Source organism: Ambystoma mexicanum, chromosome 13 (genome assembly GCF_040938575.1).
Source record: "Ambystoma mexicanum isolate Mex_15411 chromosome 13, UKY_AmexF1_1, whole genome shotgun sequence".
Classification (NCBI taxonomy): domain Eukaryota; kingdom Metazoa; phylum Chordata; class Amphibia; order Caudata; family Ambystomatidae; genus Ambystoma; species Ambystoma mexicanum.
The window spans coordinates 629,646,324-629,790,502 of NC_090938.1; the positions used below are offsets into that span (position 1 = coordinate 629,646,324).

At 49.1% G+C, this 144,179-nt stretch overlaps 1 protein-coding gene across 1 annotated transcript; it reads left to right on the forward strand.

Moving 5' to 3' along the window:
- The first annotated feature begins 20,555 nt into the window (after positions 1-20,555).
- On the forward strand, positions 20,556-111,979 carry CCR7 (C-C motif chemokine receptor 7). Its single transcript, XM_069634560.1, has 3 exons — positions 20,556-20,715; positions 106,467-106,513; positions 107,392-111,979. The coding sequence occupies exons 1-3, from the start codon at positions 20,700-20,702 to the stop codon at positions 108,469-108,471; spliced, it is 1,143 nt and encodes a 380-aa protein (XP_069490661.1). The 5' UTR covers positions 20,556-20,699; the 3' UTR covers positions 108,472-111,979.
- Positions 111,980-144,179: the final 32,200 nt, after the last annotated feature.

Here is a 144,179-nt window from a genome sequence, read left to right on the forward strand (position 1 = left end):
AACCAGCCACTCCAGAAACAAAGAGCCACCTGATGCACAGCCCATGAGCCTCAACGTAAAGAAAGACTAAAAAAAAGTGTTTTCAAAACTTGTTTTAGGGGTAGGAAGAGAGACCTCAGGGGTCACAGATGTGACCCCTGGCGACACCTAAATGAAGTCCATGTACACAAAGAGGCTCAGTTGTTATTTGGGGGGAAGAGGCTGCATGTAGATCGCTTTCAGAGCAAGGGGAAACACACAGAGCGGCTTTCCCACTGCATGCGGGTACTCGCCATTAAAATGTGCAAAGACGCTGCAACACTAGAATGGTCATTTTATAAAAAATCTAAGTTTCATGCAAAGGACCACCAATGTTACTCCACTGACGTGGTGTCATGACCCCTGCATGCCATTTTAAACCTTTATGAGGGGGGAGGAGGAAAGAGTAAACACGAGGCAAACTCGCTTTTACGCTTTCATTTTACCCTCATTCTTGTGACAGGGCAAACGCCGCCTGCAAAGTTTTCTTGTAGGGAGAGTTTCCTAATGGATTCCAACGGAGTCTGCCTGGTTTTGACCAGGTGCAGAACCGAGGTGGATTCCATAGGCATCCATTTGCTGTACGCCTCCATGAAAATCTCACGCAGGAGTACACTGCGAGGCGAACTGACGAGGCAGAGGAGGACGGGATCCCATGTCTGCTCCGCGTCCCTCCTCCGCTTTGTCACTGCTCCAAAATGTGGTAGTGCGTTAAAGGAGGAAAGCATCACGCCTCCCTTTTACGTTTCCATTTACGCACTGCTCCACTAAAAATGAGGGTGAAAATGTGCCTCTTGATGTTTCACTGCCTCTGTGCCATTTTACGTGGGCATCGAAATGAACTTGCCTACAGGCTCTGCAAGGACAGCCTTTAAAGAAAGGGGAAGTCCATATGCAAATCAAGTTGGTTTCACCCAAAAAGAAGCCACTCTACCCTAACTGCTAGGTCACATCCATCCTGCAAGAGACCACAGACTAGCCAGAAATTCTTCAGCTCAATGGGTCTTGTCACTGAGGTGTGGCTTGTGTTTCTAGACATGGCAAGCTCGGCAGGCACATCTGGGCATACCCGTCCCACTTAGGGTAACTTTAGCAAAATGTAAGAGTGATGGCTGGAAGGTTTCAAATGAATATATACCCTCTGGCATTGCTCTTGGCAACCCTAAAGACCATTGTTTTTAAGCCTGCCAAGCCATTACAGAACAGGGAAGGCCATATGCAAATCAGGCTTGGTCCCTCCATTGCGTCAGCACTTCTCAGCTATATTTTCCTCTTGATTGGACGATTTGGGATGTTGCCTTAGCGTGACACCGGAAGTAATACAGGACATATATAGTGCAGACAGCAGTTATCGGGTAAGTGTGCTCCTGGAACCATTGATTTACAACTTGTGTAAAAGTTACCAAACATGACATACAGGGGCCAGATTATCAGCGCTCTGCACTGGTGCAAAAAAGTGAAGCAAAAGAATTTAGTACCGATTTTTCTGCTTAGATTATTGGTGATGGAGAAAACAGATTTAGCCCCAATTTGTATTATCTAAAAATGTTTTCACAAGGGCAAAAAGGACGCAGACTGTTTCATGTACTATGTTTGATGAGTATCTATGCACTGTTACCTTCCATAGGCATTCGCCTCCCTTCCTGATGCTCTGTTGCATGCTGTTACCTTCCATAGGCATTCACCTCCCTTCCTGATGCTCTGTTGCATGCTGTTACCTTCCATAGGCATTCGCCTCCCTTCCTGATGCTCTGTTGCATGCTGTTACCTTCCATAGGCATTCGCCTCCCTTCCTGATGCTCTGTTGCATGCTGTTACCTTCCATAGGGGTTACTTTCCATAGGCCAGAAGTGGCACACGTTTCCGGATATTGATTCCTGGGAACGGCAAAGCGCCACCTGGAAGTAAAGTCTTGGAGCCTGGTTCAAAGGGGAACCAGGACATACTGGGACTGCCCGAAAGATGACCCTAAGAATAAATTGTGGCCTGTTTTACTCCATTCATGTTTGGTTTCACTTATTACTTTGCCCCCCACATAGGTTCCTTGGTAGGGGCTATCCCTGCCATGCTGTTCCACTGAATGTGCATACTCCTCCTCACCGGATGGTGTCTGATGCTTTCACTGGCATGCTCAGCTCCAGCCGCATGTGAGTCCTATTCTCCACCTTCTGCATTCCCTCCTGTGTTTCCACTCTCTTCCTTGGGCATTGGGACTATGCTCGCAGGGTGTCTCCATATTTGTGTAGGTTCGGCAGCATGTTCCTGCTAGGCTGTGGCATGCTCTCGGTGAGGGAGGGAGCTTGGCCCTCCTCTGTGCCGCCACCTGGGAGCAGCCTTGTGGGCACCATGACCCACTCATTCTGTGAATTCTTTGAGCTCTGTAAGCCATGCTCCCAGCGCACCTCCTTGAGTAGATGTTGGAGCCACGCTGGGGGCTTCCACTGTGGACAGATGTCAGTGTGTGGTGATGTCATGTGAGGCAAGGAATCCTGCCTTACTTTGACATTGCCCTTCCAGATGTTGGTGTGTGGGAGCTTGAGATGGAACTTTGTGTCTGTGGCTTTGTTGAGAGATATGATAGGTTATTTATAACATGCTTAATACCCAGAGGTTTCTAAGCGTGGACCCGGGGATCGAACCTGAGTTGCTCCTTGTCATCTTGCTTCCAAGGTGAGCATGTTGCCCCTGAGCTATCCTCCCGAGTGCATGCGCTCAGTGCTGGAAATGGAAAACATCTACTTGGGGAACCCTCTCAATCTTGGAGGGGCGGGGCTCCGGGGAGGAAGGGGCAGGGCTGAGGGGAGTGGCCCCAGGCCAGGTCACGCAATAGAGTATCTCTTCATAGAACCCAATTCTGACGATTTGCATGAAAGCAAAGATGATTATAGGAACAGAAGAATGTGCCCAATACTAAATTTTAAATAATTCTTATAGTGATTCAGTAAGAAACCATTTTGAGCGAATATTGGTAGTTGGTCTCTGCAGTTGTGATAGGTCACATGACTCACCCTAAGAAAAAACGGTCTCTTAATTGCAGGACATATATACCAGTTTCGACAGCTGTAACCATGTGAGGCTTTGGCTGTTTCTCTATTCAGTTTTCCGTGAGTCTACTGGAAGTGTTTGTTTGTTGAAAGTCAAGTTATCACAAGCACAAGCAACCCACAAGTCAACAAGTATACTGCTTTCAGAAGACTTGACAGCGCTGCAGAGTCTTCAGCAAGATAACTCTTGCCAGGAGCACTGCTCCTCTTGTTCTGGCCCATTTCCTGTGCTGTATTGCATGCATATGACAAGCCCCCATCTGCACAGACCTCCTTACATAAACACAAGCCCTTCCTAACAGGCTCATAGATGCAGCCAAACAATATTGGGGGTAGAAATACCAGCACCAAAAAGGAGCATGCACCCTGTATCACCCCAGACAACTTCATGGATATGTCCATTAGCAGTGGTACCACAGAGCTGTGCCACAAGAGGGAACATTAACAGTATCACTGCCGGCTCTGATGGAGAACCTTTAACATTGTACTCTGCCCAATGGTTAGCATGAATTTCTGGGTGCCACTAATATTAATTAATCTTTTTTAACGTGCTTAATACTGAAGACTAGTCTCTAAGCAAAGGATCAAAATCAAACCTGTGTTGCTCTGTATTATCTTGTTTCCAAGATAAACACGCTGCCCCTGAGCTAATTTGTATGACAATGTAGAGGAGCAGACGTACATATCCGCAGGAGATCCTACCCCCCTACCTCCCCTGTATTGGAGCCATGAGATCATGCCCTGTCTAACCTCAGCTACTGTACCAATAATACAGCGAGCATATGGAAGACGGTATCCATTAAGACAACCATATCAAATGTACCTGCAAGTTGATGACAGCCTATAGGAGGAGCTCCCTGAATGGCTGTGATAAAGAGCTAAGAAAGTGAACTGATGACGTCATAAGAAAGTGTGCACGACGTCCCGAGATACTGAATGGAGGCGATGTATGGATCCTAGAGGAAAAACGACGAAGTAAAGAATCACGTGAATCTTAAAGTGTAAAAGAAGAAGAGTACACCGCAAAAAGCTCTGCAGAAATCAGAGGCATGAAGAATGTACAGACGCTGAAACAAAACATAGACCAGGTCATCGTATAGGCTTACTATAAGTAGCAAATAGAATACGGGCAGAGCCACCATTACACAGACACTGGACATTGGTATCATGAAATAATAAGCCAAAGAATCATGGAGAAAGAATGAAAGGCTTTGTCACAGTAGAAGAAGCAGGTTATTGGGGCTGCGTTGGGAGGCTGTCTGGCCTGAAGTCAAGAACTGAGAAGACAAGGTCAGCTATCTACGCTGAAGAGGACCATGTGTGTGGAGGATGAATCGTCTCACGTTACGGTGCAAGAAAGAGAAAGCACACAAAGGATGCCAAGTCTTAATTAATTTAAAACATTTAAAAAGCTTTCAGAATGAATAGATCCGTGGTCTCTTGTCACGTGAGACGAGGATGGAAATAGGGCTTGAACTTGGAGTTCCATATAAGATAGTGAATGGCCGCAGTCCCGTTGCATTCCCAGGTCGAGAATACTCTGCAAGGCCAAGTACAAAGAGAATTTAATGGCAGAAGACATGGGTGATGAGAGATGCTAGGCTAATTGGATGGTAGAGCAGCTTCATGTCCTATCGACTTGCACCTGGGTCTTAGCTTTTGTGCTGCTAATTGAACCGAATGTTCCAGACATGGCACAAGGGTGCCAAACTAATTGTATTAGTCCATATAATAAAGGACCTTATAGCTTAATAAACCAATATAACATTGTGTAACTGATATTTTATAAATGACACTTAAGAAGTGGTAGGCATAAGTTGTCCACCTGAAATCGGACAGCCAATAACAAACCGTGCCCCAATATGATTGTATATCTAGATGTGTCCCTTAACCAATCCCAACCCATGACATGTTGTTCACTATTGGCACATAGCATGATGGCACTCTGATGCATAAAGAAGTATATAATTGTATTTTTTGTGGAAATCATAATGTGATTATGTTGTGAGGCGCAGCAATTTTTTGACTATGCATCTGTGTCAACGTAAGCATGATAAGCCCGGAGTCGCGAAAAGGGCGGAGGCAAAGTCTGTTGGGAGTCTGTGGAGCTGTGACCCCTGTGCTTCTCCTGTGTGCGTGCACCCGTGGTTTCAGGAGTTCGAACTGCAGGATGAGGAATTGGAAGTGAGGCAAGCTGCATCAACGTTCTACAGACTGTATTAGGGCTCTGCCCCTTTAACCAGCGTAGCCTGATCTCTCAGCTGAGCTCTCGCAGCTGAATTTGTTTGGGAAACGAGCGTGACACGTGACCTATCACGTGATCTGATCAGATGGACAAAAAGCCTGCCGTTACGCCCTTGCGGCGATAAGCCGGAGTCGCGAAAAAGGGTGGAGGCAAAGTCTGTTGGGAGTCTGTTTGGAGCTGTGTGAAGTGTGGGTCCGCTGGTGGCTCGAGGAAGCCGGGAGCTAGGATGAGTCCCGCCTCACCAAAGGAGCTGTTAAACCCGCTACATACTCCAAGATGCAAACCAGGAGCTGACTTAGAAGTGGGCGCGTATTCGGAAATAGATACGCCCATGCTCTTGGAAGTTAAGAAATCCAAGGAGAAAGAGGGTCAGGGAGGGGCCGAAGACTTGGCTCCCGAAACGGAAGATGTAGGAATCCTGATTCCCTCAGAATCAATACCCTGCGAGAACGTGGATAAAGGTAGGATCTCTCTGTCACCTTTTCAGCCTCCTCCCCCCATCCCCCATGACTCTGTTTCTACACATCTGCCAGCTGACATGTCTCTGCTACCGGCGGTAGTACAAGGTCCAATTGTGAGGAGCAAAGACATGTCGGAGGGAAAATCAAAAAGGGTGAAGAGACACTTGAAGGCCCCGACGAGGGACCCGCTGCAGTCCAAAATAAAATGGACCGCTGCAAAGAGAGGGGAGACCTCGTGGCCCGCGAGGAGAATAGAATCCATACTGGGTCAGTTGGAAAAAGAAGGGGGGAGATTGGGAAATCCGGGGCCCTTACTCAGAAGCGCCCTGAAGTGTAGCTCCGGAACAGGAATAACGGAGTTGAGGGATAAGGATAGGGCCACCTATGGGGGAGTTGCTTCTTGTGATGCCCACACAGGGGTGAAACATGTGGAACGCCTAGCCAATGACGGGGTAAACCCCTGCATGGCAATAGACGCTGATAAGGCAAGATCTATCCTGCATACTGACTTGGCAACTGAGGCACAAGCAATCATTTCCTCAGAGGAAATAACAACGGAAGAAAGAACAGAGATGGTTGAGGAGCCTCAGATGGCACAGGATGCAGAGAGTCTTTGCAAAGGCCTGAATTAAATAAGGCAAAAAACACAGTCTGAGGAGGAGGAGGGAGAGGGTACTGTGGCTGAGGTATACACAGAAGACCCAGTTAAATTGCAAATGCTAGAAGAGAAAGCCTTGGAAAAATTCAACATAACGGTCTCGCCTGCAAAAGATGATAACCCTTTGGAGCAAACCCAGATAACAAACCAATATGTGGAAATTACAGTGGAATTGCATGCAACTCCTAGACAAACCCCAATCAGCAAGATAAGAAACCCAAGCAAACCATCAGCAATCACGGATGATTCATTAGAAGAAATAACATCGACATATGACACTTTTAACACAGACGACATAGATGCAACACCAAATGCGGCCTTATACGATCGCCTGCATCAGCTTTTGAACAGCAAGATGGATGAATCGACAGATACAAACCTAATAACTGATAAAATGCCTGGAGAGAAAAATCTAAGTGGGGGAGCAGAAATGATGTATGAAACACAGACAGGACCAGATAAGGAGGACAAATCCAGGAAATGCGAGTCGGTAGATCAAGTAAAAATAAAGTCCACACCGGTGAAAAGCGGAAAGGGTGGTAGACTAAAGCAGGGAAAGAAATCTCAAAAACAACAGCCTTGCAAAATACCATTGATTAACCCACCTAAATTTAAAGGCCAAAACAAAAAGTCAGCCTATAAAACGACTGTTAAATTTGACAAAGGCAGATTGTATAAAAAGCTACTTTGGCCTTAGAGAACTAAAGGAAAAGCACACAGAGGAAGAAATATCTGATGCAGATTTACTAAGTAGCGTATTACAGACGGACGACTATGATACCACGCCAGATAAGGAGAGAGAGTATATCAGTGGGCAGGAAGCGAATGAAGCCAACAATGCGCCGGTTAGATGGCATTTTAAGAAACCGGCCGTTACACACAGACTACCCAGTGGAAAATCGATCTTCTCTACCACGCCTTCACTGCAAACGCAGGAGACCGAGACCCTTAGGCCCGAAACACCAGCCACTAGCACCCAGACCACCCTGCTTTTAACAGAACCAATGGCAACAAAACAAAAAAAATGTCAGTTACAACGCAGACAACAGTATTAATACCTGAAGCAAATATTTTGAAAAGAGTGACAGTCGGGATACAAACTGACATAAACCTTAGTAAAAATGATGAAAAGGAAAAACTAAACATAAACATAAGATCTCCACAAACAAAAGTGCCTGCACAAAACAAAACAATAACTACAAGCAGAAGAGGTAGTGATGATACTTCAACTTCAAGTACCGACTCAATACAAAAAATAGACTTAATGTCTATAATGTCGACTTTAACCATAACTTTAGCACCCTTCACAAAGCTATATGAGGCTTTAAATGATACAGCAAGGGATCAGACTTCTTGGATTGCCCTCATGAACACGAAATTAACATATCTAGAAGGATATGTAGTAGCAAAAGATAGGCTATTGAAAAGACAAGAAGACGGTCTAATAGAGAAAGAGAACGGAGGGATTTTACCTACGAACTCAGATCTGGAAAAGAAGACTGTGATAGAGGGTAGAAAAAGTGTGTCCTCAAAAGAACCAAAAGGAAACATTAAAACTGCAGGAAAGGAGACCCAAGAGGGGCTGGAAATAAAGAACAAGCAGCTAAAACAACAGAAAGAAAAAGTGGTTATTACCCAGATGGGGAAAGGGAAAGAGACAGGAATCAAAGCAAACTTCACATTTGGAATATTTACCAACCAAAAATCAATTGTGAGCAATTAACAGACGTCAATAAGTACAGAGAACTCTAATGGTCAGTCTAAGCAAATAAGAAAAAAAATGTGTACGGAGACAAATGTCAACAAGAAATTAAATAAAATGATCACTATCTGTAGCCAACCAGCCGATGAGACAATAGACTCAGGAAGTGATATAAGTGAATGGAGTGTATATACAGTGGACGGATACGAAACAGAAAATAAAGCATCTCCAAGATTTAAAAGAAAAGCAGTCATATTGGACCTCTCTAACATGGAAATGGAACCTAAGAAAAAGGTTCGCATCATAGAAAAAAAACATGATGAGGCTCAAAAGGCTGTAAGCAAACCAAAAGAAAATCAAGAGGATAGGTTGTTTACAATAGGGAAAGGAAAATTAACCCCAGAGGAAGGTAAGCAGACACAGAAAAGCATAGCAGGTCGGAAAGAAGTTCAAAGAAAGTAACAGGAGCAGAAGAAGGAAACATGGGTTACTCCACCTAGAAATAAATCCAGGAACATCATGACTAGAAATTATTTCCCGACAAGCCGGAAACGAAGGATGAGTAATGAGCAAAGGCAAAATACCCCAAAAAAAGAGCACACTGAAAAATCATACCCGCCAAGAATACAAAGCTCCTGCATATTTCGTCTGGAAAGAAAAAAAAGATCTAAAGACAACTTGATTCTAAACAGAAATACAATCATCAACCTATTCAAACAGATTCCAAGACTACGATACATCCAAAATCAAGATTTATGGATGGTAGAACCTTGTGAAACTGGGAGAAAAGACTGTTCATATCTACATATTAAGTCAGAAGTTATTAAAACGATGCTTCAGAAAGAAACATCAAATTTTGATCTATTGGGATATGATCTAAGAAAATCATGGACTGAGGCTTCAAGACCTGAGGATGAAATCAATAAAACTTTAAATAAAAACTCAGGAAAAACCCAGAGTGGAAATCTAAAGAAAAGGGAAAGGACTAGTAGAGTCGACCAAAACCAAAAGCACCCAGCAAATGAGGAAAAAGAAAAGGAAAACCAACATGGAACAAGGGGAAGAAAAGATTCGGCACGCGAGAGTAACCATGGGTCGGAACAGCAAAGAATATACCAAGACCATTCTAAGGATAAGACGGGTACAAGGCCAAAAGGAAAGTGAGGAGAAAGATCTTCTTCTTCTAGGGACAACTACAGCTCGGATTTGGATGATAAACTATCACATAATGAAAGAAAGGAGACCAAATCAGAAAAGGGAAAAAACGGTGCTTGCAATCGCACAGCGGAAATTCTGAGGAGATCGCCGCCAAACTGGTCATGGAAATCGTCTGACATACATACAAAGAAACACAACTAGCAACCAGAAAAGCCGATCAGGATCCTGCAGGATGACCAACTTGTAAAAGCATGTTCCTTAGTGACACGGGGAAAATTCTTCATAGATATGGCCTCTTGGAACATACGAGGGTTCAATCACCTAAATGCAAAGAGTGATGTGAATCTGGGGCAATGGGATTTATTATGTTTACAGGAGAAATGGTTAACACAGAAACCGGAAATGGATGGATATTCAACATTTACCATAGCAGCGAAACAGGGCCCAAAGGGTCGTCCCACAGCCGGTTTACTTACAGCAATAAGAGCAGGTAGTGGTTTGGAGGTGACGGAACAAAGGGACTCTCTCGATCAATTTCAAGTCCTAATAATATCCTGGAAATACATAGACAGTAGAAGTATAGAAAAGGAAGAGCGCATATTACTAATTAACACTTATTGGAACCCTGATACAAGTGGGGACGAGTTATATCTGGAAAACCTCTTAATCATTCTAGATGAAGATGCCGAAAACCAAGCTTGCAACCATACAATAATCACAGGGGATTTCAATGCTATATGCAAGAATATTGGAAACCAACGACCACATTTACCAAAATCCGCGCCAATCCCGAAAAGAGGCGAGAACCTCGAAAAAATCTTGGGATCAAGAGACCTGCACAACCTACATTGGTTACGATCAGATAAAAATCTGGAGATCCCTTCTTGGCAAAGATTGGAACAATCAGCGACATTAGACCATACATTTGTGTCGAAGGAGCTGCTGGGAATGACGGTCAGTTTTGCGATGGTAAAGACTCTAAATAGTGACCATAATTTACAGCATACAAGATAGCCGAACCTACAGAAATCCCAACAGTTTCCTAACCATGACCTAGATGTGAAGATCAAGGGATCCAGGTTAAAACTGACGGAGAATGCAATTAAGCAAATTTCTGAAAAGTATTCCATCATAATGGATGGGGAAGCCAATACAAAAAAAAAGTCAGAGAAGATGGTGGACTATACACTCCTGTTAAAAAAAATATATAAAGACGGCAAATAAAATCAAAGAGACCCCAAAGAACTATCTCCATGCCTATAACCAGGAATTAGTAACAAGAAGAAGAACCTGTCACATCGTGGGGCAGATGGCGAGTCTGGGATCGATATCGACGTAGTCTGTCGTAGAGTCTGCCGCCACGTTCCCCTCCCTCTACGTGCCTGCAGGTCTAGTCTTTCTCCGATCGCGTACGCGACCGGGAGCTTTTAGCCTTCAGCTTCCGGGTCGCGTACGCGTTGCAACGCTCCCTGGTTTTTCGCTTGTCGTTGCGTTGCTAGGAAGCCTTCTGTGTATCCTCCGCTCACTCCTGCTGTTTTCTTTCTCTCCTTCGCTTTTCCTTCTTCCCGTTCTGCCCTCTTTTACCTAACCCATTCTCTCTCTTCTTGTCCCCTCCTTTCTAATTTTCACTCCTACTATTGTACTGCCTCTGCCTCCCGCTGCTTAACATTTTGCCTTCCCGTGTACCGACCTAGCCTGCTATTGGACTACTTCTGCCTCCCGCTGCTGTTCAATCTTGCCTTCCCGTGTACCAACCTTGCCTGCTATTGGACTGCCCCTGCCTCCCGTTGTAGTGAACTTTGGATCATCCTGTGTTCCGACCCTGCCTGTTTTATTGGACTGCCTCTGCCTTCCGTTTTGGTGACTTCGATCCTTCAAGTATACTCCGTCTGTTTACGGACCACCACCTGAACTCTCCCGTAAGGGGTTTTTTGTGCCTTTGGCTTTTTCCCCTCATACGACGGTCGCGGAGGATCTTTCACCGCCTTACCTATACGGTATCGCGGTGGCGTCCTTTCGCGGCCGTCCCTATCTTCACAAAAAAAAGGAGAAACCAGGAAATCAGGAGAAAAGACAGAGGTGAGGAGGAGGGGGAGGGGTTTGAGACTTCCTTTGAAGAAGAGGACATTGCTGACCTTTGTGATAGTTTGCAACGCCCCAATACCAAGATGGCAACTCCCCAACAGATTCAAGAATTAGTAGCCGCTGTACAGAACCTGAACCTGGAGGTTCAGAATTTAAAAAGTGCAAACGCAACATTGCTACAGCGAGTGACAGAAAGAGAACGCCTTTCAACAGATCTACCTCCTCTTCCTTTAGTCTCCGGCAAATTCGATGGGAACCCCAAAAGGGTCAAGGAATTTTTGGATGCGTGTAATCTTCACTTCTCTTTTCGTACACATACTTTTGACTCCGATCATGCCAAAATTGGCTTTATGATTACTCATATGACTGGCAATGCCCTTGCTTGGGCCACCCCCCTAGTGAACCGAACAGATCCAGTGCTGCAAGATTATAACGCCTTCAGGACTTTGTTACAACAAACCTTCTTACGAACCGAGAGTACTTATTTGGCGTCTGAAGATCTGCTGGATATACGCCAGGGCGAGTCAGAATTGCTTACTTACATCACGAACTTCAAACAAGTTGCTTCAGAAGCAGGATGGCAGGAACAAGCGCAGTATGCCATCTTTCGACGGGGGTTGAGAGAGGATCTCAAGGATGAACTGGCCCGTATCGCTCGTCCAACAACGTTTGATGAACTCGTGACTGCTACACTTCGTATTGATTTCCGTTTGGCTGAACGACGCGCGGAGAAAAGGAAATCCAAACCCTATGCGTCTCTTCCTTTGGTTCCCCTTCCTCCCGTCCCTACATCCTCTTCAAGATCCACTCGAGAAGAACCAATGCAGATAGGGACTACTCGTGCTCCACTTACTTCTGAGGAGCGTAAGAGGCGCAGAGAAGGAAACCTGTGCATGTATTGTGGGGCTTCGACTCATCTCCTTAGGGACTGCCCAGATGTCCCTCCAAGACGGTCGGGAAACGGTCGCCCTCGGTGAGTGTCAGGACTAACTTCCGAGGGGCTTCGAATAGTCCATATGTTACTCTTTCAGTCTCTACCCCTGCGATCCCAGAAGATGCTCGCCTTATGATTTTATCAGTAACTCTATTACTGGGTGACTCGGAGATTCAGGCTCAGGCTCTATTGGATTGTGGCGCCGCTGGCAATTTCATGGATACCTACTGGGCCACTCAGAAGTGTGTGCCTCGTATTGCCAAGAAGGAGGATCAGAAGGTGGAGGGGGTCGACGGCGAACCTTTAAGCTCTGGCTTGATAACACACACCACGGAAGTACTAGTGATGTCAGTCCAACAACATACTGAAAAGATATCATTTGACCTTATCCGTGCGGCTCACTTCCCCATCATCCTTGGGATTGGCTGGCTACGAAAACACAACCCCAAAATAGATTGGACAAAGAACCTTCTTAGCTTTCACTCCGCTACCTGCAAGTCTGAGTGCCTGCCTGAACCTAGTTATGAAATTGTCAAGACATCAAGTTGTTGTGAGACCAGATCTGTTCATTGTTTGCCCACTGATCTTCAGGAATACACCGAGGTAGTCACAGAAAAGATACCTCTGGATTTACCTCCTCACCGTCCTGAAGATTGTGGGATAGATCTCATGCCAGGGGCTCTGGTCCCTTTCTGTCGGATGTTCCCCCTTTCTCTGGAAGAAAGACGCTATCTCAGAGAATACCTGGACAAGAATCTAGCCAATGAACTCATCAGACCTTCAAAGTCTCCGGCAGGGGCCTCGCTATTCTTCATACCAAAGAAAGGGTCACAAGAGCTACGTCCCTGCATTGATTACCGGGGTTTAAATAAAGTAACCATCAAAGACCGGTATCCCATGCCACTTATAACAGAGATAATCCAAGCTGTACATGGGTCCACCATCTTTACAAAACTTGACCTAAGAAACGCATATCACTTACTTCGAGTCCAAGCAGGAGATGAGTGGAAGACTGCCTTTCGGACTCCATACGGTCTATTCGAATATCAGGTAATGCCCTTTGGCTTAGTCAATGCTCCTTCCATATTTCAACGCTTCATGGATCGCCTGTTTTCAGATCTCCTATGCCATACTACCATCGTTTATCTGGATGACATTTTAGTGTTTTCTCGAACACCAGAAGACCACAAGGAACATGTTAGAGAAGTCTTTCAACGTCTCAAAGATAATCATCTTTCCGTCAAACTGAACAAATGTGTTTTTGCTGCATCCTCTATCTCCTATTTGGGATTTATCCTTTCTAGTAAGGGTATCTCGATGGATCCACAGAAGGTCACATCTATTCTAAATTGGCCTTCGCCAAGATCAGTAAAGGAGGTACAGAAGTTCCTAGGATTGGCTAACTTCTATCGGAAGTTCATTCCAAACTTCTCCCAAAGAGTGTTACCCATTACATCTTTACTTAAGAAGTCTTCTATGCCGTTTACTTGGTCTGATGCAGCCGAGGAGAGTTTTCATCTTCTCAAAGAAGACTTTTGCTCTGCTCCCATTCTACGACAACCGAATCAGGATCTCCCCTTTATACTGGAGACTGATGCGTCGGCGATGGCGGTTGGGGCAGTTCTACTTCAAGCTCATGACAATCTCGAATATCCTGTCTCTTATTTTTCAAAAACACTCAACTCTAGTCAAAAGAATTACTCGGTCATCGAACGAGAACTACTTGCCATGAAACTAGCGTGTGTCGAATGGAGACATCTGTTACAAGGAGGCATTTATCCATTTACCATCAGGACTGACCACAAGAATCTACAAGTGTTGAAACAGTTTGAGTGTTATAACACCCGACAAGCAAGATGGGCACACTTTTTTGCCCAGTTCGACTTCAACATCACATACATTCCTGGAGAACAGAACCTGGTGGCGGACGCACTTTCTCGTCGCAGTGATTACCTTACAGAGACAGAGGGCAACCGAGATTTGATGTTTCCGAAAACCAAACAAATCGGAGAACTGTCTACATTCCTTAAGCAAGTCAGAGATACTTCTAAAGAAAATTTCGAAGGGGATCTCCACCCCATAGATACCAAGTATAACATCAAGGATGGGTTCTATCTAGTAAAAGATAGATTGTATCTACCCACATTTGAACAGAGGAAGAAGGCACTGTTATGGTGTCACGATTCTAAGATTGCAGGACATAGAGGCATCAGAGGTACCCAGGAATATCTTCTAAGGCACTTTTATTGGCCAAATTTAAAGGAGGACGCTAAGAAGTACGTACGGTCCTGTCTTATTTGTCTTCGCAACAAAGTATCTCATCATAGACCAATAGGATTATTGAAGTCCGATGCCGTTCCTGCAGGACCTTGGTACACCATCTCCACGGATTTCATCGTAGAGTTACCCCGGTCTCAGGGTTGCACTTGTATCATGGTGGTGGTGGACTCTTTTTCCAAACTGGCCCATTTTTCCCCCCTACTTGGCATTCCCTCCGCTGCAGAAATGGCAGAGGTTTTTCTAAAAGATGTATTTCGTCTTCACGGAATACCCGCTAAGATCATTTCGGATCGGGGGAGTCAATATACCTCACGCTTCTGGAAGACCTTTTGTGAAAAATTGGGCATAGAGAGAGCCTTATCTTCGGGTTTTCACCCTCAGACCAATGGTCAAACGGAACGACTTAACGGAACCCTCGAACAGTATCTAAGGTGTTTCATCAACCGACAACAGGATAATTGGGTTCCTCTTTTACCCTTGGCAGAGTTCTCATATAACAATTCCGTTCATTCTGCACTTGGTATAAGTCCTTTCTTTTGCACCTATGGCTATCATCCCCATTCCATTCCACCCATCTCTTTAACCCCCTCACACACACCTTCGGTGGATTCTTCTCTTTCTCACATACAGAAGGTACATGAAGAGGCTAAGTTGAGCCTTCAGGAGGCACAAGATCGTTATGAGATCCAGGCTAACAAACATCGTAGACAGGTTCCAGGGTGGGAAGTAGGATCCCAAGTCATGCTCTCTACCAAATATCTACCCCGGTGGGTTCATCCCTCTAAACTCTCTCCTAAGTTCTTAGGTCCTTACAAGATTACGCACAAGATAAATCCTGTGGCATTTCGTCTCCAACTTCCTGTTAGTCTACGAAGGGTGCATCCAGTATTTCATACTTCCCAATTGAAACCATTTGTAGAAGATACCTGGTCCCGTAAGTCTCAATCCAATCTTCTTCCCACTGATCCTACTCCAGAAGAGTATGAAGTCGCTCAGATATGCGATTCACGGTATCATAGGGGTAGCCTCGAATATTTGGTAAGATGGAAAGGATTTCCCTGTTCAGAAAACACTTGGGAGCCCAAATCCCACATTCACGCCACTCGATTGTTACGCCAGTTCCACCGTTTCCATCCGGGGAAACCGGGGGGAGGATGTTTTCGGAGGGGGCATACTGTCACATCGTGGGGCAGATGGCGAGTCTGGGATCGATATCGACGTAGTCTGTCGTAGAGTCTGCCGCCACGTTCCCCTCCCTCTACGTGCCTGCAGGTCTAGTCTTTCTCCGATCGCGTACGCGACCGGGAGCTTTTAGCCTTCAGCTTCCGGGTCGCGTACGCGTTGCAACGCTCCCTGGTTTTTCGCTTGTCGTTGCGTTGCTAGGAAGCCTTCTGTGTATCCTCCGCTCACTCCTGCTGTTTTCTTTCTCTCCTTCGCTTTTCCTTCTTCCCGTTCTGCCCTCTTTTACCTAACCCATTCTCTCTCTTCTTGTCCCCTCCTTTCTAATTTTCACTCCTACTATTGTACTGCCTCTGCCTCCCGCTGCTTAACATTTTGCCTTCCCGTGTACCGACCTAGCCTGCTATTGGACTACTTCTGCCTCCCGCTGCTGTTCAATCTTGCCTTCCCGTGTACCAACCTTGCCTGCTATTGGACTGCCCCTGCCTCCCGTTGTAGTGAACTTTGGATCATCCTGTGTTCCGACCCTGCCTGTTTTATTGGACTGCCTCTGCCTTCCGTTTTGGTGACTTCGATCCTTCAAGTATACTCCGTCTGTTTACGGACCACCACCTGAACTCTCCCGTAAGGGGTTTTTTGTGCCTTTGGCTTTTTCCCCTCATACGACGGTCGCGGAGGATCTTTCACCGCCTTACCTATACGGTATCGCGGTGGCGTCCTTTCGCGGCCGTCCCTATCTTCACAAAAAAAAGGAGAAACCAGGAAATCAGGAGAAAAGACAGAGGTGAGGAGGAGGGGGAGGGGTTTGAGACTTCCTTTGAAGAAGAGGACATTGCTGACCTTTGTGATAGAACCCTACGAAAATTAAAACGGATAGCAAACAGATCCGGTACACACCTGGCGGATGAAAGTTGGAAGAACGCCAATAGGAACTATAAATCCTGGATAATACAAAAAAGGCATTCCCTATACCAGGCAGACTCGGAACTAATGTTAAAAACATTATGTGGGAAAAAATCAAGAGACTTTTGGACCCTAATAAAGGGCACTATGATGTCCTGTACTATCGCATTACAAAATAGCGTCGGAGAAACGAGGTGGATCTCCCATTTTTCCAACCTATATGCACCACTGCCCGTCATGGAGAGTCCCTGCTTGCGAAAAAAGAAAAAGGGGACTGAGTCTCCATGGGAGATCACAACAAAGGAAGAAGATATCCTAGCACAACTCAAGGGCCCCGGGGCCTGATGGGATCACAAATAGTGACCTAAAGCAACATCAAGAGATATGGGGCCCCTTGATTAGCAACATCTTTAAAACTTGCAACAAGGAGCAAAACATACCGGCTTCATGGAGAAAAGCTATAGTAGTCCCAATCTTTAAACGCGGAAATCGAGAAGATCCATGCCATTATCGCCCAATATCCTTACTGGATGTTATTGGGAAAATATACGGCGGGCTCGCCTTGGAGGCATTTCAAGCCTGGATCAAAGCTGAAAACGGGGGCGATCCATTCCAGACAGGATTTGTAAAAAACGCAGGAACATCGACCAATATATTGATGCTGACAACAATCAAAGCCAAGGCCACGCAGACCGTTCAACCCGTATACATGGCATTTGTTGACCTGGTACAGGCATTTGACCAGGTCAACAGGGACATATTATGGGAAAAGCTGCAAGCTATGAAGTGCCCTGCAGCTATTATGGGCCAGATTCAAACATTGTACCAGGATACATCTATTAAAGTAAGGCTCGGGCAAGATGGACTACTGTCGAGGGAAATTCCAACCTTCAGAGGGGTGAAACAAGGTTGCCCCCTGGCCCCTGCATTATATAACGCGTATATCGCTGACTATGCTGAGTATGAGAAGGAAATAAGATGCTTCCCTCCAACTATTGGCGGCGAAAAAATATCGAGCCTGTTATATGCAGACAATATCATCCTGCTGGATAACACGCCAATAGGTCTGCAAAGACAGTTGACGAACTTGATCACATATCTGAAACGAAACAATCTAAAGCTGAATCCAGAAAAAAAACAAAATAATGGCCTGGGAAAGCAAGAAAAAGAAGAAACAAAGCAAGCAGAACTGGTTCGCGGAGGGGCTAAAATTGGAAAAAGTAAAAGACTTCAAATATCTGGGAGTCATGATGTCAATCAGTGAGTCCGAAACAACAATGCAAAACCAGCTATGGACAAAGATAAAAACTTTAACGATACAAGCACGGATGATCGACAAAAAATACGGGAAATTTTCACTACTGGCAGTAATCAACTTTTATAAAGTAAAGGTGGTCCCTTCAATCCTTTACGGAGCAGATGCAATGTTCCTAATACCTGAAGCACTCTGGATTAAACTAGAGAGCTATTTCTGGAAGAAAGTGCTCAATCTGGCACAATCAACACCGATGCCACTATTAAGGAGAGAACTATGTCTCGTGTCACTAAAAGCGATCCAGGAGAGAAACATGCTAATGTTATACCGAAAACTCCAATTGGAGAATAAACCAAAACCATTGGAGCTGGTGAAGAACGAGATGACAACGGACAAGATCAATGTACTAAAAGACTGGAAGCTGAGAAATATGAAGTTATTGAGAGATCTAGACGTCTCGGAAGAGACACTTGAAATAAACCCAGTCAAAATATCAAAAAAACTCTTTGAAGCAGACTGGATCAGGACAGAGGACATAGCGCGAGCATATAAGTTGATGAAAGACTTCCCAACGGTCCCGAAAAAACTATATGACACAAGACGTTACTTGAAAAAGTTCCCGGTTAAAAGGTTGGCCAGAACATATCTGAGATTTCGGCTAAACCAACTACAAACTAACGAAATTCAATTTATAAGGAAATTGTCATCACATAACAAATGTAGATACTGCAAATCAGAGGAGACAGTAGAAACTAGCCGACATCTTTTACTTAAATGTGAAGGTATCAGTACATCGAGATCAGTCTATCTAGGGAAAATAATGTAATCATTTACCACACTGACGGAGAATAATTGGTGGCAGGCCTTTAACGAAGGAGAAAATACTAAAAATGTGATTGCGGTGGCATCCTTCTTCGAAAATATTAAGCTGACAACGAAGTAAAGGGAACATGAGGAACTTCTTTATGGTCTAATGTGTGAAAAAACCTCATCGAAGGAGAAGACTTCATATGTGAAAATGTCTGAGCACGTCTTATAAAAACCGAAATCAAAACAAAAACGTGAACATTGTGAAGCGGACTAAGGGATTAAATAAGTAATGGAAAGAAGTGTGACAACACAAACTGGTTAAAGATTTTTAGTACAACTAGGTTTACGTAAGGAACTCAATAGGTCAGGCTGCAATAACATCAGAAATGGTCAAAATGGAGGACCTGGAAGGGACTTTCCTTTTGCTTTTTTAGGAATACTTAATGTTGAAGGGGATCTTAATGGAACTTTACGGATACATTGGACCTTTTTTTTATTTTACCTTTGAAAAAATTGTTTATACAATTGAATCAAATAAAAAAAATAAAAATAAAAAAAAATAAGTGTTATGTGGATGGACAGGCATTTTCATGGAGTCAGTTTGGATATGTTTTTGCGCTGCGGCATGCATTTTGGTGAAGCCAACAGGAGTAGTTGTGTGGGTAATGGCATAAATTGGCAGCGCCAGCGTGGACATATTTTTTTTTTTTAAATTACATTTATAAAGCGCTCACACAGCCCGCAGGCATCGAGGCGCTGTTACAGGAATAGTTTTTTTGTCTTAGTTACGTATTTAAAATGCTCTTAAACACCCAGAGGTTTCTAAGCGCGGACCCGGGGATCGAACCTGTGTTGCTTCATGTCGTCTTGCTTCCAAGACGCGCACGCTGCCGCTGAGCTATCCTCCCGGGACAGGGATCATTGCCTTATAGTATCATTACTGGCATTATGTGCCAAGCAAACACAAGTATGTTTTTGTAAGAGAATACTCACATATATTGGTGCAGCCAATAGGTACGGGCACAGCCAGTGAGAAAATGTTTTTATACTTGCACGTATTGTGGTCAAAGGCATCATTTAAATATGTTGGCGGAAAGCTCCTGTGCATGTTGGAAACTTGCGTCAATTGGATTTTTTTCATGATTTTTTTCATGAGTTACCCTACAAAATCAATTGCAAACTGCCTGTTTAACCGTTTTCCAAAACATGTGCTGTAAAATGCACCATTTTAACTCATTATTTAAAAAGAATTCTCGCGGGAGTGAGGGGTAGAACCCACACATCCCTACACTTAAAAAAAATCACCCACTGCCAGTGCTGAAAGCTTGTCACTACAAACACACAAATAACAAAGGGGGGGGATCATGGGAGAATCTCTGCCAGACATGAGTCCTGGTTACAAGCACCGAAATGCTAGCCAATTCTCCTCTGAACAAGAGTACCAACAGCAACCCCAGACACTTGATTCAGTCTGGTTGAACCTCATCAGTAGGGTGAGCTGTGCCTCTCTATAAACACCTCTCTATAAACACACAGACACACTTATAACACCGTATGGTGGATGCCGAGGTGCAATGTGAAGTTCTGGGAGAAGGGTTCATGTAAGTTACTTCAGCTGTCTCGCGTCCCCTCCGATGAGAGGTCAGCCCGCTCTCCCTCCCCTCCGCCCCTCACACGTGCCTCGCGGCCTCTGACTGCACAGGAAGCACCTGAGTTTCTAAGCCCCCCTCACTGTCTTTCCCCACCCCCTCCTCTTGACGACGGAGGGCATGGCGGGGAAGCTGGGGCGGGTCAGGAGACTTTATTTGGCACGAGAGATGAGTACTACATACACGTGCAGTTACCCCTGATCTCAGAAAGGCAGAGCTGAGAAAAGGGGGAACTTCTCACAGTCACTCGTCGTCACACTGGCAACGGCACCAGAGCGGACAGGGGCTGCCTGGGCTGAATACACTCGCTGAAAAGCCATGGAACAGGGCAATGGTGAGTCGAATATATTTTCTACTTTTGTGGCAAGAAAAAGGAAATATTTGACGGACAATTATCAAAATGTTGCGACATTTGTGCCTACGTAAAAGGCTTTAGTGGGTTACGAAACGTACACAATTCCATTTCTAACGACTCCTGATTGAAACAGTCTTCAGAAACTGGGTTCCTGCATGGGCTGGGTGTGAGGAACTTTGCACTGCTTGTGCTGTTGGCAATAATTATCAGAAATTGTCACAGGTTTGTAGGTCAAATGAATTATAAGTGGCAGATGGGTAAAATAAAATATTGTGTGCCTTTTTAGCAGTATTTCAAAGTTTTGTGGCACATTTAAAAATCATTATGCGCTTTTTTGTTGCGAGCACGAAATCCCTATCTACTGGATGGTCTGGTGAGTGTCTCTACCAGGGACGTCATTTCACCAAAATGCCAGGGGTAGGGGAAGTGACATCACATGACACTTGACCCCTGATGACATCACGGGAAGTGATGCCATTTGACCCCACTCCGAAGTGATATGGCGGGAAGCGATAGAACACGACCTTTCACCCGTTGACAAAACAGGAATTGGCATCACATAGCATTGACACTACGAAAAATATGGTTACGATATCACTATAATGTGATGTACATTTCATACAAGAATGGATGGTCATATATATCGTTAATATCAGTGTGTATAGGCCCATTCACCAAATTACTGTGAATGCAAGCAGACGTCCATGACCAAATGATAATGATGTGTTATTATATAGCACTGACGCTTAAACGCCTTATATAGAAAAAATATACACCCAACATCACCCAACCTGTGTTGGTACTCATTTATCGACCTCAGAAGGATGAAAGGCTGAGATGAGGCATTTAAGAACAGACTAAATCAGTGACTCACCCCCTGAAGTGTGCCTGAAATAAACATTCAATGAGTCTAGCAATTATTGTATAGAATTCCAGAAAGACACATTATTTGGTATTCCTATTCTTTCTTATTTAGGGTCAGTGCTGAAAGTGTTAGACTCGTGGCACTCCTGTTCTTATTGTTCTTCTTTTTTTAAGGGGCCCGGACAAGAAAGCCAGCAACTCCAGAAGTAAAGAGCCACATGGTGCTGGCCACAGCCCAGGAGCTTGCATTACAAAAAGAAAACAAAAAAATATATCTTTTTATTTTCTTTTTTTCTTATTTTTTAGAGGTCGCAAGGGAGACCACAGAGGTCGCAAGGGAGACCTCAGAGGTTGCAGTTGCGACCTCTGGCGACCCCTAAATGACATCCTTGGGCTCTATGCCCCCAACACTTGCCTAGATATCTAACAATTTAATAAAAGGCCATATGTATGTTTGTCCCTAGATTCAGGGCAGTTCCTAGCCAGCTTGGTGCCCAGGGCAAAACACCAGAATGACTCCCTCCCCCCGACTGGCACAAGTCACTCTCAAACTACACCTCTGTGTCGTGCAACAAAACGCCTCAAAATGAATAAATAATTGCTATATAAATTAAGCTGGTTTCAATACATTGTAATGCAAGTACTTTACAGAAGAATTCTAATGTGAAAACACAGCTGTTGCTGTCCAAGTAAATGGTTTTTCTGTCACCTGCTCTTAGGGAAAGCCTTCCTGAATGCAGTTTCAAACTGTCGGTACTGGCACACTGCTGTGTGACCGGCCTGCTGGGGTCTGAGGGTCCACTGACCACTGCCCTCTGTTGCAGGTGTTCTCTTTGTACCACCTCACTTGTATTTCGCAAGGGGCAATACTAGACTAACCATATGATTGATCTTCTGATGGAAGGTTATCATTCCAAGGTGGACAATCTGGTACACTCTTATGGCCTGATTCATGGAATTTGTTGCACAGTTCAAAGTGAATTTGAACTGCTGAAAAGTGATTTTCCACTGCAGACAAAAACTCTGATTCATGGAACTGTGCAAAGTGTATTTTTGCAGTGCAAAGTCAGTGCAGAGTTCATTTTCTACTGCAAAAATGACTTTGCACTGACTTGGCACTGCAAACATACAATTTGCACAGTTCCATGAATCAGGGTTTGTGTCAGCAATGCAACAGCCGGACCTCATCCCAAGGACTGAATCCAAAGGACTACCCCTGTCTTGGCCTGCACATTACCCCGCGACGTCGAGAAAGGGCAGGAGCCCCTCCTACCAGCCTCCCTACGAATGCCGTACACCACGACGAATATCCTCAGGTAGCCGCCTTCAGCTACTTATCTGTTATTGTGCTGCACGCTCTGATCAGCGTTCACGGTGCCATCTGCCTGCTGCATTAAGCATACATATGTTTTTATCTCCGTATTAACCGGAGCCGACACGAGGCCTGCCTTAAAGTGGCCGCCGCCGTGTGTGTTTATTTTGGTTGCTAAGCAACTATTGCAGCCGCTGCTGCTCCATGCCAAATGGAGGTTTGCCTCTACTTCCTCCTTGGTCCTACGCCCAAAGACTGAATCCAAAGGACTACCCCTGTCTTGGCCTGTCGTGGCCGTAAGGGCAGTGGTCGAAGTGAGCGGGAGCGGTCTCGAGCGGTGCTCCTCTACTTTTTTTAAATTCAGTTTTACAGCTCCTATACTTTTATTTTAAAAATAAACCATTCCGGAACGGTTTCGTTTTAAAATAACAGTGTAGGAAGCAGTAGAAACTTGCACTTTTAGTGCAGAGCACTGAGCATTCCCTTAAACAGCAGGAAAATGTGTTTGGGGGTTTGTATTGTGTGTGGGAGGGGGCAGGGCAATGGGGTTTGCGAGGACCCGGGACAGGCTAGCAGGGAACATAGTTCCACTACTTCTTTTCTTACACTTCGACCACTGTGTAAGGGCCGTGGGCCCGCCACTCTGCCCCTCCTCCCATTGCCACCACTGCTCGTAAGCTTCAGCCTACACTACGAACGAATGTGGATGCCACGGTAATGACTATCCCCCATTAAAATACACTGCAGTAGCTCATAACTGCACCGAGGTGATTCGTCAGTAAAGTTAGCTATAACGAACGTTCCCAACCGGCAACTTACTATGTTGCGAATGCACCTTTACTTTTCTTATCTACATGCATCTAGCTTATGCCAGAATGTGTTGATTTTAGCCTCACCTGTAAAAGTTGCAATTAGCCTGCCTGGAAATATGCCCTCCCTAGAGCGCCTCATGTGAAATATTGCATCTAGCTCTGATTGTGTTGATTCTAGCCTCACCTGCTAAGCTGGTCTTAGACTGCCCGAAAAATCTCTAGCTTTACTTAAAATACTGCATTCAGACTGTGTGAGACCCTGCTGACTATATCTGCATAATAACACATAGACTGCCTGAAATCTACCCTGCTTTAGCTTCATCACTAGTCCTGTAGCAGTGTCAGGCCTACATCATCCTGCCTTATCAATCAGCATGCCTCCATTGCTCACAAGTGTGCTCGCCAGTGTCCTGTACCTTATAAATATCTTAGTTATACTGAGACTGATACTCCCACTAGCTACACTGCATCTGACTATGCTCAACATGCAACTACCTAGCAACGCACATCTAGCCTTAAACGACCTACTGCCAGCGATACCCACATGCCTCCCCATTCTACCTCTGAAAGGAATCTTGGACTCAGAGCTAGACTAGCTAAAATATATGAGCCCCTTGCCCGCTCACTGCCTACCCAACTAAAACACAAAACTATACTACTCCAACCGAGACCACCCACAAGAAAATCTAACTCCCCTCGGAACCTCAACCAAACTCACCCACCCAACCCCACTAACTTGGACCCTCCTTGCGACATATCTCAGGACCGCTGCCACACCACTCCTACTAAAATTCTGACAAGCCCCCAAATCAAGGGAGCCCTGATCAACGCCAGATCGCTAGTAGCACATGCAACAGAAATCTCTTATTTGATCCTCAAAGAAGACCTTGACTTCCTTGCCATCACTGAGACATGGCTACAGCCAGCAGCAGGTCCGATGCTCATGCTGGCTATCCCAGATAATTATTCCATCTTGAGACAAGATCGACCCAACTCCAGGGGAGGAGGGGTCGCCATTATCCACAAATGCAATCTTATTATGAGACTAGCAGCAACAATTAATGTCCCCTCCTGCAAAATACTTTCAGTTAAAGTCCCCCTTACTAATACTCAAACTCTTAACATCCACCTGATCTATCGCCCGCCAGGTCCTTTAGGCACTTTTGACGAGGACATCAACACTATCCTAACTAACAACCTCAAAAGTTCCACCCAAGTACTTACCCTTGGGGACTTCAACCTGGGCTATAATGACCCTGTAGACTCATGCGCCAGTACGATTGTCAATACCCTCTCTGATTTAGGTTTTACACAAAGAAGTATGGAACCTACACATGACAAAGGCCGAATACTTGATTGGATAGCCGACCACAACTGTCTAGCAAATATCACCAATATCTCACCTCTAGCCTGGACCGACCACCATTTGGTATCGTTTATGCTTTCAACTACTCGACCCTTACCCCCACACTACCAGGCCCCCCCTACACTCACAAGAAAGAAGAGAAATATTACCGCAGAGAGACTTATCCCTAACATACTCCCCACCTTCAACTCACTTCCTGAGTATTTGGACCCAGAGACTCTGGTCGAAGATTATAATAAAATGATGGCCACTTCGCTGGATCATATTGCCCCCCTCAAACTTAGATCTAGCAAGCCTAAATCGCACCTAAACAATTGGTTCACACCTCTCCTTAAAAATTTAAGGTTGCAAAAAAGAAACTGTGAGGCCACTTGGAAAGAAGTCCCCTCAGTAGCCAATAAACTTAAACTCTCTAAACTAACCACCCTCTACAAAAAAGAAATCTACCTTTCTAAACGTACTTCTTTTGACTCCCGGATATCCAAAGCAAAATCTAACACGAAGGAATTATTCTCCATCTTGAAAGAAGTGTAAGCCCCCGTAGCCCCATTAGATACCTGCACCAAAGATAAAAACTGGTGTTCTGAAATCCAAAACGCATTAGCCAACAAGATTGCTACCCTCCAAAACAAAATCACTCGTAAAAAAGCTACTTTAAATGATCCCCCCCATCTAATCCACCTGAGAAACCCACTCCAAACAAAACCCCTCACTTCAACTTCTCTAAAGTGACTACATTAGAAGTGGAAAAAATCATCTTGTCAGTGAAACCCTCAAATTGCCAGGGAGACCTGTGCCCGGCACAGCTCATTAAAGATGCCGCCCGTGACCTCTCCCCTTTCATTACAAAATGAATTAATGCCTCCTTCTTCACTGGCTCCATCCCCTCAAATCTAAAACAATCCTGGGTACTCCCCCTACTAAAAAACCTACACTTCACCCGGCCACGCCTACTAATTACAGACCCATAACAACCGTACCCTTCCTTCTAAAAATCTTGGATAAGGTCGCCTATATACAAATACAGAGGCACCTGGAAGAACACCACCTCCTAGGAGCGAGACAATCAGGCTTCCGGCCCCAACACGGGACTGAAACTGCTCTCATCGACCTGAAAGCACAAGTTGACAAGCTCAGAGACAATAGCCAAGCAGCCCTACTGCTCCTCCTTGACCTCTCTGCAGCTTTCGATTTGGTCCATCACTCCGTCCTGTGCACACACCTCGACAACTCAGCCCGCTTCTCGGCCAAGGCTATCACCTGGATCAGATCTTGTCTCAATGACAGAACCATGAGGGTCTTCTCACCTACAGCGGCATCAGACCCTATACCCATCACGTGTGGCGTGCCACAGGGCTCCTGTGTCTCCCCCACATTGTACAATATTTTTACCAAGCCCCTTTTCAATGATTTGGATCATCTCGGTATCACCTACACTAACTATGCAGATGATACTCAGATCCTCCTTGCGCTTTCTGGAGATTATGAAAAGGATTTGGCCTTGGTTAATAGAGTATACATCATCATCCACGCATGGATGGCCACACACGGGCTATGCCTGAATGATGATAAAACTGAACTCATTATTTTAGGCACCTCCACTACTCTAAAGAAACTAAGCCCTGCCTATAGTTCCTTCCTGATCGATGGGAACAGCATCAAAGTGGGACAAGTAGTTAAAACACTGGGCTTTTACCTGGACTCTAACTTCACTCTCAAAAAAACAGGTAAACTCCTTAGCCTCCTCCACGGCATATACGTGCAAATTGATCCGCACTGCCAAACCCTTCCTGTCAGACGCTAGTTGCCTGACCATCGCTAGAGCCCTCATTCTGTCCCGCCTGGACTACTGCAATGCCCTCTATCTGGGATCCTCGAAAGCCACCACTAGCAAACTACAAACTCTTCAGAATAATGCTCTTAGAGCGGCCTTGGCCATTTCTAGAAGAGAGCACATCACTGGACACAGCCAACAGAACAACTGGCTCTCTATCAAAGATAAAATCACCCTAAAAACGGCATCCCTCACTCATAAATCCCTTAACAACGCCGCCCCTATCTATCTATCTGACAGATTCCATAGACAGTCCTCTGAGAGACCGATAAGAACAGCTTACAAGGATTGCCTCTCTATCCCTAACTTTAAGCGTTCTACAATAGGGGGAAACAGCTTCCCAGTGCAAGCAGCTAAATTGTGGAACTCACTACCGCCTACTCTCAGAAGGGACCTACCTTATCAAAGCTTCCGATTGAAGGTAGTCTCATGGTTGAAAAGTAAGCATCAAACTCACGCTGGTGTTTAACTTGCCCCACTCATACCTGCTGCACACTCTGTAACAACTGTGCTTACCTGTATATATGTACATTACCCTGTGTTTTATTTTTATTGTGTTTATGTATATCTTATGATTGTTGTAACTAAGCTTCGCATATTCATGTAAAGGCTGCGCCCTGTTACCTTAGGGTATGCTCGCGCATTACAAATAATAAACCAAACCAAACCAATGTCACTTTTCAGTGCTGCAAAGTCACTTTGAACCGTGCAATAAATTCCATGAATCGAGCCCTTATTGTACTCTTGCAAAATAACTCTATGAGAGTGGGAAAGGGGACAAATAGCACCAGTGGGGGTTCCTGTATGCTTTGCGTTAAATTACAGAGGATTTCAGGAATATAACAGTGATCAGAGATCTTTATATTGGATTAAAAAGTCTGTGATAAAAGGATTGTATGTGTGAATCTCTAATTCATAACAAGGGCATGGCTTGGTGCTCCCATCACTGTTCACAACACTCACCCTAACATTAAAATGTTTGTAACCATAAACCGTACTTACTCATTTGGACAACTTATGTTTTTGGAACATCTTTTGGGAATTATATCTACAAACCAAACAGAGGAAGAGAGACCCAATAAACAATTCACAGAAAGGCTACACAGAAAGGTATGTACCTCTTACAAACTTTAGCCTGACCAGTAATAAGCTGATGAAGCGTTTTAAACAAAACCGGCTGCTAATGCATGGTAAAGGGTCCACAGTTCCTAGGCCACTGCCTCCTCACCATTGTGCAGGCCTCAGGGGTTATTTCTGCAAAGAAGAGCAGGCCCATGCTTTATCTAACAGAGCTGGTATTAGCATGTCCTATTAGTGCTGGCCTGCAGCTAGTGAAACGCATGGTGTGGCAGTGTAGAATGGCCATTTGGCCTAGTGGATGTACAATTTGAACCAACTTCTATGATTGTTTTATGCATTTAAGTGGGGGGACAGTATGGCATGCTCGTCAGAGCCACATACACAAAATTTTCCAGCATGCTATTGTATGGACATTGGACACAGCAGACAAAAACAGGCATATGTTCTGTTACACACAGGAGCGCCACATAGATGCCATTAAGCAACAGGGTGGTGGCTTGTGCAGCGCAAAAATCATTGCTGCACACACATCACTGCATTGATGTGCCATGGACTACTTTCTGCATGGTGACACACAATGAACTCTACTTTCCTAATCAAGGTGCCAAGGAACATTGAGTTGCCATCTGGTATGCACGCTAGGCAGTGGATGTCTTGTTAGAAAATTAAAAGAACTTTGATGCAGAGTTGAGTCGGCATAGAGCAGCCAGCCGAACATCTCAGAGGAGCACCCACCTGCACAGCAGGCTGCTTAACCTTTTGTCCGGTAAGAACAGAGTCAGCTTTCTGGGTGGGCCTCTTACTGCGCCCCCTGGACCTCCTGCGCCCCGGGCTGTCGCCCACTCTGCCCGGGCCAAGAATCGGGGCTGCCTGTATGTTTGTCCGACGCTGTCTTCGCTTTGCCTGTTGTCACCGGAGCTGTTGCCTTAGGTTTTACAGTGGTCCAATTTGCATAGCTTCGAAGGTTGTCACCGCTGGAGGGAGTTATTGGCTTAAGATATATATTGGTCCTACTGTGTCAATGAAAACCTGCACTTTGGCCCGTGTACACAGGCCTGTACACTAGTTTAATATATATTTACCATCTTTTGATCCCCCGCCTTTACTACAGAAACACCTGTCCATTAAAGCACCAAAAAGCAATCATAATGTGGTAGAATATATATAAGAATTTTGCAATAATGGAAATACTGTATAATGTCAACATACCAGGTCCCATACAGCTGGACTTCTGCCATTTGGGTAGCCTTTTAGCACTAGGTTGTGCAAGAGAAAGGGAAGAAGTATAGTTAGAGCGAGGCAAGATGTGACAGCAGAGGTGCTGATGTGTAAAGAAGGGAAGGGTCCTGCTCTCTATGCACTGGCACAGGCCCGGCTGAAGACGTGTGGGGGCCCACTTCAACATTTATCTATTTTATTTATTTCATTGTTTTTTTTATAATGTGCCTAATACCATACCTTGTTCGGTTTCTAAGCGTGAATCCGGGATTCGAACCTCTGTTCCTCAGCGTGGTCTTGCTTCCAAGACCAGTGCGTTGCCCCTGTGCTATCCTCCATTCATGATGGTTGGGGGCCCCCTGTTTATTGCAAAAACTGTCTGTGGCACCCGTGGGGTGAATACATTACAATGGCAACAAAGATAAGGTATTTCCCCATTCAGGGAACCCGGACCCGGTCCATCCCCATTCCCGTTTGAGCCCCCATAGGGCTACATGGGAATGGGGAGGGTGCTAACAACGGGCCCGTTAATAACGGGCCCGTTGTTAGCACCCTGGTCTGCTAGCGGATTTACCAGGCACCCTTTGCGGGTCCCGCGAGCAGACTCTTAATGGGGCGGTAAGGGGTTGACGGCTCCGGCAACTTTACCGGCAACGTTAACCCCTTATTGCCAACTGCGGAATGAGGCCCTATGTATTTTGCTTTTCCCAAGTTTCAGTTATAGCATGCTTTTTTTCGGCCGTTGTCTCTGTTACGATCATCACAAGACATTCCATCTCGTTATCCTCGGTCACTTGACAAAATCCTTGTAGCTAAAAGCTTGTGTACGTTGTAGAAATGTTTGACCATAGCACATAAAGTGGCCATTGATTTCATTGTGCCACAATTAAAGCTTGGTTATAAGGTGTTTATCTTTCCTATCTCCCTGGTATGCTGTTCAGGATGTTTGCATGTATGAGTAACGAGTGCCCGGAGTATGGGATGCCATGTGAGTCTGCTGGTTTCCCTGCGCTACTCTAAATTCTTTAATACATAGTTATGAACCCTCCCAATGGTATGTATTTTTGCCAACCTCTGAAGCCTGAAAAGTAGATACACGCAGGCTTGACATGTGGCCAACACCTTGCACCAGACCTGCAGATGAACTGGCCTTCCTCTTAAATCTCAGTTACCAGTTTAATGGTATCCACTACATAATGGAATTTTCTTTCTGACTTGGAGAACTTTCAGACATGTAATTGCTCATTTTACTATAGCCGGTAGAAAGCTATAGTCGGTAAAATAGCTCTGTGGGTTGAGCGCTTGGTGCTGCGATATGTGTTCTGTAGGTTGCAGGTTCGAATCCCGGTAAGGCCAACTCAGCCTTTCATCCTTCTGAGGTCAAAAAATGAGTTTCAACACAGGTTGGGTGATATTGTATGTATTATTGTTCTATATAAAGCGGTTAAGCGTAAGTGCTATATATTAACACATCATTATCATTTGGCCTTTGGACGTCTGCTTGCATTCACAGTAACTTTGTAATATGGGCCTGCACAGGCTGATATTAACGATACATATGGAAATCCATTCTTGTATGAAATGTATATCACATTATAGTGATATCGTAACCATATTTTTCAAAGTGTACTTAGGAACAATGCTATGTGATGCCACCTTCTGTTTTGTCAAAGGGTGAAAGGTAGTGTTGCCTTCGCTTTCCGTGATGTCACTTCGGGATGGGGGTCAAATGACATCACTTCCTGTGATGTCACCAGAGGTCAAGGGTCGTGTGATGTCACTTCCGTTACCCTGGGCATTTTGGTGAATTGACATCCCTGACTAAATGCCCACTCACAAGCTCTAAACCCTTCTTTGTTGGCAAGTGGCTGATGTGGAGGAACCAGTGTTAGAAGGCAATGAGGTGATAACACTACTGTCTATCCCATGGGAAGACAAAACGCAGATTATAATGCGAACGCTGAAAAGCACACATTTTAAGTCCCAAAACGAAAATATAGATATTAGTATATTGCCAATGTTACATGACTGCTCACTGGCAGCATGGCGGCAGTTGTTGGGGGCCCCCTGAAACTTGAGGCCCCTTTCATTTGAAAAGGTTGAAAGGCCCTAATGCCATCCCTGCCTTGGTAAGATTGTAGATGAGCTGGGTTTGGGTTTGTGTGGTTTGTGCTTTTATAATGAACACATGCATGTATTGCTGTTGAGATAAAAGAGGGATTCATGCACTCGCTGTGGAGATCTTTTGGTAAAACAGAGGTCATAGCTTTAAATCACAAGATAGGCAAGTCAGCCTTCCAAACATTCCAGGCTGATAAAATCATTGCCTTTGAGTAGGGTAATAGATGAATAACATTAAAACATGTTCCTATTAATCACCTATCGTAGACTGTGTGTTGACTGCCATAACTCTAGATTATTGGAACAACTTGAGGGCCTACTAGGAGTAGGTAGGTAGGGAAGGTATTCTGAGCAGTAGAGGTAGTAGAGAATGTATGATACCTTTTGGTGATTTAAGTACCCAGTTATAGGCCTGATGTATAGCTAGCAATCTGAATATTGAAGAGACTAAGGGCTTCATCACGAGTTTGGCATAGTTCTGTGGTATTCCGCTGAACTACTATCAAAATCGATTACACTTACCAGCACTTGGTCCCGTGGGTTTACAATGGGATTAGAAGTGGCGGTATAGCGGTGTGAATTCCCATTTTTGTAGTCCATGGGACTCCATGGTGATTTTGGCTGAACTACCGCCGGCGGCAATTCCACTGCGGTAATTCCATTGGAAATTGGTGGTAGTGAGTTGTAATCACCTCCAGCTTTTGGCGGGGATGCAGCGGGAATACAGCGATAACAGAATTACTGCTGCATTTCCGCTGTTTTTTCCTGCATAGCTTCACCCTCAGATTGGCGCAAGTTATTGGTGGATTAAGACTGAGATGATGCAATAGTAGATTAAAGGGACACAGTCCGGGAGTTCTTATCTGTAGGAGGGAAGCTACATGCAGATTAGCTTTTTCTTGAGACCACTGGATGGCGTTACATTATGAATGAATAAATATATTATGAATGAGGCTGTGTTTACTGAAAGGGATAACCGTCCTGTAACCATGCATTTGAAATTGGACATCAGGATTAATAATACAGCTTGGATCATTGCCAAATCCAGGGATATTGTACTGCCTTGTTCTAGTAAAAGAGGTAACTTTCAATTTGGAGGTTTGCTTTCCATAAATATATGCCAGGTGTGGAAATTGAAATGTGTGGACCAGGAGCTGGACATTGTGTTTCGTTGTCTGGATTTACTGCAAAGCAGGAGCTTCTCTTCCTACCAGACAGGCACATTAGTGTGGCACCAGGTAACTTGGGTGCCACACACAGCCCCTGATATACTCTGATGAACTGCTTACCAGACCCTAACCAGGATCTAAATAGCTCCTAGCAGTTAAACACCCTGCATAGTTCTGTGATACCGATTACTGAAACCTTTTCTTTGGACAGCACTGAGGGAAGGGATAGGATTGAGGTTGAATAATCTTTTGTTATGTTGGTGAATGCAATTGCCCCATATGTCACTAAACCCTGCACTGAGGTCAAAGCTCTCACCAGGATTAGAATCTTAGGGCGTCTATCCGTTTTAGACCGGTTTCTAGAAAGGGGTAGTCGCGGGAGACCAGGCATTTCCTTTATCTATGGTTTTACAAAATTGTGTTACACAACGGAGAGAGTTTAAATGTTTTAAAACGGCATTAGACCGTGTAGAGAGAGTTATGCTGTGGAGGGCACTAGATGCCATGTGCAGCCCCGATTCTCTTCTAAGATCAATTGTGGAGTTATATGGTAATAGCATGAGGTCAGAAGGGGATTTGGTGGGGAAAATACTGCCCTGTCTCCTGTTGAGTCGGGAGTCTGCCAAGGCTGTACCTTGCCCGCCCCGGCCACCCCCTTTCTGTTTCTATCATACATAAATGAGCAGGCAAATAGGATATCCTCCAATCACGGCGCGGAGGCTCCTAGAATAGGGAATGACGCCGCAATCATGTCTAAAATTCCCACAGATATCAAGAAACTGCTGAAAGTGTTAGGTGAGTCAGGCGCTGAGTGAGATTTGCTAATTATGCCACAAGAACGGATGCAATGACCGTTCCAGATTTATTAGGGGTACCCCTGATGTTTGCTGAAAACATCATCCAATGAGTAAAGCAGCTTCATAACCTGGGAATCAGATTTCCCAAAAATTCGACCTGATTGCCCCAAATTTGGAAAAGTGAGTCGTGCTGGGGCTAATCCCTCATTTGCCTAATGATTTGAGGGGTGAGCAACCCTCCCGGCTATTAACATATGTAAACCCACATCTAGATCTGCTGCCTCATATTGTGCCGAATTTTGGGGCCACATTTGCTCCAAAGCTTTTTAGAGTGATGAAAAGGGCTTTTTAGAATAGCCGTTGTCTCTCCTGCAAAGTACTGCTACAATACCCCTTCATTTGGAGGTAAGTCTGGGTCCCATAAGGTATGAAGCAAATATGAAAGCAGCACTGTGCTAGCTCACACTGAACACACCTGGACAGCTTTTGCTCAATGAAGATGCTGTGGTGCCATTGTGATCTGAGGATAGCACAAGGGCAAGACCACGCAGAGCAACAGAGGTTTGAATCCTGGATCTGCTCTTAGAAACCGAATTCAGGTACGGTAAAAAAACAATTAAAATAAATTAATTGAGTCAAATTTACTCAAGGAAAATTGATGAGCAAATTGTGAAGCCAACTTGAAATGGCATTACAGTATCAAAGCAACTTTGAAAAACCTGCATTTTCCTTATTTGCTATTTGGAGAAATGAGTGTGACTGATGAGGCTATTCTCAATGTTAAAGATCTCTGCACAGAGACATTCTTTCAAGACATGAACCCGAAATCTATGGCCTGCCCTCCCACCTAAGAATTCTTGTTGCATAGAGATCTTGTGGGGTCGTATCCACATTCAAATGCTATCAATGGTTTTACTCATAACGTGCAGTAGGTAAAATTTAATCTCGTTATCTATCGCACCTCTTGCTCGTTTTATGACAACATGGAAAGGCGGAAGTGGGAGCAGTTGTGTATATTAGGCTAATATAGAAGAAACCATTTGCCATTTCTATTTCGCATAAAGGGACATAAGGAACAGTTGGTTGTTAGAGCACTGGATTCCTCTGCCATGAGATTGTTAACTAGATCTCTGACTTTCATCAAATCTACAGCCCCTTCTACTACTGGTTTTAGTAAATATTTCAGTAGAGCTCCGACCGGACCGCGTCGTTATTGTCGATTAGTCGCGTAATGCCTTGATGTGTCACTGGGGATGATCATTTTAGATTGATCGAAGAAATGTGGATATTAGGACTATATTTTAATCTGAATTAAAGAATGCAGCTATGCACATCTATAATTAGAGATTTGTGAGATTTGTACAACTGTCATTGTAGGTGTGAGATATCTCAATACGACGTCTTTTCATTACCTGAATTAAGCATAATATAAAAATACAAGTCATAATAGTGCAAAAACAATTTAGTTTTACTTAAATGCGAAGTTTATATCTTACAATGTTCATTGTTTGAAAATATCAACAACTGTGAAACGTGGTCTTGTTACTCAGCAGTATGTCTCCACTGGTGCACCCCCGCCTTCTTATGGGACACCTGTGCATGTCGCACAAGGACATACTTGGCTACATGCCTGCTGCTGTATCCATGGATATTACACAAGCTCGACACCAGCTATGAACACTGGTTCATGAGTAGAGAGTAAAATAGGCAGACTAAGGTGGTGGGCATCACTTTGCCCGCGTTTGTATGTAAGCACCTTTTTAGAGAAAGACACTATCATGAGAACACATATTTCCTTACTGATAAAAGGATTTCCCTTTTAAAGTAAGAATCCTTTGCATACATTAACTCCATACAGGTGCCTTTCCCTGCTGCACACAAAGGAGTGAAAGCACACAGCTTTAGACACCATTCATACCAGCCATTTATTGTTCTGAGGATAATTGGATGTCCTGGTACTCAAATGCCACACTGCATCATAACAGAATATGATGCTATGACAAATGATCCACAGAAAATCTCTGATTGACGTGTTTTGCTTTCACTACCACAGTTTTTCAGATTCGCCAGGATAAGAATTTAGGATGTCCGGCATCAACTAAGAAGGCTATCTAGGAAAAGGTAAACCCATGTTCTCTTTACCCATGCCTGCCACATCAACAATCACCAACGATGAGCATTCCAGAATGTCCCTTTCTTGCTTTTGAGGCCGGATGTGACATCATTCATTGACTAACATGTGAATGCTTTCAGGCAGCGTAGGTCTCTTTATAGTAAGCACCCTTGAGCAACAAGTCTTCGAATCATGCGCTTTTCCACACCTCTTTAAGTCACCCACATACACTGCAGACCACAAGCTTCTAATATAACACCAAACCTAGCCACCCACTCAGAGGATGTAGGCTTGCCTATGTCTTTCGCCAAAGGTTTTTCATCTATTGCCTGTGTTAGAGCACTGAAATCTAAGCCACTCGTTTGGATGTTTTAATTGTTTTCTTGCACACCAACCTGTCACCTTACAGTAACCTCAAAATGTTCGTGCATTAAGATAAGGGGCTTCCATATAGTCCATTGCTTAGAAAGCAGTGGTGGTCATTACACTGATGCTGGCCTGATCCCATAGCGAAGGGAGGTGGTCAAACAGTGACGGTTCAGGCATCAAACACCAGTGATGAATTCAGGTCTTTACAAATAAAGGATTCTTGAGGGGAGCCCTTGGTGAAGGATTCAGGGCATTTTACAGATGAGGGACCAAGACCCTGAGTCATCCAACTCCATGTTTATGCTCCCGTATACTTTCATTGTGTGGCATCTCACAGGGCTGTTATTTTGCGTTCATGCTTTTTTAGTTCTATCTCAGGCCGTTGTTCAGCCTCTTTTGACATGCAGGCCAGCAAACGACCACATTATAAGGATGTAGCCACCCCTCCTGACACAAAGCCTTCAATGCATCCTACACTATCTAGAAAGCATACACACCTGCAAACCTCGGGGTGCTTCCGACCCGGAACCTCAACACAGAGCACTGCAGTCTTGCCTTTCCCTCTGCTCCCACCTCACCAAATCCACCAACTCTCCTCCAGATCCATCAGAGCACTAGGAGACATTGTAAGTGGCAGTAGTGCCTGGTGGAAATACAATGACATAACATATCTGGACATACACAGCTGCCGGTGAAAACCCTGACATTTTATCGTAGTTCGCATTATTTTCAAATGCTTAGAAGTCATTGATGAGGGATTGGCTCTTAACAAATGTATGCCTCAAAAATGGATATCCTAGTGTTGGAAGCCTCCCTGGACCTTCAGCTGGACGACTGGATATCACTGTTAGACCATCAAGACATTTATTTTCACATACCGATTGCAAAAGAGCATTGTCAAGTGCTTTGTTTCACAGTGGGAAAGAACCACTATCAATGCACTAGTCTTCCCCTTGGCTTAAATTCAGCTCCCAGAATTTATTGATTTATTTTGGATTTGCAGAGCGCACTACAGCCCACAGGCATCGAGGCGCTTTAAAGGACACTTAAGAAGGCTTGCTTGTGGGTTACAATAAGCGGCCCAAAAATAGTGCTTAGAGACAGTTTGTTAGGTTACAGTTGTTCGCATGGTTCTTTTACAATCTTCCCGTATACTGCATAGCAAAGTGTGACATGCATACAACATCTGGTAGAGGTAACATATGTGATACAGAACTCATAGAATGTTAATGGAACTGTTGCCAGTAATGACTGCTCCTCTGTGGCTGAAGAACGTTTACTTATACTCCTACCTAGATGTCTGGCTAATAAAGGCCAGGTCTCCAAGCCATGTAATTAAGAAGGTTCTGATAGCCTGCAATACTATGTTTAAACTAGTGTATTCCGTGAATGTTCCCAAGTCAACCCTGATTCCATCTAGGAGTCTCCAGTTTATTGGAGCAGGGCTTGACACCAATTTAAACAAGATCTTTCCTCCCCACAGCAGACTCTTGGCAATTCAACAGGTTTTTCCCTCTTTCTGCGCTGTCAAGAATTTTTGGCGTGGTGGTTTCAAAAGGCTTCTAGTCTCAATGGCGTCATGCATCGACCGGGTCCCTTTTCAGAGGCTTGGACCGGGTAGACAGACCCTGCAGTGGCATCTTGCCCGAATTGAGAATCAGTTATAAGGGCACCAAAGCAAGTTGATCTCTGACACACTAATTTGGTGGGGCAAATCAGAGCACCTCTGGTCAGTATCCCTTTTAATTAACCTCAGCCTGAGATCTATGTGACAACTGACTCTTGAGATTATGGTTGGGGATCACCTTGTTTTCATTTACTAACTCATGTTCATAATGTAAACTATCATAAATGTCCTGGAGCTCAGGGCCATTGTCGATGCTCTAAAATAGGTCCTTCCCTCCATTCAGGGGAAGGTGGTACAAGTGCTTATGGACAATAATACAACCATGTATAAAATAAACAAGCAGGGAGGGACTAGCTCCCATACTGTATGTCTTCTGGTGGAACTACTTTGGTATTTCAGAACCCCCTTTTTTATGATTGCGTCCCACCTGGATGGGAAGAAGAATTTGTGAACAGATAGTCTACGTAGGATAGTTGTGTCACCACACATACGGGGACTGTCAGTGGCGAAAATGCTGTTCCTGAAATGGGTTTTTCCAGAGGTGGATTTATTTGCCATGGAATTCAATGTGCTTCGTCCCCAATATGCATCTTAGAGAAGGCAGGCATATCATTATTCTCTGGGAGATGCTATCCTGACAAAATGGTCAAACAAAACGTGCTATGCTTTCCCTCCGCTTCACCTGATCCATAGGACTCTGATAAGGTTCAGATTTGCATGGAACTCAGCGATGACCATGGCGGCCCTGTTGGAACTGTGCCAGATATAGCTTTCGGATCTCCTCCTACCTCCCTAGGATCTGCCTCTAATGGCAGACCTCGAAATTCAGCAGATGTGGCAGGTGCGTCACTCCTCCATCAAATGATTGAACTTGAAAGCTTGGCTCCTGAGAAACTAGCCCTTGCCCATTTGTATGTTTCAGGGCAGAATTGAAAGATCGTTGCCGTGACCAGAGCCACAAAAAAGCAATATAAAAGCAAGTGGGTGCATTTTTGTTATTGGACTCTTGAGCAAAACATAACAGGTCTCGGAATACAATGTAATGCCATTGATCTCATCCTTAACCTCTACAGCCATTAAGATCGACACATTTTAGCACTGCCTCTCAGAGATACGTGGTTCTCTAAACAAAAACATAAGTCGTTTTCTCTATCAAATAATGTCATCCAGAAGCCATTTTGAATGTCTTCTTCGCTTATATCCGCTCATTAGAGAGCCTCAGTTTCAAGGGGATCTTCAGTTGGAGTTAGCTGCATGATGCGCAAACCTTTTGAACCTATGGCTGCATGTGATATTGATTTGTTGCCCGAGAACCGCCCCTTTGGTAGAAATGAAACCAGCAAGGAGATGTGGAGACCTCCTAGCTTCTTTTTCCTTAAGGATAAGGTAGTTCTTTGGACGGTTGCTTCGTTCTTACCAGACATGGGCCTCATCACGACTTGGACGGTAACGCTGGCGGTATTACCGCCAGCAGTATTAGCCCTACCACCGAACTCCCCGGCGCTAATAGCGCCGGATCACGAGTTTGGCGGTAAAGTAAATCCCCATTCCCCATTGAGCCCATTCGGGAATACCCCATTCCCCGTTGGGCTCAATGGGGAAAATTTGCGCTCTTACGACCGGCGGATTTCCCGCAGGCGGTAATAGCGCGAATTTTCAGCGGATTTCCTCCCAGCTCAGAGCTGGGGCGAAATCCGCCGAAGTCCTGATTTGGCGGACCCTTAAATCCGGCGGTAATAGCGCTACCGCTGGATTTAAGGGTTACCGCCAAAGTCGTGATGAGGCCCATAGTTTCTGATTTCTATCTTCCTTCGAGTTTTTGACCCTAGTTTTCGTTCATCTCCGGCAGAAGAGGCTTTAGACTATTTGGATGTCACAAGGATTCTGAAGTTCCACATATAATGTACAAAACCGTCTTGGCGATCGGACCAATTGGTCATAACTTATGGTGGTCTTCCACCTGGCATCCAAGGGCTAAGGCCCTTATCACTAGGCGGGTGGTCTCTTGCACAGCAAAAGCTTATGGCCTGAAGGGGCTTGTGGCTCTGCAGTGACTTCAGGCTCATTCTACTAGAGCCAAGGCAGCATTGATGGCCTTTATAAATCGTGTCCATATTTCTGAAATCTGTAGGGCTGCTGCTCGGGCTACTATGCTTGCCTTTTGAGAATTTGGGTTGTTTTACCATAACAGAACAAACTGCGGACAAAAAGACCATAGTCGTTTTGGCCGGAAATACGGTTTGGCCATTATAGTAAAACAACCCAAATTAAATACATTGCCGACGACCACCCACCCCTGTTACTTACCTTGCAGCAGCAAACTTCACTGTGTGCCGCTGACTCACTGCGTCCCTGCAACGCCTGTTCCCATTCACTTCTGTGACTGGGAACCAGCGCCGCAGGGTCCTTTTTTTTCTTTTTTTTCCTTTTACTGTACGCAAACAGCTGCGGGGGACCCTCCGCAACCACCACTGACATAATAGTCAACAAGGGTGTGGGGGGAGCCCCGCAGACCCCGCTGCCCTTCTTCACTATAATGCCACTGGATGGGGGATTTGGTTGAGATTTTCGGCTATGCAAATTTTTCGGACGGCCAAAATTCAGCCAACTCTCCCATTCAGTAATTTGTTTTCGGTCATTTTGGCCTTTTCCCTTTTTGAAAGCACTACTTTTAAGATGCATCTTCCAGAAGAGATACTTGTTTTGGCCAAGATGGGTTTTGCAACCCATTTGCTTGAAGTTCACTGACATATGCTGTTGCCTGCGCCCTTCGCCTTTCAAGAGATTTTTATTCTGGTCCCATCCAGTTGGGAAGGAGGGAGAGCAAAATGACAGAGACATTTAAAATTACTTTCATGGCAATTTTGGTTCGCTTAGTCCTTATTCTCCCACCTTCAAAACACCCACCTCCCAGTAAAGCATATCATTTACTGAAATCATCTTAGGCGAGAGAAAAAATATGTTTGGACTGGGTTTGGCGGTTGTTGACGTGAGGACAGAAGGTGGGGACCAGCGTGCGGCGAGACACATGCGGATAAAGGCTTCCAAAGCATCCCAAAGATTTTCGTAAAGTGACAGCTATCTTTTTCAGCCAGCTTTTCTGACCCGCTTGTGGATTCAGGCTGTCTCCAATAAGTTGTGAAGCAGTGGGGGGGCGTGGCTAACCGCCATGTGAAGAGGACGCATCCCTGGCGAGCTCCGTGTGATGTGATCAACATTTGCTGCCTAACTCGTTCTTTCGAAGCTCAATAACTTTTGCAGTTGCCACGATCTTCATCATAACATCCCAGAGACCCACCTGTGGAAATCCTGTGGCTCCACGCGCCCAGAGGAGCACAGGCCACCATCCAACAGACGCCGCTAAGCCGAGAGAAAATGGCGGCCACCGCCTGAACACCGGCGCTGCGCCTGGGGGAACCACTGACCGGGTCGGCGCTGCTTGTGGCCTCCGGGGTGAAGAGCAGAGTCCCCCGCACATGACCTGCAGCCGGCACTGAAGGGACGCCACTGTGCCCGGCACGAGAGAGCGGCGCTCCGTGTGACGCCGAGGTGGACATGGGATCCCTGTGCGCGGGGCTTCCCCCGAGGGGCTGCGCTGCGGTCTGGCCAAACCGGCGGCCCCGGAGGACTGAGGACCTGCTTCCCGGGCCGGAAGGCGCCGGGCGTGAGGAGACGAGCAAGACGCTGCTCCTGGGCTGCCCGCCGCCTGGCGGTCGCAGAACCAGAAGAAGGGAGGCGAAGCTGCGCCGATCCCGGCCGAGCGGAGGCTGCAAGCGGGGCACCAGCGGTTTGGACGGCGCCCAGAAGGTGCAGAGCAGAGCCAGCCGCGACGATGGAGCGGTGGAGAGCGGAGCGATTGCCACTGGAGACGGGAGCCGTGATTGCCGAGGCTCTGCCACTCCGGGCAAGCTTAAGAGGTGAGGAGCCCCGGAGGTGAGCCCACCGCATTGCGATTCCTGCTCCCCCCCTCCCCACAGACAGAAGCACACACGGCGAACGGCGCCCAGATAGCGCTCCGGGGGGGGAATACCTCGCAAGCCAACAGATAGAAGGCCCGCCGGCGCTGACCACTGGACCGCAGAACGCCTTGAGGGTCCGGCCTGTGCCCAGTGAGGGACAGGACTTGACCAGCCCACTACAGAGCTTCTACCGGCCCGCTCCAGGTCCGCACCGTGGAGCATGGTGAGAGAGCACAACCAGCCCACTGCGAACTGACAGGCCCGTGCTCCTCCCCCCGCAGGCGTTGGAGAGCACACACACATTAAGCGCCGGCCTCGCTGGGGGCCCTCGGTGCAGCGCTGCCACCCCTACACTCAATCAGGGAAACAGTCGCTACACAGCACTAGCAGAGGATCTGCAACGTCCCCCGTCGGCGCTGGTGGGATGACCGGGAAGGGCGCCAAAGCCAAACAGTGCCAAACGACAATGGAAACTTACGCGGCCGGAGGGCCCACGGGACCCGACACTGAAAAAAAGGGTGAGACGAAGGTACTCCAGGGCCCTTCTGAGGGAGCAAGAGAACCTGCCAACTCCCAGATTCTTCAAGCCATTATGACCCTTCAAACCAAAATGGAAAGCAAAATAGATGCAGTAGCCATGGATTTGGGCCTCCTGCGACAGGATGTTCGCTCCATATCCGGCAGGACCAAGGTGCCTGAAACCCAGGTCCGCGAAAACACAGAGGCGAAACTCTCGCTCCTAAAAGATGTCGATGCGCTACAACAAAGGGTGAAGAACCTAGAGGACAGGGCTGAGGAGGCGGAAGGGCGGGCAAGCCGAAATAACATCAGACTCTTGGGAATGCCTGAGGGCATTGAGGAGCCGACCCCACTAACTTCGTTGAGAACCTGTTGATTCACGAGATCGGAGCAGGCAAGCTATCACAGGGCTTTACAATTGAAAGAGCACACCGCTCGCTTACCAAAAGACCGGCCCCCTGCGCCCCACGCAGACCAGTTATAGCAAAGTGCTGAATTACAAGGACAGGGAGACTATTTTGGCTTTCTCGAGGTCTGGTGGCCAAATACAGCGGGATTCAGCAAAGATTGCTATTTACCCTGACTATACATTTCAGGTGCAGATGCAAAGAGCGCAATTCATTTACTCTAAAGCCAGGTTTAAGAAGGCCGGGTTGCGCTACATGCTCCTGTACCCTGCTAGACTAAAAGTAACACGCAATAACAAAACGTACCTATTCGACACCTCTGCGGAGGTCCGTGACTGGATGGACAGGGAGCAGATCCCTGACGTCGAAGACAAAGGGCGCAGCTCGCGCAAAACTGCTTCATGAGCGATTCCAGATTTGGCTGGCAACATACAAATCCACGAAATCAATTGGTAACTGCAGCGGAGAGCAGCAGGAATGATCATATAAGAGAGCACCGCTAGGAATGGAACGTCAATTCTTCAAACCCCAGACTAGGTTTTTTTTTTTTTTTTTTTTCGGCACCATGAGACCTATGTCTGGTTGAATGGAGCGGAAACGGGGTAGTCATAACGGGGGGAACCCCGCTGGACCAGCTTTCAGTCTGAACTGTTTGTTAAGTTTCGGGGAGTTTACAGTTATTGGGGGGAGGAATGGGAGATGTTGGTACCAAAGTTGGGAACTCAAGCCAGGTTATAAACGGAAAATACCGAGACCACGGGAGCCCTCTATACGCATTGCTGCACTAACAAGACCCCGAGTCCTGCTCGCCCCATATGACCGTACACGTAACACCTATGGCTGACACAGTAAAGATCGTCACCTGGAACGTCAGAGGCCTGAACAGCTTCGTCAAACAACGACGCATCCACTCCTACTTGAAGAGATGCAAGGTCGGAATTTCCATGCTTCAAGAGACTCATCTAACTGCGAAAAAACTAGATGCCGTGGCCAACACCTGGCGTGGCACCCTAGTGGGTTCCGCTTACTCCTCCTATGCCAGATGGGTCCTGATTTGGATTGCCCCTTCGGTCCCCTTCAGGCTTACTAGTACTAAATCTGACAACGAGGGGAGGATGGTTGTGGTTTGTGGCTCTATCGAGGGTAAAGAGTTATGCCTAGTTAGTACTTATGCGCCCAACCATGACACGACTGTCTTCTTCCACTCCCTCTATAGACGACTCACCCCATATATGGACAGAATCATGATATGGGGAGGCGACCATAATTGCAACCTTGACCCTCTGCTGGATAGATCCGACAACAAGCACGATCGCCCCTCCCCCCGGCCAAAATACTTTCCAAATTAGTCCAACAGTTGCAACTCAGTGATATTTGGAGGGACAAGCACCTGGAACAACGCAAGTATTCCTTCTACTCCCCACCACATGCCGTGCATACCAGGCTAGATTATATTTTTTCAGCCAAACACAACAGTCTGCATTTGTTGACGCGCACTATTTGCCGAGGGTACTGTCCGACCACTCTCCTCTGTTGGTCACCTGGGAGGGGTTCCCGCCAAAACCCCCTATACCCACGTGGAGATTGAGAGCTGAAGACTTACTTGATACTGCATTCAGAGAACGCATAAGGGATAGTACTGAAGAATACTGGCAGAATAACCTACATAGCGTTAAATACATGAGCACTACCTGGGAGGCATGTAAGGTGGTCATGAGGGGCGAGATGATCGCAGCAGTTGGGGGTGCCCAGAGATCCATCACAACCCTGCTGGAGCGAGCCGAGAGAGACCTGTGTGTCCTCTAAGGCAGGGTTGACCCATCCCCTGATCATTTACATAGAATTACCGAACTTAGACAAACCTGCCTAACGCATTGGGAAGCCCTAGGTAAACTGAGCTACGCCAAGCACACGGAAAGAATCCATGCCCTGGGGGACAAACTGGGGAAACTCCTAGCTTAGACAGGAATACGACTCATCTCGTCTCTATGTACACTGATGACACCCTCTTGTACCTACAAGACCCTGAACACCTCCTGCCCTACATCCTAGAAACCCTGGACGGCTTTCACAAGCACACTGGGATCCAGATTAATAGGAGCAAATCTTGCCTCTACCTCTAAAAGGGAAACCCCCAGGCCACCCATTTGCCACATAATCACACCAGACGGCACTGCCGTGCATACCCAACAGGAAATTAATTTGGTTTTCTCTAACTTCTATCATAACTTGTACTCCAAGACCCCGCCCCCTTCTCACACAAGGATCGAAGATGCCCTTGACGTCATCAACTTGCCCAAATTGGACTCGCACATGGCTGAGACCCTTGACAAGCCCGTCACTCCCAACGAGGTCAGGGTGGTAATTAGATCGCTACCAGCTGGGAAAACCCCAGGCTCGGACGGCCTCCCCGAGGAGTTCTATAAGACCTATGAGGAAACACTCGCTCCTATATTGGCCCAGGTCTATAATGAGGCCTTCGAGCGTGGCACCCTCCCGGACTCCCTGAGCGAGGCCGTGATAATACCCCTACTCAAACCAGGGAAGGACGGGGCAGATTGTGGCTCATACAGGCCCCTCTCTATGCTAAACGTAGACTGCAAGATCCTCACTGCACTGCTTGCTAACAGACTACGTAGAGTTATCCCACTGTTGATTCATCAAGACCAAACCGGATATGTCCCCGGATGATCCATCACTGAGAACCTGCGTAGGCTACACCATGTCATTTATAGTACCGAGGGAAGACCACAGAAACTTGCAGTGGCGTCACTGGACGCCACCAAAGCTTTTGAATCCGTGAGGTGGGAATGGTTATATGCTACCATGGCCAAAATGGGGATAGGCCCTGTATTTCTGAAATGGACTCAGCTGGTTTATTCTAACACAACTGCAAGGGTACGCACCAATAGAACCTATTCCGCAAAATGGTCCCTACACAGGGGCACCCGTCAAGGTTACCCTCTGTCCCCCATGTTGTACATCATTGCCGCGGAACCTGTGGCAGCCTACCTGAGACAGGAATACGACTCATCTCGTCTCTATGTACACTGATGACACCCTCTTGTACCTACAAGACCCTGAACACCTCCTGCCCTACATCCTAGAAACCCTGGACGGCTTTCACAAGCACACTGGGATCCAGATTAATAGGAGCAAATCTTGCCTCTACCTCTAAAAGGGAAACCCCCAGGCCACCCATTTGCCACATAATCACACCAGACGGCACTGCCGTGCATACCCAACAGGAAATTAATTCGGTTTTCTCTAACTTCTATCGTAACTTGTACTCCAAGACCCCGCCCCCTTCTCACACAAGGATCGAAGATGCCCTTGACGTCATCAACTTGCCCAAATTGGACTCGCACATGGCTGAGACCCTTGACGAGCCCGTCACTCCCGACGAGGTCAGGGTGGTAATTAGATCGCTACCAGCTGGGAAAACCCCGGGCTCGGACGGCCTCCCCGGGGAGTTCCATAAGACCTATGAGGAAACACTCGCTCCTATATTGGCCCAGGTCTATAATGAGGCCTTCGAGCGTGGCGCCCTCCCGGACTCCCTGAGCGAGGCCGTGATAATACCCCTACTCAAACCAGGGAAGGACGGGGCAGATTGTGGCTCATACAGGCCCCTCTCTATGCTAAACATAGACTGCAAGATCCTCACTGCACTGCTTGCTAACAGACTACGTAGAGTTATCCCACTGTTGATTCATCAAGACCATACCGGATATGTCCCCGGATGATCCATCACTGAGAATCTGCGTAGGCTACACCATGTCATTTATAGTACCGAGGGAAGACCACAGAAACTTGCAGTGGCGTCACTGGACGCCACCAAAGCTTTTGAATCCGTGAGGTGGGAATGGTTATATGCTACCATGGCCAAAATGGGGATAGGCCCTGTATTTCTGAAATGGACTCAGCTGGTTTATTCTAACCCAACTGCAAGGGTACGCACCAATAGAACCTATTCCGCAAAATGGTCCCTACACAGGGGCACCCGTCAAGGTTACCCTCTGTCCCCCATGTTGTACATCATTGCCGCGGAACCTGTGGCAGCCTACCTGAGACAGGAATACGACTCATCTCGTCTCTATGTACGCTGATGACACCCTCTTGTACCTACAAGACCCTGAACACCTCCTGCCCTACATCCTAGAAACCCTGGACGGCTTTCACAAGCACACTGGGATCCAGATTAATAGGAGCAAATCTTGCCTCTACCCCTAGCTGCACTACACAGTGAAGAATATGGATCTCTCCCTCCTCTAGACCTCGAATGGCAGGTGACATCTTTCAAATATTTGGGGATAACTATACACCGAAACCCCGGTACGGAACATATTCTTAATACAGTTAAGGCCAAAGACTCTCTAACGAAATCCATGGAATTTTGGGGTCGGCTCCCGCTTTCGGTGGCCGGGAGGGCGGGACTCCTTAAGATGGTCGCCCTTCCCCGCCTATTGCATAACTTCACTAACATTCCCTTCAACACCCCCCCCCTCGTTCTTTAAAGACCTCAACAAACTCTGTAAGGGCTTCCTCTGGCAGGGAGGCAGGCACAGAGTGGCATTGGAGACTCTCCAGAGACCATACGAGAGGGGAGGACTGAAGATCCCCAATTTCGAACTCTACTTCCTTGCTAGCCAGTTGAGACACGTTGTGCAGTGGATGGCCGATGAGAACACAACGGACACTCGCCTCCTCCAACCGGCCCTCCCCCAGCTGCTACTTAGAGACATGCTTTGGACCAGAAAAGGTGCCCTTGAACATTGCCCTTACCTTGTCAAGTTAGGGATCCGACTTTGGAAAAGGGCCTGCAAGCTAGTCGGGTCTGAAGATCCGTACTCCCCACAGATCCCCATTGCAGCACTCATGACCAATCATTCCTGGGGGCAATTTGAGACTCGTACACAATGGGAGCCCTTCGGGGTGGCCACACTGGGAGACTTGATCCAAGAACGAGAGGTTTTAACCTTCTCGGATCTCTGCGACGCCACGGGCCTCCCGGCAGGGCAATTTCTGTTGCACAGAGTGGTCATACAAGCCTTGAAAAGCAGATGGCCGGTCGCTGTCGACCAGACTGAGGAAGACGAATGCATCGAAACGATACTGAACGCTGCTGAAGGGGGCCACGAAACCTCACGTATCTACGAGGCCCTACTGTGGGGCTCCACCAAGGACGACCTCAAATGCCGGAACAAATGGGAGAATGAATTAAGCCTTGTTTTTGAAGACAAAGATTGGGGTGATATAACCCACTACCACAAAAAAATCTCCCGAAATGCCCGCTTACAGCTCATCCAACTGTATATCATGAACAGAGCGTACCTCACCCCGGAAGATTCACCTGCGCTGGCACCCAATTATGTCCCAAATGCAGGGAACCCAAGGTTGGTATGACCCATATGTTCTGGGGATGCCCAGTGATTAGAGAGTTCTGGTCACAATTGGAGGAAAGAGTGGCCGGGGCAGACATTGAAATTGAAGTGGACGAACCCTCGGCATGTATTCTGGGCAGATATAGGCGCAGCAGGAAGAATAAACCCCTAAATAAGCTCAGAGACCTTATATATATAACGGCCAAAAGGCGTATAGCCATGGGGTGGAAAAGCCCCAGAGGCCTGCTTATGCCCCTATGGTGGGGAGATCTTTCGAAGTGGATCACAGCTGAGACAGCGGCATGGGAGACGGCGATCCAAGTGCAGAGACTAGACTCTAGCGAGGAGCTACACCGTTGGGTGGCCTTAACAGTACCCTTGCTCCAAACTGAGTCGCAGGAGGGCGAGCCAGACAGGGAAGGCGACCCGGGCCTGGGCATGGACTCGAGAGGAACAATGAACTAACCGTGGTCTTGGAGGAGGGGGGACAAGTGGGGGGGAGTTGCGGGCTTTACTTTTGATATGCTTGATCTATTACCACTGATGCCAGTTCTATTATCTCATGTTATGAAACTAATAAAATATATTTTAAAAAAAAAGTTGTGAAGCAGTGGGAGCAAGGACTAAGAGAAACGGACTCTCCATGAAAGTCATTTTTCATATTATTTCCTCCTAGGCTCAGCAAAATTGCGTCCAAAGATTTGGGGGCAATCAAATGAAAAACCTGAACATTTTTTTATCATGGACCTTCTCCGTAATGTCTCCGTTGGCACCATTCAGGTCTAGGTAGCTCTCCTTCATCCAAAACCAAATGCGGTTCATGTACTCGAAAGTGTTACAACACCATCCAGACACATGTTCCAGCCAGGAAAGGATCTTGATATCAACTGTGCACATCTGCAGCCATACATGGTACTCATTGAGATTAATTCAAAAAGGAGGCACAGACAGATGTTAAAAAGGAGTCGGGAAAAGAAGGAACCCTGAGGAGTCACCACAAGTGATCAAAGGCCTACTCCCTATTATCGGTTTGCTTTGATCTAGCCGAGGGAGGAATTCCACGCCATCATCTAGTCTAGCATGTCATGGTGGATGAAGACATACGTTGGGCAGAGGTCTGGGCAGTTCAGTGCTGTCCAGTGGCCTCCTGAAGCAGTCGCCTCTGACAAACAGGTTGTGTCTTTCAAAGTATCTTTATTAAGATAATTCATCAGTAGTAACAGGCCCCACCATACGTGCTCATCACTCGCCAGCCATTCTCCAACTGCCTTCTACAGAACCTTTACCACCTCACCACAGATTCTATGCAGTCTACATTGCACCTTCCATCTCATAGCTACAGTGTTATATAAAAACTGTAACAACCAATAGAATACAACAATTTCCTTTAGGGAGCTAAACAGATCTTCAGTGCCAGCAAGAGCTGATTCCATTCCACTTTAGAGCTTTTTAGCAACCTTGCTTTCCAGATCTTTCTGGTCTTGGCGAGTTAGAGAGAAGACATTTAGCCAATGAATCCTTGGAGTCTATGTTTGACTTTCCGATTATGTACAACTGGTCTTCATCTCTACAATCAAGTGGTAAAGCTTCACTTTCTTGCCCACCCATGCTCTGGGCAATTTGTTTTTTGCTATAAAACCAGGAATCAATATCTCATGCACTTTTTTGTTGAGTTATTGATTCAGTGAAAGGTTTCACAGTCATACCTTCTGCATATAGTTTTATCTTGGGGTGAAATTTCATGATAATAGGCTGGAGGGTACTATATGGTGTATTAGTACCCGGTGAGAGACAATCAGATTGTTACACACAATCTGATTGGCTCTCACCAGGGCTTTACCTGACGCAGAATCCCTCGAAGCTCAAGCTTCCTTCACATCCCCGGCGCGGTGGTGTGGCAGCCCCTCAGCCAATGAGGAGGCTCAGAATGGGGTAATCCCAGCTCCGAACCACCACACAGCTGGAGGCTGTCATCCTCCCCTGCCGGGGATTCAGGTAAGTGTTCTCTCCTCCCCCTCTCCAAACAATCCCCTCACCACCCTCCCAACCCCACATACCTTCTTTTTGGTCCTTTTTCGAGAGCAAACGCTCTGGGAACACTTCTGTCCCCAGCGCATATGCTCCCGATGGCCGCCATGTAAAGGGAACACTGACTCTGTTTATCCTTCCCTGGCAGCCGTTTTTTTTTCCAGAAACGCTGCAGCGTTTCGGAACAGAAAAGTAATGCTGTTAGTACCGGGGTCTTGCGGGCCAGGGTACCAATAGCAATAAGCCCTGAGCCCAGGGGCATTACCGAGTCAGGTAATGCCCCGGGGCCTTCGTTAAGGGCCTCGCTTAGCTCATGCCTGTAACTATGGGCCCCGGGGCATTACCTGACTCAGTAATGCCCCCGCGGCTCGCGGCTTATTGCTTAATTAATGATAATTGCACGTTTCTCTTTCCTATTGAACCGTAGAGTAGATGGATTTTCTGTTTCTGTATTTCTAATCACAGTGGCACATTTTTAAATGGTTTCTATCCTTCCCTTTCCTTGCCATTATAGTGATGAAGCATCAGTCTAATTTGCCAAAGTTCATGCACATTGTTTTTTTTTTAATTTATAAAATAATTCAATTGCTGTAGAATTTGGCAGGGTCTCCATTTTTATCAACTTCTTTGAAAAGCTCGATATCACATAAAATAAAGTCCTCATTTCCCATTCGAAGACAAAAGATATATATATAACAATTGTAGACACAAAGTATCAGAGTATTAGCACCTTTAGGTGAGGTTCCAGCCAATCAGGTGGCCAGGAACACAGGTGGAACCACCATTACTTGCACACATTCTTCCCTGGCCACCTGTGTCTCTGCCATAGGTTCCCCATGTTTTGGCCGCCCCTTGCCCCAATGCCTCTATCATGCACCACTGCGCGCTGTCAACTAGTACCTGAAATCCAGTCGTAGAGGTGAGGAAGTTGCGCCAGGTTGTCCACGCTTTCTGGTACTAAGAGGCTTGTAGACAGGGATAGTTAAAAAGACAGCCCGAGACCCTCTCACGTAGATAGCACACCTGGAGAACCCCACGCCGGTCTACCCACCCACACCACCAGAAGAGGGCCTGGTATGGTATGGTGCGAGGACAGTGCAAGCACTGAACCCATGGCACCGATGATCCTTCGGGTGTCTGAAGAAAGAGCGGCAAAACAAAGGACTGAGAACACGATGAAAGGCCGTGAACAATAGAGGCAGTTCACGCAGTACGTCAAGGCAGACGAAGGGAACAAGGAGAAGGCAAAAAAGGAGCAGATAGGAGAAGACCCAGGCAAAGAGCTTGAACTCCAGGGTGGAGACGGATGGAAGAGGGAGAAGAAATGAGCAAAGCATGACTAAAGAAGTTGAGACGCTGGAGCGCAGTCTCAGAGAGGCTTATGTAGCCTGAATGCCCTGTTCTCACTGTTCACTGCTTGTTGCAGAGCAACCACAACCAGAAGGAGTGTGCGCCGGTGCAGAATGGGGCCAGAGGCCTCCGTGCATGTGCACTGGAGGAAAGATGGCAGAGCTCTGTCGCCGTGACCAGTGTTGGCCGTTGTATGGAGACCAACCCTAGGAAGTTTGGATGTTTGGAAGTTTGGATGCTCCTGTTGTGCCGACACCGCCGTGGATAAAGTCACTACGCACCTGTACAGGGAAGGAGTCTGGGGACGGCCATGACAGGCACATGACAGCCTCCCCATTGCAGCTCCCACTTAGATGGCAACCCCCACTTCAATCCTGTGTTAAACACCATCATCTTCTCCTGATATGGCTGTCAGGGAAATAGCAAAGGGACTTACGTCCTTTACTATTTTCCTGGCCGCCATCTTGGTTCAGAGTATTTTTGTATGGAATCAGCAAAGTCATATCATGTTAAGCCAATTTCCCATTAAAAAAAGAATATTAGCACTGAGTAATTTCTCATTGTGATAATATCTGGTTCCTGCCCCAGACCAAATATCAATGAGCAGCCAGTAAGTTCAAAAGCAAAGGTGACTAATCAAAGGTACCGAAGAAATCCAAACATTACTAAACCTCATATTGAGTCTTGTAGCAGTAAATAATTGTGTAAAACAGGCTATAATTCCTTATGGCACAGTCTGGCAGGATCAATATGTTTCTGCATTTCTTCTCTGTTAATCACATATGATAGAACCGTAGGGACTCAGAATGAGAGGGGCAGTCTTGGGGGTCCAGTATTTGAGGATTCAGCTGTTGGCTGGCAGACACAGAAGGATACAAAATATCTACCGGTAAGGACAAGGAGCTTGCCAATGTCACCCCGAGGTACTCAACTGGGGTTAGCGAGGCAGGGCTATCAGTTAAGCCAGAGAGTCCTTCAGCTATGCAGTGGTGAGCAAGATACAGACTGTAGATGTCTGGCCTGCATCGCCCATAATCCCTCACCATTAGCTATGCTGGCTAGGACTCATGGGACTTCTAGACCAACACCTCTTGAGAGCCACAGCTTGCGTGCCATAGCGCGACACTCCCTCAGAAACCCAGAAGATATGAGCAGTTCTAAACCTTAACCACAGAACCCAGGCCTGGAGCAAAACATTCGGGGCATTGGTCAGTGCCTGTCTGATCACATGTAGAAAGCTAGGCAAGTGTGCCATATAACCTGCGAAGCACCTTACACTGAGTGAATCTAAAACCAGACTTTAGTCAACAATCCCAAGTCAACATGCAGCAAAGTCCCCACATCAGAGTTCAGCAGCTTCTGGCTCTCAATGCTTATCAAATAGTAACACACTGTTCCTCGGCCAGTCATTTCAGTGCCTTTAAATTATTCACAGAGGACCAGGACACGAGAAAAGGTGTGTTAAGAGGGAACGACCGGAATGGTAGCGTGAGAGCAGAAAGCGAAATCTATTCACTGTGAATGTTTAGAAATAGTGCATAGAATATTTGGTCACCATCAATTTGGAACCATTTTTGGTTTCGTTTTTGAAGTCTGTGGTATGGGTAACTGTGATAGTTGGGTACTCTTTTCGAGCCCTGGCGGAGAGTGGCTACTCTATAGGAACTGTGCATTTAGCCAGCCATGGTAAGCTAGTCATTAGCTGCAGTTACTGTCCCGAAGTGACGTCATGTGTGCGCGCCCGTGATCTGAGCGTCAGTCTTGCTGTGTGCAGGTTGAAGTCTCCCCCGCCTGTGTGCACAGCGCGGGGTCCACTCTGTGAGAGTAGCACGGCCAGGATGATTCCCAGGGAGAAATGTGCCAAGTCAGCTGCAAAGTGTGCATTTAACCATGGAGGTTCTCCCAAATTCCAATGGATAACTCAGAAAATGAAGTGGTTTGGAGGCCACAGTGGCAAAGGGGCGCTGGACCTCGGCAGTCCACCAGGGAGGGTTTGCATACCTGACCATACACGTCTCCTCGTTGTGGTTGCAGAGCTGGTACTGGTGTGAAATGCTGCAATAGGCTGCAATACCACTCTGATATATCCACAAAATTCAAGTAGAAAAAAGGGCTTGCAAGAGTTTATTAAAAAAAAAAGTAACTTCACTTTCCATAGAATGACAAATTCTCAAGAGCGCAGTTTTGCATTTCTTAATAGATTCAGTCCAGGGCTGTGTTTGAAAGTCAAAGGAAATTCCCCTTTGCAGAAGGGGTTTTCTCAAAAACCCAGCTGTGTGACTAATGGTCACATGTTTTTTTTTTGTTTATCTTAAAGGGTGAAGTCTACCACCTTCCATCAAGGTTTTCTCCCTTTCTCTTTTCACGCGCACACTAACAACATACCACACACATGTTTAGAAAGAGTATAAGACCTTCTATAAACTCAAAATAAATGGTACGGCTTGCCCTTCTGAAACAAGAACAGATACAACGTGAACGCTGCAGGTGCAGACCCCAAGGAAAGGCAACACAAATACATGTGCAAGTAACAACATAGCTCCAAGACACTACCTATCAAGAAGAAGAAGAAACCACTCGTCCATACTGCAGATCATCCTTCCACAACAAATCATCCAAGGTCTTCCTCACATGCATAGCACCTTCGTTAAAAAGCCTACCGCAGACCACACATCCTAGCAACCCAGTGTCCTCTTTCTATACCCTCTTTATAAGCAATCTCCTCCAGAAAAGGGTTGCCATCCAACTTCAGAAGTACAGTAACAACCCAAACCTCTTTCATGAACATCATTTAGAGAATAGGCCAATCAGAGGAGCTGAATGTACTGTGTAAACAAGTAAATACAATCCCCTATTGGCTCTGGTTATAAACATCCCAGTAACTATGATTCCACTTGAGGTCTCGAGTGTGTGAATATATTAAAACAACGACATTTATTAGAAAGATAAAAAAAACGACATGGGTGTTGATGGCCTTGCCTTAAAATGGATCTCTTCCAACCTACCAAAAAGAGAATCTCAAGTGTGATCTGGGTACCTTTTTGAACGGTGATACCCACTAACTGTGGAGTACCCCAAAGCTCAGTACTGCCCCCATGGTTGTTCAACACATATCTGCCATATAACCTGCTGGCCAGTGTCTTCTCTCTTGCCTTTCAGGACTGGCGAGAGCAGAATTCCTTGCAGTGGAGAACGAAATATGCAGTCCAACAGCGAGAGAGGCGGTGGCGAACATCATGCCGTTGGAACGTCTGCCGCGGCTAACAGGCAATCCTGACGCGCATCAAAAACAGAATACGAACTTTGAAAAAGACTGATGGATGCAGGCCGCCATTGTGGGACAATGGAGGACCCGCGTTTGAAAACGGGGTGGGGCTTATCTGGTGCTTTCTTTTTTCTCATTGTTGGAACCCGGCCCCTGAGAGAGACCAAGGCAGAGATTGGTCTGGGGAATGGGCTGAGAGCCAATGGAAGCAGGAGGAGGAGAATAAAAGGGCCCAGGAAGACAGCACGAGTGTGGGTTGTCTCAGTGTGGTCAAATGGGGTGAAGGCGGACTGAGAAACCAGTAGGAGGAAGGACATTAAAGAGGGGCATGGAAGCGAATCACAGAGAGTGTGCAAGATGCAGTATTAGTTGGTGAGAGACATTTGTACTTGGGAGTGACAGTGTGTGTATGGTATACGAAGAGGGACTAAGGTTACGTGCAAGCATAAGTGAGAGAAGGAGGGGTGGGGTGTAGTGTAGAGTGGAGAGTAGTGGGAGGTGAGAGTAGTGGGGGAGAAAGTAGTAGAGAGTGGTGGGAGAGGAGGGTAGTAGAGACTAGAGCTGAGCATAGGAGTAAGGAGTAAAAGGGAGGAACATCAGAGGGAAAGAGAGAGAGAGGGAGAGAGAGCAGAAGTGTGAGAAGGAGGGGGAGGAGAGTAGAAGGAAGGGAAAGGAAGGTAGGAACTTCAATGTAAGGAGTAGAAGGGCGCGTGAGGAAAAGGTTGAGTGAGACTTGAACAATTGGAAGGCACCCATTACTATGATCAGTTTCATTGTGGGACACCTGGTTAGGATCCACCTACAAGACGCCAGAGGGAGTCAGAAGGGCACGGTAGTTGACTGTAAGTCCTCCCAGTAGCCAGTCAGAATCTAGACGTTAGTGGTTACCCATCTCTAGTGACCACTTTGGGTATTATTGAAGTCTGGGCTGGGCTGAGGGGTACCAGAGACAGACAAGAGAGAGAGAGGGGATAGCCCTTATTTGGAGCCTATTAAAATAGGCAATTCTAAGTCTCAGGGTCTGCTGAGTTATGTCGATATCTGAGAAGTCACATGTCTGGAGTGAGGTATCAGGATTGCTGCGCAGTCTCTATACCTGGTGGCCCTGAGAGTCTGATGTCAGCCTCAAGATCGGCATGACTGCCTTCTTCATCAGGCCTCTCAGGGTCTTTCTCAACTCTATGAATGTGCTGTGCTCTCTCCATTTCTAGGAACTCACAGACCTTTAATCAATTTTCAGGTTTTGCTAAACTGTGCTCAGATCCAGAAGCTCTGAGGGACTGTCCCAGCTCTCAGAAATGTCTAAAATGCCTCCAGACCTGGTAACTCGTGAGTCACCAGCCAGGTGCTGGAGTCTGGCCCAACTCTCAGACCTTTGTGAGCTGCCTTCAGACTTTATGGTATGTTACAAATCTTGTATACTGCACCAGATCGGCACACCCTCAGGTTCTGACCCATTTCCTAAGCTTTGCTGAGCTATCTTCAAGTCTGGGAACTCTCCGGGTGTGGCCCAGGTATTGGGCTTTTATGAGCTATTTTCATATCTGGGAGTTCTCAGGGGCTGGCCCAAGGCTAAGAATTTGCTAAACTATCTTCAAGTCTGGGAACTCTCAGGGTCTGGCCCAAGTCTTGGTCTTTTCTGAGCTATTTTCATATCTGGGAGCTCTGAGGGGCTGTCTGATCCGGGTCTAAGGATTTGCTAATCTATCTTCATATCTGGGAACTCTTAAGGTGTGGCACAAGGCTTAGGCTTTGCTGACCACTCTTCCTAGCTGGAAACTCTCAGAGTGTGACACACGTATCATGCATGATGTGCTACACTTCCTTCATAGAATGGAACTGTCAGGGTCTCATCGAAGTCTCGCGCATTTCAGAAATGTATTTTTATCCAAGACATTTTATGATCGCACAGCAGAACTCATCGATTTCCAGTGATACAGACCCATCCCAGTGATCTCTTAGGATCTACCTAATTCAAAAATGTCCACTACTTTGGCCAAAATATTTTCCCAGTAATAATATCTGGCCTAATTCACGTCAATGTCCTGATGCAAATGGTAATTTGCATTTTGCAATATGCACTACTTCCTACAGATGGCAGTGCAGAACAAGAAATGGACGATAGCCTGAATTACCAAGACAATGCAGAACTAAGCAATATTTCATAACCTTCAACCAATAGACCAAAAAATTGGACCCTGTGTTCATGGAACACACGGGGAAACTCCCACCTGTTTAACGATCCATCGCCGGAATTCGATTGCTACCAGATCATTTTCTTCCATGAAACCTGGCTCTCCACTACTCCATGCTGCGATGGCTTTCTAGCCTTCCTTAATCCAGCTCCAACAAGAACCAAAGGAAGACCCTCATCGGGGCTATTAACGCAAATTAAGATTGATACCACATGGTCTATACTACAGACAACAAATATCAATCCATGCATACAAAACACAGTCGTTAAAATCACGTCAAAGAGCGAGCCAAACTGTGCAACATCGGAAAGCATCCACTAAAGGAAAATAGCAATCATGAACTTATCCTGGAACCCAATGGCTATTACCAACGAAGCCTTCTTGGATGGCGTATTCCTTACAATCGACAACCTCATTGAGAAATATACAGGAGTCGAATTTATACTGTGCGGAGATCTATATCTGCATCTATGGCAAAAAGACGGTCAGCCAATGCCAATCGAAAAACAAACAATCCGCGCAAAACAATGGACTAAAGAAATCGTCATCCGTAACCTACAACTTATAGACCATCCAAAAGACGAAATAGGAAATCTTCTTCCCACTTGGTCTCGAGGCAAATCATCTGCCATAATTGACTACATAAACCTTTCCAACAAACTAAAAGAAGCAGTAGAAACAACGAATATAATTACAACAACGAAAAGCGACCACAATCAACTAGTCGTACATGGACAAGATATTCTGCGTCAACACAAGCCCAAGCGTCCTACTCCGCTCGAAGTCTGTGCAGCCGGAAAAAAAACTTCGCATAACCCAAAAAGCCACTCTCCAACTTACAAGCAAATTTATTCAAAACTCTCTACCAGACGATCAAAAACTAAACTACCAATGGCTACTCCAACCTCATTACAAAATAGCTAAACAGAAAACTCTACAGATTCACCTGCATCGCTACAACAAGGAGCTTGCTGACAGAAAAAGAACAATGAGAAACACAGTCCGCCAACTGTCAAAAAACAAAGATAAGGACTCAATTGTCAAAATAAAAGCGGCCAAACAAAGATACAGGAACTGGATAAAAAATCACAAGATGATGCTATTACAATCAGACGCAGAAGCAATCCTGGAAACATATAAAAAACACAATCTTCGAGATCTGTGGAATCTCTTGAATAATAATGCTGCTCAACAACAAAAACTAACAGGAAATGTGGCGGAACATCAATGGATTACCCACTACACAGAAATATATAAAGCCCGATCTGACGGTGAAAGTAATCCACAACCACAGAACGACAAATGGACAGTAACTTGCAGTCACCAAGACATTTTCGAAATTATTCAAAAACTCAATATATCACGTGCCCCAGGTCCTGACGGGACATCAAATGCAATGCTAAAGGCAAATCCGCATGCATGGGCTAATCTGATGGAAAACATCTTAACACTTATAAACAAGCTCAATCAGATACCTAAGTCATGGAAAACGGCAACCATTGTTCTCATCCACAAGCAAGGTCCAAAGGATGACCCGACCAACTTCCGCCCAATAGCATTACTGGACCCACTGGGAAAGCTGTTCGCTTCGATCTTCCTGAAAAAACTGAATCAATCCAAACAAAGCGCTTTGCTACAAGACAAACTGGCTTCACCCCAAATTTTGGGACTAACATCAACCTACTTTTACTAAACTTAATAAAACATGAAGCCATTAACAGCAAAACAAAAATGTACGTGGCGTTCATAGATCTTCATATGGCCTTTGATGGGATCTCTCGACAAAAACTTTGGACCAAACTTGAACAATGGGAATGCCCAAATGACATACTGGGCCCGATTAAACAACTCTACACAAATACCTCCATTAGAATAAGACTCACAAGAGAAGGTCATACATCATCTAAAATAAACGCTGCAAATGGACTAAAACAAGGATGCCCCTTGGCTGCAACACTGTACAAAATCTATACTGCAGATATTGAGACTCATCTTCAACCTGACGTGCTGAATCCTCCGAAGATTAACTCAACTCTGGTGAAAATAATGACATATGCAGATGATATCATTCTACTGGACAAGACACCATCAGGGTTACAACATAGTCTCAATCAACTAAGCTCTTACATGCTTCTTAATGAACTCACTATTAACACAAAAAAAACCAAAATCATGCAACTGACAAGACTGCCAAACACCAATGGAAAACAACTGAAAATGTACCTCAATAGCAAACAGCTGGAAGAAGTAACAACTTTTAAATACTTAGGTATCTTCATAAATCAATCTAAATGTGAAAAAGAGTGGACGACGAAATTGGAACAACAAACTCAATCTTTGGCAAGACAAGGGTGTTTGATACAGTGTAAATTTGAGAAGTACTCTCTCAAACCGATAACTTCATTTTACAAACAAAAAGTCATTCCGACTATAGTCTATGGAACAGAGGCAATGATACATGCAACAGATCATACCTGGACAAAACTAGAGGCCCTCTTCTGGCGTAAGATCTTGCAACTTCCATCTACCTTTCCTATGCCCAGAATTAGGCATTAAATAGCCGTACAATCCATCAACTCAATAGTTTTATGGAAAAAACTAGATCAGTATCGAAAGCTTCTCACTGACGAAAAAACACCAGTAATCGAAATCGTGAGGTTCCATCAAGGAGCAGTGAACAACACAATCCTTATGAAGTGGAAAGCCAACCTAGAACAACTAATGCAATCAGAAGAAATTTCACATGAAATGCTTACGCTCCGCCCCCAGCATGCAAAAAAGAAAATAATGGAAAACGACTGGATAAAAACACTTGAAGAAAAAAAAAAATACTCCCTCAATCTACAATGCGTGACTGACCTCAGATCCATCAACAAACTACCGGCATATTTGACCATCTTCCCTGATGCTAAAATTCACGCAATATATCTGAGGCTCAGAATGAACATAATTCCAACCCGCTACTACTTAGCAAAAACCAGACAAATCACGCCATCGGACAACTTTTGCCGCTTTTGCTCAGACACCGAAAAACCTGAAACACTTTTTCACCTAGTAATGGAATGTAAGGACTTATATGAGCAAAGAATAAGATTCAGCAGCTACTACAAGATACATGAACAAACAATGGAGACAGAGGAAAGATGGACGGAGTTACTCAATGGCAGATCGCAAAAACTTATCCTGACAACATGCCATTTTTTTCAAGAAATTCTCAACCTGGCCGAACCTTTTACGAGCTAAAAAACTTTCTTTTATTTTAATTTGGCAGAGAAATGAAAAGTTTAAAAATTAAACTACAACATTAAAAAAAAAAAGAAAAAAAAAGAAATGGACAACAAAATGCCTTTTATTTTGATTTGAAAGACAGTTAAAGTGTTCACACATAATGAAGTGCCCTATATGAGCCCAAAGGTTCGACATCTGCACCATCAAGCGTTGATATAGTGCTTAAAACCCGCAAAGGGCACTCAAGCACTACTATGATCACGAGGGTCTGAGACAGGATCAGTAGTAGTGTAACACAAAATGAAGTGCATCCCGACCCCACGCCCACCTAGTGCAAAACATGGTGAGGGGCTTCTGAGATTCTAGGCATCAAGAGACATGTAGAGTTTGCGAGCCTATCTAGGACGTGCCTAAATATTAGAGCGGCGAGCCAGGGAGGAGTGGGTGATTGCACCGCAGAGGCTTCAAGTGCTATCCATCATCAGAATAGTATGGTCTTAAATAATTGCCTAAACTGCATTGCCTTCTTTGAAATTTAATGTTGGGCAGTCAGAAGTGATGTGTATTGGTCATAGTAAACCATTGGGCAATGTATTTTATTTTATTTTTTTACATTTATAAAGCGCTCACACAGCCCGCAGGCATCGAGGCGCTGCTATAGGAATTGTTTTTTTTTGTATTTTTTTAGTTGCGTAATTGTGTTACGTATTTATAACGCGCTTAAACAGCCAGAGCTTTCTAAGCGCGGACCCGGGGATCGAACCTGTGGTTGCTTCGTGTCGTCTTGCTTTCAAGACGCGCACGCTGCCGCTGAGCTATCCTCCCGGGACAATGTAATAGTTATTAACGAGGAAAGACTGGAGTGGGTAAATTCCTTTTGATACCTAGGTGTATGATATGATATTATATGATATGGCATTTATAACGTGCCTGTACACAAGTGTTTCTAGGTGTGACAAGACAAGGAGGGGGAAACAGATGGAGAACAAAACAACGATCTTACTAGGCCTTGGGTCATTCAGATCGCGCAAGTGCGGGGAAGTGGAAGGGGAGAAGCGCCTTGGGGCAGGGGGAGAAGTGCAGGTAACTCAATAAGTGCAGCCAGCAAGTGGCTCATAAGTGCAGAGCGAAGGGACTGTAGGGTTGCAGATACAGACCATAAGTGAGACAGTATCTCATGACTTAAGGTGGATCACACACACAGAACAGCAAACAGTAAATGCTTCTCAAATTAACGGTTGCATTTTGAGATATGGCAGGAATCTAGGTGGCCTACCATTGGACCAGATTCGGAAGATGTATTCTGCTAAATCAGCAGCCGTCTCAAAGTATGCAGCTGCTGTATGCGGGTACGACTGCGCTAATGCACCCCTGGATACTGAAAACAAGTTTCTGAGGATTATGATGGGTGTCCATCAGGGATTGCCTGGGTAACTGTTGCATGAGGAATGTGGCATGGCCCATATCGAAGATCTTATAGCTGTGCAACCACCCATTTATTGGCTCCGCTTGTGGAGAAATCCCCATTTGCTGCTCACAAAAAGCTTGGTGGCGGATGTATTGTTTTCAAGTGTAAGCAGTTCCTCATTATGGTTAAATTAAATTAAATCAGCCCTGCGTACCCTTGACTATGTTTACTTCCTCTGTAAAGAACTAGTGATCAGCCATTTTGAAAGAAGGCAGCTGGTGAGCGAATTCCTGAAAGCTAGGGCAGACGAGAGGCGGAATAAAGAAGGTAAAAAGCAAAGTGTTCAATTTTACCACATAATTGTCACTGGCATCTCCAATATTATGGCTACACACAGTGGTCCACAGACCCAAGGAAGAGAGCAATTGTTCTTCATTTTAGAACAAACCTACTATTGGTAAATTACAATGGGGGTAATAGCGTGGAAAAGAAGACATGTTTATGTTAAAGGAATAAGGTAGATGACCTACAACATTTTATGCTCTTTTGTCATGCCTTTGCGACCCTAAGGAAGGAATTCCTTTTACCTTTACTGAAGACTCCTGGCGTAAGACATGTACACGTGGCTTTTAGGTTTCTTTTATCAGTTTGTTGTGCAATGAGTTTATTTGTACATTGAAAACGCACTTAAATTGCGAAGGCAGTTATTGTCTGAAAATGAGTCATGTATAGATGTAGCCCCACTGAATTAATGATATTTCCTTTGACGGTTCATGTTGTTTTAATTAATTGTTTTTATTTTAATGTTTTCTAACTTTGCACATGTTTGATGGATTTTTTATTCTGAATAAACTTGACTTGACTTGTATTGCCTCCTTGCTCGTGTTCCCTCTAGCAAGAGGTATGAGAACCTGTAGCAAGCAGCAATGTTTCTTGAACTAACACAGCGATCCTAAGACTTCTTAGGGACCTTGTCCACATTGAGGTTGCCATGGGCCATAACCTAATCATTTTGAGGATGCGCTCCAGTTGCTAATTAGGTCACCAGTAAATACAAGCAAATTATTGGCAAAAGACTGCACCTTTGTTGGTGGAAGGTTTCCATAGTCCCAGGGCTCTTTGGGCACTTGATCTGGGCGGCGGCTCAGAAATAGGACCGTTCCCATGTTTTCCAGCATCACCTAAGTCTTGCTTGCAAGGGCTGATGGCTACACTGGAGTTGGTTCCTGACACAAACCAGCCTGCACTTACACATACGAATCCCACAGAGTGTCCATCCGAGGTTAATAATTCAAGTGTCATTCAGAATAGGTTAATAATGATATCTGTTATTACACAGCTTAGAAGCTGAAGCCATCAGGCATGAAGCACTATCTACTAACACGCTATTATTATCAAAGTTCTGCTTGGATATCCTCAGAGCTAAGCGTTCCACAATATCCAATACATACCAACATCTGTCCATCCTAACAAATGTACATATTTCTGTGAGAACACTGTGATGTGAGAATTTGATTTCCCCCCTCTAGAATTCCAAATAGGGGTCGCCCGAGACGTTGGTCAATAGAGCGTGTAGTGGACATGATGCACTTTCTATGAGCGTTCATGCACACAACTACGACTGCCTCTCTCCAAGCCCTTGCTGGTCTCCTTCTGACCCATCTCCTTGTAACCTTAACCACCCATGGAAGATGCCACAATGAGCCTCTAAAAGTAAGGCTGGGCGAAAAAAGTGCCTAACCATACTCACAGGTTGAACCAAATGCCAAGAGCGGGATTACGGTGGCCGGTGAGGTCCTGAATGATTTGTCGGCAGCCCAAAACAACAGCCAAATCGTCCTTCTGCTTTGGACAGGCAGGGTCCTCTTCAGTGGGTCAATCAGAGCTATGGAATCTCACACCAATATTTCATGTGCCAGGGGAGTTATTTATTTATTCGTATTTATTGTATTTATTTCATTTATAAAATGCACAACAACCCGTAGACATGAAGGCGCTGTTACAGTGAACCAGTTACTTACAGTTGAGGCAAAGAAAGCATACAATTGTTAAGTGCAAAGCAGAGCATTGTGTGGGATGTCATGGGTGTGATGACTGGATTAGGCAAACAGCCAGGTTTTAAGGGATTTTCAGAATACCCACTACGAGGGTTCAGCTCTCAAGGTAGGAGGGAGAGTGTTCCATTTTTTGGCTGCGATGGATGCGGTGCTGGAGCCTGCCGCTTTAGTGCGTCTGACTTTTGGCTGCTGGAGGTGATTAGCATAGATGGACCTTGTGGGTCTTGACGATTGCTCTTTCGTGATTTCTGAGACAGATAGAGGGTGCCATGTTGGACAGGCATCTGTGAGTGATCGACATGGTCTTGAAGAAGATCTGTTTGCGGGCGTGCAGCCAGTGGGCTGCTTTCCTGGTGGGAAAAAAAATGTGGGCCCATTTGGGAATGTTGGGAACTGCTCGGAGTGTGCGTTATTTTGAATGATTTTAAGCTTTTGAATGTTTTGAGATGAGGTACCTGCGAATAGGACATTGCAGTAGTCCAACCTAGTGCCAATGACTGCTAGTGCTGTGGTGAGGCAGCTGTCCGGGCATATGAAGGTTCTAGATGCAATGATCAATTTAGAGGTGTAGGCAGCAGAGAAGACGATTGCATTCACTTGGCGGGGCATATAGAGGGCATTGTCTAGATGGATACCTCGTGTCTTTACTGATGTTGAGATTGGGATCAGGATTCTGTCAATTTTAAAGGCTGTGCACTGGTGAAGGAGCTTAATGAGCTCTGAGGGAATTCCGATTAGCAAGTTCTCTGTCTTATCTCCATTTAAACACAGGTGGTTGGCTGCCATCCATGACTGTATGGTTGTGTACGCTGAGTCAAGAGTAATAGAGTCATCTGGATAATTGGGAGAGAAGGTTAGGAGGATATGTGTATCGTCAGCATAATTGGTGTATGCTATGCCGAGGGAATAAAGGATGTCGAAGAGGGGTGTGGTGAAGATGTTGTAGAGTGTGGGTGATAGGACCCTTGTGGGTCCTTACAAAGGGTAGGTGCTGGTGAAGCGCTGGCATTGTCAGCAAACACTTTCATGACTCTCCCCTCTAAAAAGGAGTTGGCCCATGCTGTGGCTTCGGTGGTGAAGTTTGCTGAGGTGGTGAGGTGGTGGTAGAGGATTCTGTGATCTTCCAGGTCAAATGCTGCTGACAAATCAAGGAGGAGTAGGAGGGCTGGCTTTCCCGTGTCTCTGATCTCATCTATCTGATTTTTTAAGTCGAGCAGCGCAGATTCCGTACCATGTCCTGGGCGGAAGCCGGATTGGCGCATTCCTAGAATTTGATTTGTTTCCAGGTAGGTGTTTGCAAACGGGTTAGAGCCTGTGGACCTGATACGAGTCACTGAAGGCAGAGAATGTTTCAACACACCAATTTGAAGGGAATTACCCATGCAGCTACTCCTTTGCTGGCATACGGACAACAATGTATGCATTTTCATTAAGTTGTGCCAGATAGTTAGTGGATTCACAGCTATCAAGATTAATACTGTGCGGTTTAGCAGCAGACCATCATACAATTGTATGAAGACCAATATGGTTTATACACCAATTCCTTAGAAGAAGTGCCTTGAGGACGACCTCTGGGTCGAAACACGTGTTGGCTGATCACACCAGGATTTAATTGAGGCTTTGAGATGACTCATATTGAACATTTCAATTTATTTCATTCATGATATAATTTGTGATTATTTAAGAAGGCAGTGCACGAGTCACAAATATCCACCCACATTTTCTGCTAGTTTCCATGTAGTGTTGGATTTGTATGTAGGCTGCTCTGTCTATGATTTGGATTTGAGACAGAATGGGACGGCTGTGATAGGCCGGTAATAATTAGGGGCTGTTGCCTCCAGTGATGTTTTTTTAGAAGTGGGAGAACCTAGGCTTTTTTGAGATTGGTGGGCACAATGTCTGTGGCAAAGGAGGCATTGATGAAGGGGTGATGATGGGGTGCTAGGGCTTTGGCACAGTCCTTTATAAGCGTGGATGGGCATACGTCCCATTTGTATTTGGATGGTTTGAGGCTTTTTAGGATGAATAGGACTTCTGGTTCTGTGACTAGCTGGAAGTGAAACTGTGGGAAGGTCGGGATAGATGAGGTGAGACCTCCTTGGTGTTGTGGGGTGGCTAGTCTAGCGCAGATGTTTCTGTGTAGTATGTCTATTTTGTTGACCATGGCATTTTGAATATTTATGCCCCAGGTTTCATCCTTGGTGATGGAGGAGGGTGGGGTGGAGGGAGTTTCGAGCTCTCCGACGATGGTGAACATTTACTTTGTGTCCAATTTAGCATTGGCTATTCTGGCATTGAATGTGGTAGATTTGGCAGAGATGATGGCTTCCTTGTAGGTTTTGGAGGCTTTGAGGAACTCTAATTTGGAGGCATCCAAGTTTTCTTTTTCCAGTCTGATTCTGCTGATCGCTTTTTGTCTCTGAGATCATGTAGATCAGGGTTATACCATGATTTCAGTATTCTCACAGGTTTGGTTTTTTGATGGGTTAGCACGGCAACAGTGTCTACTGCTGATGCTTAGAACGGGGTGTAGAGTTCTGCCAGGATATTCGGGTCACTTGTGTGAGGGAGTTCTAGTTTGGAAATGGGCAGCAGGGCCATGATGTGGTCTTAGTGAGCTTATGTGAGCAGCAGGTTAAGGCGAGGAGAAGAATTTGAGTAGTGGTTTTAGCTTTTTTGGTGTGATGAATGGAGAAAGTAATGATGTGATGGTCTGTCAAAGGACATGGGGTATTAGATTCTATGGTGATCTTGCAGTTGATGTCTACAATCCAGTCCAGTGTGTGGCCCTTACAGTGGGTGGAGTCATTGATCAGCTGCCTGAAATTCAAGGCTTTCAGGGAATTTGATTTAGAGGTGGTCTGGAGGTCGGAAGAATCATTGAGGCCTAGGTTGAGGTCGCCGAGGATGATGATTTGAGATGTGGCCTTGATATTGTCTCTTAGGATGTAGAGAAGGGTTTCCTCAAAGGTGGGTATTCGGCCTGGTGGGCGGTAGATGATGTGGATAGTAATGGTGCTGATGGGTGAGTTGGTAAGTTTAAGTGAGAGGATGTCTCCATTTCCCTCTAAAGAGGAGTCGAAGGGCCTTATGGCGAGGGTGTCTTTGGCCAATAAAGCAACTATTTCTCCTCTTGCGTTTGGTCTGTCTTTCCGATAAATGGTGTAGCCTGGGGGATGGCTAGATGTGTTGCAGGATCTGAGGCTTCGTGGAGCCATGTTTCCGTGATGGCCAGGGCGTCTAGGTTGCGAGATGTGAGGAGGACATGGATGTCTAAGGTGTGGGCCATCAGAGAGCGTGCATTGATCAAAGCACAGATCAGTGAAGGGGTTTTCACATTTGTGCAGGCACAGGCCTTAACTGCAGTAATAGTATTGGGGCTAGCACAGGCATTACCAGCAGTAATAGTATTGGGGATGGCACCGCATTAACAGCAGTAATGGTAATGGGGCTGGCACAGGCATTAAAAGCAGTAATGGTATTGTGGCTGGCACAGGCATTAACAATATTGGATGCAGTACAAGTATGGGCATTAGCATTATAACAGCCCACCCGGTCTGAAGGGGGGCATGGTGCAGTTAGCGGCTGTACCTCCATCATGGTCATTGGAGCGTGCCATACGACTGTGACTCTGGCGTCTTGCGTGTTCGAGATGCGCATTCCCAGAAATGTGTTCCTGGAGGAAAATGGGCGTGGATGGGCCCAGTACAGGTGTTTGACTGTTCTTTGCCAGAGATTGGCCTTCCTGTGGGCTGTAGAGTATGGGGTTGAGCATGCTCGGTGGAGGGCGTGTCTCATATGTTCCTTCATATCGTCGGATTGCTTATCAGAATCAGTGAGACGTTTGTGGACTGCTCCTGAAGTGTATGGGCTGGTTATAGAGTTCCGTTATGGGGAACATATGAAAGGCTGAGCACTTTAATTTTCTCTTTGGGTTTTGTTAAGTTGGAAACGCAGGTGTGCACATTACAGACCCATAACGTGTGTTGTAGATGTATATTGGTGCACTGTACAAGGGTTTGGTAGCCTTTCTTTACCAGTGTAATGTTTTAGTGCATTTTGCTCCGTATATGTACCCTTTTGTCAGATTGTATGCTTATTCGGCTCTTTTTGCGGTCTTTCCTTTTTTAAACTTTTCCTGGCCTCATACAACTTTTAAAACAAAGACCACAAATAGTTTTCCCTGCCATATTCACTGTTGCTTATCTCCTTTTTGTCACCGCAAAAGTTTTAAAAAGCCAACATAAAAAATGTTTTTCAATGTTGTAGTCCTAATGCCATTTGGCTGTATGTTTATGCTTGCTCATTATATTATGCACCAGATGTTTTGGACTTCAACTCCCATCAACCCTAGCCAAGAACAGGCCTTCTGTGATTTCTTCAATATATTTCCCTTATCTCGCTTTGAGTTAAGAATCTACAAAAAAATAAAACAGACTTTACTGCAGTGAATATTTGCAAGATCATGCCAACGAGACATTTCAGCCGCTGACTCAGCCTAATTCAGTGCAACCGACTGAGCACCCCTAGGGCTATTGTCAAATGTGGTTGAAGCGCATGCAATATATCTGAACCAAGATCTGGTGTGCATCTCACACACCGCATTCCCAACAGGCAAACCCACACAGACCTACAGCATGGCCCCACTATATACTTCCACAAAAAGACATGCCGTAGAAAACACATTATGCTATGGGAGGGTTCATTTTAACTATCTTCAGTAAGTCCCATTGCTGCCAAATATATATGAAAAATCACATATCTTCTAAAAAAAACTACTTCCATACAGTCCAAAGCAAAATGTTTTCCTGGTGAATTCATGTGGTGAGATTAGTCCCCATAAGGCATGATTAATCATTATGTGGCCTGTGGGAGAACTAACCCTTTTGTAACACAAACCCCTTGTTAAAAACACATTTTTGGGTTCACCTGTTGTATATACTATCATTATGTGGCCTTCCAGATAATGTGGACTGCAACTGGCTAGCGAATGCAGGAACTGAAGTCCAAAACATCTGGAGGAATGCATAATGAGCAACCATACCTTAATCAGGCCTCCATACTGTCAATGCCACAATGCAACCTTTTGGACCTGTACTTTAAACACATATTATAGCAATAACACCTGATGCGGCCAGCCGGATCTGGTGGTAATGGCATGGGGCCCAAGTTATAGGGTAAGGGATCGCCGGATCAGGTGTTATTGCTATTGGCACCATGGGTTTTCAATTTCAAAACCCGGGGTGCTAACAGCAATGTATTTTGTTTGAATGAACAGGACACCTTGCAGCCTGCCATTCATTCAAACAAAACACGGAGCCCTTCTTCCATTTTTTGTCGATCAGCAGGAACATGGCATAGCCAGGGGTGGAGTGGGAACCAAAAGAGGCCCGGGAAATAATTTTCAAAGTGGCCTCATGATATAATATCATAGGTTATTTATGACGTGCTAAAGACCTGGGATCGAACCTGTGTGGCTTGTTGTGTTTTGCTTCCAAGACGAGCACGTTGCCCCTGAGCTATCCTCCCGAGAAATTACACATTTTCAGCAAGCCCACCACTTTTCCTATGGGAACATTTAGAAATACCACACAAAAGAGGCACAGGGTGCAGAGGCCTCGGGGGAAATTTCCAGAGTTCCCTATAGGCCAGTCCAACCCTCGGCATAGCACCAGTGGCGGGGGCACTGCCGCCAGAGCAATCAGGTAAGCAGAGTAGGTGGGTGGGAAGGGACAAGAGACCCAAGGGGAAGGGAGGAGAGTGTGAGGGGGAAGATGGCGGAGTGTGCAAACAGCCATCAGTTTGCATGGAACACAGGATGAGATTGTGAGATTCAGCCCATGATCCGAGAAACCTGATTGGCTGGCTTCCTCGCCCAGGTGCTAATATTGAAAACCTCAAAATCCCCAGTGTGGCAAAATTCAGTGAAGCCCTTAAAATCTTTGATCAGTACTTTGTTGCACACTAAGGTATAATTTATTTTCTGCACAGGGCAATTCAACTATGTTGTGTGTAGTGTTGAGTGGTGTTACAGGGTTAAGTTGTCCTCTGAGACTGGTCCTGCTGTTCATCCATGCTTGGTGCAATTATGTTGGTGCATGGGAGTGAATGACAGCTCAGGGAACATTGCATCAAGGATGATGCCAGAGCTGTGGATGACCAAGGATGGCCGAAGGGAGTACTCTCTATGCATATGTACTTATGAGTCACTGGAATCTATACCACATGTAACAATAACACTACAGGTTTCTTACGATCTCTGGTTAACAGACGCGAGGGTGACACAATCGGAGTTTTCTAATAAATGAATGACCAAGTGGCAGCAGAGTTAGGACTCCATTGTTCCTCTTTGCTGTTGGGGACAGTTCCGTCGAAAATCCATAGAGACAGCTGAATGGCGGGTAGGATGTCAAATAAATCAGCAAATCTAGTTCTGACCGCCACCCCACGCCCTCAACCCTGAGTTATGTTCCTTTAATAAAAAAAACTTAAAAGTTATAGAAGGTTTAAGCTAACAGAGTCACATTTGTATGATGTCACTTGGCAACCCACTACTATGAAACTGGAGGAAAAAGGGTTGAAGCTGAACCTTTTAATCTATGGATGCTGATAATTTTTCATACCCAAAAAAGACACAAACGACACGTACTGCATGGATTCACCAGTGCCAGCGGCATTAACAAACGTAATAGAAAACGAGTTCCTGAGAGAGAGAGAGAGAGAGAGAGAGAGAGAGAGAGAGAGAGAGAGAGAGAGATGTGTGTGTGTGTGTGTGTGTTTGCATCTGCAATGACTGCACTGAGACATTTACACGACAGCCTGAGTGTTAAGGACCTCCTTAAGGAAGTTATTGCATGGTCTGGGGGAGATTGAGAAAGGGAAGCACGATTCCAGCTCGTAGCTACCCATATTGCCTTTGGGTTATTACTGTGTTGAAAAAAGTGTATACAATTCTGCTAGTGTTAAGGAGGTAGGGGAAGGAGTTAGTGCAACGTCTGTGGGTGGGGCATTCATTTACCTTTCTCTGCAGGGTGTGCCAATGCATTAAACCCATTTCCGATACTGTCACACACCGCATGTGAAACCACAGAGAAAGTGACACCCTAGGATGTTATGTTTCGGTCCTTCTCCTTACAACAGGAAGTGGTTTACACAGTTGCTTTTGCATCCGTGCTTGAAGACAACGGCATATAATAAACCCTTAAATGCAGACATGCATGAAAATGTGACATCGAGAGTTTGGCAAGAAATCTGTGTTCACTGAGCATGTCTGGAAACCTCAATGCCTTAGCAGGGTAGAGTATTTTGTTAAATAATATGGGAAATATAAAAATATTCTGATTCTTCACAGCCAAAGTGGCATAAGCATGCTCTTTGTGACTAGGTCAGGTTTGGTTATCTAGTACCATCCTCAGTCTACTAGCAACATGGAGATGATAAATACCATCAGCATTAATCAGATGTATCTCACGTTTGCCATCAAATACAGACCAATTTACCTTCCTGGACTGAACACCGAGAATCATACACTCATAGAACGGTAGTGTTTCAAGAGCCCAAAGGGAGCTTCGGGAACAAGGTGCGTCTAAGCTGGAACAGTTACTATATCAATGCAGAGAATTAATTAATACAAAGTAATCAGGGCATGTCTTCACTATCTGGAGTGACTGAAAGAACTACGGGGTCGATTCATGGAAATAATGTGCGCCGAAAATTCCCACGCAGAGTGGCCAAAACGTGCGAATCGCAGGAAAAGTGAGAAAATCGCAGTGCAAGTGCGAAAATCGCAGGGAAAGCAGCGCACAGCGATTCATGGAAGTCCGTGCGCGAGAAAAACACTGGATGTGCGCTACAAATGTGCGCCGCGCAAGCCGGCGCACAGGTCATCCAACAGCGTGCGCCACGGCCACTGCGAAATCGCACATAGTGTGGCGCACATCACAAAAGTAGGCGGAACACGGGGCGTAACACTCGGAATGGGGAACAACGCGTGAAAATATGGGCGTCACGGGGGAAGTACAGGAGGCAAGTGCGCGGAACGCCCACACGCTCGCCTATAACCCGTATTCATCGAACAGGGCAAACCACTGCACGGTCAAAGACGCGCACAGGGCCAAACAAGTACGCCACAAGAAAGCAGGCGGTAGCGACCCTGCACCTGAAAAAAATGTGCGCCAAAATGTGCGATAACAAAAAGCACCCATATACAGCCATGATGAATGGTCCATACAGTGGCCCTCTAGGACAAATCAGGTGCAAAGGGGTACCGACAAACACGGACACCCGCTGTGTGACAAATAGCGTGTGCGTGTGTACCTGGGTGCGCGGGAAGTCCCACACCCGATTGGCCTCGGTACGTGTACTTTGGGGTGCGCGGGAAGTTCCACACGCGATTAGCCTGGGTACGTGTACTTCGGGATGCGCGGGAAGTTCCACACGCGATTGGCCTGGGTACGTGTACTTCGGGGTGCGCGGGAAGTCCCACACGCGATTGGCCTGGGTACGTGTACTTCGGGGTGCGCGGGAAGTTCCACACGCGATTGGCCTGGGTACGTGTACTTCGGGGTGCGCGGGAAGTTCCACACGCGATTGGCCTGGGTACGTGTATTCCGAGGTGCGCGGGAAGATTCACACGCGATTTCAGCAGGGTACGTGTATTTAGGTGGTGCCGGGGAATGCTACACGTGATTTGGCCGTGTGGGTCCTCCCAGGTGTTCCCTCTACACCCTCCACGGCCCCTGCAGGCAGCCCACACCACAGGGGACTACCCTGCACCCCTGCTCATGTCCCATAGGCAACTCATCCACCATGGCCATGCCCCCCAGCCAACCCACATGTCACCTTGCACTACTGATCACCAACACATGTCTCCCAGCACCCCCACCCCCAGCCACCAGGGGCACCCTCCACCAGGCCCCCACTCATGTCCCCCTGCACCCCCACCCCCCAGCAGCGCAGGGGCAGCCTCCACCAGGCCCCCACTCATGTCTACCACCACCCCCACCCCCCAGCAGTGCAGGGGAAGCCTCCACCAGGTCCCCACTCATGTCTCCCTGCACCCCCACCCCCCAGCCACCAGGGGCAGCCTCCACCAGGCCCCCACTCATGTCCCCCTGAACCCCCACCCCCCAGCAGTGCAGGGGCAGCCTCCACCAGGCCCCCACTCATGTCTACCACCACCCCCACCCCCCAGCAGTGCAGGGGCAGCCTCCACCAGGCCCCCAATCATGTCTCCCTGCACCCCCACCCCCCAGCCACCAGGGGCAGCCTCCACCAGGCCCCCATTCATGTCCCCCTGCACCCCCACCCCCCAGCAGTGCAGGGGCAGCCTCCACCAGGCCCCCACTCATGTCTCCCTGCACCCCCACCCCCGGCCACCAGGGGCAGCTTCCACCAGGCCCCCACTCATGTCCCCCTGCGCCCCCACCCCCCAGCAGTGCAGGGGCAGCCTCCACCAGGCCCCCACTCATGTCTACCACCACCCCCACCCCCCAGCAGTGCAGGGTGTTAGGGAGAATTCTCTGTTAGGCTGAATTTCCTAACCTAGTGAGTCCCCCAGCAGCTTTGCTGGATTTCTGGAGTTTGTTTTTTCCATCCTGCCAAGAGTGAGACTCTTTTCCTCCCACTCTTGGACACGAATGTGTGGAATTCCTTTGAATGTCAATGTGTTCTATGGGCTATGGGGTCTTTTACTCCATAGGGTCTCATATGTTTTTCTATGTGTGTTACACCGCACCCTACGTGCCGTAGCACTGGGGCGTCCTAGCGGACCTCCACCATAGACTCCATACCCGGGGACTGACTACTGTCTCCCCGGGCATGTAAATTCACCATTGGCTTTACTAGACCTAAATTTACTAACAGAACTAGTACAAACCATCTTATTGTGGACGTGCTAGTAGGGGTAATTCGATTACTCCTGGGTCTGTTACTCGAGGGGGCACTGTCCCGTCCCCCCTCGTCGAGTTTTGGCTGGTGGCAGTGGAAACTACTTGTTATGTTCGACCCCGAACATAACCCTATGGGATTTGTCCCATTGTTGGAGATTGATACTTTTCCTCCTTAATCTCTAACGTACCACCGGTCTACTTATCTTAAATACCTTTATCGGATGGTATTTTTTGCCAGAACTCGGTTTTTAAAATGGCGTCTGTGTTCGTCTCTGTGACTCCTAAACCAAAGGTTGAGCCCTTTGTTCCATTTTTGGCGGGCCTCTGTACAGAGACCCTCCAAAGTGGTGCCATTCTGTCTGGGTTACCACAGGGGTGTGGGAGGGGGTTTAGGCACCCTGTACCGAGTTGCCTTGCCAACTCTGGTCGCACTCTGGAGTGATTGGCCCAAGTGGTGAGCCTCCCCGCTCACCACTTAGCGAGTGTTGATTGACAGCTAGGCTGAATGAATGGGGGTTTTCTGCATAAAAGCAGGGCTTTTGGGACTGGATCTTCAGAAGTCGCCACAGGACCTAAGAATCCGACGAGGGTAACGCTGAGCCGACCTGCACGACGACACCTCCGGTGGAGCCCCGCGGAACCGACTCACCACTTCCCGATGACAGAGGAGATCTCCCTGCCGGAGAGTCTCTTCCCCTGACTGGTGGGAACAACCAGTCCCCTTTGCTTTTTCTTCGCCTCAGGATGCAGTGGTCGAATTGCCCGTGCAGAGCACCCCGGCAACCGGATAGCCACTACCCCTGTACCGTGACCAAAAGGTGGTGCCTTGTGACAGAGCACTCTGCGGCTGGTCTCTTCCCTGGTGGTGCACCGGACTTCACTTTTCTTCGACGACGAGATCATCTCTACTCTTGGCAAAGACCCGACGTGCATCCACCACCAGGAACAACTGCCCCCGCCGGAGCTGTCTCTCCACAAACAAGGTACCGTGTCTGCCTGGCTTCCCTTTCTGCCGGATCGAGGGAGGTGTCTTAATCCTCGCCTTTCCGTTGGATCGCCTCCAAGCTTTCTCTAGCATGTTGTTCTGAACTGGTTCAATCTGCCGATAAAAATTTGCTACAAAGACTCGAACGCATTTCCACTAAGAGACTTTTTGGGACATACCGCCTTGCCTCTCTCCGAGTGGGCCTGGCCTCTGAACTTTATGATCTATTGTGGTTCTTGCCTTCTTGCCTTGCATTTTTCCCGTGAAGTATTGAACTGTGTTGATTTCGTAACCTGCTTATTTTTCTCTCCCGTCCTAACTAATATTAGAGTGCCATCTAGGTTGAGGCATACACCTCTGTCTGCAAATAAGTGATGCTGGTAGAACCTAGAATTGTCGAAATATTGTTAGGAGGATTGACTAGACTGAGTTCCCGCACCACCTCCACACGCTGCCCCCGCACGGAATACCCACACACCCACAGTCCACCACCCACTAACCTAGCCACACCCAGCAATACCACCTCACAGAACATACCAGACACGACCATCACTCACACCTCCACAAGCAAACATCACACACCTCACATCAAATGTGCCCTCCTAAATGTCCGATCACTCCCAGCTCATGCCTCTGATATTCATGACATTATAACCAGTAATAACATTGACCTGTTAGCCATCACCGAAACATGGTTACATGAAGCATCAGGCCCTGCCGTTACACTTGCACTACCACCGGGCTTCTCCATACTCAGACAAGATAGGCCAGATCGAATAGGAGGCGGAGTAGCCCTCATCTACAAAGAGAACCTACAGCTCCGACCTGTCAGTCACCCCTCGACCAACAACTCTGACCTCTTATCGGCCAAACTCACATTGTCACCCAACAGCACCATCAACATTCACCTACTATACCGCCCCCCAGGCAACTCCCCAGACTCCCAGGACAACATCTTACACATCCTTAGCAACAATATCAAAAGCTCCACCAAAACCATTGTACTAGGGGACCTCAACCTCGGATTTAATGATCCCAAGGACAAATCTGCAGCCACTCTCACCAAGGAACTCAATGACCTGGGCTTCATCCAAAAAGTAGAAAGTCCTACTCACATCAAATGCCGCATACTTGACTGGATTGCAGACCATAACTGCCTCTCCTCTATCACCTCCAACTCCTCACTGCCTTGGACTGACCACAACTGCATAGAGTTCTGTATTCCTATCACCAAAAACCTTAAGACTCTGACCCCTACCAGCGCTGCACAAGTCAGAAGCTCTAAAAAACTCACAGAGGAAAACCTACACCCATACCTCAATACCCCAGTGCTAGCCCCCCCATTCGCTAGCGACCTCAATATCCTAGCAGACATCTACAAAGATGTCCTCACCAAAGCTATCAATGTAATAGCGCCACTCGAATGGAAAAAAGAGAAGAAATCCTTACACTCCAACTCCTGGTTTACTGAAGAACTGCACTCAATGTGATCCAACAAAAGAGCAGCACTAAAAAACTGGCAATCTGACCCCTGCACCAATACCAAAAACATATTCAATTTAATCTCCCACCAATACAAGAGAGCTATCTCCAATGCCAAAGCCAACGCCTTCAACACTCGTATCGCCAATGCCAAGTCACACTCCAAAGAGATTTTTGCAATCTTTAATGAGCTCATCTCCCCCCCCAATACTCCAGATGAAATAATCAAAGATGAAGCGTGGTGTACCAGCATTCAAGCTGCCATGCTTCACAAAATTGACCTTCTCCAAAAGAAAATCAAAGACCACTGCAAAGCACTTCCTCACCAGACAGGAACCAAACCGACCAACACCCCACCCACTTCTTCCAAGCCCACCATACCTGACTTCTCCTTCAGAGATGTCACTGAAACAGAAGTTATTAACCTTCTAATAAACCTCAAACCCTCCCCATGCAAAGGCGACATTTGCCCACCTAAACTAGTCAAAGACTGCGCAGACTGCCTTGCGCCGCTCCTCACAGCATTTATCAATGCGTCCTTTAAAACAGGCATCATCCCAGCCAATCTCAAAGAGGCTTGGGTCTGGCCTCTCCTAAAAAAAACGACTCTTGACCCCTCACAACCCAACAACTATAGACCAATAACCACTGTGCCATTCTTGCTGAAATTACTGGACAAAGCCGCACACTGCCAAATCCAACACTTTCTGGAATCCCACTCCATCCTCGGGACGAGGCAATCGGGCTTCCGGAAAGGACATGGCACAGAAACAGCCCTGGTAGATCTGAAGAGCCAGATCACCCAAATCATGGACAAAGGCAAGCCGGCTCTTCTGCTTCTTCTAGATCTCTCAGCCACGTTTGATCTGGTTGATCACAAGATTCTCACTTCCCACCTCACGCACTCAGCCAACTTCTCCAAAGAAGCAGCCGCCTGGATCACTTCCTTCCTCGAAGGTAGGGCCATGAAAGTCTTCTCGGGCATCGCCAACGCCACTCCCACGACAATCCACTGCGGGGTCCCTCAAGGTTCCTGCATTGCACCTACACTCTATAACTTGTTCACCAAGCCCCTCTTTGACAAACTTGACTCATACGGCATCACCTACACGAACTACGCGGACGACACACAAGTACTTCTACCCCTCTCAGGCTCATACAACGAAGACGCAAAGGCTCTCCACACTATCTACTCCATCATCAAGGCATGGATGGCAATTAATGGCCTCTGCCTCAATGGTGACAAGACTGAAATCTTGATATTAGGTCAACAGAACACCTTAGACAAACTGGACAAACTGTACACTAACTTCTCCATTGACAACTCCATCATCCCCGTGTCCACAGCCGTCAAGACACTGGGAGTATACCTTGACTCTTCGCTATCAATGACTAGACAAGTCAGCGCAATCACTTCCGCATCCGCACACACCACCAAACTTATAAACGCCATCAAGCCCTACCTCTCTAAACCTAACTGCCTCTCCATAGCGAGGGCAACCATTGGAGCCAAATTGGACTACTGCAACGCTCTCCTAGCAGGCACATCAGCCAAAAACATAAATAGACTACAAATCACGCAGAACAACGCTCTCCGGGCCGCTCTTAGTATCCCAAGAACAGAGCATATCACCCAGGCCAGGCTCTCAGCCCAATGGCTCCCAATCAAAGAACAGATCACCCTCAAAATCCTCACCCTCACTCACAAATGCCTCTCCTTCTCCGCCCCGTCCTATCTTTCAGATACCATCCTCAAACCTTCCTCCACACGTCCCACTAGGACGCAATACGCTAACCTACTCTGCATCCCACGCATCAAAAAAGCCAAAGCCGGAGGTCTAGGTTTTCCCTACATTGCAGCACAGACATGGAACGCTCTCCCTTCAGACATCCGAACGGAAAACTCACTTCCCATCTTTCGCAGGAAACTGAAAACCTCGTTCCTTGCAAAATAACTAGCAAACTCTCAAGAAGCCATGTAAATATACTGCCTTGCTATTGTATATATTTCCTCTGTAATTTATGTACTACTTGTAACTACGGTTTCCTTTGCAACTAAGATGTCTGTAACAAGCGCCACAATGCTTCTGGGCTGATGTGCGCTCAACAAATTTGAATAAATAAATAAATAAAAATAAATAAGATTGATCATTTCTTCTTCGTAGAGTAATTTTAATTGAAGTGTTTGCCGTGATAGTGCCATAGTGTTTTCTATAGATGTTCCGTTATAAATAAATACCTTAATATCTTTACACTGAAGCCTCGTTTCGTGTTTGCTTGTCTTACTGTGAAGAATTGCCCTAGATTGTATACTCCACATACTGCTTAACTCTTCTTGAGAGAAGTCTGACTGCTCAGCCACAGCTACCAGGTGAATCTGTGTGGTGCAAACTGCTACCAAGTAGGTTTACTGCCAAACACCTCTAGTCCTAAATCTTTTGCAGTGGTCCCAGAGGGAACTGCACAGGTTTCCGCCTAACACAGGGGCAGCCTCCACCAGGCCCCCAATCATGTCTCCCTGCACCCCCACCCCCCAGCCACCAGGGGCAGCCTCCACCAGGCCCCCACACATGTCCCCCTGCACCCCCACCCCCCAGCAGTGCAGGGGCAGCCTCCACCAGGCCCCCACTCATGACTCCCTGCACCCCCAGCCACCAGGGGCAGCCTCCACCAGGCCCCCACTCATGTCCCCCTGCACCCCCACCCCCCAGCAGTGCAGGGGCAGCCTCCACCAGGCCCCCACTCATGTCTACCACCACCCCCACCCCCCAGCAGTGCAGGGGCAGCCTCCACCAGGCCCCCACTCATGTCTCCCTGCACCCCCACCCCCCAGCCACCAGCAGTGCAGGGGCAGCCTACACCAGGCCCCCACTCATGTCTACCACCACCGTTACCCCCCAGCAGTGCAGGGGCAGACTCCACCAGGCCCCCAATCATGTCTCCCTGCACCCCCACCCCCCAGCCACCAGGGGCACCCTCCACCAGGCCCCCACTCATGTCTACCACCACCCCCACCCCCCAGCAGTGCAGGGGCACCCTCCACCAGGCACCCACTCATGACTACCACCACCCCCACCCCCCAGCCACCAGGGGCACCCTCCACCAGGCCCCCACTCATGTCTACCACCACCCACACCCCCCAGCAGTGCAGGGGCAGCCTCCACCAGGCCCCCACTCATGTCTCCCTGCACCCCCACCCCCCAGCCACCAGGGGCAGCCTCCACCAGGCCCCCACTCATGTCCCCCTGCACCCCCACCCCCCAGCAGTGCAGGGGCAGCCCCCACCAGGCCCCCACTCATGTCCCCTGCAAGCCCAACCCCCAGCCACCAGGGGCACCCTCCACCAGGCCCCCACTCATGTCTACCACCACCCCCACCCCCCAGCAGTGCAGGGGCACCCTCCACCAGGCCCCCACTCATGTCTACCACCACCCCCATTCCCCAGCCACCAGGGGCAGCCTCCACCAGGCCCCCACTCATGTCTCCCACCACCCCCACCCCCCAGCCACCAGGGGCAGCCTCCACCAGGCCCCCACTCATGTCTCCCAGCCAACATGTCACCACAATGTAGATCCCTGGCCCTTATGGTCAGCCTCCAAATGCCAAACACCCACCCGAGTATTGCATCCACCCACTTAGAAATGGCAAAAACATGACAGAAGCCCAATTGCGAGTTTGGAAATGAACACATGTCCCTCACATACACCCAATGGGTGTCAGTGAATGTCAAAACCCATATCATGATATGCATGAAACCAATGAGATGATACTACACATTGAACTTTGAAGAAAAAATATGTATTAAAAGCAACATAAATTGAATCAAAAATAAACAAACAATAATAGAAATTTAAAAAAAACGAAACCAGCAGGTCCGTGAAATAATGCAAAACCACAAATCATAATGCAAAGGAAAGGTGTCCAAAGTCACAGTCAACAAAAGTAAATCCAATGGAAAATTAAAATCGAAAATCATTGCTCCATGGCAAAATCATAATAATAATTGAAAATCCAAACGTCAACTATGTACAGATAAACAATCCAGGGTCCATGATCCCAACCGAAGAAATGAAACCTATCTAATAACACTACCTAAAAAAAATAACTATATACAAAAATGTGGCCCATTGTCCAAAAGGTCCAAAAAAAATGATAAACCAAAGGAAACCTAACACTAACTATATAACTATTTACAAGGGCAGCGGGCTAGTCCGACGGCTCATTTCGGGATGTTCCGGGCCAGGGCATCATCGAACTCCTGACATGGATGCGGTAAGTGTACATGCATCATGATTGTAAGCTGTGCGTGTGGTGATGTGCCAGTAGTCTGCCGGTTGCACATCTGTTTGTATGGGGCCGAGTATGGATGGGGGTGTACAAGGCCGTGAGGCTAACACATGCGAAGGCTGTCATGTGTGAGACATGGATGGTGCTTGTGTGTGTAGGCTTGCATGTCAAATGCAGTTGCGTGGGCACACATGTTTGCATGAATGTGTATGTAAGTGGGCATGTTCGTGATGTCACGCATGTATGTTGTTTTCAGCTGCATGTATCAGCACTGTGTACATGTGCATGTGCGTGTATTTGACAAGGGTGCAGCAGTGAGTCAACATGGATGCATGTGACAGCGGGATGTGGAAGCCTGATTGGCAGATGTGACATGGATGCCCATCGGAACACTGCGACAGTTGGCTGAGGTGTACACATGCATGCAAGTGTGGTGGTGTGCGTGCATGTGTAGTGCACTCCCTGTGTTGCATGTGATGTCTGGCTCACCTTTGCCTGCTCATGCTGTTGTATGTGTATGGATGGTGCTGGCAGTTGCGATGTGGCTGTGGTATGGCTCATGTGTGCAAGTTGAAATGACATGTGTGTTGCCGATTGTGATGCCATGTCTGAGGTTTGCCAATGCCACTCATGTGCAACTGTCATGTGTGTATGTGTCCATTGTACAGTACCCTGATGCCTGTGTTTTATTTCTCCCTGTCTGCAGCGTCACGATGAAGACGGCGGAGAAGGTGCTGTGGAGCACAGCGGTGGGGATCGCACCGCCAGCCGGACACGCAAGGCCCGGCTCCCCTCCCAGGTTGTGATCTCGTCGGGGAGTGAGGAGTCCGGTGCCGCGTCCCAGGCCGCAGCTGCCGGGGTGAGGTCCAAGAGGCGGAGGTCGGAGTTGGACTCCTCGGCAGCAGAAGGGGCAGCTGGGACCCCACAGGGCCCAACGGGGGAAGATGGCACGGAGTCATCCAGGTTGGTGGGGGGTTTGGTGGAGGAGGAGGCCGTGCAAGCAACAGAAACGGGGTCTGGAGGTGGGGATTCCACTGGTGCTAGTGGTGCAGTGCAGGACCAGGGACAGGAGGCAGCACAGGTCACCGCGGAGATGCCTGTGTGCAATCCTGTCCCTGATCCTGTCACTGCATCATCTTGCACCAGCAGGGATGCCTACGTCCAGACCCGTTTTCAGGCAGGGGATGAGCTCACGACAACTGGCCTTCCTCTGCCTGCGGACGTGGCTATCCGGGTCCGGGTTGAGCCTGTCCTGACTGGTGTGGCGTTGGGTCAACGGGCCATGCGAGGTGACCTGCAGTCTTTTCATGTGGAGACTGCACGTCATCTCGAATGGCTCGTTGACTGCGTCGGCCTACTGGGACAGGTCACCCAGGCCGGATTCCTCTGTTTGATGGGGCTTGCTACGACCCCCTCCTCAACTGAACCCCCTATGCGCCAGTCGTCCTCCGTGCCATCTTCCCACCCATCAGTCACCTGGGTGCCCTGTGGAGCTGCCTCTGACGGTGCGGCCAGGCTGGTGGAGGAGGCATCCCTGCCACAGTCGGGAGTTGGACGTCCAGCAGGGGTGGCCACATCAACGACTGCACCCCGGCCAGCGGAGGATGTGCAGGCAGCAGGAGGCAGTACACGGGCAGAGGCGCAGCAGCAGCAGCAACGTGGTGGGAGCCATGATGGCTTGGGGCCTTCCACATCGGAGGGGCAGGCATCGGCCGGAGGGCAGGAGGACCCAGGACAGGAAGTGTCTTCCGTGTGGCAGCGGTTGGGCCACGCCATAGATGCGGAGCGGCAGCGGGCGGAAGAGGCACGGCTCACGATGGTCAGGGCGGAGAACTCCATGCGGAGGGCCCTGAGGCGTGCCGAGTGCCTCGAGGCAATCCGCAGGGAGTTTGGGGGGAACATGTGGACGGCCCTGCGGACCCTCGGAGCCATGGAGGAGGAGCGCCTCCGGGACATTGAGCAGGAGTTCGATGATGCCCTGGCCCGGAACATCCCGAAGTGAGCCGTCGGACTAGCCCGCTGCTCTTGTAAATAGTTATATAGTTAGTGTTAGGTTTCCTTTGGTTTAGCATTTTTTTGGACCTTTTGGACAATGGGCCACATTTTTGTATATAGTTATTTTTTTTAGGTAGTGTTATTAGATAGGTTTCATTTCTTTGGTTGGGATCATGGACCCTGGATTGTTTATCTGTACATAGTTGACTTTTGGATTTTCAATTTTTATTATGATTTCGCCATGGAGCAATGTTTTTCGATTTTAATTTTCCATTGGATTTACTTTTGTTGACTGTGACTTTGGACACCTTTCCTTTGCATTATGATTTGTGGTTTAGCATTATTTCACGGACCTGCTGTTTTTTTATTTTAAATTTCTATTATTGTTTGTTTATTTTTGATTCAATTTATGTTGCTTTTAATACATATTTTTTCTTCAAAGTTCAATGGTAGTATCATCTCATTGGTTTCATGCATATCATGATATGGGTTTTGACATTCACTGACACCCATTGGGTGTATGTGAGGGACATGTGTTCATTTCCAAACTTGCAATTGGGCTTCTGTCATGTTTTTGCCATTTCTAAGTGGGTGGATGCAATACTCGGGTGGGTGTTTGCCATTTGGAGGCTGACCATAAGGGCCAGGGATCTACATTGTGGTGACATGTTGGCTGGGAGACATGAGTGGGGGCCTGGTGGAGTCTGCCCCTGATGGCTGGGGGGTGGGGGTGGTGGGAGACATGAGTGGGGGCCTGGTGGAGGCTGCCCCTGCACTGCTGGGGGGTGGGGGTGATGGGAGACATGAGTGGGGGCCTGGTGGAGGCTGCCCCTGGTGGCTGGGGGTTGAGGGTGATAGGGGACATGAGTGGGGGCCTGGTGGAGGCTGCCCCTGCACTGCTGGGGGGTTGGGGTGGTGGTAGACATGAGTAGGGGCCTGGTGGAGGCTGCCCTGCACTGCTGGGGGGTGGGGGTGATAGGGGACATGAGTGGGGGCCTGGTGGAGGCTGCCCCTGGTAGCTGGGGGGTGGGGGTGATAGGAGACATGAGTGGGGGCCTGGTGGAGGCTGCCCCTGGTGGCTGGGGGGTGGGGGTGGTGGGAGACATGAGTGGGGGCCTGGTGGAGGCTGCCCCTGCACTGCTGGGGGTGATAGGGGACATGAGCGGGGGCCTGGTGGCGGCTGCCCCTGGTGGCTGGGGGGTGGGGGTGGTGGGAGACATGAGTGGGGGCCTGGTGGAGGCTGCCCCTGCACTGCTGGGGGGTGGGGGTGATAGGGGACATGAGTGGGGGCCTGGTGGAGGCTGCCCCTGGTGGCTGGGGGTGGGGGTGATAGGGGACATGAGTGGGGGCCTGGTGGAGGCTGCCCCTGGTGGCTGGGGGGTGGGGGTGGTGGGAGACATGAGTGGGGGCCTGGTGGAGGCTGCCCCTGGTGGCTGGGGGGTGGGGGTGATGGGAGACATGAGTGGGGGCCTGGTGGAGGCTGCCCCTGGTGGCTGGGGGGTGGGGGTGATGGTAGACATGAGTGGGGGCCTGGTGGAGGCTGCCCCTGCACTGCTGGGGGGTGGGGGTGATAGGGGACATGAGTGGGAGCCTGGTTGAGGCTGCCCCTGCACTGCTGGGGGGTGGGGGTGGTGGTAGACATGAGTGGGGGCCTGGTGGAGGCTGTCCCTGCACTGCTGGGGGGGTGGGGGTGATAGGGGACATGAGTGGGGGCCTGGTGGAGGCTGCCCCTGGTGGCTGGGGGGTGGGGGTGCAGGGAGACATGAGTTGGACATGAGTGGGGGCCTGGTGGAGGCTGCCCCTGGTGGCTGGGGGGTGGGGGTGGTGGTAGACATGAGTGGGGGCCTGGTGGAGGCTGCCCCTGGTGGCTGGGGGGTGGGGGTGCAGGGAGACATGAGTTGGACATGAGTGAGGGCCTGGTGGAGGCTGCCCCTGGTGGCTGGGGGATGGGGGTGGTGGTAGACATGAGTGGGGGCCTGGTGGAGGCTGCCCCTGGTGGCTGGGGGGTGGGGGTGATAGGGGACATTAGTGGGGGCCTGGTGGAGGCTGCACCTGGTGGCTGTGGGGTGGGGCTGTTGGTATAGACATGAGTGGGGGCCTGGTGAAGGCTGCCCCTGCACTGCTGGGGGGTGGGGGGGTGGTAGACATGGGTGGGGGCCTGGTGGAGGCTGCCCCTGCACTGCTGGGGGTTGGGGGTGATAGGGGACATGAGTGGGGGCCTGGTGGAGGCTGCCCCTGGTGGCTGGGGGGTGGGGGTGGTGGGAGACATGAGTGGGGGCCTGGTGGAGGCTGCCCCTGGTGGCTGGGGGTGGGGGTGATGGGAGACATGAGTGGGGGCCTGGTGGAGGCTGCCCCTGGTGGCTGGGGGGTGGGGGTGATGGTAGACATGAGTGGGGGCCTGGTGGAGGCTGCCCCTGCACTGCTGAGGGGTGGGGGTGATAGGGGACATGAGTGGGGGCCTGGTGGAGCCTGCCCCTGGTGGCTGGGGGGTGGGGGTGCAGGGAGACATGAGTTGGACATGAGTGGGGGCCTGGTGGAGGCTGCCCCTGGTGGCTAGGGGGCGGGGGTGGTGGTAGACATGAGTGGGGGCCTGGTGGAGGCTGCCCCTGGTGGCTGGGGGGTGGGGGTTCAGGGAGACATGAGTTGGACATGAGTGGGGGCCTGGTGGAGGCTGCCCCTGGTGGCTGGGGGGCGGGGGTGGTGGTAGACATGAGTGGGGGCCTGGTGGAGGCTGCCCCTGGTGGCTGGGGGGTGATAGGGGACATTAGTGGGGGCCTGGTGGAGGCTGCACCTGGTGGCTGTGGGGTGGGGCTGTTGGTATAGACATGAGTGGGGGCCTGGTGAAGGCTGCCCCTGCACTGCTGGGGGGTGGGGGGTGGTAGACATGGGTGGGGGCCTGGTGGAGGCTGCCCCTGGTGGCTGGGGGGTGGGGGTGGTGGGAGACATGAGTGGGGGCCTGGTGGAGGCTGTCCCTGCACTGCTGGGGTGTGGGGGTGGTGGTAGACATGCGTGGGGGCCTGGTGGAGGCTGCCCCTGGTGGCTGGGGGGTGGGGGTGATAGGGGACATGAGTGGGGGCCTGGTGGAGGCAGCCCCTGGTGGCCGGGGGGTGGGGGTGCAGGGAGACATGAGTGGGGGCCTGGTGGAGGCTGCCCCTGGTGGCTGGGGGGTGGGGGTGATGGGAGACATGAGTGGGGGCCTGGTGGAGGCTGCCCCTGGTGGCTGGGGGGTGGGGGTGGTGGTAGACATGAGTGGGGGCCTGGTGGAGGCTGCCCCTGGTGGCTGGGGGGTGGGGGTGATAGGGGACATGAGTGGGGGCCTGGTGGAGGCTGCCCCTGGTGGCTGGGGGTGGGGGTGGTGGGAGACATGAGTGGGGGCCTGGTGGAGGCTGCCCCTGCACTGCTGGGGCGTGGGGGTGGTGGTAGACATGGGTGGGGGCCTGGTGGAGGCTGCCCCTGGTGGCTGGGGGGTGGGGGTGGTGGGAGACATGAGTGGGTGCCTGGTTGAGGCTGCCCCTGCACTTGCGGGGGGTGGGGGTGGTGGTAGACATGGGTGGGGGCCTGGTGGAGGCTGCCCCTGGTGGCTGGGGGGTGGGGGTGATAGGGGACATGAGTGGGGGCCTGGTGGAGGCAGCCCCTGGTGGCTGGGGGTGGGGGTGCAGGGAGACATGAGTGGGGGCCTGGTGGAGGCTGCCCCTGGTGGCTGGGGGGTGGGGGTGATGGGAGACATGAGTGGGGGCCTGGTGGAGGCTGCCCCTGGTGGCTGGGGGGTGGGGGTGATGGTAGACATGAGTGGGGGCCTGGTGGAGGCTGCCCCTGCACTGGTGGGGGGTGGGGGTGATAGGGGACATGAGTGGGGGCCTGGTGGAGGCTGCCCCTGGTGGCTGGGGGTTGGGGGTGGTGGGAGCCATGAGTGGGGGCCTGGTGGAGGCTGCCCCTGCACTGCTGGGGGGTGGGGGTGGTGGTAGACATGAGTGGGGGCCTGGTGGAGGCTGCCCCTGGTGGCTGGGGGGTGGGGGTGATGGGAGACATGAGTGGGGGCCTGGTGGAGGCTGCCCCTGGTGGCTGGGGGGTGGGGGTGGTGGTAGACATGAGTGGGGGCCTGGTGGAGGCTGCCCCTGGTGGCTGGGGGGTGGGGGTGGTGGGAGACATGAGTGGGGGCCTGGTGGAGGCTGCCCCTGCACTGCTGGGGGTGATAGGGGACATGAGCGGGGGCCTGGTGGCGGCTGCCCCTGGTGGCTGGGGGGTGGGGGTGGTGGGAGACATGAGTGGGGGCCTGGTGGAGGCTGCCCCTGCACTGCTGGGGGGTGGGGGTGATAGGGGACATGAGTGGGGGCCTGGTGGAGGCTGCCCCTGGTGGCTGGGGGGTGGGGGTGATAGGGGACATGAGTGGGGGCCTGGTGGAGGCTGCCCCTGGTGGCTGGGGGGAGGGGGTGGTGGGAGACATGAGTGGGGGCCTGGTGGAGGCTGCCCCTGGTGGCTGGGGGGTGGGGGTGATGGGAGACATGAGTGGGGGCCTGGTGGAGGCTGCCCCTGGTGGCTGGGGGGTGGGGGTGATGGTAGACATGAGTGGGGGCCTGGTGGAGGCTGCCCCTGCACTGCTGGGGGGTGGGGGTGATAGGGGACATGAGTGGGAGCCTGGTTGAGGCTGCCCCTGCACTGCTGGGGGGTGGGGGTGGTGGTAGACATGAGTGGGGGCCTGGTGGAGGCTGTCCCTGCACTGCTGGGGGGGTGGGGGTGATAGGGGACATGAGTGGGGGCCTGGTGGAGGCTGCCCCTGGTGGCTGGGGGGTGGGGGTGCAGGGAGACATGAGTTGGACATGAGTGGGGGCCTGGTGGAGGCTGCCCCTGGTGGCTGGGGGGTGGGGGTGGTGGTAGACATGAGTGGGGGCCTGGTGGAGGCTGCCCCTGGTGGCTGGGGGGTGGGGGTGCAGGGAGACATGAGTTGGACATGAGTGAGGGCCTGGTGGAGGCTGCCCCTGGTGGCTGGGGGATGGGGGTGGTGGTAGACATGAGTGGGGGCCTGGTGGAGGCTGCCCCTGGTGGCTGGGGGGTGGGGGTGATAGGGGACATTAGTGGGGGCCTGGTGGAGGCTGCACCTGGTGGCTGTGGGGTGGGGCTGTTGGTATAGACATGAGTGGGGGCCTGGTGAAGGCTGCCCCTGCACTGCTGGGGGGTGGGGGGGTGGTAGACATGGGTGGGGGCCTGGTGGAGGCTGCCCCTGCACTGCTGGGGGTTGGGGGTGATAGGGGACATGAGTGGGGGCCTGGTGGAGGCTGCCCCTGGTGGCTGGGGGGTGGGGGTGGTGGGAGACATGAGTGGGGGCCTGGTGGAGGCTGCCCCTGGTGGCTGGGGGTGGGGGTGATGGGAGACATGAGTGGGGGCCTGGTGGAGGCTGCCCCTGGTGGCTGGGGGGTGGGGGTGATGGTAGACATGAGTGGGGGCCTGGTGGAGGCTGCCCCTGCACTGCTGAGGGGTGGGGGTGATAGGGGACATGAGTGGGGGCCTGGTGGAGCCTGCCCCTGGTGGCTGGGGGGTGGGGGTGCAGGGAGACATGAGTTGGACATGAGTGGGGGCCTGGTGGAGGCTGCCCCTGGTGGCTAGGGGGCGGGGGTGGTGGTAGACATGAGTGGGGGCCTGGTGGAGGCTGCCCCTGGTGGCTGGGGGGTGGGGGTGCAGGGAGACATGAGTTGGACATGAGTGGGGGCCTGGTGGAGGCTGCCCCTGGTGGCTGGGGGGTGGGGGTGGTGGTAGACATGAGTGGGGGCCTGGTGGAGGCTGCCCCTGGTGGCTGGGGGGTGATAGGGGACATTAGTGGGGGCCTGGTGGAGGCTGCACCTGGTGGCTGTGGGGTGGGGCTGTTGGTATAGACATGAGTGGGGGCCTGGTGAAGGCTGCCCCTGCACTGCTGGGGGGTGGGGGGTGGTAGACATGGGTGGGGGCCTGGTGGAGGCTGCCCCTGGTGGCTGGGGGGTGGGGGTGGTGGGAGACATGAGTGGGGGCCTGGTGGAGGCTGTCCCTGCACTGCTGGGGTGTGGGGGTGGTGGTAGACATGCGTGGGGGCCTGGTGGAGGCTGCCCCTGGTGGCTGGGGGGTGGGGGTGATAGGGGACATGAGTGGGGGCCTGGTGGAGGCAGCCCCTGGTGGCCGGGGGGTGGGGGTGCAGGGAGACATGAGTGGGGGCCTGGTGGAGGCTGCCCCTGGTGGCTGGGGGGTGGGGGTGATGGGAGACATGAGTGGGGGCCTGGTGGAGGCTGCCCCTGGTGGCTGGGGGGTGGGGGTGGTGGTAGACATGAGTGGGGGCCTGGTGGAGGCTGCCCCTGGTGGCTGGGGGGTGGGGGTGATAGGGGACATGAGTGGGGGCCTGGTGGAGGCTGCCCCTGGTGGCTGGGGGTGGGGGTGGTGGGAGACATGAGTGGGGGCCTGGTGGAGGCTGCCCCTGCACTGCTGGGGCGTGGGGGTGGTGGTAGACATGGGTGGGGGCCTTGTGGAGGCTGCCCCTGGTGGCTGGGGGGTGGGGGTGGTGGGAGACATGAGTGGGTGCCTGGTTGAGGCTGCCCCTGCACTTGCGGGGGGTGGGGGTGGTGGTAGACATGGGTGGGGGCCTGGTGGAGGCTGCCCCTGGTGGCTGGGGGGTGGGGGTGATAGGGGACATGAGTGGGGGCCTGGTGGAGGCAGCCCCTGGTGGCTGGGGGTGGGGGTGCAGGGAGACATGAGTGGGGGCCTGGTGGAGGCTGCCCCTGGTGGCTGGGGGGTGGGGGTGATGGGAGACATGAGTGGGGGCCTGGTGGAGGCTGCCCCTGGTGGCTGGGGGGTGGGGGTGATGGTAGACATGAGTGGGGGCCTGGTGGAGGCTGCCCCTGCACTGGTGGGGGGTGGGGGTGATAGGGGACATGAGTGGGGGCCTGGTGGAGGCTGCCCCTGGTGGCTGGGGGTTGGGGGTGGTGGGAGCCATGAGTGGGGGCCTGGTGGAGGCTGCCCCTGCACTGCTGGGGGGTGGGGGTGGTGGTAGACATGAGTGGGGGCCTGGTGGAGGCTGCCCCTGCACTGCTGGGGGGTGGGGGTGATAGGGGACATGAGTGGGGGCCTGGTGGAGGCTGCCCCTGGTGGCTGGGGGGTGGGGCTGGTGGGAGACATGAGTGGGGGCCTGGTGCAGGCTGCCCCTGCACTGCTGGGGGCTGGGGGTGGTGGTAGACATGTGTGGGGGCCTGGTGGAGGCTGCCCCTGCACTGCTGGGGGTGGGGGTGATAGGGGACATGAGTGGGGGCCTGGTGGAGGTTGCCCCTGGTGGCTGGTGGCTGGGGGGTGGGGGTGGTGGGAGACAAGAGTGGGGGTCTGGCGGAGGCTGCCCCTGCACTGCTGGGGGGTGGGGGTGGTGGTAGACATGAGTGGGGGCCTGGTGGAGGCTGCCACTGAACTGCTGGGGGGTGGGGGTGATAGGGGACATGAGTGGGGGCCTGGTGGAGGCTGCCCCTGGTGGCTGGGGGGTGGGGGTGGTGGGAGACATGAGTGGGGGCCTGGTGGAGGCTGCCCCTGCACTGCTGGGGGGTGGGGTGGTGGTAGACATGAGTGGGGGCCTGGTGGAGGCTGCCCCTGCACTGCTGGGGGGTGGGGGTGATAGGGGACATGAGTGGGGGCCTGGTGGAGGCTGCCCCTGGTGGCTGGGGGGTGGGGGTGGTGGGAGACATGAGTGGGGGCCTGGTGGAGGCTGCCCCTGCACTGCTGGGGGTGGGGGTGGTGGTAGACATGAGTGGGGGCCTGGTGGAGGCTGCCCCTGCACTGCTGGGGGGTGGGGGTGATAGGGGACATGAGTGGGGGCCTGATGGAGGCTGCCCTGGTGGCTGGGGAGTGGGGGTGGTGGGAGACATGAGTGGGGGCCTGGTGGAGGCTGCCCCTGCACTGCTGGGGGTGGGGGTGGTGGTAGACATGTGTGGGGGCCTGGTGGAGGCTGCCCCTGCACTGCTGGGGGGGTGGGGGTGGTGGTAGACATGAGTGGCGGTCTGGTGGAGGCTGCCCCTGCACTGCTGGGGGGTAGGGGTGATAGGGGACATGAGTGGGGGCCTGGTGGAGGCTGCCCTGGTGGCTGGGGGGTGGGGGTGGTGTGAGACATGAGTGGGGGCCTGGTGGAGGCTGCCCCTGCACTGCTGGGGGTGGGGGTGGTGGTAGCCATGTGTGGGGGCCTGGTGGAGCCTGCCCCTGCACTGCTGGGGGGTGGGGGTGGTGGTAGACATGAGTGGGGGCCTGGTGGAGGCTGCCCCTGCACTGCTGGGGCGTGGGGGTGATAGGGGACATGAGTGGGGGCCTGGTGGAGGCTGCCCCTGGTGGCTGGGGGGTGGGGTGGTGGTAGACATGAGTGGGGGCCTGGTGGAGGCTGCCCCTGCACTGCTGGGGGGTGGGGTGGTGGTAGACATGAGTGGGGGCCTGGTGGAGGCTGCCCCTGCACTGCTGGGGGGTGGGGGTGATAGGGGACATGTGTGGGGGCCTGGTGGAGGCTACCCCTGCACTGCTGGGGGGTGGGGGTGGTGGTAGACATGAGTGGGTGCCTGGTGGAGGCTGCCCCTGCACTGCTGGGGGGTGGGGGTGATAGGGGACATGAGTGGGGGCCTGGTGGAGGCTGCCCCTGGTGGCTGGGGGGTGGGGGTGGTGGGAGACATGAGTGGGGGCCTGGTGGAGGCTGCCCCTGCACTGCTGGGGGGTGGGGGTGGTGGTAGACATGAGTGGGGGCCTGGTGGAGGTTGCCCCTGCACTGCTGGGGGGTGGGGGTGATAGGGGACATGAGTGGGGGCCTGGTGGAGGCTGCCCCTGGTGGCTGGTGGCTGGGGGGTGGGGGTGGTGGGAGACATGAGTGGGGGCCTGGTGGAGGCTGCCCCTGCACTGCTGGGGGGTGGGGGTGGTGGTAGACATGAGTGGGGGCCTGGTGGAGGCTGCCCCTGCACTGCTGGGGGTTGGGGGTGGTGGGAGACATGAGTGGGGGCCTGGTGGAGGCTGCCCCTGCACCGCTGGGGGGTGGGGGTGGTGGTAGACATGAGTGGGGGCCTGGTGGAGGCTGCCCCTGCACTGCTGGGGGGTGGGGGTGGTGGTAGACTTGAGTGGGGGCCTGGTGGAGGCTGCCCCTGGTGGCTGGGGGGTCGGGGTGGTGGGAGACATGATTGGGGGCCTGGTGGAGGCTGCCCCTGCACTGCTGGGGGTTGGGGGTGGTGCTAGACATGAGAGGGGGCCTGGTGGAGGCTGTCCCTGCACTGCTGGGGGGTGCGGGTGATAGGGGACATGAGTGGGGTCCTGGTGCAGGCTGCCCCTGGTGGCTGGGGGGTGGGGGTGGGGGTAGACATGAGTGGGGGCCTGGTGGAGGCTGCCCCTGCACTGCTGGGGGGTAGGGGTGATAGGGGACATGAGTGGGGGCCTGGTGGAGGCTGCCCCCGGTGGCTGGGGGGTGGGGGTGGTGGGAGACATGCGTGGGGGCCTGGTGGAGGCTGCCCCTGCACTGCTGGGGGTGGGGGTGGTGGTAGACATGTGTGGGGGCCTGGTGGAGGCTGCCCCTGCACTGCTGGGGGGTGGGGGTGGTGGTAGACATGAGTGGGGGCCTGGCGGAGGCTGCCCCTGCACTGCTGGGGGGTGGGGGTGATAGGGGACATGAGTGGGGGCCTGGTGGAGGCTGCCCCTGGTGGCTGGGGGGTGGGGATGATAGGGGACATGAGTGGGGGCCTGGTGGAGGCTGCCCCTGGTGGCTGGGGGGTGGGGGTGGTGGGAGACATGAGTGGGGGCCTGGTGGAGGCTGCCCCTGCACTGCTGGGGGGTTGGGGTGGTGGTAGACATGGGTGGGGGCCTGGTGGAGGCTGCCCCTAGTGGCTGGGGGGTGGGGGTGGTGGGAGACATGAGTGGGGGCCTGCTGGAGGCTGCCCCTGCACTGCTGGGGGGTGGGGGTGGTGGTAGACATGGGTGGGGGCCTGGTGGACGCTGCCCCTGGTGGCTGGGGGGTGGGGGTGATGGTAGACATGAGTGGGGGCCTGCTGGAGGCTGCCCCTGCACTGCTGGGGGGTGGGGGTGATAGGGAACATGAGTGGGGGCCTGGTGGAGGCTGCCCCTGGTGGCTGGTGGGTGGGGGTGGTGGGAGACATGAGTGGGGGCCTGGTGGAGGCTGCCCCTGGTGGCTGGGGGGTGGGGGTGATGGTAGACATGAGTGGGGGCCTGGTGGAGGCTGCCCCTGCACTGCTGGGGGGTGGGGGTGATAGGGGACATGAGTGGGGGCCTGGTGGAGGCTGCCGCTGGTGGCTGGGGGGTGGGGGTGGTGGGAGACATGAGTGGGGGCCTGGTGGAGGCTGCCCCTGCACTGCTGGGGGGGTGGGGGTGGTGGTAGACATGAGTGGGGGCCTGGTGGAGGCTGCCCCTGCACTGCTGGGGAGTGGGGGTGATAGGGGACATGAGTGGGGGCCTGGTGGAGGCTGCCCCTGGTGGCTGGGGGGTGGGGGTGGTGGGAGACATGAGTGGGGGCCTGGTGGAGGCTGCCCCTGCACTGCTGGGGGGTGGGGGTGGTGGTAGACATGGGAGGGGACCTGGTGGAGGCTTCCCCTGATGGCTGGGGGGTGGGGGTGATAGGGGACATGAGTGGGGGCCTTGTGGAGGCTGCCCCTGGTGGCTGGGGGGTGGGGGTGCAGGGAGACATGAGTGGGGGCCTGGTGGAGGCTGCCCCTGGTGGCTGGGGGGTGGGGGTGATGGTGGCCATGAGTGGGGGCCTGGTGGAGGCTGCCCCTGGTGGCTGGGGGTGGGAGTGATGGTAGACATGAGTGGGGGCCTGGTGGAGGCTGCCCCTGCACTGCTGGGGGGTGGGGGTGATAGGGGACATGAGTGGGGGCCTGGTGGAGGCTGCCCCTGCACTGCTGGGGGTGGGGGTGATGGGAGACATGAGTGGGGGCCTGGTGGAGGCTGCCCCTGGTGGCTGGGGGGTGGGGGTGATGGTAGACATGGAGGCTGCCCCTGCACTGCTGGGGGGTGGGGGTGATAGTGGACATGAGTGGGGGCCTGGTGGAGGCTGCCCCTGCACTGCTGGGGGGTGGGGGTGATAGGGGACATGAGTGGGGGCCTGGTGGAGGCTGCCCCTGGTGGCTGGGGGGTGGGGGTGGTGGGAGACATGAGTGGGGGCCTGGTGGAGGCTGCCCCTGCACTGCTGGGGGGTGGGGGTGGTGGTAGACATGAGTGGGGGCCTGGTGGAGGCTGCCCCTGCACTGCTGAGGGGTGGGGGTGATAGGGGACATGAGTGGGGGCTTGGTGGAGGCTGCCCCTGGTGGCTGGGGGTGGTGGGAGACATGAGTGGGGGCCTGGTGGAGGCTGCCCCTGCACTGCTGGGGGGTGGGGTGGTGGTAGACATGGGTGGGGCCTGGTGGAGGCTTCCCCTGCACTGCTGGGGGGTGGGGGTGGTGGTAGACATGAGTGGGGGCCGGGTGGAGGCTGCCCCTGCACTGCTGGGGGGTGGGGGTGATAGGGGACATGAGTGGGGGCCTGGTGGAGGCTGCCCCTGGTGGCTGGGGGGTGGGGGTGATAGGGGACATGAGTGGGGGCCTGGTGGAGGCTGCCCCTGGTGACTGGGGGGTGGGGGTGTTGGGAGACATGAGTGGGGGCCTGGTGGAGGCTGCCCCTTGTGGCTGGGGGGTGGGGCTGATGGGAGACATGAGTGGGGGCCTGGTGGAGGCTGCCCCTGGTGGCTGGGGGGTGGGGGTGATAGGAGACATGGGTGGGGGCCTGCTGGAGGCTGCCCCTGGTGGCTGGCGGTGCAAGGGGACATGCGTTGGTGGGCAGTAGTGCAAGGTGACATATGGGTTGGCTGGGGGGCATGGCCATGGTGGATGGGGTGCCTGCAGGACATGTGCAGGGTAGGTCCCTGTGGTGTGGGCCATCTGCAGGGGCCGTGGAGGGTGTAGAGGGAACACCCGGGAGGACCCACACGTGCAATTCACGTGTGGTGCTCCCCGCGCACCCCTGTAATACACGTACCCTGATGGAATCGCGTGTGATACTTCCCGCGCACCCCTGAAATACACATACCCTGCTGATTTTGCATGTGATACTTCCCGCGCACCCCTGAAATACACGTACCCTGCTGCTTTTGCGTGTGATACTTCCCGTGCACCCCTGTAATACACGTATCCTGCTGTTTTTGCGTGTGATACTTCCCGCGCACCCCTGGAATACACGTACCCTGATGGAATCACGTGTGATACTTCCTGCGCACCCCTAAGATACACGTACCCTGCTGCTTTTGCGTGTGATACTTCCCGCGCACCCCTAAAATACACGTACCCTGCTGTTTTTGCGTGTGATACTTCCGCGCACCCCAGGTAAACACGTACCCTGATGGAATTGCGTGTGATACTTCCCGCGCACCCCTGAGATACACGTACCCTGCTGCTTTTGCGTGTGATACTTCCCGCGCACCCCTGAAATACACGTACCCTGCTGCTTTTGCGTGTGATACTTCCTGCGCACCCCTGAAATACACATACCCTGCTGCTTTTGCGTGTGTTACTTCCCACGCACCCCTGATGCACACGTACACAGGACAATCGCGTGTGGAACTTCCCGCGAACCACTGAAATACACGTTCACCGCTTGGCGTTTGCTGTTTGCCAGTCCTGTGAACTGGTCCAGGGTTAGCGCAGCCCTTTGCGATTATTTGGGGATTTTGAAGGCTTTTCCTTGCGCAAGGGCGTTCTTGGGGGCGTAACTGGCGCTGCTACAGGGTCGCTGCGCCACGCTGCGCCAAGGCTGGTTTTGGATGCGAAAATCCATGAATACGCTGTGCGCGGAAATTGATTTTAGCGCACGCGGCTGGCGCAGACATTCGCACGGGCATGCTGTGCGCCAGCCGCGTGCGCCACTTTTGTGCGAATTTCTATGAATTACCCTGCTCATGTTGGCCTGAGTCATCCCATTAAGTAGATTTTAACGTATGATTGCATTATGCCTTAGTCCTATCGGCTTTTCAGATATGTAATAAAGAATACAGGAGTAGAAAAGCTTAGCTAAAAAATCAATGGGATAGAACATTTCATCCAGGAAAGTACAAATGATGATCTAAAGAATAATTGTATTGAGGAACTGAGCTGATAAAGAACAATGGTGCTGTGTCAATGGGTTGGAACATAAAGTTAATAAAGTACAATGGGATAAAGCAGCCGCCATAACAAACAAAAAAAGACGGTATAGCACAGTACACTAAGAAATACCAATGGGATAAAACACCTTAACTAAGAAAAGACAAATGAGAGGGCCCAGCTGAGATAATAAATGGCAACAGGGTGGTGCAACATACCTAAGGAAGAACAATGAGATGAAACAGGAGAACTAAAAAATAATGGATGGAGCAGCTGAGCGAACAAAGAACAATGGCAGGGAACCGCTAAAATAAACACAATCAGCCGAAGTAGCTGAGCTAAGATAAAGCAATGGAATGAAACAACTCTGCTACAGAACAGTGAGGTGAAACAGCTGCCCTAAGAAAACATACAGAGAATTTCAAATGGGTAGCTATCAACTACAGGAGGTTCTGAATCACATCTGATGGGCAATGAGATTGATTGTCGAGTTGTCTATGATCTCACTTAGAACTCCAAGAAGAAAAACAGCATTCAGTTGAAAGCTACCTATTGTGAGGGTCTAGAAGTAAGAAGCGGACACAAGGGTGGTATGATGATTGGCAAAGACTTTTAATAACCACAAAATAAGGAAGGGGTTGGAGGAAATCCTAACTAGCCCTACCTGTAAGAGGGGATTCCCTGCCTAAACAAAACTAGCTAATGGAACTGTGTCAGAATGTCCAAAGTAAAGTTTGCTGTCATGTGTCCAAATCCTAACCTGTCCCTCACATTCTAAACTTAACATAGGGTGAAAAAGGGAACTGTCTCCTGAATGCCGACCTGTAGCGCGACCTTGTAGGCCAAACATGACAGTTCCTAAAAGGAGAATAAAGAAAGCAAAAGCTCCACAAGACTCAAGGGGTGGAGTCCCTTTCCCCAGAGTAGTTCTTGTGTTCAACCAATGGTCTCTGTATCTGTAGTGATCACCCTTGTCTTTATCTGATAGGCTTGATTCGCAGGCTCTGTGACAAGGATGGCTGGCCTGGACCCCTTTTCCAAGCCGTCTTGAGGGTCCTCAACCCTTTTCTCAGTACCCCCTCCATGGTCTACTCTCCTGCCAAGTAGGGTATTCGACATTCTCACTCATCCACAGCCTTGGTTTACTCTCCTACCAAGGTCTCTGAGTGTTCCTTGTATTTGCTTGCTCCTTGTTCCTTGATATTATGGTTTGGGGGATTTGTCCCCCATGTGGGTCCCAGACACCCTTAACTTGGTAAGCTTTCCAGCTCTCTCTTTCTTCAAGCCCCAACCTTAGTTCACTCTCGTGCCAATGTCTGTGAAATGCTCTGATATACGTAAAGATTATATTCCTCTTGGTTACTGGTTGGGGGACATTTCCCCAGCATGGGTCCCAGACCCCCTTCACTTGCACATTCTCACAGTTCCTTTTATGTATATGCCCCAGCCTTGGTTTAATCTCCTGCCAAGGTCTGTGAATTCTGCTTGAACAAACAGGTTGTATTTGTCACTGTTCGTTTTTTATACTTCCACCGTGGGTCCCAGACACCCTCCACATGATTATGCTGCAATTATGGCACTTCATATGCCTTGCCTCAAGCCTCTTGCCGCCTCTGGGTATCCCCAACCCTGGGATCAGCCACCTTGCTACCTGTAGGGTCTGGGCCATCACACTTTAGTTATTTGCAGGGTTCCCAGGAACTTCAGGGACTTCCCAGGCTCTCTGTTGTCCTCGGCAGTCTTCTGCATGCTTCACCCGCTGTTCCGCATCGGTCCCATTGCCCTCCAGCGGCACCGGTTACCAGTAAGCAGTTTCCCTTTGCTATGGTCTGTTTCCCGTGTTGCGAGCCTTCTGCAAGTGCTGTTCCCTCTTCGACGCAAACTGCTTCTTCCTCTGGCTATGCTTGGCGTACTTGGAGCCTCTTGCGGTCCCTGCTAGACCATGAACAAAGATACCATCCTTCAGTTGCCTCTCTGCCTTTGAATGACAGTGGGCCAATTGGGTCACTGCAAAGGTAAGAGCGTGTATCCTCGTTCGTGAGAGTAATCATCATTACTCGTGGTCTCTTCCTCATCCCAGTAGTTGTTACCTGGGATGTATTACAACAATACATAGGGGTATCAGGTAATGTGGAGCAGTATTACTTTTGAGGGAGGGTGGAGGGGGAAATGGATATTGTATTCTCCCAAGCTGGTCACCCCTCCCCATGAGATCCTCCTGCTGAGCACCACCCCAATGGGGACTATTGGGTAGTGGTCTCATGGAGATGGCTTCACCATCTAAAGTAGTGACGACACCTCGGGATTTGTCACATTTTCCAGAATTCTATGTTGTCTCTCTCTCTCTCTCTCTCTCTCTCTCTCTCTCCAGAGAGAGAGAGAGAGAGAGAGAGAGAGAGAGAGAGAGAGAGAGAGAGAGAGAGAGAGAGAGAGAGAGAGAGAGAGAGGAAGGGAATCTGTTCTTTCACAGGCCTGGAGAACATGTGGGTCAGTCAAGTGCAGGGGCAAGTGGAAGGGAGAAGATCTTAGTAAATTACCAGTAACAGTCAAGTGACTGATGTGAACCATCAGTGCCCAGTACCGGAGAAGGATGTAAAGCAGGTCATAGTACATCACAAGTCAACAAGTATATTACAAAGCATGACATCAGGGGGAGGGACCGGGGAGGGGGAGGGCAGTAAAGCAAGGATGAAGGATGTCTATGTGAGGCAGGAGTTCCAATATAGCCTATCAGGAGAGCGGATCACGCAATGAAAGTGTATCATAGGAATTCCTGAATAGGAAAGTCTTTAGCCGGTTACGGAAGTGGAGGTGATTCTATAATTCTATGATGTACACAGGCAAGTTGTTCCAAAGGTAGGATCCCGCAGCTCCTACATTCCTGCCACCAAGCTTCTTTTTCCTGAAGCCAGCCGTCGTAACAAGTGCTTTCGAGTCCAGGGATCTCAGGCACCTTGCAGGAAGCATTTTTCTGCTTTCTGGCTAAGGAGCAGAGTGTGATTGTTCCCAGAAGCTCTGTGAGTGAGGCAGAATATTTTAAAGTAAGCACATGCTCTAACAGGGAGCCAAGGCGGAGACCCGGAGAGGAGTTGTGATGTGATCTGTAGGTTGAGGCCAAGAATGAGGCCTCGGTTCTGGATTCCACGTAATTTTGCTCCATCCCAGTAAATTGTTACTACTTAGCTGTTTATCTATTTTCCTGTGGTCGCGTCCTTCATGGAGACCGTGCCACATTGCAGTGTTATTTTTAGCATTACCGACTCATGACCTTCTAGATCTGGTTGTGCCTGAGGAACCACTAAAATCAATCGACTACTGCTCTGCCGAGTTTAAAATCTTGTCAAGAACATGGGCTACACAGATAGTCTCAATCTGCTACTTTCAGCGCAAACGGCCAATCGTTTGGCAATTGTCAATAATGATTTACTGGCAAGATTAAGTACCTGGTCCCTCTCCTGCTCCCGGTCTTCACAGTGACCCTCACTGCCCTACTTCTGCCCCGACACAGCTCGTGCCTTACACTGAACCAGCAGAAAAATGCCCAGTCTTCCCCAGGGCAATTGAAGAATCAAAATATCAGCCCTCAGATACAGCCCATATATTTACTCCTGATGCTGATAAAGAAACAATCTCCACCACAGCCCAGACTACTCTGGGCCACGTTCCCCCTCCTCGAAAGACCTCTCAAATCCCAGCCTGGAGTCAAGGGAGTTCTAAGAAACCCTATTAATAGACCAATTTATGCAGACCTTACCTATGGTAATGTGCAAAGGGGGGCTAATCCCCCTCCAGTCAAGCCAAGCAACACCCTGAAATTGTACCTTCAAAATACCAAATCCCTCAACAAGCACGCTTCAGACATACACGACCTCATTACAGAGAGGGATTCAGATATGCTATGCCTATCTGAAACTTGGATTACAGAGACCAGTGGCCCCATGATTGACTTTGCTGTACTAGATGGTTATTATACCATTGACTGCAATCACTGTGTCCAGGTTCATGGTGGAGAAACGGCAATCATCGCAAAACGTCAGTATAAGCTTTTTACCACTGCATGCCTCTGCCGAGATTGTGAAATTCTGCATCTAAAAATGACCTCCACTGACCGCAGTTGTGTCAACTATATTTTGATCTACTGCCCCACCCTCCATGGGAAATGCCTGGTTTCAACGAGGAGATCTCCCAGATTCGGAGTAAATAAAATGGACCAAACTGCTCAACCCTCTTCCTAGGGGTCTTAAACCACTAGCGGGGCAATAAGAGGGATGAAGACGCCATGCACTTGGAATCAACCCTTAATAACATCAACTTCCAAGTCTGCAACAATGACCCAAACCACGGCCAAAAACAATGTGCTGGACTGGGTAGTGGCAAGGAAATTAACTGTGTACATCGACAGCACCTCCCCGTGCATATGGTCTGACCATTATACCGTTGAGTTCCATATCCATTTAAAGGACCCCCTCCCAAAAATCAGCAACATACCAAAAAAAGTAACTAGCCATGACTTTAAAAAGCTACAGCCCTCCAACCTTCAAGGGTGCTTGGGGAAGCTTATGACCTCTACATCGGACACAGATTTGGTCGAGACACTTGTGACCTCGTAAAACAGCACAATCACAGAATGATTAAACAGAATCGCCCCTGTTAAAACCAAGTCAGTCCGAGATAACATGGGCCACCAACATTGGTTTACCCCAGAACTCAGCCTTTTGAAAAAGGCCAAAAGGAAACTGGAATCACAGTGGCTAAAACATCCATAAGAGGCCAATAAATTAGCATGGAAAAATCTTGAAAAATGCTATAAAACACTATCACTGAAAAAAAATAACTTTTTTAATAGACAGATCAATGAATCCTCTAACAGTCCTATGAAACTGTTCGAGATTCTTAAATCAATGGAAACACCGAGAGCCCAATTAGTACCACTAGCGCCATCAGCTCAGGACCGTGTCGATATTCAGGCATCAAAAGTGAACAAAGTCGGCGATAAAATGAAAAAAGACCTGACCAACACTCCATCTATAGGACACATATCATCCAGCCTTTTAAAGAACAAGGAATACCAGAAATTCAGGTTTTTAACTATTAAGCCTGGAGACATGGAGATAATACTCGGTACCATGAGTCCCCCGCCCTGCCCTGAAAACATTTTGCAACCTAAAATGATTCTGGACCACAAAGAGGTCTTTGCTCCTTTTCTCACAGGCCTGGTCAATTCGGCCTTCTGAGACAACCACGCCCAAGATGCCATCAAGACCGTCTCAGTCAAACCACTGGTAATAAAAACCTGGTTTGGATCCCAAGGATGCCGCCAGTGTATAGCCCATTACCAACTCCAACATCCTTTTAAAAATCCTGGAACAAGTGGCCACCACACAGCTTCAAGCTGCCATGGAAGCTAATGAGATCCTTCATCTCAGGTAGTCAGGTTTTAGATTAGTGCATAGCACGGAAACGGCCATCATTGACCTTCAGACGCATATGCTGAGTTGCATCGACAAAGGAAAATCCGGACTACTGATCCTTCTCCACCTATCAGTGGCATTTGACTTTCTTGATCATGAGCACCTGCTCCAAACATTGGGAGACCTCTGCAACTGCGCAAAAAACTGGGTCAAGTCATTTCTGTCACATTTCATTTCCAGTATCTGCTGGGTGGGCTCTTCGCCACGCCCCCCTTCCCCCAGCTCCCATCTACTGCTCGTTCCCCAAGGAGCATGCATGTATATATATCAGACCACTCTGCAAACTTTTAGAGGAAAATGGGATCTTTTTTCCCAACTTTGCCGACGGCACCAGCTAGTCTTAGAGGTCAGTGGAAATAACGAGCTTGGCACAGCCACCATTGGACACACGTATAATCTAGTGGAGTTTTGGATGACAAACAACTGGCTGTGCCTCAACGGTAGTAAAACTGCATTATTGATCTTCGGTTCTCTACAAGCAAGATCCAAACTGACTTTGCAATATCAGATCTTCAAAATTCAGAACAGTGAAATCCCAGTTCTAAATAAGGTAAAAACGCTGAGCATCTACCTAAAACCCTCCTTGAGCGCAGAAACTCATTTAAACCAAGTCTTAAGGAACTGCGTGTACTATCTCCGACTTATATGAAACATGCGCCCCTACCTCTCAGAGAGTAACTGTGCAACCATAGCCAGAGCAACTCTACAGTCAAGGCTAGATTATTGCAATGCCCTTCTGATAGGAGCAAACAACTCATGTCTCCAAAAATACCAAACCATTCAAAACGATGATGTCTACATTATTAAGGGAGCCCTGAGGAAGCACATCTCGAACCACAGGAGAGAATTACACTGGCTTCTGGTGTAGGCACACATTAATTTCAAGGCAGCCCCTTTAGCCCATCACTTCATGGATTGGCCCTGGCCTACCTAAAATCAAGGGGCGACTCATTCATAATGGGCAAGGTGGCGTTGACCAACCAGGTCTTGACCCTCTCTCATCCATTATGGAGGAGCCAGCCCAGTGAAATACGAGCACTCCCTTAGCTGTTTTTTCAGCTGAGGGACTGCTCTTAACCGTCATAGTGAAACACTGTTTCCCTTTAACAATTAAAGTTCCCTAGCCGTGCAAGCTCAATGAGCCATGCAAGGCTGGGGGCGTTTGCTTCCCCAGCCACGCATGGCTCATTGGTAATGCTGGCTGGGAACTGCACGTCTGTATGTGCAAGGGGGTGCTCCTGCGCCTCCTCGCACATACAGACAGAGCAGGATGGAGTGGGGCGCCTCGACACCCATGCACAGGCCCCTCTATGCATGAGCAGAAACCAGGAAGCTTCTGATTCCAGTTCATGCTAGCAGGAGCCCAAGCGCTGGTGAGGAAAGACCTGAGCAGAAGGTACGTTTGTTTATGTTCTGTTTTTTTAATTTAAATTATGGGTATGGATGCGTGCATGCTTGTGTTGTTAGCAGAATGAATGTATGATGATGGATGGTTGAGAGCGTGATTGCTTTGTGCATGGTGTGTAAATGTGTGGGTTTGTATGTTCATGTATTTATTTAAATATGTGTATGGATGCATGTATGCTTGTGTTATGAGTGAGTGCATGATGGGTGCTCATGCGAATGAGACAGGGAGTGCTTGCTGTGCTTATGTTGTGTAAATGTGTGTTTTTGTATGTTCATTTATATATTATTTAAATATGTTCATGGATGCATGTATGCTTGTGTCATAAGTGAATGCATGATGGGTGCTCGTGACCGTGAATGAGACAGCGAGAGCTTGCTGTGTGTATGTTGTGTAAGTGTGTGTGTGTTTGTGCTGGTCTGAGATGATTTTGGCGAGTGGGGGTTGGAGGTTTGTACAACAAAGGCATTTTAAAAATGCCTTTGTTGCACAACCTCCCTCCCCACCGGCCAAAATCAGCTCTCCGTTTGAGGTGCTGTGGGACCCAGGGGAAAGGGATGGTATTTTTTTAAAGGACATCTATGATAGATGTCTAGTCAAAAATACCATAGCTGCCCCTGTGCCCCCAGCGTCTTGCACACACATATTCACTTTGATTGTGTGTTTGTGTTTGGCGCTGTGGGGCCAAGGGACAGGCATGTTATTTTTCTACTGGACATCCATGATAGATGTTCAATAAAAAATACCATCCCCTCCCACTGGACGTGCAGGGCCTGGCATAGACAGTAATCACATTGTGTGTGTGAGGAGCTCGGGACCCAGGAGACAAGCGTGTCATTTTTTTCACTAGGCGTGTATGATAGATGTCCAGTAAAAAAATTAAAAAAAACATGCCTTACCCCTGTGCTCCCCACCGCTTCGCATACACACAATCACATTCATCGTGTGTGTGTGTGAGACTCTGGGGCCCAGGGGGCAGGCATGGCATTTTTACTGAGTATGGCCAGTAAAAAAGACCAGCCCAGTCCGCTGGGATTCCTATTGCCTCACATGCAATGTCAAGCCTGACCCATAAGCCCCCCTGTGCCTCGCATGTACACACAATTGATTATCTGTGCATGTGAGGCACTGGAGGACAATGAGGAAAGGAATGGCATTTATTAATGGCATCTTATAGATGCATAACTGCCCCCCTCGAGCACCTCGCATGCACAGAATTAATGTGTGCATGTGAGGTGCACGGGGCATCAGGGAGCTGTCATGGCAGTTTTTCCTTGCCATCTATCCCGGATAGAAAATCTATGATAGATGTCTAGTCAAAAATACCATAGCTGCCCCTGTGCCCCCAGCGTCTTGCACACACATATTCACTTTGATTGTGTGTTTGTGTTTGGCGCTGTGGGGCCAAGGGACAGGCATGTTATTTTTCTACTGGACATCCATGATAGATGTTCAATAAAAAATACCATCCCCTCCCACTGGACGTGCAGGGCCTGGCATAGACAGTAATCACATTGTGTGTGTGAGGAGCTCGGGACCCAGGAGACAAGCGTGTCATTTTTTTCACTAGGCGTGTATGATAGATGTCCAGTAAAAAAATTAAAAAAAACATGCCTTACCCCTGTGCTCCCCACCGCTTCGCATACACACAATCACATTCATCGTGTGTGTGTGTGAGACTCTGGGGCCCAGGGGGCAGGCATGGCATTTTTACTGAGTATGGCCAGTAAAAAAGACCAGCCCAGTCCGCTGGGATTCCTATTGCCTCACATGCAATGTCAAGCCTGACCCATAAGCCCCCCTGTGCCTCGCATGTACACACAATTGATTATCTGTGCATGTGAGGCACTGGAGGACAATGAGGAAAGGAATGCCATTTATTAATGGCATCTTATAGATGCATAACTGCCCCCCTCGAGCACCTCGCATGCACAGAATTAATGTGTGCATGTGAGGTGCACGGGGCATCAGGGAGCTGTCATGGCAGTTTTTCCTTGCCATCTATCCCGGATAGAAAATGCCATGACTGTACCCTGGGACCCCATCTCCTGACACACATCTGCCCCCTAGGCCCCCCAGTGCCTTGCAATCACACATAATCACATTCATCATTAATGTGATTATGTCTGACTGCAAGGTGCTGACACACCATGGAGAAGGCATGGAATTTTTTACTCTGCATGGTTGTTAAAGCAAGAAATGTATCTAGACTTGTATTTTAATGCAGCCAGTCTACCAATTTCTTATTGTGGTATGACATTTTATATTGGGCAGCTTTGAAAATGCAAGCATGATCAGTGGTATTATTCTTTTTGGGGCATAACATTTTATATTGGGCATCTTTGATAAAGCAAGCATAATAAGTGTTAATATGTAGCTTGACTGGCTCTTTAATGCAGCCAGTCTGGCGATTTCTTATTGTGGTATGACATTATATTTTGGGCACCTTTGGTAAAGCAAGCATGATAAGTGTTACTACGGAGCAAGACTGCTATTTTTTATGCAAACTGTCTAGCCATTTCTTACTGAGGTACGACATTTTGTATTGGGCATCTTTGATAAAGCAAGCAGGATCAGTGGTGTTATTCTCACTGTGGCATGACATTTTGTATTAGGCATCTTTGGTAAAAACAAGCGTAAGTGTTATTATGTAGCTAGACTGGGATTCCAATGCAGCCAATCTAGTCATTTCTTATTGTGGTATGATGTTTTGTATTGGGCATCTTTGATAAAACAAGCATGATACGTTTTATTATGTAGCTCTACTGGCATTTAACTACAGCCAGTGTGGACATGTTTTCATACTTTAGCATGCATTTTTAATGGGAAAGCAAATATGAGTATGTTCTTATATGGGAATAATATGGTATAATGGTGCAGTCAGCATGAAATGTATGGGCACAGCCAGTGTGAACATGTTTTATACTGGCACATATTTTGGGAAAAGGTATCATGAAATTGTGTTGGAGAAATGCATCTATTGGATTTTTTTTCAGGAGTTACCCTACAAAACCCACCGGTGTGGCTTTTTACCCAATTTCTCTAAAAAAAAAGTGTGCTTTAAAATGCACGAATTTCAAACAATCTTTTTTTTTAAATCATGGGGGGAGAAGGCTCTCGAAACTCCCTTGGGTGGTGCTCAATCTCTCTGCCTATGGATTCCGCCAGCCATATATGCACTAGCAGAAAGCAGGCAGACCCCATAGCGAAACAATGCAAAGGTTGGACTAGTAGACAAAATGAAGGCTAACGGGATACACTAACAGTTTTTTAGCTTTGGTAATGTTACCAAGACTTTTTGTTTTATTCAAGAAAAAGACATTATTCTAAAACAATTATTAAACATTCAATTGTGCTATTGTGGCCCATTCATTTTCAATCAGTCACATTCATATTGTCATCATCAATCTCTCACAAACATATATCTCTTTGAAAACTGGTATATATATATCAACAAACAGTCAAATGTCTGTTATGTCTTAGTGCATTCACAATTTAGAAAAAAGGAATCCTCATCATTTTAGGGTAAACAACAGATCTGTGTTATATTGTTTCCACAGATTTTTACGTCGACACATGTTTCAGTTGCTCTCCACGAGCATCATCACCAGTGCTCTCTTTGTATGGCAACCTTCTTCAGGACAAACAACCAATTTTCTGGCACATGTATTAGCTTGAGCCACACCATCTCCTATCCAGTGAATCCCATAGCGATCCATTGTGCATGCTCCCTCTCATGTGAGCATGGCAGAGAGTGTGTACAGTTACAATTAAACCCTCATGTCAGGCAGGATTTCATTTTAATTTGGAACACTGCTTACCATGCACGCATGGCAAGTGGCGCTCCCAATGAAAAGTAAACATTGCCTGGCATGTTTACGCACTTTACACCGCGGATTGCAAATGTGAAGGGCAAAAGCTGGCATACAAGCTTGTCCGCCTCCCTTTGCCCTTTACATTTGCACCCCGCAGTGCATATGATGAACATTTGTTGGCAGTGACCCACTTACGTTAAAGTGTAAAGGTGACCACTCCCTGGAGTCAAATTACAATTTCCTTGAACATGACCTACATCATGCTTTAAAATGTCTTTGACATGTTCCAAAATGATCCCTTCTGCACCTTCCCAAACAGAGAGACTTAATGCGCCATAACTATGTTTGAATGGGACCAGCAGGCCTCCGGAGTCCACATGTCCTGGGAGTTGCTGGAGTCAAACTAAGCAGACTCTCCTAGGCGACAAGCAGGAGGAAAATCGTTCCCAACAATTTCAAACTATGCAAAAAGAGTAGCATCAAAGCAACTGCACATTTGTATGGAGTTCTGCTGGTTTGGGTCTATTTGACCTAAAACATTTGATCTAATCACATTTGATCGAATTTATTTGACCTTTTTTGGGGTCTATAATGCAGCGGGAGACCCCACGCAATACCCTCACTTCCCCTCAACCTAATCTATACCCTTACCCACCCCCATATATACATTCAATTAAATTTGACCGAAGAAAAGGTAAAAAATATGCGATAAAATCTTTTAGGTCAAATGTTTTTTAGGTCAATTATGCTAATACGGTTATGCTTGCTCGCAGATTGTGGGGACGATTGCGCTTTGAAATGCAAAGGTCTCACCTTCCATGGCTTTTTTTCCACAGGTCCAGCGCCGGGGGTCACAGTAGTTCTCGCGGCTCTGAGTTTCCAGGTAAGGGTTAGCAATGCATCATGTTCTGATCTACCAATGCACTACGTTTGCAATAGTCAACTGGGGGTAATGCAACAGTGTGTTATGTATCTTTATCAGCATCTTCTAATGCAAATTCAACAACTTACCCAAATTGCGTGCCTGATCAGTGACTGTGTGAGGTTTAGCCGTGCGCATTAATAGCATACATGCTGTACATGCTTAATCCCAATGGCTCTCAATCCAATTTGGACTCCACTCTGAGTTCTGCAAATAAGAGATTCACTCGAGGTGGGCTGTGGTGGGAATGCGGGGAGCTAACACACTCAGGTAGTCACATGGCTGAGCTCAATTCTGCTACAAAGCGCGTGCACCTCACGAAGCAGAACTGCTTCTCACAGTGGTTGCCCTCATCTTGCCTGTGCTCCTCATCCATTGACATGTGTGGCTAGAGCGCCAAAGCCAACCAATGGATCTGTGGGAGAGAAGGTGCTGCAGTGGGCTTCTGGGAAGAGGGAGTAGAGAAAGCAGACCCTTGACCACCCATCAGGCTCTCCCCACAAATAGCCAAAGATATGCCAGCTCTGTAAGCTCCCTAGTTGGGGCGGATGAAAGACGCTCAAATGTGGATGGGTCTCAGACTGTACGTCTGAGCACCTTGCTAATCACTGCGTAGTATGACTTGACTATGCATATGTGAAGCATACAATGGGAGGGTGCTGCATTCCTGCTACCGCTGCACACGCCTCCCTCTCTGTCGCGCACTCTCTGTCTCAATCACCTTCCACCCTGGCATTGTCTTCATCCTCTAGCCCGTGCCAGCCCCAGGATATGTGTATTGTATTAAAGTCTAAAAATTGTTGGCGCTCTCTTAATCTGTGTTTCTTTTCTCTGTGCAGCTCTGCAATGCTAATGTAAATTCCACTGATTTCATTTACGGTTATGAAGATGACATCAATGCCACTGCTGTAGACTACAGCAACTACCAGTTCCCATGCCAGAAAACAGATGTCCGCGAATTCCGAGCCGTGTTCCTCCCGGTGATATACGCAGTTATCTGTTTTGTGGGTCTCACTGGAAATGGCTTGGTCATGCTCACCTATGTCTACTTCAAGAGGCTAAAGACCATGACCGATCTCTACCTGCTGAACTTGGCGCTGGCTGACATCCTCTTCCTCCTCACGCTGCCCTTCTGGGCTGTCGGTGCCTCCACGGATTGGGTCTTTGGCGACTTCTTCTGCAAGATGGTCTACTGCGTCTTCAAAATGAGCTTCTTTAGTGGCATGTTCCTCCTCATGGGCATCAGCATTGACCGCTACTTCTGCATTGTCCAGGCAACCTCGGCACACCGCCACCGCCCACGGACTGCATACATTGGGAAGCTCTCTTGCGTCGTCATCTGGATTGTGGCGTTCATCCTCGCCATGCCGGAGGTGGCCCACAGCGGCCAGAAAATGGCCAACAACAAAATGCACTGCACTATCATTTCCAATAACATTGTGAGCTACAAAGGCGGCATCAAGGTAACCCAGATCATCGTAGGGTTCCTGGTGCCCCTAATGGTGATGTCTTTCTGCTACTTTATGATCATCAAGACTCTCCTGCAGGCACGGAATTTCGAAAGGTACAAGGCCATCAAGGTGATAATGGCGGTAGTGATAGTCTTTGTGCTCTTCCAGCTGCCCCACAACAGCATCCTGCTGGCCAAGACCATCTCCAACTCCACCGTGGACTGCGAGAAGAGCAAGCAGCTGGATATCGCCGACGACGTTACGTACAGCCTGGCCTGCTTCCGCTGCTGCCTAAACCCTTTCCTGTACGCCTTCATTGGCGTCAAGTTCCGCAACGACCTCTTCAAGCTTCTGAAGGAACTGGGTTGCTTGAGTCAGGATCAGCTGCTTCAGTGGTCCACCTGCCGGCAGCACAGAAGGATGTCCGTAGCTATGGAGACAGAGACTACAACTACCTTTTCCCCCTGATATAATTAGTAATGATCATTGAGTTGCCTGCACAAGGCAGAATACTCACTCTGGAGTGAATAGTCGCTTTACACGTTCTTAACCCCTTAGGTGCCAAGCTATTATGCAAGTCTATGCAAAAAGGACGAGCATACAGGACTCGGGACATGGTGGCGTACTCTGATCCGTCACATGCCACAGTATTATTCCGTTGACATATTTTCACCATCTCCTACAGCTGAGGATGCTGTTCTCAACAAATGGGTCCATTTGGTTTGACAATGTGCGAGAGGGGGATACACACATTGTAAGGGCTGTGGCGAACACCTAAAACCCGAGCAGGAGCACACACACAGAACTCCATCACACCGATACTCGGGTGCAGTTCTTCGGTAATAAGGATGCACGTTGAACGTGGCTGAAATAAGCGCAAAGATCAATATCAACCTTTTCCTTTGCTTATCAAAACAGAATGATGATGGACAGGAGATGGACGAAATGTCCATCAAAGACAGTGCATCTTTAAATGGGAGAATCCTCCACCAACAGGCTGGAGCAACACGCATGAAACCAATATAGACTAGTTATCAGGTGTTGCTAGACCGGCCACCCTGTCTTTGTACATTTACATTATAGACACGGTTGACTACAACAACAATACTCCATAGGTGATGCATTGCCTCTTTTGAAGGAAATAGAGGGGTACAAACCCCCCCCACACACACACACACACACATGTACACATTTGCCATGTGCAACCTCTCCCTCTCCTTTTCCTTCTTTTACAAAAACTCAAAGATCAAACTAGGGGAGGAGAGGAGAATGCCACCAATGAAGTGCCTCATGGAAGAACGAACGATTTGGAACCCCCTGCAAACTATATAAGCTTGATTAGACGAAACTCCCAATGGCTACCTATCCAAAAGCGAATCCTCTTCAAAACACTAACTGTGACCCATAAATGTCTACATGACTCAGTCCCAAAATACCTTGCAGACAAATTCACCCCTAACCAATCCACTAGACCTACACGCTCAACATACTCTCACCTACTCTCCACCCCCCCTCCCCCTTGCTTCAAGCTTCAGAAATCTGGAGGCAGCAGTTTCCCAGTGGTAGCTGGCAAACACTGGAATGCCCTTATAGCCACTCTAAGGTCAGAAGCCTCGTACTGGACCTTTCCGCATACACCTGAAAACGTGGCTCTTCTCACAGGAATTGACAAAATAACTCTCCATCAGAAACCCTCAATTTAACAACTACGACACATACACCGTAACTTACGCCACATTGCACAAGTTGTAACTTATGTACAGTATCATCAAGTACTCTTGTGTAACCCTGTAACTTCTATACTCCTCACTGTAACTGCTGTGCAACCTTGTAACTTGTCCATTCACTGTCTAGAACATTGTTAGCAACTAATAGGTTCCTTCTTCTACATATGCACATCCTGTAACCCATGTACAGTATTTCATGTACTTTTGTGTAACCTGTAACTTTTATGTACCTAACTATAACTTCCGTGCGACCATGTAACTTGTATGCTTTTCACTGTCAACAACAGCGCCTAGATGCCTCCGGGTTAAGTGCGCTTTACAAATGTCAAAATAAATAAATAAATACGCTACCACAGAAGTGGTGTAAATAACCTCAGGGCTTTGTCAGCTGTATGCAGAATCGGGCATGCTTATCAACATGTCTAATTTGTTCGCAGAGACGAGGTCTTTTGTTCTTGGGGTGTGGGGTGGATGATCATCTGATTGGATGGTGGCACTCTTGAGTCAGAATGCGAAGCTCCTAAGTTGGAAGTCCATCAGTGGCATACGAGCACACATCTTCTCTGTGCTCACTGGCTCCCACATTGTACGGATCTGCGGGTGCTATCCTTCCTTTGATGAATGGGCATACATACCTAGATACCAGGGTTTGTAGGAGATCCCAAAATTCGACCAAAATATATAAAACCACCTACATTGAATTTATAGTTAACACATTGACAATGCTAGTGTGTTTAAAACGACGATGCAGTGCCAATAACCGATTCCTGTTCTCTTTCCCCATGCCTGTATCACCACCATCAATCACCAACAATACCGAATTGGAATGTCCCTTTGTTTCAATATGTCTTGGATCTATTATGATGTCATTCATTGGATATCCCCTTCAAGGAGTAAGGCTCAGTAGAAGCAGTGCGGGAATGGGTAGTCATTACCCCCACTGGGATGTGGTCAATGCACTGGAACCGAGTAGTCACTGCCATAATGTAACATTGTTCAGTACTTCCGGAGCTTGGGTCAAAGAGAGACAAAGTAAAATGGTCTTTCTTCAGTGTTCTACCCGAGTTTCAAGATGCACTATGGGCTCTCAGGATCTGACACTTGTGTATCGCGATTGTTTGTTAAAATGCAGGAGAACATAAAGCGATCCAATGTATTTAAGACAGTAATTCCTTTAGGGATTTCACAGAAGACAATCCGTTCCGCAACACCCAGTGGCATGCCACTTCTTTTGAAGGCCGAGTGAATATTTAGCAAATGTACGAAAGGAAATTCCTCTGGATCATATTATACCGGCAGGCTCTCTGGTCTATGGAGGAGACAAGACCTTCTCGGACATGCTGTTGCCCTGGAAGGACAGGCTATTGCCGTTAGTGCTTAGCGGGCAGGACATGCCCCCGCTGATCTTGCACAGGCAAAGGCCCTTTGGGAAGGCCCAAATTCCATGACGGAAGCATCTCCCTCCTACTGGAATAATCGTGCCATCTCTGCCATACCAAAAGACTACCAGTTTCAAATATCATTTGTAACAAAAATGTAAGGAACAGTCGGAATAAAAGGACGTGCCAGGTTACAGCATTGGCCATGCTGGGCCTCGCTGGCAATGCCTTGATTTGTTGGGGTCCGTTGGTAATATTGTGTCTGTTCTCATGAATGTTCTAATTCATTGTAATCTACGATTAACGGAGATGTGTGCAGCATCAGATCACGAGGCAGAATCAAATGTAATTCCGTCAAAGTACTATGGGGCGCCTTTGAAGTTTGATGGTATCCCATAGGTAAATCAGGTGGGATACGACCAAACAGTAATACCGTTACTGGTGCCTGATCTTCTGATATTCCCAGCAGATAACAGGTGCCGGGAACAGTATGTAAATCCACATTCCATGGAGTCCCTGGGGGATTGCCAGTATTACGGGCACTGGTAATAACGGTGCTGGAAATACCAGCTGTTTTGCCGGGGGTGGGGGCCTGATTTACCTCCAGTCATTGGCTGGAGGTAAGTCAGGCCACCCCACCGACAAACTTGTAGTTTGGCGGTGCGGGATAAGTGATGTTAATAGTATTATCGCCACTTTTTTCCCACAACGGCAATCTTGGAATGAGCCCCTGTATGCCAGCAGCCATGAAATTGCATTGCCATGCCAAGTTGTGTGCGATGGTACATTTCCACTGGTCGTTATTTACATATATGCAAATATTTGAATGCAAGTTTGCTCATGTATAATAAATAAGCTGCAGTGACAAGAGTTTCGGCTGGTTATTACATCAAGATATTAAAAACACAATGGTTTGAGGTTTGGAGGTATGTACCTATGGGGTGAAGATGTAGCTTTCCTAACTTTTGAACTTTTAAGATCACTTTTAGGATCAGTGTTGCCATGCTGTGAAGGAGCTGTGCAGCTGGAGGGGTCGGCCATTGGCCAGCCTTCAGTATTTGAGTAGATTTAAAATGGCAATCATGGCACCTACATTAAAGCTCTGAGAAATGTGAGGAATGTGGCACCAATACCATATGAAAAGTCATATTATCTTTAGTAGTAGCAGTAAGGCGGAACAATAGTCCTGAATTAGGAAGTACAAATCCGATTTCATACTGCAAAAGAAGGATCTAAAAAGATTTCCATGATATAGGTTTGGTGCCAAGTCCAGTCCTTAAACAAACCTCCTTTTTTTTTCTGAAGCAGTGTTATGTATTGGATTTATATGGATGCAGGTGGAAGATGCAAACCCTCTTTTACCAGCCTCCTAAAATTGTAATCGGTTATTTATAACATGCTTAATACCCATAGGTTTCCAAGCGCAGACCCAGGCACCAAATCTGTGTTGCTCCGGGTTGTCTTGCTTTCAAGAGGAGCACGTTACCCCAGAGCTATCCTCTCAAGATGAAAACGTAAAGTTACTCACCGTAGTGACTAACGTACTCCTAGTCCGTAGTGTCCTTTCCTCCATACTTGATGGGCGTCGCTCGCTAGGGACAGGAACGGAACCTTTTATCCCACAAAAAAGTGCATTTCCTGTTTAAATTTAATGAGCGTGGGGTCAGCCACGGACGCATGTGTGCTCCACAGACCCAGCCCTCCGGTGCCTCAACCTAGTCCCCCTTTTTTTCCAATTTAGTTTTTATTGACAATAGCCAGAAATGAGGTCGGGCCGGACATCCGACCCGATCAGCAAAAGCATCAGAATAAATCACATTGTCAGTAACATTTTCAATTACTTTTATCTTAACACCTTTTCCCATTCCCCCCCCTCCCACCCCGCCCCCCCAAACAATTAACAAGCCAAGTTTAGAGGTGTTACAAACTTATAAAATTCTGGGAAGAACACTTGCAAGCCATTCGGTTATTAAGATTAGCACTCGAGACAATGGGGTCCATATGAGAGATAGGTGAGCGGAGGCTAGGCCGGGTCTAAGAGGGGTGTGTGGAGGCCTGCCAACTCTGCACAGTTGCACTGATCTGCATGTCCAACTATAGAGCAGTGATACAACACTTCTCCCTCATTCTTCAGCTGCAGGTGGGCACAGAGTGGGTCTAATGCGTACGACATAACCAATCAACCACCAAACATATACACAGCATGGTAATAAGAGACGGGCGACATTGGCCTCAGTAGTTAACTCTGCAGGGTATGGTGGGGTGAGTGATACTAAGAGTCAACAGATCTGGACCACTCTGTTATGGGCCAGTACGATGTCCCGCCTATAAGCGCATGGAGACACAGTCATCGTGCAAAAGAACTGCAGCCCATTCTTGTACAAAACCCGTCATGGTATCATTTGCTATTGCTGTAAGCTTTTCGTACGAGAATATCACCCTGAGCTTGCAGAGCCATTCTTCCTTGGAGGGGGCCAGGCCGCTCTTCCATTTTTGAGCAAGCGCCAACCTTCCTGCTCGCAGCATGGCACCAATGACCTTGGGGTATACATTTGTTTCCGTCTCCGGCAAGGGGGTACCCAGCAAGACTTCTAACGGGTGCAAGGATGAACCGAACCCCTCAATATCTTTGATCCAGCTGAGTAGTTCCGACCAGTAAACCTGTATAGCTGGACAACCCCACCACATGTGAAACCAGGTTCCCCTCTGGTGGCAGCCCCTGGGGCAGAAAGGGGACACGTCTCGGAACATTTTAGACAGCAGGGACGGGGGGCGATGCCAAGAGTGAAGAATTTTGAAGCTGTGTTCCATGGCAGCCGTGTACAGAGAACCCGTGAAAATACCTTTAAAAACGGCCCTCCAGGTATGGTCATCCAATGGCATTCCCAGTCTTTCCTCCCATATGCGTTTGAAGGGCTGTCTGCCCTCTAGGTCGGATGTTATCAAAACACTATAAAACTTGGACAACGCACCCTTTCGTGATGTACTTTTGGCCAGAATGGATTCAAATGGGGTGAGGGGGCGACTCAGCTGTTTCGGACCACCGGGGTTGGGACAATATCCCCTTCAATCGTAAGTATTCAAAAATCGTGGGGGGCCTATCTACCAGGGCCTCGAGCAGGTTACCATACTCTATGAAGCCCTCTTCTCGTGACAGCTGGGAGACTCTTTCCAAGCCCATGTCAGACCAGGCTTGCGTGTCGCGGAAACCCCTTGTGTCCAAGTCGATGCGGGGCCCCCAGAGTGAGGATAGCAGGGAAGGCCAGGTGGACAGGTGTTTGTTGGCTTTGCTAGGTTTCCATAGCGCCCACAGGGCTGCCAAGGTAGGATGCGTTTTTAGCTGGGGTGGGAGAACCTTAGGAGAGGCCCAAAAATAATCTCTAACCTTTTTCGGGTGGGCATGGATGTCCTCTACATACGTCCAGTATGTGCCCATGTCGTCTCGCATATGCTCCAACATCACCCTGAGCTGGGCTGCCTTATAATAGAGTCGGAGGTCGGGGAGGCCAAAACCACCATGTGTCTTCGGGAGGGTTAGGGTGGAGGTTTTGATTCTAGGTCTCTTACCACTCCAAATAAAATGGAGGACACGGGATTGCAGTACCTCGAAGAAAGTCTCGGGCATCACAACAGGAAGCGCTGCAAAGAGGTAGAGAAGGCGAGGCAAGACATTCATCTTGACTGTGACCATGCGACCCAGCCAGGAAAGCGTGAGGGGAGCCCATCTTTTGAGGTCGCTGCTGATCTGGGCAAGGATCCCCGGGAAGTTGCACTGGTATAGCTGTGACAGGTCTCTGGGGATAGTAGTGCCCAGGTACCTAGTGGATTCTCTTTCAATTCTGACCCCTAGAATATCGGAATTGCTCCCGACGTCTCGATCGCTCTGGCCAATGGGCATGATGCTTGATTTGGAAGTGTTTATCCTCAACCCAGAGAAAGAGCCAAAGCTGTGTATGAGGTCGAACAGTCGAGGTAGGGATGTCTGAATATTGGTTAGGTAACCCAGGATGTCGTCTGCAAATAGGGAGAGTTTGAAGTCACACTCTCCGCATCGTATACCCGTGATTTCCGGGTCGTTCCTGACCGCTATAGCTAGGGGTTCCATTGCCAAGGCATACAATAGGGGTCACAGGGGGGCATCCTTGCCGGGTGCCCCTAGTGAGGGAAAGGGGCTCCGAAGTGCCTCCGTTAAACAACACTCTCGCTGATGGACCGTTATAGAGTGCCGCTACCCACCCACAAAAATTGTCCCCCAGGCCCATCTTTCGGAGAACCCTGCCCATGTAAGGCCACTCGACACGGTCAAAAGCCTTTTCTGAGTCGAGTGAGAGGAGGTACCCTTCCACTCCCTGCGTGGATGTCTCGTGCATAAGATCGAGGGTTCTTCTTATGTTATCGGACCCCTGGCACCCCGGGATAAAGCCCACCTTATCCCCGTGCACTAGGGTAGGGAGGAACTTTGCCAGCCTATTCGCTAGGAGCTTGGCCAGTATTTTAACATCCGTATTAAGGAGAGATATGGGGCGGTAGGATTGGCAATGCGCGGGATCCTTGCCCTCTTTAGGCAGAACTACAATCATAGCTGACATCATTGTGGATGGGAGAGTGCCTTGGTCTAGCGCGGCATTGAACATCTTGGCCATGAATGGGGCAAGTGCAGTCCTATAGGTCTTATAAAACTTGACTGTGAAGCCATCGTCTCCCGGGGTGGTGCCACTCTTTAAAGAGGATATAGTATCAACTATTTCCTCTGGGGAGATGGGGTGTTCTAGTGCCTCGGCTTTCTCAGGGAGAAGGCCCGGGATGGGGAGAGAGTCCAGGAATTTGTCGATGTCTTTCCCATTCCCCGAATATTCTGAACAATACAATTTTTCATAATATAACCTAAATTGCTCTGCGATCTTGGTGTCCCTCGCGGTAAGGTCCCCTTCCGGGGTGCGAATCGAATTGACCCTCCTGCTATTCCTAAGTTCCCGAAGTCTCCAGGCCAATATCCTGTCCGCCTTTTCCCCCTTTTCCATATATTTTTGTTTCAAAAAAGAAAGCTACCTTTCCGTTTGTCCCACTTGAAGGTCAGCTAGCTTAGCCCGCAACCCCTGCAATTCCTCCCACTGCCCAGGGAACATCTGCGTTTTCAGCTTTCCCCCTGGTTGGATGGCCACTATCTTGTCTTTCAGCTGTTTCTCTTCGCGCTCCCTCTCCCTCTTTCTCCTGGACCCAATACCAATAAGTGTGCCTCTGATAGTTGCCTTAAATGCCTCCCGTACTCCCATGGTACCGACCTCTCCATTATCATTCAGGGTGAAGTAGTCTTCTATGGCTACCAGGAGGGATTGGCGTATCTCCCTGTCTTGCAAGAGGAGGTCATTACACCTCCATCGGGATTCAGTTGCCGGGGTGGGGGGGAGGCCGATCTTTATCTTTACCATATCGTGGTCTGTCCAGGGGACGGTCTCTACTCTTGAGCTTGTGACCTCTCCCTGCAATGAGGAGTCCACCAGAATGTAGTCTATGCGCGAAAAAACATTGTGTGCTTAGAGTAGAAAGTATAATCGGGGTTCCGGCCCTGCACAGGGACATGTGTATCGCACAACCCCAATACCCCATTCACTTGCTGAAAGGCCATCGCCAACTTCCTATGGAGACGGATGTTGGGGCAAGGATTTGCTGACTTCCTGTCCCGCTCGGGGCAAAGCACCATATTAAAGTCCCCCCCCACAAGTAGGGTGCCCTCGGAAAATGCCATTATTGTCCCTCTCATACCCTCCCATAAGATATCCTGCGCTTCATTCGGGGCGTATATGCAAACCAGTGTGAACAAGCGGCCCCGCACCTCCCCTTTCACCATGAGATACCGACCATCCGGGTCTGCCTTTGAGGCTTTAAACCTAAAGTGGGCCCCAGGGGACACCAACAGGGCAACTCCCCGCTTCTTTGTTTGTGAAGAGGCCGTGAACAAATGGTCTATGGTTGTGGCCTTGAGCTTAGGCTCTTTACCTCGAACCCAATGGGTCTCTTGTACAAAGAGGAAATGTAGGCGTAACTTAGCAAACTCCCTTATGATCAGCGACCTTTTTGTGAGCGAGTTGAGCCCACGGACATTTAATGACCCCACTGTTAAGGATTGGAGTGGATCATCCATTAAAGAAGTTGTCAAGGCTCATAGCTCCACTCCCTGAATCGCAAGCGTTGTAGTTCCCACATTGCCTTTGCCGCCCACAGTTGGCTCGAGAAAGCCCCGGGGGCACACGAGTAACCCAAAAACTTGGCGCGCTATAACAGTAACCCCAACACCCTAACCCCCCCTCGTACCACCCCCCACCCCCCTCCCCCCTGATCGCCTGGTTGATTCGTGACATTGTCAGAACAGTCCAAACCAGGTCACCGATGTCTCCCCCCTCCGGGCTCATTAACTTTTCTTGAATCATAACTCGAGCCCCCCCCTATCCCCGGGATCAATGCAATTCACAAACTACTACATCCCCCTCCGTTCACCTAGTCAAGTGTCCCTTGCTTCGTGAGGCACCAGAGGCTCGTTGCAACCATTCGGGGGGGCCGGCGATGCTGGAGCCACTCTCCTGAACTTTCTTTGGCCTCGGACTTTGCGCCTTTCCTTCGGGGCTTTATTCCCTTTCGGACCTGTCGGGGATCGCACACAGTTCTGGTCCCCCGTTTCCATGCTTGGATTGTCTAATAGTTCACCCGACACTCTCTGGATGTCGTCCTCAGTGATCAGAGCGTACTTGTAACCCTCGAATTCAAAGGAGAGTGAAAAAGGATACCCCCACCTATACCTGACTCCCTTGGAGTGGAGCATCTTCGTCAGAGGAGAGCAGAGGCGACATCTTGCGAGGGTGAAGGCCGACAAGTCTTGGTATATCGAGATCCGGGCTCCTTCCCACTCCACCAGCCCCTTCTTGCGAGCCAGTTCGAGGATCCTGTCTTTTTCTGAGAAGTAGTGAAAGCGGACTAACACCGATCTGGGGCCTCTGGAGGATGCCCCTGCTCTATGGGCCCTGTCGATGGTGAGTTTGTTGGTGTTAGCCCACTCAAATAGCACTCCTATTACCGCGTTGACGGCCCTGACGATGTCTGCTTGCGTTTCACCGTCGTGTTCCGGGAAACCTAGAAAACGTAAGTTGCAGCGACGTTCCCTATTCTCCAAGTCATCCATTTTTAGGGCGCATTTCTCCTCTCTTCTCTCGAGCTCCGACAGGCGCATGTCGAATTGAGTTTCGAAGACGTCGGTCGAGGCTGTGTTGTTTTCCAGTGCCTGGACCCTGTCGTCTATATTGTCCACTTTTTTGTCTAAGGTGTCTAATCGTAAGGTAATGTCCGCCCTGAAGCCCTTAATTTCTTCCAATAGGGCCGCCATACCCCTGGTGACTGTGTTTGCATCCGCCGGTTCCTGTTGCGTCTGGGCCGCCATTGCGGGGGGCGTGCGATGAAACTTCTGCAAGGATTCTCTCCAGTTCATAGGGCCTTACCCCAGCAGACCCGGGTTGCGGACAGCGGCGCCGGGGGTGGGGGCCAGCGTCAGCCTCGGGGCAAAAAGCGGCGACTCTGCTCTGGGAGGGCCGGGCACTCAACCAGCTTCCCTCTGTAGGTGAGGATTCCTTCTATGCCGGTCTACACCAGGAGATGAGGAAACTGTTCAGGCCAGGCCGGTATGCAGTATACGTTGTGGATGATAGCCTCCCGCGCCTCGCGCTTCCCGGGCCGCGCAACTGCCACGCCAGGAGTTTAGCGGAGGCTCATCCGCCTCCAACCTTTCGGTTGTTGCCCGTTCGGGTCTGTGTTATGCGTTCGGGTCTGTGGGGGGCCCACCTCCTGTGCCCCGATGGGGCTCACCGGGGTCCGCTTGCTCCTGGCGCGGGCCTTGTCCCGGCCTCCCGTTTCACTGTGCGACTATCCTCCTCTCCAACGGCCAGGCCTGCCTCGTCTGCCCCCAGGAGCGAACCGCGAGTCACCCCCACCAGAAAGAACCAGGCGGGGGGAGGAATCCGCCGGCCGGGGACGCCTAGGCCCCCTTCAGGCCTCGTTCAGGCCCGGGCTCGCCGTAGATTTCCGCGGAGCCGCGGCGCTGCAGGGAGGAGGGGCTTCCGTCCCGCGGGGATGTAAGCGCTCCGTACTCTGGATCGGTTCCACCTCTGGTGCTCAAATTTGGGCTAGGGGTGCCCGACACCTTCCTACAGGCTTGGGTGGTGTCAGCTCCTCACTCCTGGGGCGTCGGGGGGGGCTCAGGTCCCGCGATCTGTGCCCTGTCGAGGAGGCGAGCGGAGCTGCGTCAATCCATCTCTGCGCCCCCTGGTGGATCTGTCTAGTCCCCCTTTTACACGTTGGCCAGCTGGAGGGAGGACGATGGGCAGTATGGAGGAAAGGGGACTATGGACTAAGAGTACGTTAGCCACTACGGTGAGTAACTTTTAATTACTCCTGAGTCCCATCCCCTTTCATCCATACTTGAAGGCTGATTACAACAGATGACAGCCCTCCGGGAGGAGAGTGGCTCAATTTAAGCTGCAAAAAGATTTTTAAGGACTGCCTGGCCAAAGGCTGCATCAGATCTAGCACTGCTATCCAAGCAGTAATGCTTACAGAAGGCAGAAGGGGAGGCCCGTGTTGCCGCCTTGCTGATAACCTGTCATGGTACGTGCCTTTGAAAGGCTACTGCAGTTGCCTTCACCCTGACTGCATGGGCATGCATGTTGGCTGGACACTGTTTGTTCTGCAGTCTGTATGATTCTGTGATGGCCGCCACCATCCATCTTGCTATGGAAGCCTTGAAGGCCTGCGTACGTGGCTCTGATCCCTCGAATATGACAAAAAAGGCCTTGGTCTTCCTGATGCACTTGGTTCTGCTGAGATGGTACTTTAGCACTCGTCTTACATCTAAACAGTGTAGTGCTTTTTCTGCATCCGACTGAGAGTTAAGAAAAAAGGTTGGAAGCACAATCTCCTTGTTTGAGTGAAATGCTGATACAATCTTTGGCAAGAATCTTGGGTGGATTCTCAACACCATCTTCTCCCTTTGAAACATACACTGCTCAGGGGCCACTAGTGCTTGGATCTCACTGACCCTACGTGCTGATGTGAGACCTACCAATAAGGATATTTTCCATGTGACGAGTCTGATGTCTACTAAGGCCATCGGTTCAAATGGTCTATGGGCTGCAACTACCACACTACAATCCCAAACTGGGTGTTGTCGCCTTACTGCTTCTTCGTTACCGGGTTGGGAGTTGAAAAGGACACACCTTCTGAATTCCTGTAGGCCCCTATAATCACCAGATGTATACAGCACATTTCCACCTGCACCTCGGATTGAGCTAGGTGAGCTGAAAAAGACCGAACTTTGTCTAGCAAGCAGAATATCGGGTCAGTGTTGTTGTCCTTTGACCATAGGCAAAAACGCATCCATTTGCTTTTGTATTAATTGCTATTGGAATCTTTTCTGGCTTTTTGAAAGATCCGTAGGTTCTCTTAGGTGCCCAGGAACCAAGCTGCAAGGGCTACTGTACTCGGTGCTGGGGGTTCCACTGCCCCATGCTACTGCATGAGGAGATGTATGGCTACTGTGGGTTGATGGATTGGGCGCGGTTCGGTGAAGCGCAGTAGGTTGGAGTACCTTACCCTGGCTGGTCATTGGGCTACCACCAGAATTAGCCAAAGACCCACTGAGTCTCTGCCCTTTGGAAGCACTTTCTGGAGCAGGGGGGTTGGAGGAAACGCATTACTCAACAGATTGTTCCATGATATGTGGAGAGCATCCTCCAACGAACCTTGCCACTTGCCCAACCTGGATGCATACTGCATGCATTTCCTGTTGTCCGCTGTGGCAAAACGATCCACTGTAGACTGTCTCATCCAGTTCTGGAATAGTGCATCCAGGACCTGCAGGGATATATCCCACTTGTAGTTGTCTGCCCCTAACCTGCAGAGTCTGTCCGCCTCCACATTTTTGTTGCCCAATATGTGAATGGCTGACAAGTGGATAGTCTGGGATGTGGCCCAGTCCCAGATCAGTATGGTCAGTTTGCATAGGGAGGGGGTTTTCGCCCTCCCTGCTTGTTCAGGTAAAACATGGTTGTTGAGCTGTCTGTCCTTATGAGGATGACCTTGCCCTTGATAGACGGCAGGAAAGTTCGGAGCACTAGCTGAACCGTTGTGAGTTCCAAGATCTTTATGTGCTTCTCCTTGTCTGGGCTTGACCAAGTCCCGTGGATGGAGAGACTGTCAAGTGTGGATCCCCAGCCTTCTAAGGACGAGTATTGGACTTGTTTCTAGTGATAATGGTACACTAGTATATCTAGAAGATAGTCCTGATGAAGATGGCCAGAACCATGATAGGCCATTGAAACTGGTCAACAATCTCAATCTGGCAAACACACTGGTGTCTAGTGAACACGAGATTGTTAGACTCTAGAGAATGAAGTCCTCTAGAGCTCACTAAGTCTTTGTAGCAGTAGTGCCTAGAATTTAAATCAAGATTTTGAGCACTTCTTTTTTCTTTCCTTGTTCTATCTGAATATTGTCGTCATACAATCCAGGCAGAATAAATTCCTTATTCCTGAGACATTCACAAATTTTAAAATGTTCTATATGTCTATGGTCTTTCGTTATGTGCCAAGACAGGCAATAATACTCACAAAATTAGCAGCAAATGAAAGTCTTTCATGTGCCAAGACACCATACAGAACCTGTGAATTGTCCACAGAGTTGGATGTGGCCAATTTCTTCTTTTTCTATCTCTTCATAGATAGGCGGCCCACCACTGGTTCCTAGGTTGAGGGGTTGGTGGTAGTAGGGACAAATAGAGGTGGGTGCTATCCCTTTGTCGGTCTGGTTTCTTCACCAGATCCTAGTGCCTTGGTACTGCAAGTAAGTGCTGTGCAATCTTCGTCTGTGGTATGTGTGAATTGCTTCTAGGTAGCTCTTTGTTTCTTGGGGTGATACAAGGTGCAGTTGGAACCACAAGGATCAGAGAGGAGTGGACCGGCAGCCAGAGCTTCAGAATATTCCTCAGAATCAAAGGAAATTAAGGAAAAGCATATAGGGCCTTGTATGACTTCATTAAAAGAAGAACATCTTTTTAGAGAATTGACAATGAGGCCAAGATGGGACATGTATTGGTGAAAGAGAATTTGAGTGCGGGCCAAATCGGTCTTTTTGCAGGAAGACTGTAAGGTGAAAGGCTCTCTGGTCCCTGAGAGCTATATTTGTGTGGAGCAGGATGGAATCTGCCCAGTGTGTTAATAATGTGTACTTCCCAATTTTCTGTTTTCAGTGGACCAGTTGCAATGGGGGAAGGAACTTATAATATTCATCAATAAGCGACAACTGATTACCCCTCCCTTAACTTCACACCTATTACAGTGACACTCTTCGAATGCCGGGCATTTCACAGCTGCACTACGCTGTGAGAAGTCTGCACGATGACGCTCCCGTGCATTCTCGTGATTGGAGTATGACAGCGCTTTGTGATATTTACAACTCTTTCTCAAACAAGTTTCGGTGAGCAGTCAAATCATAAAGTGCCGCCCCATTTGAGGTGAATCCCACCAAGTAATTAACATTATGAAGTCATACATCCACCCTGCCCATCCCCAACCCCTATCAAGAATAAGTGTGTCGCTCTGAAAACAGTGGGGTTTCATCGATTCCTTTGCATATATAAGAAACACCGGCCTGAAGAAAGCCTATTCAATTCCCGTCAGAAACGTTGGAACAAACATATTCAGGTAAAAGGGCTGAAACACATGTATACAACAAGACAGCTTGAATGACAAGCTGCCTCTCTGTTCCATTTTGGTGCACCGTGTATACATGGACACGATGTCTCTTCCACATGTTTTTTTACTTAAATCAAATAGGCAAACACGAGAATAGAAGAAGAATTGCACTTAAGAAGCAGATGTGTTATAAATAATCGAATCACATCGTGTACTAACCCTATGACACAATACGTTTTAGATGTCATTTTTTTAAATATATAATGTTAATATTGATATCTAATGTTAATATTGATATGAATGAATTTATGGTATTAAGTAATTGTTTTTGTGACTTGACTATGTGTAAACATCATGAATACATTTATACATTTGTAATAATTGTTTGTGGACTACATAATGCTAAATCCAATATAGCATTCTAAGAGTGTCACCGCTAATAGGTGTGAAGTTATTGGAGGTGTAATCAGTTGTCGCTTTTTAATAAATGGAATCTTACCAGAACATATGATGTGACATTTCTGTTTCTCACCAAATTCCCTGCTGGAAGCATTGAAAGTTCTCAAGTGTGGGGGGCGCTGTTGCGCACGACCAAGATGGCCGCCTGATGTGAGAGCTCCGGCCCGACAGAAATCCGAACTATATTTGAATCCTGTTTCGGATCCCCCAACGGATAGTGGAGTCGAGCAGAGGGTGCACCTTGACCCAGTCCACACCCGACTGAAATCCTGAGAGCGACGGACTAAAACTCACAGAGATATCGGCTTTGGCGTGGTGAGTGGGAGAAGGCCCGGGAGTTGGCCGCGAAGGACATCCGGCTGGTCTGCGCCCCGCGCCGCCGACGCTCTGGCCAGCGAGACATAGAGAGGTGGGATTCCTGTGTCGCGGTCATGGATTTGGGCCCGTGGACACTGCGGAGCGACTGGGGTGGCTCCCCCTGGGCCCTGCACGCGTGGCTGTGCGGACAAGTGCTGCTGGCTCGTGGGCCCTGCTCCGGATCGAAGGCGAGGTTTTGACCGGGTGTGCCCGGCGGGGCCCTGCCTTCGCAGTTATTGAGACCATCCTGTTGAGCGAGAGCTGGAGCTCCCCGCCGCGGCGCGCCGGGTCCTGGGATGTGGGTCATCGTGGGACGGCGTGATATCCTGTCCTCCCCGACCTGAGCCGTGACCGAGGAAACAACTACATTTTCTGGCCTGTAGCCGGGGCGCGCCACGCGTGCTACATTCCCTGCAGGTTGGCGAGGCGATGAGTTGGGCGCCATTCAGCGGCTGAGGTGCAGCTCTTTTCTGCGCGTGAGAGGTCGAATTAGCAAGCTACCGTTGATGGCCCCATGAAACACTATTCCTGCGATACCCAGGCCTGAGCGAGCCCGCTTGACAAACAATATCCTACGTGGCACAGGCGGCCTGCCTCCGCAGTAAAGTCACACAGGTTCCACTGCCCCCGTCGGGCTGTGGTGGGATACCGGCAGGTGTGGCGAACATGGGCAACACTAGGAAACAGGATAAGGTGGCTGAAGGGGCGACTGGGAAAAATAAAGGCCCGATGGATTTGTACACCAGTAGCCAGGCAGCCGGCCTCGAGTCGGATCTGTCGACAGCGTCAACGGCGGAGCCTGGCGTGGACGGCGGCAACAGGGTTGATCGCCTTACCACGATAGTGCAGAACGGCTTCCTATCCCTGAATGTGAAACTAGATGACATTGTCAACACTATAGGAGTACTGAAAACCAGAGTTGACAAAGAGAGCCTCAGAATCACCGAGGCTGAAGACAGAATTGGTACAAGCAAAGACACTATTGCGCGACACGATCGCGACATAGCCCATCTTAAGGCAGGCATGAACGCGCTGCAAAGTAAATGCGAAGACCTAGAATCCAAATCCCGTAGGAACAATATTCGGATTGTGGGGGTTTCTGAAAAGTTCAGGAAAGGCGCTATGGAACAGCAAGTGGAAAACCTACTTAAGATTCTGTTTGGAACAGAATCCTTTTCAAGCCAATTCCTGATTGAGCGAGCACATCGCACTCTGGCCCCCGCGCCGAAACCTGGACCCCCGCCGTGTACTATCATCGCCAGACTGTTGAATTACAGAGACAGAGATACAATACTTAGGAAGGCCAGAGAAATTGGGACACTACAATATGAGGAGAACCGCATACATGTTTATTCGGACTTTGCTGCGGGAGTAAAGGCCAGCAGGAGATCATATGAGCTGATCAAACGGCTACTGAGGGCACGTCAGGTTCCGTATGGGCTGATATTCCCGGCCAAAATGCGAATCCAGTATGGAGGAAGAGCACACTTTTTTGAGACTCCGGCCGCCGCTCTGGCGTATGTGGAACCAACTATACCCCTACCACCTAGAATCCGTGGACCGGACCAGAACGGAAGATCACCTCCGGGAGGGGGAGACCGGGGCCCTGTTGACTGAATCTGGTTGCGCACATATCCTATGTAGCTGCTTTGTTGATGTTTAAAGGAATTCTGCTCCCACTGGTGGGCTCTGAATAACCTTCGAAGCGGGTCGTGAGCCCGCTCTGGTGGCCTCGTGACGACAACATGGCACCCACAGGAAAGTTCCAAAAAAGTTCAAGGGTACATCGTCAAGTTGGGGTGGATGATGTGGGTGGAGGGTCGGGTTGGGGAAGTCTGGAAGTTACAGACTGTTATTGCTGCCAGGGCATGTTTGGGACCTGGGATTTAGATTGGTTTAATTTCAGTTCCAGGTTGGTTGAAATCAGGTCTGGCGGGTGCACGATGCGGCCACAGCAGATAAACACAAGACATGGTGGAAGCAATGGCATGGCATGGATTCTATATATGGGGAAATGGGTGATGGGGTGAAGATAACTTTATTGTCTTGGAACATCCGAAGGGCTAAACAACCCAATGAAAGCCAGAAAGGTAGGAAATTATGTCACCAGACACGGTCCTCAAATCCTAATGCTCCAGGAGACACACGCCCCGGGAGCGGTTAACTGAAACATAATGGCTAAATGGGGCAAGCTACGTTATTATACAGAATATTCTTCACAATCCAGGGGGGTCATAACACTCATACATCCTGCGCTGGGATTCCGTACTGAGGGACACGAGGCCGATCTAATGGGAAGATATGTGTTGGTGTGGGGAAAATGGCCGGCAGACGAGTAACCCAGGTTAACACCTATGGCCCTAACATAGATGACCCGGATTTCTATCTGAAAATATTCGACACTCTTAACAAACACGACACAGCAATCATTATTTGGGGTGGCAATTTTAATGTTGCACTCGACCCCATGCTGGATAGGTCAACTAGTGTAGTGAGGGCTCCCACAGTTGTCACTGATAGATGCTTGGTGGGTGATGCACCCGGATAATAGACAATATACATATTACTCAACAGTGCACGAGAGTGAATCGCGTATAGACTACTGGTTCATATCCTCTCACATCTCGAATACGCTGCGACACTGCACGATCCTTCCCCGCACGCTGTCCGATCACTCTCCGGTCTTACTGAGCCTCGTTTTCCAAAATGTTCCCAGACAGGCCAGAAGGTCGAGAATGCCGGGGGGACTGTTGGGAGATGCAAACGTGGCCGAGTCACTACATGAAGAGATAACCAACTTCTTTGTAGACAATCTGGGGACGGTAGATCGGATATCCACGGTCTGGGAAACCTTTAAGGTTTGGGTTAGAGGGATCCTTATGTCCAAATCAACGGGACTCTTGAAGGGGGTGAGACGGGACCTCTAAGTGGTGGAACAGGAACTGAAAGAGCTGAAGGAGGTATACAGCCACACCCATGATAGGGACACGCTTGCTGGAATTCATAGACTTCTTAGGACCTTTGACAATTTAGCCACGAGAGAGGTACGATACATTGCGGCCCCCATGTGGGAACGTCGCTATGGGGAGGGAAATAAGGCGGGGAAAATGCTGGCCAACCTGATTAGAAATGAAACAAATAACGCCCCGATAGCCGCTATTCAAACAGCTCCAACTGTAATGGTCACAAGCGATAAAGGTATTAACGATGAATTTGTTGAATACTACAAAACACTTTATACGAATAGAGACCAGAAAACCCCCACTGAGACAAAAGAATACATGGCCTCACTAGGTCTCCCGACGCTCCCAGACGAAAATAGATTAGCTTTGGAATTACCTGTTACAATAGAAGAGATCACTGAAGCCATTAAGGATCTCACGTCGGGTAAAGCTCCGGGTTCTGATGGACTGGGGGCCGAATTTTATAAGGAGTTCCATGAGGAGATGGCCCCTATTCTACTCAGAACTTGGGAGGAGGCCCTCGAACAGCAAGAATTGCCCCCTACAATGAGGGAAGCTATTGTTACAGTGCTTCTCAAGCCCAGACGCCCACCCCAGGAGATGTCCTCTTACAGGCCCCTCCCGCTCATAAATACCGACGCAAAGATTTTCGCGAAGGTCATGGCCAATCGTATGTTACCCATGGTTCCAGCACTGGTCCACCCGGACCAAAATGGGTTTATTCCCAAAAGGTCTACTGCGTTAAACCTCCGGAGGCTGTTTAGGATCATGGCACAAATTGACCCGGACAGGCAAGCGGTTGCGGTGTCCCTCGACACCGAGAAAGCATTTGATTCGGTCTCATGGGAGTACCTTTTCTCTGTGTTGGAGGCGTTCGGGGTGGGACCCAATTTTATCAGATATGTCCGCCTGCTCTACACAAAGCCGGGGGCGAGAGTATATACTAACAGAACCATGTCTGACATGTTCGAACTGGGGAGGGGCACAAGACAGGGGTGCCCGTTCTCGCCAATCCTATTTGCTCTTACAATAGAGCCCATGGCTGCTGCAGTCAGATTGCGCCATAAAGATAAAGGCATAGTCATGAAGGGCTCCAATCAGCTGATTTCGCTTTATGCGGATGACACGCTGTTATATATCCGTGAACCCGACAAAAACCTTGTGCCTATAATGGCGGATATACACAAATTTGCTGATTACTCTGGTTACACTGTAAATAGTTCTAAGTCGGAAATCTTCCCACTCACCCCTTATACTAAATGCCCGGAAATGACGGAGGGCCTTAAATGGACGGAGGGATATATTGCGTTCTGGTCTCCAGGAGCAGACAATCTTTATTTTCCGATAACCACGAAGGGGCGCTACAGTCAATTAATGCGAAGCTTGCGATATGGAGGCACCTCCCTATCTCACTACATGGCAGGATAGCAGTGCTAAAAATGACCGTCCTTCCTAAACTACTGTACCTGTTTGTGAATATCCTGATATGGCCAGGCAGGGAATTCTTCTCCAGGCTGCGATCAATGGTGACCACATTTCTCTGGAACGGGAAGACTGCTAGAATGGGATGGGAGAAAATGGTGGAACCATACAGTTCCGTAGGACTTTGAACTTTATTATTTAGTTGCCCAGGGGCAGTTCGCGAGATATTGGTATGAGGCGGCAGAAGAAGCACCGCATGCATGGGTGGCGACACACACAGTTGCACCCTCGGATGTGAGATCAATTATCTTCGGCCCACGACATAGAGACGTGTGTGAATATGATCCGGCGATCTGCACTGTCCGGGCTTGGGGGGCAATATGTTGGAGACTTAAAATTGAAAAGCCCTATAACCCACAGATTCCCTTGTGGAACTTTCCCGGCATTCCTCCCACGTTCGACACGGACATGCAGGAAGCATGGGACCCCAATGGGGAAATGGTGGTGGGGGACATGTTCATAGAGGGGAAATTTGTTAACTTAACAGATATTTTAAGGGCACTGGGGAGAGGACCGCTTCGAACACCCCAATATTACCGAATGAGATCAGCATTCCAGGCTAGAGGGCCCCTATTTCCTGATGAGCCACTCTCATACCCTTGTTTACAATTGATCACAACTCAGGGGGGTCTGGGAGTCTCCAAATTATATGCATCGGTGCAGGCCCACACCCCCACGACCAACAATGTGAAAATAAAATGGGAAACAGATTTGCAGACACCCATTCCTGATGAGAAATGGGTAAAGTATTGTTCACTCACTAAAAGGGTTTTGCTCAATGCAGGACTGCACCAGATACAATTTAAAATTCTTAACAGACTGCACTATACACCGGCCACAGTGGCGAGGTTTGTACCAGACTCCTCGAGCGAATGCCCTAAGTGCGGCGCCCCACAAGCAGGGTCTTTTCACATGTATTGGGACTGCCCTGGGCTGCAGCGGTTCCGGGGGCGGTGGGTGAGTTGCTGGCGGAACTCACACAAATATCCCCATTCCTTTCTCCACAAAAATACCTGTTTGGTGATATTGGGAAGTGCTCTGAGAGAACTAGAAGACTCTTTAATGTTTCTTGCGCAGTTGCTAAAAAATGCATCCTCCAGGCTTGGAAAAGCCCTACACCTCCGCGCATGAACACCTTTTTATGAGAATTCACGTATGTGAATGAGAATGAGGAACAATATGCACTGACTCAGCCGAGAATGAGCCGACCGAAAGACATCTGGGGTCCGCTCAGGACATACTTATGTGAACTGCCGTCGGACAATGAAGACCCCATGTGAATATGTATCACCTGTGAAAATGCTAAGTGCCACTGTATAATTTTTTCTTGTTATGTTGTTGGAACGAGTTGTGTACCTGCCACTACCTCAATAAAAAGATGTTTAAAAAAAAAGAAAGTTCTGAAGTGTCTGATCCCAGATCGCGGTATGAGTAAATCCTTGCTTGCTCAAGTACAACATAGTGGCTGCATTGTCAGTAACTACCTGAACACCTGTTACTAAGCTCCTTACATATAACAGCGCCTTAATGCCCCTGGGCTGTTTGCGTGCTATACAAATGAAGTGGGAGAATGGGATAATACCCTCCCCCCAGTCTCATGCAGACCATGGCCTAGGGGACCACAGCCCAAGCACCCCTCACAAGAGGAGTTTGACTAATTCCCTTCTTTACCAAACAACCAGGTACCATGTGTTCGTGGCCCACATGCACGAGGAGCATGCCCACTACCAGGCCCCGGTCAAGCCGACGCCTGCAACATGGTCCAGCTCGACTAGAACAACAGCCACAAGTATTCACATCGTTAGAGATGCCATGACGACATAGCCAACAGACAAGAACACATGTGCCACCTTGCAAACTGGTCACTCACACACCAACCCACATGAAGAACATACTCAGTGCTATGACGTAGGTGATTGACACACCCACAGACATGCATCGTTGTTATTTTTCACATAGGCCTTCTACAGCACCGCAGAAACGCAAGATGCCGGAAGAGCTTGTGTATATGCTTGCTGATGCTTTCTCACTACCTATCCCTATGAAGACGCCACCATGTATACCTAATGCTGCTTGGGACACTCTGTCGCCCCGCGACCCCCATATTATGGGTTATGTACCGCGACCCAGAAACTAGGCCCAAGTAGGCCGCAAGCAAGGGTCCCCAGGCAGGAGCCTTGCAAACGAAAATCCTCCCCGAACGAAAACGCCAGTGCTGACCATGCAGAACGAGCCCCAACGAGAGCCCCCAGCCAAGACCGCAATGTTGCAACCCACATGCCCCGCTCCCAGCGCCAAGGTTACACCTGCCAATGCCAAATGCTCCTCAAAGGCAAAATACAAATCTAATGCTCATAATTCTGCTCCAGCTACGGTCTCTCCACACGTGACCAAACCGAACTGACAGGATGCTAAGCTCACGAGACAGAAAGTCGCCAGTGTCCCACATCTGGGACACAGTCTGCAACAACGAAGCGACAAGTTGGACACCTACAGCAATGGGAAAGACATGCACAGCAGCCATTATGCAGACCTGTCCATTGTCCGACACAAACACATAGTTGTACATTGTTGCCAACGCCAGGTACACCGCGAGCTGGGAACAGCGATGGTCCCAGGATTGGGGGCTCGCGGGAGAACCAATCAGAACACAAGAGGCTCATCACTGACGCCATTACCCTTAGCCAATCACCAAGTGTCCCTTTGTAACAATTTCGGTGTAGCAACTGTTAGGGACAGCCCAAGTGTACCACCTGACCCGTCCTTATCCACTAATATTTCCTTCCATAGGTAATCATACTAACCCTACCACTCGGGGAACCAACCCGAAGTGGCGTTAGGTTTTGTGACGATTTTCCCAGGTGACGTGAGTAGCAGGTCATACTGCTGTAAAAAGGGCCTGCGAGCCCCACTAACGACAAGAGCCTCTCCGGGTGCATACGGTCTGAGCATATCCCTGCCGTTACTCTAATAAACAGCAGTCATTGCCTTGCTCTTGGGTGTGTCTCATACTCCTTTTGGGACGCAGGAGGAGTTGGGGCCTCCCCAGCCCCGGAGGTCCGCGGACGGCTCTGCCGGCCCCCGGGAAAATCACCCCAACAAGTTACAGGCACTGCTGAGATATTTTTGAGGTCTACCTAACCTGAGGGCAGCATTCCCAGGCCTCTTGCAACTCGCCCCCTTTTGAGGACTACAGGACCATCGTGGAACTGCGAGAAGACCGGACAGCGCAATCCGGACATTGGCCCTCAGGAGCCGACTTAAGAAGTATCCTGCCTGTGGTTGGCGAGTGTCCAGACGTGGTCCAGACGAGGGGAGGTGGCGAGCTACTTTGTAGGGGTGCACGCAGTCGAGCGGCCCGGCTCACGAGGACATGCCCAACCAGCAATGTAATGTTGTGTGGGAGGGGGGAAGAATTGTAATAAGGGTGGCAGGAGGTGTTTATAGTGTGTTGTAGAAGATTTGATTAATAAGTGGCGACAGATGTGTGAGTGGTAGTGGGTCAGGCATGAGGGCTGTCTTCTACCACGTCACAAAGTGAATTGGGTGGAGCTCAAAGCTACCACGTGTGGTTGTTTGAAAGCACTGATTTGTCCAGATCATGGGCACCTGTAGGGGAGGGGTGTGGCTTTCCTATGAATTGACATTATAGATCAACGAGTAGACGAGGATCCTACTAATTGAGTGTTGAAGCTCGTTAGGTAGATGATGTTTTCCCGCAGGAGGTAGCTAGTTTTGTTCCCAAGTGCGGAAGACAATTGGCTGGTTAAGCTCCCCGAGGGAGGGGGGCGTGTCACACGCGAGGCGACGCAGCGTGCAAAGTCCGATTGTAATAAATTAATTGATTGTTGCATCCTCCACTCTGGATGAAGTGGGAAGACAGCTGTGGGTCTACGGGGAACAGAAGGGTTAAACATATCTCACGCTCTTTGGCTTTTGTAAGTTTTCTTACCGGTAATAGCTTGCAGAGATTGGTGACATCACCCGTAGGGCTTATATAGGACACCGCGACCATCATGTGTCAATCCATGGGTGGTTGGGGGACAGGAGACGAGAAAGGGGTGGGAGAGAAGGGGAGAGGAGGCCGGGCACGGAGACCGCCGCCGCACTCGATAAGGGAGGGGCGAAAAAGGGAGAGGTGGCCGCGCACGGAGAACGCCGGTCACGTTCGACAAGGGGGATTGAGAAAGTGGAGGGAGAGGTCTGACGAGAAAATAAGGTGGGGTGGCTCAAAAGCACGCCACACAGGGCACGCAGCCGCAGGGGGCTTCATGCACCACGGCCGAAGGGGGCCATAATTGTCACATCAAGGGAAATAAAGAATAAAAGGGCAGGAACTGTACACTTGCAATTGTATTACTTTTCAGCGGACAGTCAGAAGTCCCCAATTTATGGGGCTAGGTAAAAAAGGTTGATATCAAGAAAAGCAAATTGTAATATGGCCACGTACTATGGAACGAGGGCAGGAGTTGGGTGGGGGATGAGAGGTAGTGCTTTAACTACACCCCTCCAGCACATTTGCACGTCACTATCACCACATAAGGAGAAAATTATAAAGTACAGCATTGACTGGACACAAGGGACAGACAACAAAATACGAAAACCGTGGCCGCCTAACGGCAGCTTCGATTCATACACCCAGCACTCGCTGTTGACATACATACACAACACCTACAAAGGAAAGAAATGTGGTCACCACATAGAAATGTTTAACTTATGGAAGATGTTCCAGGGAGCCCAACCAGGGGAAATGGGAATGCTTATAGTGGAGGAGATAATGGAGGACAAAGGGAGTAAAGAAGAGAAGGAGGTAAAAGAGGAGAAGGAGAATGGATGGGGTGCGGGTACGGCGCGCAGCAACACACTGTGCACCGAAGAGGGCAAGAGAGAGAAAGAAGGATCAGTTGCAATATCAGAAGCAAAGGTGAAAAACAAAAGGGTCAGAAGATATGCCTCTGTCGAAGGGAGTGAAGAAGGAGGAAGGGGTGCTATACCAAGTAACAGAATTAAGAGAAGCCGTTAGACAACAATTAACAGCCGCTGAGGGGTACACAAACCCTGCGTACAGCCCTCCACCATACGCCCCTACAGATAGCTACCAGAGGGGGGTGGCGGCGATTGGCACAATAGACTCAAACACAACACAGGCAGGCATGGGGGGCGGGAAGAGAAATGTGGAAAACATTGTAAACATAGGACCAGATGAATGGATAGCAGCACAGGTGCTCCTAAAGCTCTGGGGGACACTAACAGGGGAAGAAGAGGATGCAGTGAGCAGAGTGAACAAGGAAGAAATGGACAACGCACAGACAGGGACCGAGGTGAGTAAAACAAGAGAAGGGCGACTGTCACAGGTAGAGGAAAAAAGGTTGGAGGAAAGGTTGGCTGAATTAAGGGAAGACCGAAGCGCACTGATCAGACAGTTCGAGCAAGAAACACGAGAAAGGAAGAAGGAAAGAAAGGAGACTAGGGAGGAACAGGCGAGGATGAAGGAACGAACGGAAGAGAGGAAGAAGGAAGAGGAGCGGATGAGGGCAGTAGCAGAGAGGGTGTCACGAGCGGGGCAACGGGAAATGAGAAAGAAGGAGGAAGAGAAGGATAGGGAAATGGAACTGTGGAAAAAGAAGATACTATCTGAAAGCGCCCGGAAGAATGAAAAAGGTAAAGTAATAGAAAGCATATTTAAGAGGGAATGGGGAATATGGGGGAGAAAGAAGAAGAGAGGATATTAGCAAAGGTGGGAAAGAGGTATTGGAAGAACTACACAGGAAACGAGCAGAAATAGGCGGTGAAGTAGTGGGAGAGAAGGAAGAGGAGAAAGGAGATAGGAGAGTGCAACATGGATTTAAAAAATACACACGCCAGAACTTGGAGGTGGCAACAACATCAACACAGGGGGCCGCTGTTAAAGGAGGTGAACACAAGGAGATCGACTTAATAGATTTTAGGACGGTAACATTGGGGGGAAAAAGAACAGAGTGGGGATTGTCATTTCCTGATGGATTTTGCAGTGAGGAAGAGGAAGGTTCGAGAACAAGTGGAAGAGATGGCAATAGGGAGAGTTTACACAAACTATACATAACGCGCACAAACTGCGAGTCACCATGGGCATGCGAAAGGAGGGAAGAACTAAACCCAGGAGAAACACAGGTAAGGGAGGCAACAAGGAAAACACCACAACCAGTAACACCGACACCAGTACAAACACCACGCCCACTGACAACACGCCCACCGACACCAACCCCTGCGCACACACCATATGTTAGCAGACTTAGGGACCTCCCAGGACGCAGGCAGGAAGAACGGGCGAGCACGCCCATGGTGAGACAAGAGGGTAACAATTTAATGCCACTTCTGGAAAGGGGAGGGGCCAGACCACAATATGGCCCCTGGAAGCATGCTGATAAAGAAAATATAAAATGCAGGCTTCCATCACTAAGTGGAGGAGCTGGGAAATGGATATATGAGATGTAATAACACACTGCAGGGCAAAAACTAGCTGTGGGGGAGGTGAAGGGGCTCCTAATCTCAATACTGGGGGATGCTGCAGATGACATTTGGAAAAGGGCGGGCTTCCCAGGGGTCACAATAACAGACACGTCACATGATGGAGCTCCATTTGCCAACTGCAGACATGCGCTGTGGCAGGCATTGAGGGTCCAGTACCCAGACACGTCAGACATAGGAGCAATAACGTCATGCGTGAGAATGAAGATCCTGTTGATTACATCCAGGAGATTCAGGAGAAGTGGCGCTTGGAACCTCGGAAACCGTGGGATAAAACACTAGCAATTTTCTACCACATACTAATACAAGGGCTCCCGGAGCAAGTACAAAGGCAGCTGAAGAAAATACTGGGGATGGAAGTTAAGGCCTGGCCAGAAATACAACTAACCATAGTACACCACTGCAGGATGTGGCAGGAAAAGTTGAAACAAAAGGAGGAAGATAGGTAGGCAGAGCAGGCAAAATTGGTACAGAAGAAGCTTTCCAAATATGCCATGGAAGGAGCACTAATAACAACACGCGCCCCCACGCAGGACACGGTTGCTCAAGACACAAAACAACAGCAGGTGGCACAATTACAACAGCCAGCACAAATAATAACACAGCAGATGCCCCCGCACCACCATACACGGCATATTCAGGAGGAGGGTACATGCAGATGGGAAATGGATACTCAAACAACTACAGGGGGAGGGGCGGTCAGATGAGAGGGAGGGGTTATGGCCCACCTGCACGACAACAAGGGGGAGGGTTCCGGGGCTAAAACCCAAATGGACAGCTGGGATACTAAGACAACACGGGGGGTTTCCCATGGCAGGCCCGAGAACCACCAGTATGTTGCATATGTGGGATGGTGGGACACATGTCACGCCCTTGCAGGATGAGACCCCCTCAAGTAGCCTGGGGAGAACAAGGGCAGCAGGAGCCTATGGGGGAACAGCAATTTTACCAACAACAGCAAGTAACACAGAAATGCCTACCACAACAAGTGCCACTGCAACAACCCCAGCTACAAACACCAGCCTACATACAACAACCACAAATACAACAACAACAGGTACCGCAGGCACCATCACAGCCACAGCTAGAGATACAAACATACACACAACCACAGCAACAGGCGATAGCCACACAACAACATCAAGTGCAAACGGTACAGCAGCTCACACAAATACAGGACAATGCAGTATCAACAACTGATGCACCTATACAGCAGACACAGCTAGGGAAGGTGACAATATTGGGTCACCACCCTTACACGGGAAGCGGTCAGTCACTATACCCACAATAGGACAGCCCACAGATGTCTTTGATGTGTCCCATCCTATCAGTAACACCTAATAATGCAGAGGAACCACGCATACAGGTGGCGATAGGTGACAAAAAAATGTCCTTCCTAGTTGACACCGGGGCCACAGGTCTTGCATAAGGGAGGGGAAGTTTAAACTGTCAGGCGAAGCTATGAACACTCAAGGATTTTCTGGGGCTAGGGGGTTGGTTCCCTTCACTAATAACATCTCCTTATCTGTAGGAGATCACGACATGTCTCTTCCACTTCTGTATTCAAAGCAGTCACCAGTAAACATACTTGGAAGAGATATTATGAGCAGATTGAATATGACCATCTCCTTCACGGAGAAGGGCATAATTTGCTCTACACCAGGCATTAACATGCTCACAGCATGACAAATACTGCAGGCTTATTGTGGCCAAACAGTGACCCGGGCTGAGCCAGTAGATGGAGACATCTTCCAATATGGCACAGACATGGCAATAGTATGGTTGCCTGGAATTGAGGGCAAAATTTGGAGGAGGCCAGCGACTTACCTATTCAGACCAGTAACACCAGCAAGTGAAAAGGAGGGGAAAATTATTTCAGTGAGCATCAAGAGCATTATGGCAACTGCAGACTACATCGCAGTACATGCCCAGGATAGGGAGGGGAGGGCCTGGAGAGCTGTAATAGCACTGGCAGAGGGGTGCAGGCTTACACAGGTATCTGATGAGGAGCTCTTCTCAGATGATAATGGAGAGGGAGAGATGGTGTTTGGGATGAGCATTAACATCTGGTTGAAAGTAACATACAAGCAGGTAGCACAAAAAATGGCCATGGCACTAGATGCACCTGCCCCTACACCAGTGCCATTTTACGAGGAAGACATGGCAGGAGTACCAACATCTCTGTGGACCACCAGTCCGTATGACGTTGGCTGCATCAAAAGCACTGGAGGAGTAAAAATAAAACTGAAAAAAGGAGCAATGTTACCAAGAGTAAAGCAATACCCACTCTCAAAAGAGGCAGATGAGGGCATAGAAGAAACAATAACAGCCCTATTAAACAATGGTATAATAGTCCCATCAGAGTCATCATGCAACACTGCTGTGTACCCTGTGTGCAAATCAAAAGGAGGGTCTTGGCGTTTTATCCAGGACTTGAGACCTTTGTACTACATTGTAGAAGCAGAGTAACCCATAGCAGCTAACCCAGCCACCATACTATGTGGAATACCAGAAGAGGCATCACTGTTCACCGTGATTGACCTCAAAAATGCATTCTTTTCGATACCTCTTCACCCTGACTCACAAGACCTGACAAGCTTCACATACCGCAACACAAAATGGAAACACACAAGGCTGCCCCAAGGGTATTGTGAGTCACCATCCATCTTTAACAGAGTGATACAAATGGATTTGGGCAACATTGAGATGGAGAGCACGTTGCTGCAATATGTGGATCACATAATAATATGCAGCACCACAGAGGAGAGGTGTAGGAAGGACTCAGTGAAGATGCTCACAGTGTTAGCTGTGAAGGGGTACAAGGTAGACAAAGAAAAGTTACAGTACTGCCAAGAACAGGTGCTCTACATTGGTCAGCTCATTTCACAACATGGAAGGAACATTGCACCACAAAGGGCACAAGCTATAACAAAAACACCACAACCACAGACAGTGAGAGAACTACAGCAGTTTCTGGGCCTATTCAACTACTGCAGGGCGGGGGTTTTGACTACAGCTCATACATAGGACCACTGCTCGAGGCCCTCAGAGAAGCACAGAAGGGAGATAAGAAGTTGGGATGGACAAGAGAAATGAAAGATGCATTTGACAAATTAAAACACGCCATCTCAACAGCACCAGTACTGGCCACTCCAAACTATGAACATCAATTTTTCATCTTCTCAAATTGCGACTCTGCAGTAATGAAGGCAGTACTGACACAGAAAACAAGCATGGGACACAAGCCTGTAGCATTTTACAGCGGACACTTGGACCCTGTAATGTTAGGTCACTTCCCTTGCGAACAGAGCCTGGCCGCCGCAGCTTTTGCAGTGGAAAAATCATCATCCATAACAATGGGGTGCCCCACCACAATGTTCATGGAACACGCCCTCTTTGCAATACTGAACAAGCCCAAATCAACATTGACCACACAGAGGGCATCAGGTTACGAGATAATTTTATCAAGACCAGAACTAACAATTGTAAGGTGCAGTAATGTAAACCCAGCAAGGTTCATAGCAGAATTAGTTGAAGATGGTGACTACGCTCATGATTGCACACAGGCCATTGAAATTTACTCCAGCGCAAGAAAAGTTGAGGAAAATTCCCTAGAGGGGGGAGAGATAAGGTACATTGATGGGTCCTCAACAATTGACCAGAGTGATGGGGTAAGAAGGACAGGAGCAGCAGTGGTTCGTTTGACAGAGGATTGGATGTATGTACCAGTAAGATGTGTTCAACTACCACAACATTACTCAGCCCAAGCAGCAGAACTAGTGGCCCTAATTTTGGCACTAAAAGAGAGCAATGACAAGAGGGTAACAATATATTCTGACAGTGCATACATCACATCAACAGTACACTCAGGGCTAATAAAATGGCAACTAAGGGGGTTCAGAAGAGCAGATGGTACCCCAGTACAACATGCCTCCTACTTGCTGAACTGATTGAAATAATTGATGATCCTAAAGAAATAGCACTGGTGAAGTGGCAGGCCCACACTAACGGGGATGACCCTATCTCAAACGGTAACGAAACAGCAGACGCACATGCCAAATACGCTGCGTACTTTGGCAAGATCTGGACCCTCCCAGAAAAACAAAAATATAAGGGGAGGGCAGGGGAAAGACAAATGCTAATGAAGGATGGGTACACACACATCCCTGAAACTCAAATTATGGAATTACAGGCAGTAGCACCCATGGCAAAAAAAAGAACTATGGGTCAAAAGAGGATGCACAATGTCCCCCACAGATGCATTATGGCATCAGAATAATACAGGCAAAGTAGTGATACCCCTAGCCCTATTGAAAACTGCCCTGGCTCAGCTACACCACCCCACACACACAGGAAAGGAAGTGATTGCAGCACAGATAAAAGAGGCCTTGTTCTGTCGCGAGCTAAATTCACACGTTGCAAACTTTATCAGCAATTGCCTAACCTGTCAACAGTTTACGGCCGGTCACACGCTGAAAGTGATCAAAGGTACTGTACCCCGGCCAGAAGGACCCTTTCTGCACCTACACATTGACTACATTGACATAATCAATGTATGTCAAGGACACAGATACATGATTGTGGTAGTATGCCCATTTTCAAGGTGGATAGAGGCTGGACCCTGCTCTCATGCAGATGCATTCAGAGCAGCTAAGATCCTGGTGAGGGAGGTGTTCCCGAGGTGGGGGGTTTGTGAAGTGCTGCGGTCAGACAATGGCCCGCACTTTGCCAATGAAATGTTCCAACACATAACCACACTCCTTGGCATCAAACACAAATTTGCATGCGCATACCACCCGCAAGCTAATGGTTTTTGTGAACGCCTGAACAGTCTCCTAAAAGAAGAAATTGCAAAAATTCAGCAGACAACTAAGAAAAGCTGGTTGTACTGCCTCCCCTTGGCCCTGTTTGAATTAAGGAATAGGCCAGGGTCAGATCACCAGCTCACACCCCACAAGGTGGTGACTGGACGTCAGATGCACCTTCCACTAACACCACCATCAAGGGCCATGACTGATTACCATACCTCCGGAAATGATTTTGGTGATGTAATGTACGACTACGTGTCTTCCTTGATTACTAGTGTCGCCTTTATCTCTCAACAGCTCGAGCAGACGCGGGGCGGGTCGAAAAACACCCAACAAGAAGAAACAAATGAGGAACAGGAACAACCATCACAGTGGACTGTTAAGGATGGGGTCCACGTCCTCCTCCGCAACTTCAACCGCCGGTGGAACAACCCCCGATTTACCGGGCCCCACCAGGTGGAAACAGTAGCTCCTAGAGCTATAAAGGTCAGAGATAAGAAAGTGTGGACACATCTACACAACATCAAGCCCTACAAAGATCAGACCCGCCCTTGCATTGACGACAGGGCCAACGCAGCAGCAACAGCAACAGACGACAACGCAGCAGCAACAGCAACAAAAGACAACGGCGACACAGCCCCTGACCCCTCCAAAATTACAGACACCCCTAAGGACTCAAATGGACAATCACCCATAGCCCACCACATGGTCACAGGATCCCAGAACAAACAAAACACTGCCCCGGCCAGCCCTGCCCCTGCCAATACCCAAATAAAGGACATTGCCTAACAAACTGTCATATTACACCACACTTGTAGACACGTGCATGTTCTCTTTCTCTTTTTTTTGTCTCGCACATGCAGGTACCGCGTAGAACTGTTTATGTATAAAGAAAAGTGAAGTAACTAACGTTGCGTTTTGCCCAAGTGTAAATGCTGCCCACAGACGTTGTCACACCTGAAGCACTATCACACCAATTTGTATACGTTATAAAAAGACCAAAATATTTAAAGAAGCGAAAAATACGTGTGTATTACAACACGTTCATTTTGGCCATAGAACAATCATTCCCACATCTCCACGAGCACTTACCAGTCCTAAGAGATAGGTCGCTAAAACTAGTGTGGGAACAGCTTTTCATTTGGGCATTAAACGATTACTTGATAGGGAGAGCTTGAATAAACAAAACTAAAAAAATGAATGCTTATTTTTAGAAATGTTCAGGTGGGCATCTATATCATCAAGCATAATAAGCTGCAGGACCGCAGCAAAGGTAAGAGGAAAATGCCGGTGATATTAGCTATTGTAATAAACTTTATAGGCTTGTTGTTTATCACTGGTCTACTTGCTGCCACTGTCCGGCAGGCACACTATGCTTTTCATGTCATGGCTGCACCTCCTACTAATGAACCCCCCACCAAGGCTTCAACAGGTACGGTGTCAGGTGGTACAAGTAGAACAAGAGTAAACAGGGGAAGGGTTAAACGTAGCACATCTGTTGATAATAATGGGGTTGACACATATCTCACAGATTCCGCACACGTCTCAAACAACATGTGGTATCAGCACATGTTCAAAAGGGGACAACTAAGGACAGCTGCTATGTGTGCTCATTGATCCCATACGCCATGAGCGCCTCCAGAACATTCGTGGCCACTGAAGTACCAGCAACATCAGTGGAATGACTGATATACCTGGCCCTGTTCCAAACAAAAGGACGTTTTCAAGGGAGAATGGCAATAATAAAGTGGAAAATGAGAGACACATACCCGTATGAAAATAACTTAATCAAGATACTTCACATGTACAATCACTACTGGCAGCTAACAGAAAGGCTCCAATACGTGACGGATGGACCAGACAAAGGAGAGACGAAGGAAGTAACATTGAATTACCTACCATGTGAATGGCGCACAAGTGAAGTTGCAGGAGTAATGGGGTGCTGGGAAAGACCACTACTGCTAATATATGGGAAAGTATGCACAAAGGAAGGATGGACAGATGGGGTTGTGGAGAGCGAGATGGTAACACTGACGAAACCAACTAATGCAAAAATGGATGAAGAAAACAACAAGTGTTTCAATGGATGGATAAAAACAGCTGGACTGGTGACCTGGTTGGAGAAGGAGGAAGACCCAGTAACAATACTTCCACTGACTGCACCGACACTATGTTACGAACACAACGGAGACGTCCATGTCAGAAGGAACAGCAATTGAAAAAGGATAGTGATGATAAATAAGGAGGGTGCCGGTACGGCGTTTTGATGGACCACTATTGGGCCTGCGGAGATAAGGCATACCACAGCTTGCCGCCATCTTGGAATGGACTATGCACTATGGTACACATAAATTTACCATCCCTAGTGCTGCCACAGAAACATGTCAATTTGGGGAACTTCCCTAAGATGGACGAAGGGAATAAAAGGAGGAAAGGATCTGTGACGACACAAACATATTGTCAAGAGTGAAAAGACAAGGAGAACCACTGATGGGAAACTACGGTGTCAGTGCAACCATGCTCCCCACCCCCATTCTGCCCAATGGGGCAGAATGGGGATCGGGAGCCCGGCATTATCGCCTCATGCGAATGGGAAATTACCGTCCCACTCATCTCGTAATCGCCCGGTTATTGCCCAATCATGGGAGGCAGTGCCGGAAGCGGGTATGTTGGTAGCCGTGCTTGCCATACAGGCATGGCTACCGCCATACTCGTAATGAGGCCCATTCACTTTTCTTTCTTGTCCATTCTCTCCACTTTTTCTGGCTGTCTGGCTGGTTAAGGGACCCATCACTGCTGATCTTTGGGTGCATTGGTGTTAATGTTGTTGGCTTGCAGTCTAACAGATTCGCTCCCTCCTTGCAATCCTGTGAAGTGGCCTTACTGTGGCTTAAAGCACTGTACACGCAATGGACCATGTTATAGCCTTATGGTAACAGTCATGTAGGGAACCCTGAGCTGTGCATTGACGGCAATATATCAGAATATCAAAGATGTCCCCCTTTTCTGAGTGTAAGGGTTGCAACAGATCCTAGAATGTGTCCACAGATCCATTGCAGCCTGTCCCACCCTTTTGTTCTCCAACTACATTGGACTAAGGGCACTGGCTTCTCACTTCATCTCTAAAACTCAGGACATCCTGTCCTCACTTCCCACCTCTCTCCTCCCTCCCTCTACTCCCTACTCTTCCTCTGGCCCTTCTGAAGCCACCTCTCCTCCCTCCTTCTCTGCCTTTCCCCTTTTCTCAGCTGACAAAGTTTCGAGACAAGTCCAATCTATGAAAGTCTGGTCAAAACAGGTCCACCCCTGTTCCTCCAAAATATGAAGGACCACATCAACTCCCTGGCTCCTGCCCTGGCTGACTTCTGCAATCACTCTTTCACCACTGGAGTCTTCCCATCCCCCTGAAGCACTCCCTTGTGCACCCTCTTCTTAAGAAACCCTCTGCCGACCCCTTCTGCCCGGCCAACTATCGCCCAATCTCCATCACGCCCTTCCAGGGCAAACTCCTTGAACAACTGGCCATCTCCCAGCTTAAACTCAACACTGATTCTGTTGGCTGTCTACATGACCATCAGTCTGGCTTCAGAGCTGCCAGAAGCATGGAAACTGCTCTCCTGAACATCCGTGAAGACCTGCTCTCCAACCTTGATTCTAACACCCCCTGTGTCCTCATCTTGCTTGATCTCTCTTCTGCCTTTGACACTGTCAACCATGCCATCCTGTTAAACCGTCTCTATGATGACCTGGGTATCACCGGTCAGGCTCTGGCATGGCTGACTTCCTTCCTCTCTGACGGATGCTCCCAGGTCCAACTTGTGTCCTTCCTTGCTGCTATTTTTTTCTCTACCTGTGGTGTCCCCCAGAGGTATAACCTCTCTCCCTGGCTGTTCAACCAATACCTGGCACTTCATGCCCACTGCATTGACGCTCTCTGCCCCAACTTTCAGTGCTATGCGGATGACACTCAGCTCATATTCAGGCTACCCTCAGCCACCTCTTCTCCTTCCCTCATCTTTAACTGTCTGTCTGCTTTCCAGAAGTGGTGTGCCGCCAATGACCTCTGCCTTAATGGCAGTAAAACTGAGATTCTCCTCATCGGCACACCCACTCCCGCCTTTCCTGTAGCTCTCTGGCTGGCCTCTCTTGGCCCTCTTCCTGCTCCCACCTGCAAGGCCAAAAACCTGGGGGTCATCTTCGACTCCACACTCTCCTCAGAGGTATTCTACCTTTCCTCTCCTTCCCCCAGAAGCTCACTTTCTCGAGAGCTCTGGTTCAATCTAGGCTAGACTATCACAACAGTCTCTTTCTAAATCTGCCTTCCTCTACTCTCCGCCCTCTGCAACTCATCCAGAACAGGACTGCAAGACTTGTCTGTGGCCTCAAGCCCAGGGATCGTATCTCTCCAGGACTTAAATCTTTGCACTGGATCCCAGTTGCTGTGAGAATCAAGTTCAAAACCCTCTGCATTGTCCACAAGGCCTTCTGGGGCCTGGGGCCTCAATACCTTTAACTCTCTCTTCCTAAATATCTTCTTTCTTGAGCTCTTCGCTTATCCGCCTCCAACTCCCTCAGCGTCAGTCACTTCTCCAAGCAACGAGTTGGTGGTAGATCTCTCTCTTCGACCGGGGCCTCCCTGCCTCCCTGAAACTTGAGGAGAACTATCTCCGGTTCCGGAAGCACCTCACAACCTTTCTCTTTGCTTCTGCCTTTTCTCCTCCTCTCCTCTGATGGCCTCTTGGCTGATTTGGAATCTGGACTG

Bases quoted from the DNA above. Each gene is read 5' to 3' on its own strand.
- CCR7 (XM_069634560.1), top strand. The intron at 106,514-107,391 runs GTAAGGGTTAGC...TTCTCTGTGCAG, and splicing joins TCGCGGCTCTGAGTTTCCAG to CTCTGCAATGCTAATGTAAA.